Source organism: Anabas testudineus, chromosome 8 (assembly GCF_900324465.2).
Source record: "Anabas testudineus chromosome 8, fAnaTes1.2, whole genome shotgun sequence".
Lineage (NCBI taxonomy): Eukaryota > Metazoa > Chordata > Actinopteri > Anabantiformes > Anabantidae > Anabas > Anabas testudineus.
The window spans coordinates 15,055,133-15,180,075 of record NC_046617.1 but is presented as its reverse complement, the minus strand read 5'-3'; the positions used below and the strand labels follow the sequence as shown (position 1 = coordinate 15,180,075).

The window sequence follows — 124,943 nt, the reverse complement described above, 5'->3', positions numbered from 1 at the left end:
TCACCTAGATGTGTACTGTGTGGGCAAGCTTCTGGGTGTGTGTGTGTGTGTGTGTGTGCTTGGTAGGGGGGGGTGGAAGAACAATTTGTTAGTAGTGTAAACCCTGCAGTTGGGAGGAGTTAGTCCGCCTTTATAAAATATAGGCTGTAGCTGTGACAATGCCCTTTAACCTTTTCAAATTCCACATGTCAAACTGTGGTAACCTGCTTCATGTTCACATCCTGCCACAAAGAGATGCATTTCTGAGCTGCAGAGACCTCTTGTGGCTGATGTCTGGTTTTCTGTAGATGAATCTCTTTGCTCAAGAACTCAAAAGCAGCTTTTTGTCTCATCTTCTATCCTTAAACAATTCATTCAGGCAGAGTAAATGAAATAATAATACACACAAAGTTATTTTAAAGAATGTGCAGGTGAGGTTAATTCAGAAAGCTAACATCCCATAATTGTTTGGGAAATCAGTGGGCATAGACTGAAGTTAAGCATTAACATTTAACTAGCTGACAAATGATTCCCTCATTAAAACATTAACATGAATGAGAACATCGTATGAACTTCATACAGTAAGGAAATGTATTTGCTGGTGTGTCACGCAGTGTTTAGCGACAGTGGGCAGACTGGCCTAGAAAAACAAGCAAGAGGCTGAGTTGGCTTTATCAGTCTAAGATATAGGTTTGCAGCTTCAGCAGCTGCAAAAACTTAAAAGTCATTGAGTCCGGGGCTCACTGGTGGCTATATGGTTACTGTGAATGTCAAAAAACCACAACATTTGTTGTGCATGTCTGACTCGTGGGCCTTTGTTGCATATCATCGCTCTCTCTATCTCCAATATTGCAAGTGTACTAGAAAATAAACGCTAAAAATAACCTTTAAAAAAAGTCTTTGACATGTAGGAGAGAGCTAAAGGTACAGGAGTGTTAAAATGTTGCATAAGAGTGGCAACGTAATGAAGTCAGCTAAGTGACTCAGTGCTTTCATCTGTACAGAACGTTCTACCCCTCATTAGTTGTCCATTAGCTGGTATTTATACTAAAACAGCAGAAGTTGTGTCAGCAAAAAAACATGTTGCTTCTTCTTTAATACAGTGGCTTACAAGGGACGTGGCACAAAAAAGAGTCCAATGAGTCACCTCTGTTTTCAGAATCCAGATAAATATGTGTCTGTGGTGTAGCAGAGAGAGGTTGACTGTTCGTTTCTCACTGTGAGAGGCTCGGGCTCACTGAACCCCCCGTGTGGACAAGCATGAATGCAACTGTGGTTTTTACCGATCACATTTGTTGAACCATATGTACAACCTCCACCTACAATGAATGGTTTGATAAGCATCAACAGTAACAGTAAAGATTTGTAGTAAAATCTGAACCTGAACCCATAAACCTAAATTAGAACCTTATAATTATAAGTTCACTTGAAATGATGTCCTCGCAGTGACACGACTAAACTTTGACAGTTTCAGTGTCTTTTGTGCTCTATAATGCTTCAAATAGATTCTGGGGATCACAGTATAACACCTGTTCACCAGCCACAAACCTCATCATGCCCCTCTGCAGGAACTAGATAATGTGCCACAACCGCCGATTCGGAGGTTTAATGTTTCTGTGCACCAGATGTATATAAGTGGCAGCATCTCACAGTGTACAACTGCTAAATTATCTGTCCCTCTATGGTTTTTTAACTCCATTCATAAAACACTGTAAACAAACATACACTTTAGATTAGTTCAAGAGTTGTAGGAGGTAACGCATGTGGTGCATGTGTGGCATCACAAACCCACATGGATTTTAAATTATCCAATAAAGTGGGAAATCTTCCTGATTTCATTGATACTTTCATCATACTGTACTTGTCTCCATCATGTTTGTAAAAACTAACACAGACACAAAGTTGTTAATGTTTGTTAGATGTGAGGATCAGCAGCACTCACATGTCAGGCAATGCAAGCAAGAGGGATTATTTCCACAGTGAAGCCCTAAACTCCAAAACACTACTTTGGCTTCACTACAAATATTGTTCTTTTACTCCACTACATTTATGTGATGACTATAGTTATTATAGTTTTCAGAATCAGATTAATACAAAATGTAGTACAGTCATTAGACTTAATTCATTGCTGGATATTTACCAGCTACGCAGCAGTATGTACTACTAGTGTTTCTAAACTTGAGTATTACTACTTTTAATAAGTAAATGATAGTATTTCTTCTTCCATCGGTGGTATTGGAAAATAATTAACTTTAAAGAATTAAAGTTTTGTCAAAAGGTTTCTGACCTGTGATATTACATGTAAGACCAGAACCACATCCTTTTGCTCTCACGTGACTGACAGTGTGGCTTTGACAAGAACAGAAAAGTGTCACTTCACCTCAGAATAAGGAATTGAAAAAAACAGAACAAATCTTACCCAGCAGTCAAACATATTTTTGTATAAAAGTATTCACACTTCACAGTGTGCTGTTGCAAGACAGACAGCGGACAGGGGCATCCTAGCTACTATTTTTTGTATGTGTGTCTAAAACGTATTAATGAGTGACATAGTTAAGTAAGGCACAAACCTGGTCATATAAGAAAATCATGCATGTAATAAAGAGTCCAAGGAACATTTTGTGGGGAAAAAATAGATCAAGGCAGAGTTTGTTCAGGTTTAAAGATGGAGCAGAGCACCCTCAATAATAATGAAAGGAGATTTGAAACCATCATGTCTCTTTGGGTTTTGTAGTGGAGCCCTGGTGTGGTTAGAAATTAGCATTTAAATGACTCTCTGGTCTAATGACGCTAACATTAACTCTAAAAAACGGCTTATTCCATTTAAAATCAAAGGTGCAGAAGAGAAAAATGTGTGAAAAGTGACTGGGTGTGAATACTTTCCAAAGTAACCAGTATATGTAATAAGAATGGTTTTAAAAGATTTCAAGACTTATGTGGAAAACCCTTATCAGAGCGTGTTGACACTTTGTCAACTCTCTGAACACCTACATATAGCACGCTTCTAAAAGCACCTTGCTAATGTCAGAGTTTCCGCTTGCCTGCTCTTACAGAAAACTGTTTGACAAATTCTGTAACAGTTCAAAAACAACATGAGGAGTGAGTAATACTGTTTTATTTCTATAACCCTGTCAACAACACCTGTGGATTATCAAACCTGAGAGACCTCCCAGGAACTATGTTAGTGAAGACTGTGCACATGTGTCTTCAAAATAAAAATAGTACATCCTCTGGTTTTATAAACACACATCACTGCTCCTATTGGCTATTTAAAAGTGTGTCAGATCAATATCTCTTACACTTTTATGCAGTGTTTTTATACTACAGGTTCAGATGCACCTTATCATTTGGTATTTCCTGTTTCATGTTTTAACACGTAGAATCTGCTGCAGTTGCACAATGAGGTGTTTCTGCAGTGGTGCAGACCTTTGTTTGAGTTAAGTGGGTGGATGAAATGGAACCTTTGCTGAGTTAAAAAACAGCCTTAAGTCAGGGTAACTGCGGCGTTTTGATGTACAGTTGATGTTCTTTGCTTCTTGGCTGTAAACTTGAACTGTTTTCTTGTAAGAGGGGTCTCAGTTTCCGTCAAAGCACAGTTTCCCATACCTCAATGGACTTCCTTCCAAGTCGCTCTAAGCAATGGCTGTATACACATACACACATACACACCAAGCAACTGCAAACTCGCATCGCTGCTCACTGACTCTTACCCCACAAACACGCACAAACACACATTTCACACTTACATACTGGGCGCAATCTTTGGTGCTCTTGAAGGAAAAGAGAAGTCAGCTTGCGACCACACAGACCTACCACACAAGTAAACAACTGTCTCATTTGTATGCTGTTGTCAGAGGAGATTTTAATGTCTGACATTTAAATGTTGACTCATAGGGTGTTTCTCTGTGCTGAGTTTTGATGTGACCTGCCATGACTTACACGTTTTTGAGTTGTTTCCAGTAATTGGATGTTTGGTATTTTTTAACAGTAAAAAATCAGAAACTATTGTTGTTTAATCAAAATGCTGTAAAAAACACATTCACTTTAGATTTAATAAAATTCTAGTAAAATTAGTCAAATTCTAATTTTAGTAAAAGCAGCATGGCAGGTTTAAGAACATACTTCAGAAACCAAAGTGACCAATGAATTGATTTGATGTGGCACGTCTGGTGGGTAAAGCTGTGTGAAGATCTGAACCACAATGTAATAATAACTTAAGCTTTAACTTTACCAGTTGTTGCAGTGACCACTGTTTTCTTTTTTTATATGAAGTAATTAAATATTAAATTTGATCATTTTCAAGAAAATAAGATATAAAAGTACAAAAAAATAGATTTTTATTTATGTAAACTTCAAATTAAAAACCCTTAAGAACATTCAAATGTACCACATCTTTAGTTTTATATATCAAATAAAAAAAGGATTGGTATACACTTTGTACAAAATCATATGAAATTATTGAATTAGAATAAGACATATTTACATAATAAAGGGAATTAAAAGATTCCCAACAGTGCCATCCACAAACTCTAACACCTGACATGGAGCTGGAATCCTGCACCTTATTATCTTTCCTGTCTTTTACTGACACAGCACATACAAGGTCTGAAAAGATGTCAGAAATTGTTGGAGAATTTAACAAGCTGCTATATTGCATCACGTGCATTACTGTCACCTCAATGGTGCTGAGTTTATAGGTTAGTTAGTTAGTTTCAAGGTGGTTAGTTTCTTGCAGGAAAACATCCTCAGCCTCTGAGTGCTCCACGCATGTCCTCATAAATGTCATTGTTAGGGACGCGTCTTGGCTTCACTGCAGTATTGGCAGTCTTGGTCTGTTCACAACACACAACAATAGAGAGGTTATGGTTAGAGAGGTGTGTGTGAAAGCGATTTGTGCTGCTGTTGTTTCTGTTATTTGGACGTTGGATTTAAAAAATGGTAAATATCAAATTGTGATTCAAACCAGAAGACAAAATGTAATCAATTAAGAGCAGACACACAAAAACAGACAAACACACACACAATACCTTGATGAGCCATATGAGGACACCCATGATGATGCTGAGGAGCACAGCGGCACAGATCACAACAGACACCATGACCAGATTGTCCTTGTCTCCTGTTTTACACTGGAGTTCAAGGACCTCATGGACTTTATCTAGAAACAACAACACACGTTATTAAAATTTTTAAAGTAAAATGAGGAAATGATGCTTGTTGATGGAGGATATGTGGGGTTAAGAGAAGGAAATTCAGGATTCAGGAACACCAATCAACCAACATCAACGGCACAAAACAACACTTCTGATTTGAGTTGTACATTCAATGCAATCCAATACAGCAGCTCTAATACAAACATAACTTTTTAATGATTATTCTATTATTCTATATGTATTCAATTACTCTACTAAATGTTATTTATTGTTAATGTGTTTGGTATCACTCCACTATTACAGGAACACATAATGTGTTGAGGTGTTTCTAATGTTTTGGCTCCCACATTCATTTTACATATTGTAAGATTATTTTAAACACAACAAGTTAGATTTAATGTTTTCTTCTTACTTTTCTTTTACCTCTCTACCACACTGTTTTTGGGGGTTTGTCTTTTGCTTAGGTGATTTTGCTATTTTGCAGCAATATTTGAAATCAAAGGCTTTTCTGTTATTGCCTGTATTATTTTATACCTGTCACCTTTGTACTATTCAACTTGTTGAATTGATATTCTGAAAGAAAACTGTGCCCACATAGGGATGAGGTCAATTTGTGATAAAATTAATAAAATAATGAGGCTTACCGTTTATCACCAGGAGAACAGATCCTTTGCCTTCTGTGATAATGGATTTATAGGTTGTCTTGTCTGCCTTTTTGTACATACACCAGTACGGTCCTGTATCGTTACTCGTCAGGTTTTTGATGAGGATGTCTATATTGTGGAGTTCTCCATTGACCTGAAGTCTACCTTGGAAGTTGTTTAGAATAGTACGTTTTCCTGACTTTTTCTCTATGACCAAAACTTGTGCCTCCTTACTGAGACCTTTCTTCAGCTCTATGTAGTCTTGGTCTGGTTCAGAACATTTGCACCGGATAGTGATGTCTTCTCCAATATCTTTCCAAACCACTTCACTCTCTGCATAAACAAACATAATTTTTACTATTTACATGTAATAAAACATATTAGTTTCATTCTTTGTCATTGTACATGTAATCAGTCTTACCTAGAGCCCTCATGACTGTGCAGGAGAGACAAAGGATGGCTGCAAGTTCTAACCAGACAGCAGACATGGTGACAGTGACAGTGACTGTCACACAAGGTTCACTTGAGTTCTGATTCCTCAGTAGGAAATGTATGTGTTTTCACTCTGATTACTAACGCGTGACCTACATAAAGGCGTCTGATGTGGTTCAGAAAATGACTGAGTAACAAGATAGACAGCTTAGACAAACAGCAGTGTGAGTTTGGTAGATCCGTAAAAAATAGCCCGACTCCAAGTTCACACTTGAAGTGACGATGAATATTTAGCTGTTAGGGCATCATAGCTCGATATGTTTAGAACGCAAATGCAGTGTCAGCAGATAATAAAAAGTTTCACTTCTTATTGTGGCAGCATTAGAAACCTGCATAGAAACAAATTAGACTGTGGGGAAAAAAACAGAATTACAGTGAAGAGATGTTAAAAGAAAGTGTTCAAATAATTATCCCACTTCACATGATTTTAGAATTGTCTTTTTAGATTTTTGATAAAACTTCATCAGCTCATACCTTTTAACATAAATTTGTTTAATCATATTCTTATGATTCTTATGCATTATACATAAAGTCAGTCTAACTTGGGCAACTTCACAGTGTGATGTTGCTTAAACGTAGTAAGAGTATCAGCTTTACCAGGGAGCAGAAAACATCCCGACGCTGACTATGTAGTTTTCATATGAATCAAAGATGTTAGAAGCTTCGCATTCACATTTTTTTACTGATAAGAAAGACTGTTATTCTTATTATTACTGGCAGGAGCATGTGATCTTCCTGTTAGTGAGAATAAATCATTAAATCCAGACAGACAGCTTACACTATTTGCAATACCATGAAACTGGTAGATTTAATCTGAAATAAGGACTGCAAGAATAATATAAACATGTAGCATGAAATACTGTATCCAAAGCATCACTGTAACAAAAGCATATGAACAGAGAAACTGATTCAGGTATACACACACAACTCATACATGAATTAACATAAACATTAGGCTATTATTCATAGGCTTGTGTAAAAATGTACGTTAATCTTAAGTTAATGTGTTCTCAGTGGCTGAAATATCTTTAGAACTTGTGCAGCAGAGATACAGGCTAAGTACATTTACACAAGATAAAAGTAGGTCAAAGGTTTTGTGCTAGCAGAGGGTGCAGGGCCACATCTAGTGGCAGAAAAAATAAGTATGTCTGAGTTTTTAAACTCTTTGTAGCAGGTCCATGGGTGCAGCAAAATTAGCATCAGGTTATGATCTTTTTACACAGTTACACACTGACAGAAACAAGGCCTGATTAAATGCATATTGGAGAACATACTGAGTTGGTTCTGTACAATACTATACAATACTTCTACCCTGCTGGTACAGAATTTATCGCATGTTGTTTACTTGCAAGCGGACACCCTCAGTGCATCTTCCTGTCATGATCTCATAAACATTATTGGGGTCACCTCTTGGCTTCACTGCAGTGTATGCCGTCTTGGTCTGGTAACAACAGATATTGTTGGCAAGATGTTAGATATGGGTTTATTAGGTACATATACTACACCATATGGACAGAGTCTGTTTCTGTTAGTACTGTTGAGGACAATAGCAACACAGAGAACACAAAAGTTAAACTAGGATAGTAAACAAAATTGAGTAAATGATCACCATCATTAGAGTTCATACCTTGATGAGCCACATGAGGACACCCATCATGATGCTGAGGAGCACAGCAACAGAGATTATAACAAGCATCAGGACCAGATTCTCTTTCGATATGTCCAACCATCCAGGTGCCGCCTCTAGAAATCACATGACATTATATTTTCTCATCATGTTAATAGAAAGCATGATCCAGTCACAGTCGTGTTGTTTGCTTTATGTTATGTTTCCTTCAAAACGTATTTGGTGTAGAAATGGAAAACTTAGACAACAGTTGTGGTTATTAATGCAAAGCTGGAAATGTTTAATGTGTTTTTCTTTTTACTTCTTGCACTAATGTTCTTTGTGTCTCTGTTAGTTCATTGAATTTGGAAGGATTTTTTTGTCAGTTAGCTTAAAATATTTTCCATTTTGGTATTTGGTACTTTACAATTCCCCAATACTATAGTGCTTTAAAACATTACAAATCATTACTACTGATACTAAAGCAGGGGTATGTCATTTATGGAATAGTCTTTAGATTACAATAAAAACACACCTGACGTGATCAGAATGAAAATGCAAAATAATTTTAACTCTGCTGGTGTTTGTTTGTTTTGTTGTTTTTGCTTTTGTTTTGCACGGATAAGGAAACATTTGTGAATTCATGAACCAAGAAATATGTTGTAAAAAAACTCTGTGTAGAGGGGAGTAGAACATTATAAGGTACAGGGCTGTGAAAAAGTATTTGCTACCTTCCAGATTTTTTTGTTTTTTGCATATTTGTCACACTTAAATGATTAAGATCTCATTTCATTTATTATGGGAAACCCCCACACCTTGCAAAATCATGAATGAACTGGTAATAACAAAATTTTTTTGAAAACTGAGTAAACTTTCACCTACCACACCCAGGCCCGATTACTGCCAGACCTGTTGAACAAAGAAGCCACTTCAATAGAAGCTGTCAAGCTGACAGAAAAACACGCTTAAAAATCTCACAAAGTAACACATCATGCTGTGACCTAACAACATTCAAAAACAAATGAGAAAAAAGTAATTGACATATATCAGTCAGGACTTGGTTACAAAGTCAGTTCTGAGGCTGGGACTGCAGCTTTGAGACTCCAGCAAACCATTTTTACCCAGAGACTGGGAAAAAATGGCATCCTTGGTAAAGTTCCAAGGCGAAAGCCACTGCTGACCAAAAAACAGAAGCTTGTCTCACAATTGCAAAAAAACATTTTGATTATCCTCACTACTCTTGGGTAAATATTCTAAATTGTTGTGCTCTCTACCAGAAAATCCTGAAGGAGATTGTCTGATAATCAGTTTGTGACAAGCACACTTGGGTTACGCAGCAGGACAATGATCACACACTGCAGTCAGTCCACCTCTAAATACTATAAAAATTCATCTACAGCAATGTGAAAAACAAATTGCTAGTTATGGCAAACACTTGACCGCTGTTGTTGCCACTAAGGGTGGCATGACTACTTAATAGGTTTAGGGGGTAATTACTTTTTCCACATAGAGTCCCACATTTTTGGGTAGCTGTTGAGCTGCATTTTGTATTTACTTGGGTTATCTTTGTATAATATCTAAATTAGTTTGATGATCTGATTAATTTATGTGACAAATATGCAAAATAGTTTTTCTAGGCACTGTGATATATACAGTATGCGGTCATGAAGTGGATGAAAGCATATGAGCATAAGTTTTGCATGTGTTCGACAGTTTGGAGCAGTACGGTATATAAAACCACAAACCACAATCCACTGTTAAATGACCCCAAGCACCTGTTGAGCTTCTATAAACCTGTTGGATCAATCATTAATTTAATTGGGAAGAAAACTGTATCCAGTGTTCGAACAATAACATTTATTTGTGGGGTCCATTTGTTTTGTGGAAATAAAATGATGAGGCTTACCTTTTACCACCAGGAGGGAATAATTTGTATTTTCTGTTATAGCTGATCTCTGGTCTCCCTTTCTGTACAGACACCAGTACAGTCCTGTGTCGTCCATATTCAGGTTTTGGATGAGGATGTCCACATCAGGGAATGTTGCATTTACATGAAGTCTGTGTGTTAAACCTTTGGTCATGGTAACTGTGTTTGACTTGTCAACTTTCAGGAAATCTTTACTGAGACCCTTCTTTACATTTAGCTCCTTTGGGTCTGATTCAGAAGATCTGCAGTGGATAGTGACAGCTCCTCCAATATCTCTCCATAGCACTTCACTGAGCTCTAGACATAAAGATTTTAGTTGCAGTGTTAATTTTATCTCACTTTACATTTGATAAAAGCTTTTTTTTTTTTAACCATGTCTCATTTTAATGACTGCAAAGCTATATGCATATATTATCCTTACCTGAAGCACTGAGAGGTATGCAGGCGAGATAAAGGATGATTGTGAGTCTTCGCCCAGCTGCAGACATGGTAACAGTGACTGTCATACAAGGTTCCCTTCAGATCTCTTCAGTAGGAAATGCATCTTTTCACCTACACCACCCAAGTTATTGCTAATGTGTGACTAATGTGAAGGTGTCACGTGTGGTCAAGGAGATAACTGCAGGCAGGCACCTTAGACACACATTAATGTGAGACTAGTAGAGTCTTAAGAACGGCCTGACTTTCAGCTCATACTGAAAGAAACCAGTAGGTTGTTTTCAACCCTCCATAAGACATGAGACAAGATCAGCCATTATCATGGTTTGACATACAGTATTTATAGCACAAATAGTAGCAGAGGATGCATAGTTTCAGTTTCATTACAACAAAAGACTAAACATTCATCATTTAATAACAAAGAAGAGCTGTGCATTGCACAGGAAATGGGTCGTACATTAGCCTCTCAGTGCTTGTGCAGCTGAGACAAAGTAAAGTTGCTGTATATATATCAGCCTTAAATGTAACTGGCAGACAAAAGTAAAAAGTGTCAAAAGAAAACTAAATCCGCAACAGCAAGTATTAGAATGTGGTTTTGCACTTGATCAAATTTATCATTATTTTTTTTACCAAAAATCTATTCGTATCTATCTGGTACAGTTGGACCTTCAACATGCTCGAGGGTTTGCTACTGTATGCGCAGTCTCCCTGTGGACCAGGATGAAGTCACGGTCTCACCAATACAACCACTGTGACATGTTTTCCTGTAGCATCTATGTGTAAACAGCCATCAGTGTTTGTGGTTGTTTAATTTTAGTACTGTCTACTTGTGATCTGATTGCCCAATGTGTATTTGAAAAACAAGTGTAAACAGGGTCATACACACACACACCTGCAGCTGCAGCCACGCTCTGCTACTTTACTTTGTTCTGTTCTCAGCCCCACACAGCTCTTATCTGTTTGCAATCTACACTCACTGGTAAATAAGATTTCTTTCTTAGATAGCTTCCTAGGAATACAGTATATCTGTGCTAAAGCTAAGCTAGTTACCTCCAACTACATTTGAAAAAAACTGTTACTTTATTTGGAGACTGACATGATGTTGAAACTTCCCGTTAACAGCAAGTGCTCTTCACATTTAGTATTCATGCTCCAGTTTTATGAGTGATGTTCTGAGTGATCCAGCAGCTGGCACAGCAGTATGCATTATAGTTGTGTTCACATTGGCTGGTGGTGAGCATGGAGGTAACACTTCTAGTCAATCAGACTAGATGGTAATGAATAAAACAATTTTATGTTAATAGCTATCACAATATCTTTCTGCAAGATGGAGAGAAATCTGGGCTGTTGCAGATGTAGATGACAGCAGATGGATTTAGAGAAATCTAAACACAATGTTACTGATACGTTTAAAATACACATAGTCAAACAAACGAGTCAAAAAATGACATAATACCACCTCTTTAATTGCAATTTGTGACTACAATAACAATATAAACACATAGCATGAGATATTGTATCTGAAGTAACAATGAAACAAATCAACTAAAGTTTTTCTGATTTAATATGCAACATTTAATAATAATGTTTAATATAATGCAATATTTCTCTGAGGTCACACAGCACATACATAGAAAATATAACATTTGACTGATTCAGGCCTCTGTAAAGCATCAGGTGCATTAAAGGCATTTTCATTGGCTGGCACATTTTAGAGAGCTTACAGTGCAGTGAAACAGCGTCAGCACATTTACCTAAATAAAAGTAGGTCAAAAATGTTGAGTTGGCAGAAGGGGTAGGACCAATGTTTTGTTGTTGTTGTTGTTGTTGTTGTTGTTGTTGTTGCATGTTATCCTTATGCAGAGGAACTAGTATGTCTGAGTATTTATATTGTACCAGCTACTGTAATTTCACAGTTACAGTTTATTCCTGGAGAAGATTGAGCAGGTTGTGAGCATTTTGCAATTCATGCACATTGTTGTCTTAGCTGCCTCTCACTGACACACAGACATGTATAAGTCCTGAGAGATGCCAGAGTATATGGGAGAACATGCTGAATTGCTTTACTTGTAAGTCTGTGTTACAGCATTTGTGGAGCTGGCTACTTGCAGACCGATCTCTTCAGCGTCTGAGTGTTCCACTCATTTCCTCATAAACACCTTCCTTCCTCGTGGTGTACGCAGTCTTGGTCTGGTGACAGATATCATCAGCGTGTTAAATGTGGGGTTTTCATACATTACATAAGTAATATTATCATTATTCAGTGCAATGTTGTGACTGCTACTAGGGAGTAGTAGGGAGGCATATGATATGAGATTTGGTTTGCATAATAATTGCATGATTTAATGCATGTAAGGTTCATTGAAATTCAGTAAAAAAAACTGCAAACTGCATGTATGGATATTAGCACAGAGTTCAAATTCTGCTTCTCATACTACTGGTAAGTGCAGAAGGAACAGGAGGACTTGAGACTCTAGTAGCGCACACACAGTACCTTTATGAGCCATATGAGGACGCCCATGATAATGCTGAGGACTACAGCGGTAGCGATCACAACAAACATCAGGACCATATTCTCTTTTGATGGGTTACACCCCACAGTTTTTTTGCCATCTCCTAAAAATTGCATTAAAGTACAGGGTTAGTTATTACCAAAAAGTTGTTCATTTTCACACCTTTATGTTTGTGGTATTGGAAATATATCATATATATTATATTATACTGTATATACATACTTATGCCTATTGCTTGTGTGCTTGTCAAAATTTGTTGACATAAAAGATTCAAAGATTTTACATGTTACACCAATGCAGTATGCACTTATGTAACTGTCTTTGTCTATTGGAGTCAGAAACAGTGATAAACAAGTGAACATCGTGAATCAAGTGAGTGCAAGTTTAGCATGTATCAGATAGTTTGCAGCAATATTTTAATCAAATGCTTTACTTCCTGTTAAAGTTAGTGGTGTGCTATTTTATGTCACATTACAATAAGCTCCATCAGTAGTTTAAATGCATCCAATGCACTTCTCTAAACTTTTTAATTGATATTCAGAAGTAAACTGTGTCCAGTGGAGGAACAATGATGTGGATTTGTAGGATCCATGTCTTATGGCAAACTGAATAAAATGAAGAGGCTTACCTTTCACTACCAGGAGCAAAGACCCTCTGCCTTTCGTTTTTACAGATTTGTCTGACATTTTGTACACACACCAGTACGGTCCAGTGTCTTCAGAGATCAGGTTTTTGATGAGGATACTGATGTTGGGAAACTTTCCATGGACCTGAAGTCTGTTCGTGAAGTCTTTTGAAATGGTATCTTCTTCTGATTTATTCTTTTTGGAATAAACTAAGACATCCTCGTTGAGACCTTTCATCACCTCCAGGTATTCTTGGCCTGGTTCAGAAGATCTGCACTGGATAACGAATTCTTCTCCAGTATCTTTCCATTGCAATCCATTGGTCTCTACACAAACAGATATGAAAACTTTACATCTTTTAAACCTTTTAGACTCCCCCTGTTTCTTTTCAATGACAGCATTTCTGCTTCATTCTTTGGCAACATGTAGACAATGAGCCTTACCTGAAGCATTCAGGGCTGTGCAGAAGAGAATAAGGATGATTACGAGTATTGGGACGGCAGCAGACATGGTCATGGACAGTGTCTTACGAGGCTCAGTCTAGTTCTAACTCTTGAGTAGGAAATGTATGTTTTTTTCTACGTCGCCCTATAAAATTAGCAACAAGCTGAAGGTGTCATCTGTGGTCAAAAAGATGACTGCAGACAGAGAGCTATGATACACAGAAATGCAACACTGACAGATTCTTAGAAAAACCTGACTTAGAAGTCACAGTGGAAGTAGCTTGATCAGGTCATAGTGCAAAAAGACTATTCGATGAAGATGGAAGGTTTCAGTTCCATGCTTACAAACCAACGAGAGAGAGACAGATGAGATTAATAAAACGAAAATGCTTTTATTTAAGCTAGCAAATGATTTAAATCTTTAGACTATCTTTGTACTGATACACATAAATAGTACATGGCTTCTGCAGCTAACACAAAAGAAAGTTAGCTGATTGTGTCTATCACCACATGACAGTGTGAAAATAATAGATAGATAGATAAAGCTTTACTGTCATTGTACAGTCACACTTGGTATAACTGTACAACGAAATTGCGAACTGTCCCACATTGGTGCAAGGAGAGAGTAGAAAACAACATAATAATAATAAAACAGCTTACAATTACCTTTCATACAAAAAGTATTTAAATATATATATATATATATATATATATATATATATATATATATATATATATATATATATATATATATATATATATATATATATATATATATATATATATATCTTCTAGAAAAACTAAACCAGATGTGTGTGTGTGTTCATGAGGGCTATTGCTCTTGTAGAAACTGTCTCTGAGTCTGTTGGTCCGTGACCTCAGCACCCTGAGTCTTTTTCCAGAGGGCAACCATTTAAACACCCGGTGTCCTGGGTGTGTGCAGTCTTTTAGGAAGTTGCGTGCCCTCTTAAGACAGCGGGTGCTGTAGAGGTCCTTCAGTGAGGGAAGAGGGTAGCCAATGAACTTTTGGGCAGTGTTTATGACCCTTTGTAGAACCTTTTTGTGTGCCATGGTGCAGCTTGAAAACCACACGGAGATGCAGTATGTTAGCACACTCTCAATGGAGCAACGGTAGAAGGCAACCAGCAGCTCTCTCTTCAGGTTGACCTTCCTGAGGATCCTCAGGAAGGTCATCCTGAGGATCCTCAGGAAGTGAAAACGCTGTTGGGCCTTTTTCATTACCTCTGCGGTGTTGGAGCTCCATTGGAGGTCTTCATCTATGTGCACACCAAGGTACTTGAAGCTTGGCACCCTCTTCACACACTCCCCATTAATGACAATGGACTGCAGATCTGACCTCTTCCTCCTGAAGTCCACGATCACTTCTTTTGTTTTTGAGGTGTTTAGGACCAAGTTGTTGTCTTCACACCACCCCACCAGCCTCTGGATCTCATCCCTGTATGCCGTCTCATCACCGCCAGAGATAAGCCCCACCACAGTTGTGTCATCTGCAAACTTAATGACGACATATAATATATTGTCATGTTGCAACTTTAATCTGAATGAGCATAAAATAATGTAAATGTGAGGTATAACTACAAAATAAAAGATAACAAAAAAAAAAGCCTTTTTGATGGAATCAAACCGTTCCTGAACAGGTGCCTGTAAAGGATAATTAAGTGTTCACACAGTTCCCTCTAGTGTCAGAAGAATAAGCATGTCTTCATGTTTACTCCAGTTATACCTACCTTGTGTTCACTCTAACCCTAAACAGTTCTTCACATACTTAACCTAATGAGGCTCCTCTTTTTGGAGAGACCTTAAAATGGCTGTCCACCGACGATCCTATCCAACCTGACTGAGCTTGAGAGGATTTGCAAAGAGAATGACTGAAATCAGGATGTGTAGTACTGAGGGAACCGTTTGAATGCTTCACTACGTGTTCAATACATTTATTTGTACAACAATTTACAGACATTTCTTAAAATATTTTGCCTTCCTAATAAAAAAAGATTCTGCAATTTAGACAGGACTACATGAATATATTGCTTTAGTTGACCGCTAGCAATTTCTATTACAAATAATAGCATCTATTAAATCTTAAATTGAACTCAAATTAACACGACTTTATCAATAATAAATGATAAGCATTGACTTAGTCTTAAAATGGTTAAAAATAAAATTGAAGGAATTCAATAAAAGAATACAGATTTACATTTAAAAGAGTGTGAATTTCAAATACTGTGCAAAAGCATTTGTGTGTAACCTTTGGTTGCAATTTAAGCATATACTGTACACATTTACAAAGCTTATATTGAAGAACATCAGTGATACAGACTTTAGGGAGCTTCAGGTCAGTTGGTTTTTTGCAATGTCCTCATAACCTTATAATCAACACTGGTGGGGGCGCGTCTTGATCTCACAGTTCTATACTGGGAGCAACAGATATTGTCTTTGTGTTAGATGTGGGGCTACCTCTATCCTCCAAAATAGCCACACACAATAATGACAAAACAGTTAATTAATTCTTTATTTTAACTAAACAATGGCATATGTCAGATGATACTGTTAGGTCCTGGAAACAACGGCAACCTAGTAAACTACAGCTCTCTAATAACTAAATAATTACTTAGTAATTTAAATGAAATCACTGCATTTAGTGTAAAATATTTACATTTTAAGTGGATATGAACAAGAAAAGGCATAATTATTGCAATTTGAGAGCTTGTTTCTCAGAGAAAAACTGTTAGTTCACATTTCACACTGAAAGTAGGTCAAAAGTTTATTGTTAGCAGAGGGTGGAGAGCCCCTGTTTTGCAGTGGTAGCGCCCTCCAGTGGTAGAAGAACGTACACGTCTGCATGTTTTGCTATTAACCATTTAGTGGATGAAATACAGCTCCATGCTGGTGCAGGAGGTGCATCAACATAATGCAATATAGTATAGTAACAATTAACAATATAGTAAAACACATTCCTAGCAAAAGATTATTTAGTTTTGTGTATCAGTAAACACTTAACCACGTCCTTGAATTCAATTATAGTGAGTTTAAGTGTGGAAAAAAAAGTGTTTCTGTGTGATGGATTTACAGTACCATGGATATAAAGTGAAATCAATGTGAGGATAAAGCATTGCTTTCTGAGTATGTGTGACATAAAACAATAAGCATATATAAAAGCAAATTTAACGAGGTGGTTTACACACAAATAAATAAAAACTTGTTTTATCCTTAGAGGTCATGCCGCTAAGTTTGATTTCCACCTCAGTATTGTTGATTAATGTTTAATGGTGGAATTTGATTACTGGTTCTCCCAGAAACATAATTCAACAACACAAAAACATGTTATTAAATTAAAAAATATCCAGTTCACTGTTTCTATGTATGTCACTGGGTGTGGAAGGATAATAACATTTAGTATCTAACTACATGTTGTCCAAGGAAAGGTGGTCTTGATGCCACAGTAAAATTACAAAGCTGTCGCTGACAAGGCTTTTAAATGTAGCGAGATAAAGAAAGATGATGACGGTGTAGTTTCAAGCGGAAATTACCTCAACAAACTCCATTTAGTTGTCAGTGTCCTAGGAGAATGGTAAACTCAACATCAATAACATGAATCAATCCAGTCTTTGGAGATTCATTTAAAAAACACAGCCACCCCCTTTGCTCTCTCGCTCGATCCCCCTGGGACAGAATAAAAAAGCTCCCCATCCATCCCACAGCTCCTTCCTCCATCCATCCCCTTCCTCTGGTCTCATCCAGTTAAGGAGGTACAATGTGAGCTGGAGCAGACGGTGCAACGGGGGCTTTTACGCTCTCTTTGTCACTACGGAAACAGCTCTGTCCATTTGCCAACAAGTGCTTCCTGTTTAGGGCTTCTGGTGGGTGGGAGGCGTTACATTTTTGAGACTGCAATATAATCAGGAGGCTCTGTCTCTGGTCACAGAAAGGACAGGAAGACAAAACAGAATGGAAGATTGAATCTATTTTTTTTTCCTTAATACAAAACATCTTAAACAGCACAGCACATCTCACCATTTTGTTTTCTGCACAGGCTGCCTCAACTAGCTGCTGAGTCAGTGCAGTATGACTGAATGGGGATATTGATTGACTGATTGTTTGCTCAAGTCTCTCAGGGATGACTCATCTCATTTCCACACAATTTATTTCCACGCACTCATATCCTTTTCCTCATCGTGGATCTCTCGGGACTCACATGTCCTCATCTGGAGTGAACGCGGTATAATGGCCCTGTCAATACATTGAAGTTGCAAATGAGCAGGGATGCTTAAAAATTCATCACACACAAGGGTGAAATAAGTTGGCATATGGCCGTGGGGGAGGAAAATGGTAATCTCTTGTCTCTCTAGAAAGATTCATAGGATTATTGAGTGATAGACAAAAGAGTTTCTAATGTGGTTTTAGTTATTAGCTGTTGACTGGGACTAAAGGACTGAAAAACTACAGCAGCCAAGCAAGCTGTGTAACAAACATGTGGAAATACAAATACCGAATATTCATTCGTTTTGTATGTGTTGGCATATTTCAAATGAAGTAAAAGTACTAACTACTCAGCAAAAGAGTGTCTCTAAAGTATATCATTCATTCATATCTACTACAATAATATTACAGATGTATTAAGCAGCATTTCCTTTATAACCATGCCTTGCATTATATATCTTGACTATATGTTCATATGTAAAGTATGCATACCTGTATTTTCACTGTACTCTTCATTGTTCTTAAGTATGTACAGGAGTAAAAGGTTCTGGTCGTATAAATAAATGGCACAGGACTTTTCCCTGCGGGTACAGCACTTACACAAAGCAGGACTTCATTGACTGCACTCCAGCATCCTGGCATTTCTCCAGGGCAGGAAGTTCTTTTCCTGATCCTGAGTAACCTCTGCATGCCTTTCACGGCAGATGAGAGCTGAAACACACCGCTGTGCCACAGCACTCTTCAGGTCCACTCAGGGTTTGGCTCTAAAGGAGACTGAGTCATAGGAGGCAGAAAGAGAAGCCACTATAACTAGTCTGACAGAAATGTTGTGGGAGGGAGGCTGAAATCTGCAGTTTACACAAAGTATTTTGAAGATCCTTATGCTGCCCTTTCCTTTTATTTCTATTTTGTTGTTTTCTAACAGCTTAAATAAATGAAGATCAGACTTATCAGACTTATTAGCTTTGTAGAAATCATCCCACAGAGATAATCTGCCTTAAAGACCCTTTCAGCTTCACAGTAAGAGGCTTAAAAAGACTAATCAAGTAAAAAATACAACCATTCACATTAAAGTAATGAAGTAGATTAGATGTCTATATAAATATATATTATTATACATTTATAATAAGAAAATGTATAAAGATTATGTTAACATGTCACATTACAGTAAAGAAAGTAAACTCCAAATCTGATTTGTAAAAAATGATCTAATTAAATCCAATCTAATTAAAGCCATAATTCAGTTTGTGTCATTTCTGCAAATCCTCCAAAATAAATGATGAAAGGAAGCTACCCTTTAAACAATAGATAAGTATGCTGACTAAAAGAGAAGCAATACTGAGACCAGTATAGTAAAGTTAAATAAACAGGTGCTGGTGAAGAAACTGTTCTGCATTACCTTCATGTGTTTCTAATAGTGCTTTAAGAAGTGCTGCAGCATTTCCTAATAAGGCAATCTGTAAGAGCGTTATCAAAGGTAATGTCTTGTAAGGGATATTACCTCTCGCATGAATCACATTTCACCTTTTGAACCTAACTTTAGTTAAAAAAATAAACTTACAGATGGAATACAATGCAGTGCTATCCTAAATCAGAAGCATTGTAAAGAGAGCCAAATACCTAGTGCATGATGTAATGAAAAGATAGTGGAGGTTCTCCTTTGACAGAATTGGCTGCAGCTTCCGTGATTACTTTGGCTGGGAAGATTTCCAGTCATAGAGCCTGTCTCTGCTCTCAGCAGCCGCAGTCTTCAGACTCCATCTCACTGTTCATAAATAATGTTCTTGTTTTGAGCCATTTATGCTGATGAAAACTGAAAAGCAGAACCTTTGCTGTATTTTCATACTTTGTGCTTTGCTGCATCTACATCAGTTCACATCTGGACTGCAATATTCACTTTAACATATACAAATGACCACACTGATATTACACAGCTATTACTATATAAAAAAAGAAAAGCAATTAGCCGTAGCAAATTCATATCAATCTTTATTGTATTTAGAAATCCACGCATCAAATCTTTTTTTTAGTATTTTTTCCTTTACCATTTACAATAGGGAAGAATGAGAGACAAGCTAAACGTCATGCCTTTCCCAGCAGGCGCGATGCACTACAGGATGGGCTGAAATGAAGAGGGGCGGGGGGCAGAGATACATAAAGTGCTTTTATCAACAGTTTTTTTTCTTTTAATAGAAAAAAGGATCAAACAAAAGGTTTGAAGGTGGAGAGGATAAGGGTGGGGGTCCGTGGATGTGACAGCATGAGTGCACGTGAAGTAGGTGAGGGGGAAGATGGTGATGTGTTGATTGAGAGGAAAAGAGTGGTGGGGTATTTATCTTCAAAAAATAAAAAAGCGTTTAAATGAAAAACAAAGGAAACAAACAAACAAACAAACAAAAAAACCCCAAAGTGGTCTCAACCCAGGATGAGGCTGGACTTGCCACCAGGTGGGTTTCTTCGACCACCTGCGCTGGCGTTGGCACCTCCCGAAGGGGTAGAGGGCTGTGGTGTCTCCTGCTGCTCTTGCTCCTCGTGCTCCGCTTCCATGTCATCAGGGAAATCTATGGGTGCAACAGAAACACAACATGGTGATTCAGAGTGGTTTAACATCTACTTGATGACTGTGCTGTCTGGTAAAACAGACTGATAACTAGGTATAATCCAATTATAGTAGGTGGTGATAACATATTCCACAGAGGCAGAAATCATTACAGCAGAGATCACTACAGAAAGGCTGAAGTTGTGGGAAAAATCTTCATCATCAACTGTGTAACAGCTGGATATAATGTAATGTGTCTTCTAATTTTTTGACTGATTATTTTACAACATAGGCCATAAATAAACCTCTAAACTTCACTCTGCCTTTTGGAAAAACTTGGGAATATGAGCAGCACACAGCATCAGCAAACACATACTTTTTAAACTTCCATCTGCAATTTATTAATTATCACAATGGAGTTCAGTGCACTTAAATATGATTTAAAAGTAGCTCAAACCACACCAGATGATAAATTCCACTACAGAGCCAAAAGCTGACATGGCACTTACTTCAGCTCCGCTAACCTAGGCTAGCTACATTTTAGCAGGAGTGGTTAAGATTGGCCCTGTGACTATTTATACTACTACACTATAATGCTAACATGTTAGTTTATGATTATATTTTATATTATTATTTAATTAACAGGAAACAGTTAGGGGTAAAACTAATCTAATGTGCATCTTTTAAATTATACATTTTGTGATAAAACTGCAGTGCTTTCACTTTATGGACTTAAAATTCTTGCTAAATATGTAGTTACTGTGTTTGACCTAGCAGGCAGGTCTACAGTACTTACATGAGGTTAGCTGTTCTATATAACAATCAGTGCTGAAGTATAGGGCTCTCATTGTCCATTAGTGCCCGAGTTGCTGTTGAGTTTGCACATGGAGATCTTTTAATGTTACAATGAGGGTCAGCACCTTACTTTTTCCAAAGATTTTTAATTTTTTTTTTTTATGTAGAAAGGACACATAACTTAACCAAATATTCACTGTTGGCAACCAGAGGATGCTGAGACAGTGCTGTGAGAACTGCATTAATTATATTTGTAAACTGGTGCCAAAGAGGACTACAGAGCTTGGTGAATGTGGATTCAGGAGTTCACATACAGTATTTAAACTCTACATGAGCAAAACAGCACTATTTAGTCCAAACTGTCCACCATGGCATCCAAGAATTGAGAAGAGAAACACTATGTACAGTGTGTTAATAAATTATCTTAAATGCTTACATTTGTTTTGAACAACATAAAAAACACTAATACACATACGGCATGTAATACACTGCATGCACATTCAAAAGCATGAGTTGTGGTTTCTAGATGCTCATAGAAATGTGTGGTCAAACCCTCCATTATCCAATCACTCTTTTACAAACATGCACCTGGAGGTTAATAAAAACCTTTTCATACTAAGCCTGCCATCAAAGAACAGCTGCTGACTACAGTCCATCATGCATCATGACAGCAGCAAACCACATCAAAGGCATTATAAAATGTTGAGAGGAAGAGCATGTGTTAAAAAAAAAAAAGAATAAAAAGAATGCTGTAGAGCTCTTCACTGAATGATCCGAGTCATGCACTGCTGTTTAGACTTTGTGAGAGTGATACAGAAACTTTAAATCATTTTTATAAACAGCTGAAAAGTTCACAGCACTTACCATCATTTCCCGGTTCTTGGCCATTCTCGACCTACAATGAAAACATGACACAAAAACATCATATCCTCACTGAACCAAAGTGACCTTTTCACCTGTATATACAAACGATTTCCTGTATTCCTTTATCTCAATCATATCACGTCTGCTTTGACCAATATCAGAAAACCAAAAGGTGAAATAATGTACACTGTAATGTCTATATCAGAGCAACATCCAGAAGGTAACAACTCAGCTAAAAGTTTTGCTATATTATATATTTCTAGAAGAAAAGCCATGTTGTTGTTTAGCTGTTCTATTGTGGCTATCCTATTTCAATGTGGCGTCATTATTTAAATTGCTGAATTAGAAAATTCTACACATATCAGGCAGCGAGGACTGGCTCATCCCCCCACTAAAAATTAATCCTCCACAGGCATTACAAATATCAGTGGAGAATATCTGTTAAACAACATCCTGGGTCAGTTTCAAATACATGGATAAAATACAACCACCCTCACTGAATTCTCCACTGAACTGTTTAGAATGATACTTAATCTACGACAATGTGCTTTCCAGCTCCAACCTAAGCTGTGGCTTTGTTTTGGAAACAGCGTTTGTCAGATTAAATGAGAGGTACCTCTCGTCTCTGGTTCCACACCAGGGCTGCTCCAGAGTTGTGGATGGTGGTCAGCTCCGGCTGAGGGTTCTTGGGGAAGAGAATAGGCTGCTGGCACCGTCTCAGCGGGGCTGAGGGCTCCCCGCACAGGGTCCCTGTGGGTGCCCCAGCTAGGAAGAAAAGACAGACAAAAAGAGCAACAAGCTTTTTAAAAACTAAAACTGTAAAACCTTAGTTTTCATTATTATTATGGTTATTATTATATTTCATTTATTGTCAATCGATTATAGTGAAGCTAGACAGGAAATACAAGAGACCAATGACAAAACATGAGTCAGGCTTCAAAGCAGCAGAGTCATACCATGTGGACATTAATCCAATTAGCCACAAAGCCACTGTAGACCCCAGTGTTTCTAACCCCTGCTCACCATGAGATTCATCTTCTCAGAATTCAAAAACATGAGTTTTATGGGGGAATTGCACTGAACTAACATAAAACAAAAAAAAAAAAATCACTGAGAACCGACAGGAAACATAACCAAATCCGCTCGCTCGTCTACACAGACCCAGAAACACAGTGGAACACTTCCAGACAGACAACCTGAATGCCAAAACTCACATAACCCTGTAACGCCTGCATTCTGCTTTAGCAGAAAGAGCATTAAACCCAGTGTTTGGCCCACTGTGGGGAAGCAGGCTGTGCTAACCAAAGCCACATAAGGTAACAGCTCAGCTCTAGCCCAGAGGGCCTGGGAGGAGACAGACTGTCTTTGTCATAAGAGGGACAACGACTGCAGAAGAAGCATAGGAGTGGCCATTGTTGTTAATAGAGTTAAGAGAGTACCGTTGAGAGCCTCTATCACTCAACAAGAGCTTCCTTCATTCATTGTTTCCAAGTCTGATCAATTCATTGACAGTGAACATAAAATGGCAAATGGAAGAGGATTAAACTGGATTGATGGGTTAGACAGGCACCAATGCATTATGTTATCGTCACTACAGCACATAGCTGCATGATATCACTGAGCTTACGAGCTTGGAGACAGGAACAGCAATCATCCTACTACTGGTAGTTTTGGCTCCCTCTCTGATTACAGAGTCCTCATGTGGCCAGAGGCTGAGGGCACTTAAACAAACCAACTGCTCTGGTCATCTTAAAACCCCCAAAATCCTGACCTACTGCCTGCCAAAGATGATCAATAACAATAATGCTTACGTGTTACCAGACATAACAACAGCACATTTCTGTAGTTTAATTGTTTTTGAATATCCTTATTTAAAAATTGCTCTGTGAACAATTCAAATTACAAATGGTCGGTTTATTCAAGCATGCATTTCCTCTTACTACTGGTGAGTCATGAAGATAGTTGTAGGTTTATTCACTCAGGAGATCAGTTTTCTTCATGTGAATTATATTTAACTGATCAAAAAGCTGGATTATGACACTAAAAAGCAACATATTGTTCCCAAAACAACTTCCTGGTTACTCTGGGCCAATAGAAATGATACAAAATAAAAACTGTTAACAGTGAATTTGTGGATTATCAAGAGTAAATAAAGCACTGGAGTTTGATATTTGAATTCTGAATGACTACATTATATAAGAAAAGATGTGCTAACAAGTCTGCCTTCTTTTTGTCCAGACAGTAATAATAAAAACAGCTGTGGAGGCTGTCCTGTAGCCGAGTTGTCAAAGATGCACATTCGGTGAAAGCATAGTCTGAATCTAAGGTGGGTGCATATGACTTTACAATGTGGGAAACATGATTAGGTTCTGCAAGACAGTATTCAAAAGTATACAGCACTCACTGTATTCAGAATAAAGTGCACATTGATACACGTCTTGACCATATAAAAAGGACTTACACAGAACACCATGCCAAAGTAAACAAACCTGGTCATACACAGGGCGAAAACACCAAACAATGCCTATAAAGCCTGTTAAACTAATAATCCTTGCTCACTGAGGCAGAAACAAATATCCATATCCTCATCCAGTTGTATCCGCTAAAGTGAGGCAAATATAAGAAGGCTCGCCTGAACTTGACCCAGAGAAACAATGCAAGCAGGAAGGGTTTTACTGTCAGCTGCTGTTGGCTGTAGAGGTCAGAGTAATCATTAGGAATGAAAAAAAGAGAATTGCATGAAATTTGAAAATTTGATAAACCGTGTAAATGTTTTTTTCGTAAAGTGGACAGTGTGAAAACATGTGATTCCTGGCTTGTGAGAAACCTCACAGCCGTGAACTGAAAATGAACCCAGCTAACCAGTCTAGAGTCTGAATTTAATTCTTGATGTAAAATCAAATCTTTGAGCTTTAATAAAACACAGACTGACTGGGTGACAATGTCCATCATTTACTACAAACAATAAAGATAAGGAACACTAATAGGTGAATTTTATTTACCTAGAGCTTTATCTGGATTATTATAACATAATAGCAGGGGCAATAATGTCAAGACTGCATTCATTTTTAATTAAAGCCTCTGTGGCCGTATGTTAGCTGTGACCTTGACTACCCGAAGGCTCATACCGCTGCTGCTGCATTTGTCTGCCTTTCTTTGTGTACTCAAAAATAAAAATTCCCTCCTATGTACACAAGGCCACACATTTCACCAATTAACACATTTTTAAGTGACATATTTCTTTCCACTGAGGGCCGAGCCTCATCCCTGTTTATCAAAGCCTAGCTTCAAATTACCCTTATCCTAGAACTCTGGGGATTTTGGCTATTACACTTGTGGGATGTTCTTTTTGACAACCTAAATGGAAACATACTAAATAACACTCCAGTTTGCATCTTTTCCTAGCTTAGGATAGAATAATTCATTCCATGGTGTTTTTTGCTTGCCTAAGCCCTCTACTTTAGCAAGACCGAACTAGCTCTTACGCGAGTGTTTATACAAACTCTCAGTTGCAAACCCTGCTAATGCTACCTTGTAAAACACAACCCTATTGTTTTCATTCCCTTAACTCTGATAGTACCGCATGGAAAAAAGAACTAAGCAGGGTGAGAGTGATATTAGACTGGGTTACTGGGTGGATTGTTCCTCCGATGAGCATGGGGGTCTTCGGGTTCTGCAAAGATACTGGAGGCCATCTTGTTCTTGCGCTGAGGAGTTGTGTCTTCATCTGTACCTAAGGAGAAGCTGGAGTCTCCGCCTGGCGGTCGTAGTACCCTGGTGATCAACAAATAAAAGATTAGAATGACAGTTGACATGCCCACCATGCTTCCATCCCCCTCCTCCCTTTAGGTCAAACTAATAACACATGGTCTTCATGTCACACGCCAGTGATCAGCTGCACAGAGCTAAAAAAAAAAATCAATAGTAAAATAAAACATGAGGATGCCTCTAGCTATATACAGCCTTCTCCCTACTCCACCCTAACCCTTTCATAGATATGCCACACACAAAAACATAGACAGGCTACGAGCAAGGTCTCCCCACTTTAAGCCCTGACACAGTCCATGTCCTGCAGCTGACTCCAGTTGCATATAACCACAGAGTTAGCTGGCTAGCTGCTGCCTCTCCTCGGCAGAGATTCCTTTGCAGTGACACACCGGGGGCTGGTGTCAGTTGCTGCGACCATTGTTATTTAATCATTAAATGAGTAAGTCAGATTCAATGGGCTTTTTAAGTCAATATTACACAATAGAGGTGTGAAGTCTGAGGTCTACAGTTAAATTAGGTCACGTAATACTCACCCTATATTGTTCTGGAACAATATAGAGAGACTGCATGCAGACTGGTGCATGGTAAACAATGCCCACTTTCCAACGACATTCCTTCTACCACATGTTGAACAAAAGGAACACGATAATGAGTAGGGAAACCCTCTTTCCCTTGCTGTGCTGAAGGACAGTTGGGCTGGACGACAGAAACTGATGTGTTTGCAGAGCCCCTGCTGAACCCCTCCCTTTTTTCCAGCAAACTCTCCTCTCCTCAGAGTCCCTGAAGCCACCAGCTGACACACTGAGCAGCTGTCCAAGGGACAGGCGGGCAGATGGAGTCCAAAAATCAACTCGGACCTCAATGCAGAGCTATAAGGAAAGCAACTACAGAAGGAAAATCCACACAGTATGGCCCGCACCGGTGTGCATTTACTCAATCAATTCTTGTATCCACACTAGTGTCTGTCACATTTGGCTGTGACAGTAATGCTTAAACCAGACTTCACCTCCCGGCCAGAGAGGATGAGCTCATGCTTTCCACACAGATTGCAATGGGGGGAAAGCCTTTTGCTGCCTGGTAGCAGACCCCACCCTAAAATGAAACTGCAAAAAATTTCAATGAAATGGCATTAATGTAAAATAGCTATAGGGCAGCTTCGGGCAAGTCACATACGGCTGAAATCCACAGCTAGAGATGGCATGTCTGATAAGGCAGGGTAGCAGGCTTTTGATGGCCTACTAAGATTTTAACCTAATTCTGTTCAAGTTGCTGGTGTACGGATCCCTCTGGTCAGCCAGCAGCAGAAATGACCAACAACCTCATAAAAGGGGGTTTAATGAGCACAAGCAAAAGAGCTAAGGAAAGATTTACAGGCTTAGCTAGCTCAAAACCCCCACCCAAGCCCCCCCCTGCATGATCCGAAAGCAGCATGGCACTTCAAAACGCCTGATGACTGACCGATATTTTTAATGCTCAGTCAGCAAAGGCTGACAGTACTGGTATTTCCTTTAAAAAAAAATAAACAAAAAAAAAAAAGCAGGTTTGCACGGCCCATTTATGAGACCCCCAGAATTTAAAGGGATTTTCTTTGGCACTGTTTTTACTGCAAATGGGGAAGAATGCACCCAGACGAGACGCATCACAAACTGGACAGCTACGACTGCATGGTCCTCTTAAGGTGTTTCCCACAAATATAAAGATTTTAAAACCTACTGCGGTATCAGGTGTAACGCTTGACAGTATAACATATTGGGGGGGGAAAAAACAAATTGAAATGATCTGGGTTTCTCTAAACCTCAACCAACAATGAATCAAATCTCAGATGATGACATAGGCAGACCCAAGTCTAGTCTAGGATCCTTCCTGTAATAAATCACATGTTTGGACTATGTCTCATTAGGGTTAGCTGATCCCTACAGTTATGCTGTTTAAATAAACAGCAAATCCACTGTTACTAGAAATCACCACAGGAGATGAGCTGTGACTTCAACTAGAAAAAAAAAGTTATGTGTAACCAGCCAGTTGAGAGTTAACCCTAAAGCTTTGTTAGTTTCTTTCTTTCTTTTTTTGGAGATGATCCATGAGGGTGTTGGGTTTCTCTCTCTCTCTCTCTCTTCTCTCAAACTCACCTAATTATTCTACAAAGCCCAGACAGTCTAACCTCACCAACTTGGTGAAGCTAAAGGCCACGGAGCCACCCAATAAGATTAACTTGATTAGCGAGACTATGTGACAGTTCAGCTCAATCCAGAAAGATCCCTCGCCAGTCATCAGAGGGCTCATGTTAAGGTAGCAGGCTGCCTTTAAAGCAAAAGCAGAAGGCGTTTGTTAGCTCGGAGCCTTTGCCCACATCCCACTTCTTTTGTTCCTCCATGAAACGTTTTCTGCTCCATTTACCTGGAACTGTTTTTAGCGCCGGGATCCATTCCTTGAAAGGTGGTGGTCGTCGTCATCTCTATGGAGTATGTCGACGTCTTGGCAGTAACGAAGAGTCGGTGGAAAAACTTATTTTAAAAGAAAAACCCTCCGCCTTCAACCCCCACGGAGATGCGTCTGGATGCAGACTCCACCCGACACTGAGCAGCAGAACGCTGGTTCTGCGGTGCCAGCCCCACGAAACCCAGCCCATCCGCGTCGGACCCGCTCTGATTGGACAGCACGCCACAGAACTCTCCTCTCATTGGACAGTGCGCCACAGAACTCCTCTCTCATTGGTCAGAACCTGACGGATAGGCGCCCTTGTTGGTAGCAGGTCTCAGCCTCATCAGTCCATTTCCCTCAGGGCTTTTTTCTGCTGGCTAATCCATCATCATCGATTATGACAATGTGCAAACGCTGAGATGTAAAGCCGAAGTAAAACACGGGTCAACTTTGATCTCTAGCTGGTGAAGATTTGGGGAATAGCCATGCAGCCTCCAGACATGTTTGCAGATGTGTAAAAACACTAATAATAAATTGTGTATGCATTATCCACAACAAAGTTCAATTACTTGGCCATACTGTTCAAATAACAACTACCAAGAAGATTTCAGAATCTATAAATACCACATATTTTTCAATCCAAACATTTAACTACAGGTCACAAGATGTGTCCTATATTTCAGTGCAGATTCTCCATCATCAAGTTCCATTTAGCTGCAAGTGGACTTTAAGGTTACTGAACTAATATGCAATTCAAATGCAGTTTGTGCATTGTTACAAATCATGCTTGTTGATACACGTCTTAAAGTTTTTGGGTAGCCACCCTCCTCCTTCAACAGATAGCTTAAAAAGCACTCTCCTAGAGTCAATCTGACCTACAAGTGCAGAATAAAGTAGAAAATGCTAAAGTGTAATCTGCAATTGAGTTCCTGTTATAGTTTTAGTAATTTTATATTGGTTCTATTCAAAAGAGGGCCTAACAATTACAGTAACAAGACAAAAATAGTGAAAGTCTGAAAAAAGACAATAGTTTTATTTTAACAGACATTATAATAGACAAGACAGGTGTTTAACATCTGTTGAGGCTTCCCCAAAATCTGAAGCTAGTCAAAACATTTGTCTACACATCCACTACTTTATAAAATGTATAAAATCAATTTTTTTCTGAAGATAGCAGAAATCAAATGACAGTCCAGCTCCATTCCCACACGGGATTTACCGTTCACTATGTGACACCCAGTCCCAAAATAGTAAATTTTAAGAACAAACCCGACCAGGCCTAGTGAAGTCAGTTTTATTAATTCTCACCCTATCACCAGTACTGTCTGCAACCTTAGACTAAACCTTTCAAGTGGAGAATGGAAGTCCTTAACAGTTACACAACACAGCATGAACAAACAAAACCTCAACTCAGGATGATCTGGATGTGGTTTATGTACCAATTAGAAAGGCGTGACAGGGGCGATAGTGAAAATACTATACAGCAGTTATGCATAGCAGAGAAATAACAACTTCTTCTGCATTAAATTCTGTTGAGGCAATGGAACAAGTTGCAAAGAAGCAGCCGATGTGTATCACAGGTCAGGAAGGTTGGTTGTGTTCAGGAGGAAATTGGAAACACGTGGCACATTAAATCAGGCCGCCTGTCTGTTGTTGAAACACATCAATTGTGTCTTCATCTTCCATTTCCAACTGTTAAAGAGAAAACAAGTTATTTAAACATGATGACTAATATCATTGCTTTTGCTGCTATTCACACAATAGCTTTGTTGTATGCTCTATGTGCTATGATCTGCATCTATGTTCTAAGGTAATTATCTTTTTTCAGTTGGCGAGATGTGACAGTTTACTCTTTAACTACTATTTATATAAATGTTTATAAAACTCAAGTTTGTCTTAAGCAAAGGCAAAATATCCCTCTGGGATTAATAAAGTTTTTTTTTATCTTAAACTTGAAAACAAAACTGCAGCAATGGTTGGAACAGACAGAACTTGCATGTTATTGCAATGCTTGCATGTTAACTTAGCAGGTGTACTGGCATCCTTCTACAAAGTCATATGCTAACAATCATATTCACAAACTTCAGTCCATTTTCAAACTCGTGATACAGACCCTAGTCTGCCTAAATTTAAGTACAATCCACTTCTAACAAACATCTAGAAGATCTTTGTAGAATAAGCAGAAACTCACATATTTTCACAGCTTCTTTCTTTTATTCTATGGGATAATCTCTGCATACTTTTTAGCAAGTTCCTATACTACATGGTACATTTACATTTAGTTATTTGGCAGATGCTTTTATCCAAAGCGACTTGCAAGTGAGGTACAAAGCAAGAACAATATCTAAGCCAAAGAAGAAAGTCCTTTAAGAAGAGCTGCTTCAGTTACATGAGGTATAAGTGCAAGATTTCTTTTTTTTTAAGTGCTGGGAAAGATTCAAGTGCAGAGAAAGGTTTGAAAGTTCTGTTTTCAACAAGGTCTTGAAAATTGAGAGTGAGGCAGCTGAGCATGCAGAGGTGGGTAGGTTGTTCCACCATTGTGGAACCATGACGTCTTATAGCTGCATTCATCAATACACTGAACACATTTTGACTTGTACACATACTATAATTACCTGATTTCCAACACAGATTTAACATTTTCCAGAGGGAAAGAATAAAAAAACAGAACCAAGAGCATTAAATAACTACTTCCCATCAAAGAGACTAGAAAATAACATAAGAAATATGAATACCTGACTGGTGTGTGCAATGACACATGTGGAAGTGCATATATTTAAGGGAAACAACTTGGTGCCCTGTAAATACACTGTACATTTAATAAGGAAAACTCACTGCTTCAAGACTTACCTGTGCTGGTGTGTCTGTCTCGTTTATTGGCTGTCCATCAAATCTGAACCTGATTTGCCTCATCGACAGTCCCTGGAGAGACAAACACAAAACGTTTCTGTTAAATCAAGCCAAAACCCTTATATGTCTACTGAAACACCAAATATTCTAATCCCTTCCCGTAAACTGTTACAGGAATAGTATGAACCAGGTGACTTTTATTAATACTTCCAATATTTACCAGCCTAAGAGAAGGAATGAGTTTCTTCTCACATAATTAGATCATATGTTCAAGAAAAATAATTTCCTCAAAAAGATTCAAAGGGGTAAGCACTACTATTACTAATACAACTAGTAGGTACAAAGTATTCAATGTTCACAAAAAGAACAATAAAATAAATCTTTTGGTAATATAAAGAAGAGGTGGTAAAAGCATGTTTTGCATTTTATTAGGTATTTTCTCTTTAATTTTCAGCATAAATATGTCAAAGAGTTTTCACTCTCTGACATACTCTGTTGAACGTAAGAATTGTTTTTGTAATTATGCAATTATGTCTGCAATCAAGACTACAGGATACATTTAAAGTACTGAACTGGCAGTCATCCAATGTTAACTCACAAGCAGAAGGCAGCATTCCTTCATGTCATTATAGCAACCTTCCTGGCAAAGGACAACTTCAGAAATTATTTAGCTCATTATTTAGCACATAACTGAAAAGATTAGATATCCTTTGTGAGTTGATGAATCACAGATGGAGATAACTTTTCAGCTACTGAGGGACTATTTGCATTGATTCTGTAGTGCCAACTGATTTAGAGCAGAGATGTAAAGCAGAGTTGGATCACAGCCAAAAACTCTTTCTGGGGGAAAAAAGACTGAAAAACATGTTTATGATAAATGACCTTTAATGAGCATCGTCTGGCTTTTATTTTAGGTTTAACCTTTTACAGTACTACAGTGTCTTTAAATGTATTATATTTGTTGTGTCTGTTGAAAACAACTACAATATTATGAAGTTAAACCTTTATACTATACTGTAACATTACTGGCATGAAAATATCTTCAGTAACTAAAGTATAAACACACACACACAACACATGATAGCACTTAATGCCCTTTGCGTTAACACATTTTGCTAACAAGTGTTGCTTTTAATTGCGAAAACATAACTATTTGTTTGCATTATTAAGAATGCTGCACCAGTCACTAAGTGCATGTGTGATAAGTGTAAAAAAGCTGAAAACAATCTCTTTCATAATGACCTTTTTTGTCTTTAAACATGGCCATACTTCAAAGCTGTTGCTCTGAACCATTAGGTAATTTCAATAATTATTTCCATGTGATGTAAATGAAGCATAAGATAGGACCACAGCTCGTGTAAGTCTTGCTTCACACTTAGAGGGAAACTACTAGAGTAAATGTTGTGCTAATTATTACACGTTGATACAGCTTTGTAATGACAGACTCGTTTACATGTCATAGCAGGTGCTCCAATACCTCTGTATTGTGCATCCTGTGCATACAGGACTGAAAAGGAAAACTATTCCTTTTCAGGAATAGACAATTCAACTGTTTAACTCTATTTGCACTGCAAAGGTACACTCCCTGAACTAGTTTAGGAGCCCCTGGTTTAGGAAATTAACCAGTAACATCCTGAATTTCAAATCAGTGTTTGTTGCTGATATTGAACCATCCCCACCTGTCTCTCGCAGTAGGCCTTCATGAGTTTGATGAGCGGTGTGTGTCTTTTGATCTTGAACTGCACCACAGACCCATCCTGACCTGCTACCTTAAGGTTTATGTGTTCGTTGTTTTCTGTCTTGACTGCTTCCTGAGAGAAAGAAGAGAAAAACACATTCAATGCCTTCAAAGAGCCATAGCGGAAATACTCTTTATTAATTATTAAAGATAATGATGACAAAAATCATCTACAAGCTCTACTTTTGACTTAACATGCCAATTAAACATACCAAGCTGGTTACATTTTTACAAAGGCAAAAAGCTGCATGTTTCTACAAACATTTAACATTACTTTAAATTTTCAGGTTGTGCAATTTTATTCCATTTGTTTTGATTGTTACAAATAATAATCAACAGTATTTTTTATAGACTAAATGATTTGTTCATTATTTTACTAAAGAATAAGTATGGCAGTATGATTATATATTAGTATATAATTATAGCGGCTTGAATCAGATATATGGCTCTAATAGGCTTTCAACTTGTTGCTGAAAATGTTATTGAAATATACAAGATTTAAATTAGGAATTAGTTTTGTTTGGTAAAAACAGGCACTGCCATATGTTTTATTCATAACAAACGCATTAGCAGAAAACATATTTTAGAGTCAAGGTTAAAGTCTTTTCTGGGTCACAATTTCTCTTTATTTAAACTCAAAGTCCGCAAAATCAAACGTAGACACAGCCTAATATGTGCACATAGATGATCAAGATAAAAAAGACAAGTCTGCAGAGTCAGTGACTTGTACAGGTATGCCCCTGCAGAGTGGATAAACTTTTCTCCACTTGCACAAATAAACACACACAAGCCATTAACAACCTAAGTCATTAACACGCACAAACACACACATTGGTTTATTGAGCATGCATTGAGGATAACACCAGCTGGTGGTTGGCTGTTTGCGGCCAAGCAGAAGCGAGCTGCGCGCCTGACGATGCGCGTTCACAAACCTTCCGGTCTATCAAAGTAGGTATAGACAGTAGTTCAAATTTAGCGTTCAACTTTAAGTATATCAAACAGTACACGTGGAAATGTCTGGTTTTTTTACTACGAGCCTACATGCCACCTGATCGGTAAAATAAAGGGATATTGGGATATACTGTGGTGACACTCACCTTAGGTTTTTCATCAGCCATGGTCACTCTTTTGGCGCTTCTCTGTGCTGCCACACAAAGAATTCGAGTACGCGCACGTACTCGTACCCGTTTAAATTATTCTAACCAAACGTGCGCGGCCTCGTGCCATTGCGCGTCCACTGCACCGGCCAGTGATTGGCCACATGAAGTCACGAGGGCGAAAGATCAGTCTGGGCATGGGCGGGAGAGACCAAGAGCGCGTTAAAGTGGTACACAGCAACACATGCACGCGCACAGCGATGTTTTGCCTTTTGTTGTCAGGTTTAGAGGGATATTTATCCCATAATATGCTCTTGATCACTCCGAAGACCTCACATTACTGGTGGATGGTCCAATCCTTATCACCATATTATACATAAAACATACTGGGACTGCAGTATGTGGACTTTTTGGTTTCATTTTTTAACCATGTATTTCCCAGCGGCCATCTTGTTTTCTGCATGAAGAAGATGATGCACAAACACTATGTTAAAATAACACTCATAAATAAGTGTGTATTTGCATTACAGATTACAGATTCCAATGAACACGTATGACACATTTATTTGTGTATAAAAGAAAAAAAACAATTCTCAAATTTTGATATTCATAACTTCCCTCTTATATGTAAATCTGTCATCTCATGACTTTAAACTTATTATTTATCTGTGCTGACATATGTATAAGTTGCGTATTTTTACTTATCTGTCTGTATATGTATATAAATATTTAATATCGATTTGTAAACACAGACGGAGAAAAACAGGCAGGAGAGAAGCAGCCTTTACTGTCTTATGACGTCATCACACATGCGCCGTGAGGACTTTCGACTGAATGACTGAGGCGCGTAAGCCGCACGGCACCTGTAGTTCATATAGTTCAAGAGTTTCCAGCTGAATACTTTTTCATTTTCATATTTTATTGTTTTGACAACGTTGTCTCTGATGGCGGAGGTAGACGTTGAACCGGCCGTCACCGTAAGTAGCAGCGGGACTTTAATATTCTCTCTTTACTGCTACTGTATAGCATTGCTAATAAGCTAACTGCATACCGACAACCTATCAACTAATCTAAGTTAATTCAACACAGGAAGTCTCAGAACGTGTGTCAAAAACTGTCAGAAGAAATGTGGTAAAGTTGTAAATATTGTAACGTTCACGCAAAAAGTTTTTGTATATTAGTTTCAATATGTTAGAAGTAATGTTGAAATATCACTACACAATTCTGTAAATACTTTGTAAACATGTTATGAATACCTGTATTATTTTTATATTTACTTCTCTTTCTTGCACCTTAACTGTTTCTGTGAGCGAATTTATAATATAAAAAACAAAACAATGTTTGTTATAATTTCTGAAATTCAAATTGTGTTTGTCAGGATAAAGAGAGCTCTCATGTTCAAACCCACAACAATCTCAGTGGATCTTTTTTGTATTGACGCTATTTATATCTATTTAAATGCAGAACATCCCTAAAATCAATGCTGGGAAGCATTTAGGATTTGCTTGGGGTCCTGGTGATATACTTGTGTATGAGACCCTTTACAAATCATCAGGTATGTGTAAATATTCTACAACCCCTTTTTTACCTTCTCATTTGCCTTGTCACACTCTCACCTACTTTTTTTTTTCTTGTCTTTCAGGTGCTAAAGGACCAGTCTGCCCCTTCATCCACGAGGTCAGGAAAGATGAGGACATATATTCCCCTATTTTACGCAAACTCTTCAATGAGTCGCATCACATCTTTGTTGGCCTGCAGACAATTAGGGAGGACCTCCCCAGCAAGAACAGAAAATCCCAGTAAGGCAATGTGACCTCTGATGTCCTTTGCTTGCTACTGCATTGCTTTTCAGTGGCATGATCACAAAAGTCAGATGAAACACTAACGTAAATGCTTAAGAAATGAGAAATTATCACTTGTCATGATTTGTATCTGTTTTGGGCCTTAGGTTTGTCAGCATCAGTAAAAACTACAGATCTGTGATACGAGCCTGTATGGAAGAACTACAGCAAGTTGCAGGTCAAAATTTTGAAACATAATTCAGACATTTTAGTCTTAATTGCAAGGATCATCAAAGTGACATTTTTGTTTTCTATGCAGTTTCTACAAGAGATGCAGACGTGGCCACACGGCATGGAAATCAGGTATGTACTAGTGCTGTTTTACAGTGGTTTTGAGAGCTTACCTTAGCTCAGTGCAGTGTGACCTAAAATACATGCAAATGGACAAATCAAATTAAGAAAACAACTTCACCAAGTTGATAATGCAGGTACAGAATTGAGAAACAACAAGGGAAAACACAAGCAAATACAGAAACACCTTTAGTTTAGATTCTGAGTAGAGGTAGGCTGTTCAGTAAAATAACTTACAGTAGTAGTAACAGTTATTGTCTTTTATATAGTTAAATTAAACTAACACATTTAATTATCAAAGTGCTAATGGAGAATAATACAGTGACACCATCCTAACCTCAGTCTGTGTTTTTTTTTGTGACAGGTGTCCATTCTGTTGGCTACAGAGTTGATCTGGAATCTGTGTGAAGTGCTATTCATTGATGCTGCTCCTGGTTAGGGTTTGATTATGCTTTTTCTTTTATTTTAGGGATACATTTATACTTTTACTTTGATATTATGAAACAAACATAGCAACTGTGTGTGTGTGTATGTGTCCTCAGCGGGTTCCCTGTTGCTTCACCTTCTGGACTGGGTGAGATTACACAAAGCTGATGTGGATGAAAAGGCAAGAGAGGTGCTGCAAAGTGAAAGCCCTGCTGAGCACAATGACTACTGGGATGTGGTAGGTGCAGCTTATCCACACATTGATGAATAAAATCTTTTAAAATTGTGCTACTGTATATGCACAACTAGTTCTTAATTTTAGTGATTGGTGCATGTTATTTTTCTTAAACCTCAGTGTGAAATATTAGTTACACATGTTTTGTTTCTGGTCTGTGCAGGTGGTGAGTTACGTGCTACAGGGCAGATTGGAAGAAGCCAGACAGATGCTGGTGAAGCAGGCCACCCTACAGCCTGCTGCCAGAAACATGTACAAGCTAATGGACACTCTGCTTAGCAAGATGCCCTTCTACAATGTAAGATAATGTTTAATTAGTTTATCTTATTGTTGTTTATCTTAACAGATTTAGCAAGATGATATTTGATTAAATTTTACACTCCTGATAGCAACATGGAAAGATGCACTATAAATTTTACTTGGCTAAATGGTGATGACAGGTACACCTTATAGTGTCAGCAGAATGACAAAATGAAACTTGTAGTATGTTATCATGTTGATGAATAGACAAGTGGTTATATTTGTAAAACTTTGAATATCATGTCAAATTAATCTAGAGTTTTTACCTCTGAATTTTCCTATAATAAACCATAACAAACCATCAGCCTAGTGGTACCCAGACACCAACTGAATTTGAAGTGAAGTGGCGGCACTGGCACGATGAGGTGGACCGCTGCCTGCAGGACAACTCTTTTGCCAGCAACCGACACCTCGAGCTCATCTGCAAGGTTAGCGCCTCTTTGCCCTAAACAACTGTTGCCTATATCTTTAGTAATTTGCAGTAGTGACCTCATGGCAATTTTATTAATTCATAATGAAAAAGAAAAACTGTGAACCCTGGATATTTTCTGAAAAGTAATATGTAAGCTATTCTAGCATATGCTAAGGGAGGTACTATTGCTCTTGTTCAAGGTGCTGCTGCTGTGTAGAACAATGCTCCCTAAACATATTATTGTGCATTTATTTCTATGTGTGATTTTAGAGTTTTAAACTCATACATTGTTAATCCACCCTCCTTTAACCTCTTTCCATCTGTTTTTTTAATTTAATCTTAGATTCTAGTTGGGGATGAAGACACTTTGCTGGAGCACAAAGACCTGCTGAGCACCTGGTATCACTTCCTGGTGACTCGACTGCTTTTCTGCCACCCCACAGTCAAACCTACTGAATTACATTACTATGCACAGGTACACTACACTCTGCAGCCTCAACACTAACAATCACTGTTGGGACTTTCTTGTTATTTACCTTTTGTGCATGTATGTGTGTTTGTGTGCCTATCATTGTGAGTACAAGCATGAATGGTTAACCTTTGGAGTGAGGACATTTTTATGAAGTAAGGACATTTTAGCTAGTCCTTACAATGAGAAGTGAAGAGCAATTTAGGTGTAAAGACTAGGTTTTAGGATTAGGGTAAGAATTTAGAAGGTCAGAATTAGGTTTAATTTTAACCTTTTTAGGTTTAGGTCAAAGTTTAGGATGAGGCAGTTAGTTGTGATGGTTAGAGTAGGACAGTTGATAAATACAATTTTTATCCAGAGTAGATTAACTTGGACTACGCTGCTGTAATGGGCTAGGGAATGCATTATGTCAATAAGTGTCCTAACAATGACTACCATATAAAAATGTGTGCCTGTGTGTGTGCACACTCTGCAGTCATGTATGACCATGTTCCTGGATGCAAGGAGTGTGCCAGAGCCTCTGGACAGCATCTTACTGGCTGCCTTTGAGTTTGACATCCATCAGGTTATCAAGGACTGCAGGTACCACAGATTATTACATATCCACAGCACATTACATACCTGTTTATCCCCACAGTCTTAAAATGTTAATCCTTTCTAGATATTATTTCCTAATTTATCCACCATGTGATCTTCTAGCATTGCACTCAACAACTGGTGGTTTGTGGCCCATTTGACAGATCTCTTAGATCACTGCAAACTCCTCCAGTCTCACAATCTACAGTAGGTGTTTGGCTGTGTTTGTACTTGAATATTCCTTAATCCAGAGGGACCAAGATTTTACAGATTATTCTGCTGACATTTACTTAATTTTTACACATCTTTCTGGTGTATTTGTTTCCAGCTTTGGCTCTAACCTGAGAGAGTTCCTCTTGTTAGAATATGCCTCTGGCCTCTTCACTCATCACAGGTATGGCTTCCTAAAAGGTTCATCATCATAACTCTATAGTTTATCAAAAATTCTATTAAATAGTACTCACACAAACCGTGGCTTTCAGAGCTGAAAATGATTATTGTTTTCGTTGTTAACTATTTTGGCTGCTTCTGCCTCGTTTATATACCAACATAACATCTCCTCTGGTATTGTATTAACGTTGTGTGTTTGTGTTAAGCCTGTGGCAGTTGGCCGTGGACTACTTTGACCACTGCCCAGAGTTTGGCCGTGTCTACCTGGAGCTGCAGATTGAGCGTGTTCCTTTAGATACCGAGCACAAAGCTCTCAAGGTGCTCAGGATCTGTGAGCAGAGGCAGATGTCAGAGCAAGGTAGTATTTCTCTTCCTTTCTCCTCCTCTATCAACCTATGTTGCAGAGATACAAACCTAACAGTCACTAGTCCTTCCAATGAAAAGAAACTTACATTTTAAAATTTCTTCCTCTTATCCAGTGCGGAGTATTTGTAAGATCATGGCCATGCGGGCTCTGAGGAACAACAGATTGGGTTCTGCTCTCTCTTGGAGCATCAGGGCTAAAGATGCTGCCTTTGCTACCCTCATTTCAGAAAGGTTAGTTTTATTAACAGAGCATTCATTGTTCAAGAAGTGTCTCTACTGTGAATAGTTGTGCTGGGACCTTGAGTAGAAAAACCTTTAGTTATCTTTTGATATTTTTTCCTTCTTTCCCATGAATGCATTTCCACCATTTTCACTTTATCCTTTAAAACCAAACAAGGACACACCAGTATCCTTCTTAAATTTAGAATTAAGATGAATCTTGTATGAAAACAATTATTAATTGGATCACATCTAAATAAAAAAACAGCTCCTCCTTCTTCTGGATCTTACATGTCTGACAACTCAGGCCAATATTAGACTTCTGTCCTAGACTCTAGAGAGGCATTTTGCACTGCAGGGGAAAGACGATGAATTACATGTGGTTAATTCAAAACAAATGAAGCTCTGTAGAGTCTATTTGGAATCTCGGATAAACTACAGCTTATCCTTTGTCTAAGTGAAAGCACTGTGTTACGGGTTTGGTTCTTTCCAAGTGGTTTTAAAAGTATTTGTGTGTTAGGTTCCTACAGGATTACTGCGCCAGAGGGACATTCTCTGACCTTGATTTAATAGACAACTTGGGTCCCGCAATGCTGCTGAGCGACAGGCTCACTTTCCTTGGTATGTATCTCTCTCTCTCTCTTACACACACACACACAAAAACACAATTCAGCATTAGCTTACTATCTCTGTATCACTGTAGCGCGCTCACAGGTTCAGTTCACACATCAAGTGAGGGAACATTTTATCAGGGCAGAGGGACATGAACACAAAGCTAAACAGTAAATATAACTGTAGTTAACACAATATGGTAAAATTGCACTTTACTCCATGATTTAAATCTTTAGCTCTGTTAACATCTTTAGCTCTGTTAACATCGGCTGTGAGTGTTGCAGTCTGAAAATTCTGCCCTGTTTTAATTGCTAGGAAAGTACCGTGAGTTCCACAAGTTGTATGGTGAGAAGCGCTTCAGGGAGGCAGCAAAGCTGCTCCTCTCCCTCATGACGGCCAAGATCGCCCCCCGGAGCTTCTGGATGACTCTGCTGACCGATGCCCTGCCGCTGCTGGAGCAAAAAGAGGTCAGTTTGGAAATAACTGTACTGTGAGTTTGGAAGATTGTTGACCTAATAATCATAAGAAGTTGGTGCCTAAATGTTGACATTTTTATTGATATTAGCATTTTCTAATTACATTTTGTGCTTTGTTTTAGAGATATCAATGTACCAACTATTATTCAATTTTATTAGGATACAGACCATCAGTAATAAAAATAAATAAAAATACAGCAACTAATAGTAAAAGAGAAACTGCATTGCTCTGTGGACTGTTTTTATATAAAAAGAGTCTGTTTGTTGGATTTGTAGGTGATCTTCTCAGCAGACCAAACCCATGAGCTGATGTTCTGTTTAGAGGAGCTCACCTCCTCCCTGAACAACACACGTCCTAGCACAGATAGGCCCATGCAGGTATGGATCTCCTCACAAAGCCTTTACACTGCACAAATGATGTTACAATGATTACAATAAGAGTTTCCACTTAACATTTGGTTAATTTTGACAGAACTACTATTATTAAGCATAATGGAGGTTAACACTGGGAAATTGTTCACTCCCAGTTTACTCAAACGCTGGTCCTGTAACGTGAACCTCCTACTTGGTCCACCTCATCATACCAAGATTTCCTCCATTGTTAATGACATAATCCTATCCAACTCTATTTTTTCAGGAGGAAGACATAGAGCTGACTAAAGTGGAACTCCTCAGACTTGCCCTGGCCAGGAATCTTGCCATGGCTATAGTCAAAGAGGGAACAGTGGAATCATGAATGGTTACAATAAAAAGAAGCTCTTCTTTTGCATTTTTGTACTGTATATATAATCCAAGTTATCAAACTGTGCTCTTTGATAATAAAACTCATTTTTTGAAACCTAAATTGTAGTAATCCTGATCTCAGAATATCAGACAGCCTTTGAAAGAAATATTTATTTTTTTTCATGCAGACATACACGCCATACACTATGTACAGTCCTAACACTCCCAAAATCTACACGTCACATGTTCAAACAATACATTACAACCATTGTACATTACTATGTACATTTAAACACTTCTGAATGTCCCATATGATGATAAGCTGAAGACTGCGAGAGAAGGGACCAAAAGTCGATTGGGTGGACTGATTTATGAAAGCGTACTGAGCACAGTTTCACTCCATCCCACTGCTGCACACTAAAGACAACTGTCTGCCTGGTGACAGATTTACTCATGAAGCTAACAAATTGAAATTCAGAGTTTTCAGTTCACATTTTTAATGTTCCGTGATGCACCGAAAAACTATAGCAAGATATAATAAATGACAAAATATTACCAATACTGATTCTGGTAGAACAGCAAAATGTTTTAAATGTAGAACAGAAATACAGATACTCATGCTAAAAATGTGACTGAAGTGCTGACAGTCTGGGCAAAAAAACATTTAATTTTCAAACAAAAAAAGAAAAGAAAAGGGTGGTCATGAAATAAAACCAGTGTTGGAATCACGCTGGCATGTCTCTTTTAAAAGGTGCTGTTTGGTTTCTTTACTTTGCCTTCACATCCCAATTTTTGGTCTGCTTATCTCACACAGGGTTACATTACTAGAAATTAAGTTTTAATTTACTTAAACATGTCTAAAATCCTGATAGCTACAAAAGCTATGTAATAAATATGTGAATCACTGCACTTTCTGCATCTTACTGCAGAAATTAATGTGACCATTTCTTAACAATACTTTTCAGATTAAAACTCTTTCCTAAGAAATCTCCTAGGTACAATGTCCAAACCCTGGTTATTTTCAAGTATTTTTGCAGGCTGGATAAGTCGTCAGCCAGGAGAATAAATAAAAGCACATTTGTCTCATAGGCTCTGTTAACATAGAGGTAATTTTCTTTTAAATTATTTGTTATGCTGCAATGCAACATTTCAGTCAGACTCAGAGGTCTAATGCATTGATTATTTACAGTACATTCAAATCTGTTATAGTTGTCTCCAGGAAAATCCATTAAGCTATTTATCTCAGTACCACTGTGCTGTAAACACCACGGCTGTCTTACCGACTGTATCAGTGTAAGTCTTCACTTTGTTAGCTTACTGCAGAAAAGCACAAGCTCTGTATAAACAAAACTTTTAGTGTCTGTTGTTTACATCTCATTGCCCGAAATAACGTTGGTCACAAAATGAAAGACAACCATAAGGAATGTGAAGCTGGATGTTATTGTTCCTGTAACTTCGTCTCTCTGGGATGGATGTGAACACCCCTTCATGGAGTAGGGTCTGTCCCTGCTGAGTGCCAGTAGGCCTGCACGCTGCTATAGATAACCCCATGTCTCTGGTGGGGGGAACTGATCCACCTCTCCGACCTCATTACACAGACGGTCTCCAAGTGTGAACGACAGCTTGTAGCGCAGGCGCACTTTTTCCTGTGAGGATTCACACATAAAAATGTTTTAGCAAATGTATCTAGCTTCAGTTCTGGTTTTTGTGGTTTGTTGCTTATGAGTTACGTACCTTTGTTGGATTAGCCAGCAGCATGATCTGGGTAATGGAGGCTGGGGGTAGGATGGGGTTAAATGGTGCTAGTTCTGTTCCTGATGGAGGCTGCAGTTTAACCTTCATTGACTGGATGAAAAGAAAAGTCAGCACTGTATTTTTACTGACTTATGAAAGACACAAAAAATCTGGAATATGTCTGATTCAGCTGTGACACATCAGCAAGTCAAGTTGATTTATAGTTTGTAAGCTACAAACATAGCATAGCTACAGGCCGATAAATAAATGACAGAGATAAATTACTTTACCTTGGGTACAGCAGCCTGCAGTACCACATTATGAACAGGCAGTGGCGCTGTATTGAGCATAGACACAACCATTATAAGCACGTCAGGCCTGCCGGGGGGACAGTCGGAGGCAAAGTTGAGCAGCACACGAACGCCGTCCTTATCGTAGGCCGTCACTGGCAACACTCTACCTGATAGACAGACGGGGTACAGTCAATCAGCAGCAGGTGAACATGAACTAACTAAAGAGTCTATGTAAGCTGTACATGTTTTTCTAATCACTGTTATTCCATTCTAATCAACCCCATCATCCTTCAGCTCCTTCCTGCCCTTACTCGGTTTGATGGCCTCCAGAGGGACGTGCACATTGCTCAGCGAGATGTCTGTGACTCGGGCCGGGCTACCCTGAAGGGGAGGGTGGCAGGGGGACAAAGAGCGGAACAATGGGCTGCCCGGTGCTGAGCCCAGGCTCTGGGTTTTAGCGTGGTACAAAGCAGGAGAACTGGGCATCGAACCCTGGAGAAGAGAGGTGGAAGAGGGAGAGCCTTGCCCTGGTAGAAGGGGATGTACAGCTGTAGGAGGTTTCCCAAAGCTGCTTCCCCTGGCTGTCATCTGGCTGGACAAACTGAAAATTACATTTGATAGACTGCTATGAAGATATGCATACATTAAAAATAATCAGATTAGGCTGGTCACATAAAAGCACTAGAGAACAAAATAAACTGTTTTAACAATTCCTGTGTGTCTGCGCATTCATTCATATTTATCTTTTTAGCTCTAACATGTTATTTTCCCACTGGAAAAATACTGCACCTGCTGTGATCTGAAAAGCCCATCATGGCCAGGTTTTGAAGGTTCTGGAGACTATGTGTGGTGGCTGCTGGTTCAGTTGGGGGCACCACTGCACCTGAACAAGCAATACTGCCAAACATGTCCACACTTGGTGCTGGAGCCTGCAGATGGGTTGAGGACACATTATTAACTACTGTAATTACACAACGACGAGCAATGGTGGTGGTGGTGGTTTGTAGAAACTGTTTCAATGTACCTGCAGGGAAGTCCACTGATTGGACAGTTCGTTCAGCTTGGGTTTAGACTGGCTGCTCAGAGAGGTAGGGGTATCATTTAATCCTGAAAGAAGCATTAGTAACATTTAAAAAATTAAAATCTTGTTTGTGTAATATAGTTTTGGACATTCAGAATTTACATACTTCAAGAGTTATCAGCCGCATTAGGTAAACTCCTATATAGTAATAGTTTTGACATTCACTTACTGGCAGACAGATGACAACATTGATACCATATCTGGAAGTTGAGTCATGGTAACTGGACTTCCTTCTTGGTAGGTTGAAATGTTTCGTTACTCATGCAAGTAGCTTCTTCAGTCTGAGTTGCCATGACTCAACTTCCACATAATGTCACCTGGACGACTGAGAATCTTCAGTTGATACCATACCACATTCCCCAAAATGTTGAACTGTTCCTTTAACCTAAGAAGTCACAATCAGGATACCTAGGGACAGCAGTTCATCGTCAAGGAGAGAGAGAGCAGTGGAGGCCTTGTCAAGTGGGGGATGACTCGGGCTGCTGCTCTGACTGCCATGGGAGCCAGCCATGAGTTTAGGGGGAGGAGGGAGGACGGGTATGGATGAAGCTATGGGACTGGTGGAGATAGGATTCAAGGACTGGGAAGGAGGGGCAGCAGGCTGCGGAGGGCTCGGAGTGTCAAGGCCGGCAAGGTCGATCAGTGTATCTGTGATCTCTGTTGAGTGACAAAAAGAAGAAGGGTAACTGCAGCTTAATATCTGAATATAAAGTATAAATCACTTTTTAAATGAACCTTTAAAATAAGTTCTCACTCACCACTCTCACTGGGAACTCCTGTAGATCGAGGCTCTTCGCTGTCGCCGTTGATTGGCTGCCCCTCTACTATCTTCTTATAGGAGTTAATGACTCTGGAAAGGTCATCACTGGCCTGCAGGATTTCACCTGAGTAGTAATAGGTCAGAGGTCACAGGTTACTGTATACAAATCCAAAGAATAAAGCATGTGAGAAGCACCCCTCCAAATGAACAAACCTAAACTGGTGTCATTGTCCTCTGTCTCAGTGGCCATTTTGTAAGCAGCACGTCTCAGCTTGTCACACCGCTCGTAGAGTTCCTGGTGAGAAAGACAAAGGAGGTGCTGTACAGTTCAAATGGAGCTGGACACCAGCTGATGTGCACTGCTAAATTACAATTATTATACATGAAAAAACTAAATGTTTTTCATGTATAATGGCTGCATTTAAGCAGCCATTCCCATTAAGAGTCATAACTGTACCTGTCAGTTTGTGATACAAAGGAACAACAACTATCATTTAATCATCAACCCATTCCAGTTTCGTGCTTGCAAGTTAAAGATAAATTAAAGTCTTGTATTGTGTGTCTATGTGAGTGAGTGTATGGACACACACCTTAATGATCTCCTTGTCTGAGTCAGTGGAGCTGTCTTTATTGTACTGGGACAGCATCTCAGTCAGCAACCTGACATTGATGTTCACCTCCTCCAGTGTGTTCAGTCGCTTTGTAACCTTCTGCACTCGCGCCTCATCCTAACAAAAGACGCAGCAGAAGAATGCACCTTACCTATGTTAAATTCACCTGCCCTAACAGTAATAGAAAGACCATGTTTTAAAGTCACATTACCTCTTTCACCATGTTTTTGATCAATCTGTTAGCTTCCTGGAGATCTTCTGGATTTTTACTCCGCAGAAGCTCGGCGAGGAGCTAAACAAAAAAACACACACATATTTATTATATTTCTAAACATCCCTTTGCATTTGAGATAGTAGAAATGCATCGTTTTATTAAAATTTTTCATCTAGACTAAATGTTTTTACAAATTTGTGTGTTTGATGAGACATGAGGATCAAACAGCAGTGATCTACAGAGGAGCTACGTGTTCTTTGCTTGTTTTATTGAGTTACTTCTCATTTAAAGCTGTCTGGTTATTACCAGACAGGTGTGTTTTCCTCTGATCACTCACTTTGCCCATGTCCTCGTTGTCAAACACTGGATGTTTAGGTCTTGTAGGAGGAGAGGGAATCAAAGTCCTGTCCAGCGGTAATTCTGGGTCGCGTGTTACGAGGCCTGATAAGAAGAGGACTGGATTAATACATGAGCTCTGATAAGGTCTGATAAGGATAAGGTGAGAAGAAAGAGAATTTGCTGTGTTTCTCCACACACCCTGTCTTCTCAGCGTCTGGTAGGCTTCACTGATCTTGGCTTCATTGGGGAATGCAATCGTCCAGCTGTAGAGCATCTCTACAATCTTTATCTTCACCTTTTCAGGTGCACTGTCACCCATGTACTAAAAATAAAAGTTGATTAAACAAAGAGCATAGGACATACAGTCATATGCATGAAATATAAACACATTTGGAAACTACTCACCTTTGGAGACACAACTTTAATTAGTTCGTTCAAAAATCGGTATTTTCCAACTTCATTATGAAACCTCCTGCCACAGTTCTTCATACAGGCCTCCAATACCTGCACACAAAAACATGAAGCTTACACAGGGAAGGGTTTGCTTCAGAAGAAAAGGGAGGCGAATGTTGAATATTTCTTACAGTCAGAGCCTGAAGTGCTTCCCATTCTTGTGGTGAGTGGATTTTATGGACGAGCAGATTTACAGCTATCTGAGGACTGCAAGAACGAAAGACTCAAGTGAAAAACTCTTTCTAAGCTAACGGAGGTTTGAAGAAAGAACATATTGTACATATTTCACAGACATACCCTTCAAGTTCTTTGTTGATCTGATCACAAAAGCCTATGATATATTCCCAGTCCTCCTGTCTGTTTGTTGGATGGGTGGCTTTATCTGTTAGACAAAAGCAATGCACATCACACACATATGAACTACATGTGAGTTGTCAAGTCGTCTGACCAACACAATTTAGTAGTTCTTATTTTTACGTGCAGATGTGGTAGAAGTAAAAAAAACATCTATTCTCAACAAACAAATGCTTTAAAATGTACTTAAATTATAAAAGAACAAACTAAGAACTAAGAAACTGATTTTTCTGGGCATCAATCCAACTGAGAAACAGAGTTTAGTAAGTATTTTAAACATTTTAAACATTTTTAAACATTACTGAGAACACCTTTAAAGATGTGTTGCTCTTTGCTCACCCTCTATTGTTAGACTTCATAAAGGTTTAGAGTCAGATTAAAGAAGCTAAATGGGGAATTAGACTTCAACAGAGGAACTACACAAACACAGTGACACAGTGACCACAGTATTTACTGTGAATATATTTCTTATTTCTACCTTGACCTGCAAACATTGAAAATATGCTAAATACAGATTGGCACTAATTAATAATAATACAGGCCAAACATCTGTGTTACTTATACAGTTGGTGTGAAACAAACAGCGATACAAGTTAAACTGGTTATAACCACTTTGTTTAATGCTAAGTGGGTAATGTATTTGTAAATTAATTATAGTTTGTATTAAGAACATCCAATTGTAAAGTAAATAAAAGTGTCAAATAGATGCAGTGGAGGAAAAAGCCTAAACTGTCTCTCTGAAGTGTAGAGGCAGTATTTAAGTAAATATTACCACTTCTGCTGATGTGATAATCATTGCATTTACAGTAAAGCTCATTCATTCATCCAGATCCAGGTCTATTTCATCAGAAAGTACTGAGCTGAAGGACAAGAGATGTTGAAGCTCCATGTCTCTGAACGACCACTGCAAACACCGAGCTGTCACATGTAAATGTGTCCCACACTGTGTTTATTAAAGCTCTCCACCCATACTGCTGGTTATTAATGCAGACACTGAACTCACAGCCAAAAAATACAGCGTAAAAGCGGCTATCAGCGCGCTGACAGTCTGTGCACAGATTAATTTAAAGCCCTGTCATGTACAACGATGTTTCTAACTAATTACCTCCATTATTTAATTCATAAAATGGGATTAATCACTCACTGAGCCAGGATTCAAGCGACTCCCCTTCCTGGTACGCCATAGCACTAACAACATCGCGTGATGTCACTGGCGTGTGAACGAGAATACAAATTCTTTTTTTTTTTTTTTTACAAAATAATTCCCAGTAACTGTCACATCCATTAAATTTCGCTTTAGCATTGTAATTCAACTGTTTTGAAGGAAAAACCGCTTTAATGCTCGGCTTTATTTCTTTTTCCCAGCAGGCACCCGAGGGACCTACTAACCGAAGGACCCTGACTGACACTCACATTGTCAAGATGGCGGCCGCCTTTGCAGGATTGTTAAAACCTTGGACACCGAGGTAAATAAAACTCTTATAAAGTTATAAAGTTATAATTAATTAGCACATGTGCTAGCTGCGTATTTAATATTACTGTGATGTTGGTGTATGTGTCCTCTGCCTTTCAGAATATATATACACCCGTGTATCCTAACGCTAAGTAGCTGAGTAATAACCAGTCTCTTCTTCTAGATACACTTATTTATCTAAAGATTTTTATAAGTGTCGATCTTTGTCATCATAGCAATAATTTATTGTGTCTGAAATAGTAACAGAATATCTTCATTAATTTAATTAACGCTATCTTTCATTATCTGCCTATTATCTTATTAATTGTGCCCATAAAATCTGTGATAAAATAATTTCTGTGTAAAATGTTTAATGTTCAAAGCCTTAAGATGTGTACCTATACATTTTCGGTAACATGCAAAAAATGAAATAAATGAAATTCCCACATTTGTTTGATAGAGTGAAGCAATTATAGACTGTTAAAAAAAAGTTGCCAATTAATTTTTGTTAACAAATTTATAGAATATGACTAATTGCTGCAGTTTTACCTTGTTTGTTTGTGGATAAAAAATGTTACGAAACAGAACAAACTTAGCTGAACAGTTTAAAATATTATTAAGTAGAACAGAAGCCCTGAAATTGTTTTTTTTTTATGATAAATGAGTTTATAGTTATTAATATTATAAATCAACATATTTTATACAATTCTAATTAGACAAATAAAATTAAAACTAATTAAATTAAATTAGCTCAGGCATGCTCAAACACACACACACACACACACACACACACACACACACACACACAAACTCGCCTATTAACTCATGAAACTATCATGTGTTCTTTATTTGCAGAGTATGTCTGGTGAGATGGAGCAGGTATAACCCGTACTATCTGGAGCCAGAGGTCAGGAAGGACGCGTACAGCAGACCAGAGGAGGAGCTGACTGCAGAGGAGAAGGAGCAGCGGGAACTCAAAGCACTCAGACCCATCAAAGCTGCAACCAATAGCGTAACCAGCTCAGTTTTCAACGACCCCGTCCTCAGGTAAAACCGGCATCTCTGATCACTGCAGAGAGGCACAGTGTATTTAATCAAAGTTATTCATGTCTGCGGACTGGTTTTGCTTTTCAGTAAATTCATCAACATGATAATGAAAGATGGAAATAAGATTCGGGCCAGAGACATCGTGACACAAGTAAGAAAGTAGAGACCTTTACGAGTATATTCACAGTCTCAGAGATTTGCTGCTTAATATTACAGCATACTGTACTGATTGTTGCTATTCCTCATTTCTTAGACTCTGGAGAGCATAAAGAGGAAACAGGTGGAGAAATACCATAAAGCTCCAGAAGGGAAAAAGGAAGAGATTGAATGTTGTCCCTACGCAATCTTTCACCAGGCTCTGGAGAACTGTAAACCTGTTGTTGGGCTGGCCAGCATCCAGAAAGGTGGAAAATTTTATCAGGTGAGGCAGATCAGTGCTTTTCTGATTTACACAGTTATTCATTACTGTTTGAGCTCTTAGACAGCAGCATCACTCTAAAAATCAAACCCAGCTCTTTTATGTGCAAGTTAATCCATAGCAGCTGGACTTCCTTCATGTTAGTTGGAAGCATTTCACTACTCGTTCAAGTAGCTTCATCAGTCTGAGGATAGTTGGTTAGAGAACACAAATTTATCCTTCCGGTATGTTTCACTTCACACCTGCCCTGAATAGGCTCATTAGTCATTGGACTTCCCCCAACTTCTAGATAACTTCACCTGCATGACTGAGAATCTTCATAGATGGCCACATCTCTTGTTTTTGTATCAGGCAAAGTCTAAATGTATTGTCTCCCCAGGTGCCCATCCCTCTTACGGAGAGCCGACGGCGCTTCCTTGCCATGAAATGGATGATCACAGAGTGCAGGGACAACAAACACAGACGTACTCACATGTACGAAAAACTTTCCCAGGAACTGCTGGCAGCCTCCATCAAGGAGGGCAATGTTATCAAGAAGAAACATGAGCTACACAAGATGGCTGAATCTAACAGAGCCTACGCGCACTACCGCTGGTGGTAGAAAGACTTAAAAGTTCAGATGTTTCTTCAGGTTGACAGATGGAGCAAACGACGTGTTGGTCACAAAGCGTTGGGAAGATTCACTCACATTTGTTGTAAATAGTGAATGTCATAAACAGATTTGGTGAAAGGACTACACTGTGAAAAGTGAGAGAAGTGGTATTTGTAAAAAGGAGAACTGAATACAACTTAGTCTGTCACCTTTTTTTGTTTTTTCCTTGTGTACAATAAAGAGTTGCGCTCAGCTGAATTGATAATAGACATAAACACGCTGAACAGAATTAATGAAAACCTTAAAAGATTTATTAGAACAAATACATTTCCAAAAGAATTTAACCAAACAATAAAAAAAATTGAATTGAATAAAGTAAAAATGTTGTGACAGTGTAATAAAATACAGAATGCATGTTACAGTTATGTAGTGTTGTATTTAAATGTCTACAGAATTAAAACATTTTCTAATTGCATCAAATAATTTTTTATGATCAGTTTAACTTTTTTACTTTAATTTATTTCATCAACTTGGTCTGAATGTAGTGACAAATGCCAAAGTTGAGAAGTAAACCTACCAAAAAAGGATTTTGGGCAATACAAAAAAATAATTTCTAAATCCTGACCACATCTGAGACTTTCCATAGTAAATGTCAGTCATCGCTTCATAGAGCTTTTAATTAAAGTCTTCTAATGTTTTTATTAATTCACAGAGGTTGATTTGTCTGACTGCTCAGAAAGTACATTTTATATTAAGCTTTACTTATTTACATTTTACAGGTTTCCAAAATGAGAACATTTGAAATAGATGTAATAGTTTAACAACATAACACGTGTCCTATGTTGATTCCAAGGCACAGCTTTGGTTGAAGACTTTAGAGTCGTTACTGAGTACAAACAAAGGTAACAACAGACTCCAATGTAACACTAAATATAGCTACGTAGAGTTGCCAGTGCTGGTGAAAACTGAATTCAGATGCAAAATCCTTTTCATCTAACTTATCACACATAAGACCTGCGTATATGTGAAGGAGAAGAACAAAACCTGCTACTATATCACCTCAACTCACCTCAATAAGAGTCTAGGTTTTGTCAGGTCAGCTGTTCCTGATGATTCTGTTCATATTACATTGGCACGATTTTAGCAAACAAAACTACCATACAGATAAATCCAACCAATTTATCTGTAGTAATGCATTTTAAATAGGAACTGTAACCAACCTCATGGTCTATGCATTAGCTGAGCTGAAACACACGAAAGAGGAAATCCCTGAATTAAGCCACAATGTTCATCTGGCAAACCATCCGCACATAACAAGTGGTAAATAAAGAAACAAGAATCCTACGGGACCAGGCAGAAAACTCCTAATCTACAATTCTAACCTTATTTAAAATATAATTTTTTTAGAATGTCGACTTTCAATTAAAACATTGGTCACGCAACAATCAAAGTTAAAGCAAAACCAAACCAGCTTGCATCTGACTGGAATGTCTTTTTCAACTCCTTTGGATTTGGTAAAAATAAGTTGAAATGTTTTCTCAATCAAGGAATGTCAGAACGATAAAAAAATGTTAAAAAAAGAAAACTATTCCTAGCTCCTCTAGCTGTAAACAAACGCATTTTTAAAACTAGCGTGTACCTGAATGTGGCTAAATCTTGTTAACTGAACTTCAGCTCCTTTGTAAACTATTGCACTTTCCACATCCGCGGTAATAATATTATCAAACGCAGGGACCAGTCCAGCAAAACCAAAAGTTGTTTTACAGTTGATGAACCTGTATCTTCACAAAACTCTCCATTGATTACCTAGAAGATGTTGCTGTCCATCATTATACTGCTGGTGTTACACTCAGTAGTGATTAGAAACAGGTGTCCCAGCTGCAAAACAGCTGCTCAGCACCCTTATCCTTGCTTCTGACCTAGTCAGCAATTTCACTGTAGTAGTACTTGTGGGCAGTGCTGCTGAGCATCCAACCTCCAGCTCTGAACTCCAGGATCTCTAGCAGCAGCAGACGGGCCATTGAGGTGAGGCCCTCCTGGAGCAGGAAGCCGTCCCGCAGCAGGAAGAACAGTTCATCCATGCGCTGGACGTTCACTTTCTCCAGCTGCTCTCCAATGCGATGCAGCTGCAGCACCAGGCAGTCCACCTGCAGTCGGAGGAAGAGAAAGGCAACTCAGCGACACTCTATTTATACAACTCAGACTTGGCTTGTTCACACTGATCTGCACTTTGTTTGTATTAGTGCGCTCTCAAAGTAAAAACATAGCACTACCCTAAATGTGCCTCTAATATTTTTGTTTAAATATGTTATATTATATGTATGTGTGTATACATATACATATAATAAAATAAACAAAAGTATAAAATGAACACAATAAACCTCACCTCTTCCTCATTCATTAGAGCATCTGGCTGGGCCAGTCTCATCAGACAGTCATACACAGGATGGACCAGAGCCACCATTGGCATGTTGTTCACCTAAGTTTCAAAACATTCATAGAGACACAGCAGGCAACTCTTAAAATAAAAAAAAAATCTTTAATCAAACAAAAAGTGATGAGTTTATGAGGTCCATTAAGTTGTTGACATTCATTTTACTGTCAAAGAAGTGGAAAAGTAAGAGCAACATATTGAGTCTGTGATGTGTCTGGCTCTTACTTTGAGGTAGTCAAAGACGTTACAGATGAACGTGACATAGCACACCCACTCTTGCAGCGAACGCCTCCTAGTCTCCTCGCGATCCTTGAACTCCTGCTGAAGTCGGTTTAAAAGGTTTCTCCTGAAAACATTTCCATTGTTCTGTTTGACCTCGGCCTGCACGACATGATCAAGAAAGTAAGGTCACGTAATAGAAGGCCTAATAGGAGGATTAAAAGCTTCCTGTTGCTCAAGAGTAAACTACCAGTTAGGCATTGATAAGTTAAGAGGATTAAGAACTTGGTTTAAGAGACTCAATCTGATCTTTAAGTCTTGTTCTAGTTTCTTAAATCCCTCAATCTCAATGGTGTTGAGTGTCGGTGCATTGCTGTAAACAAAGTAACAGTGACAACAGCTGCAGTTAAATAGGGATGGAAAACGGGCCCAGCAAACAGTCAACAGTGTAGACCTGCACAATGGTGTAGCAAATTCGTCCAGCCTCTTTACTGAACACCTGGTCCTTCAAAGACTGGTCCACAATGATGTTGGAAACCGTCTCCAGATTCACTGAACCCGGATCTGAAACAAATAAATAAATAAACACAAAGAAAACACTGTTTGAATGATGAATATACATTGGATGCTTATAAAACAGTAACACAGTAGAATAACTTGCTGACCTTTTAAAGCCGTTTTCAGCAGCAGCTGTGTTCCCAGGTCAAAGGACTGGATCCTGGAGTCTTCAGTTGAGTTTTCCATTACAGACAGTAGCACCCAAATTACACCTGAGAGTCCTGAAGCTGTGGAGAGAAGACACTATTTCATTTGCTTCATGTAGAAATAGCCAGACACAAACAACATGCACGCTTTCCAAAAACAGACTAAGGCTCTTCTTCAAGCCTGGGCACAAAATACACAACAGACCAGAGGACAGTTTGTGGGACAACAATAGCCACTAAATCCTGTACAGTCATCAAACTGGAAGGTCCCCACAGCTCATTCACTGGGGGATAGGAGGGATTACACGGGCAAACTGAATAGTTAGCCCAAATCATGAGCTTTAGCAACACAAGAACAAATATATGTTGTTAATTAAGACAGTGACACATTAAATTTGTTGGGAGTTAGCCACAATACTATAACAAGTAACGTAACGTTAACGGTATCTAACTAACGCTACATGTGAAGTTAGCGTTTTAGTCAACATTAACTAGCTATTAGTGTGTTCTGGATAGAGTTACTCTGTTTTATCGCAGCGTTAATAAGATAAACGTTGACACTTTATTATTATTATTATTATCGTGCTGTCAACAAACTGCTAGCTTAATGTAAAGTTAGCTAGCGTTAGCCATTAACGTTACCGTTAATGCCGTTAAATTAGCAATGTACACTTCTGTTCCAGCCATCTTCAGACATAAAGGGGTAACTTCACATACGTCTGATCCAAGTAATTACTTACATGTTGATATTAATGTGCGAATGTCTTTATTTAACGCCAATTATCCACACATACGCTGCTCATGCCGCTTGAAGTAACTAGCTAACGACACAGCAGTCCACAGCTGAAATATCAGGGCAAGATAACTCCCTGCCCCATCATCTCGCCTCGATTCAACACAAATAAATTACACTAAAATAAAATATATTTATGAATGTTTCGCATCACTCCTCATCCTGCTGGTCACTTGGAACTTGAAATAAATGAAACTTTCATTTGTGAAGTGATGTTTGCCGTAATACCTGCTTTGACGCAAAGGGCTATAATTGTGGGTTTACAGTGCCACCCAGTGGTCACCAACCGTAACTACATCACTCTTAATTTTCGGAGCTCTTATTTTGAAAGTTATCACCGTTTTGTACACGCTCGTTTTCAGCTCTTTGTTTAGCACCGTGCTTATTTATTTATTTATTTATTTATTTATTTATTTATTTATTTATTGTTTGTATGACCTGTGATTTGTTCTGTTGAGGGAGAAGACTGTGAAATAAGTTGTTTATTTTTTATCTTGGAACCGGAAGAGTCTGTACGATGTTGTTGTAGTTACAAGCTGTGACCACTAGAGGGTAAAAATACTCTGACATGTCTTTATCAGCTACATTTTTGAGAAGCTTGATTATTCAACAGGAGATTTCTTAATTTAGATGTTTATTCTTCTGAGACTCGCTGTTCATATCATATAATGCCGACGTGGTATTATAACAAACGTCGGGGTAAAGGTTATTATCGAAACGGTAGCTAAACGACCTTGTTGAGACAGTGATACATCTTGTCGCCACATTTCCTCTTTGACAGCTGGAGTTGGACCCGGAAGTAAAATCAACTTGTGGCGTGCGGTGGAAACATGTTAATGACCGGTCGGAGTGGAAGAACATGAAGTGTAGTTGAAGTATTTTAATATTTATGAAGGACTTTTCCTAAAGGGTAAGTGTTTGTTCGTCGGTGTCACCGCCGAGCCTCGATATAAAGTACACAGCTGCTCTGTTGTTGTTAGCTTAGCTTGTGTCTTCATGTGTCTCTACATGCTTCGAACAGTTCCACAGGATATTTTCTAAGTAAAGCTTAGTTTGATGAAGCCTACATTAACCATACATGTTTTTACATTATTATATTTACACGTTAATTCTGTCTGTCTGCAGCGTTAACTCTGACCTGAGGTTGCGGGGACATGGTGGGCTATGACCCCGGTGCTCAGGGAGCAGCTCTCTCCCCAGAAGAAGCAGCCCTGGCGGGGTCAGCTGCTGGGATGGTCACTCGGGCCCTGATCAGCCCTCTTGATGTCATTAAAATCAGATTTCAGGTATTTACATTATGATTACAGATAAAAGGTTGCACCAGATGTTTCTCTTAAATCTCTTTTATTGTGGTAGTTTTGCTTCAACCCCATCAATTCATGTTACTGGGAAAACTGACTAACTATTGAAAGCACTGTAGGAAATCTAATACTGGATGTTTATCAGTGTTTATCAGTGTTTCTTTCTCCTCTCAGCTGCAGATTGAGCGAGTGTCTTTACTGAGGCCGGCTGGGAAGTACTGGGGATTATTTCAAGCTTCTCGCTGCATTTATTCAGAGGAGGGGCTCTCTGCTTTCTGGAAGGGCCACATCCCTGCACAGCTTCTCTCCATCTGCTTCGGAGCGGTGCAGGTAGAGCCTGTAAAATGTTCTGCAGCAAACTTTAAACTCTCCTCAACACGTTTTCTTTTCCTTTACTCATTTGTGTGTGCGCACTTTGCAGTTTGCCAGTTTCGAGTTTCTGACTGAAGCGGTTCACAAGTCGACAGCGTATGACAGTCAGACAGCAGGAGTTCACTTTGTGTGTGGCGGCTTGGCTGCCTGCTCTGCCACGGTAGTCTGCCAGCCTCTGGACACACTGCGCACACGCTTTGCAGCTCAGGGAGAACCCAAGGTGAAACTGAGACACTGTAGTGTTGAGTCCTTGTGCCAATTTAATGTCTGTGAATCCAATTCCAATTTAACTTAATACATTTTATCCTTATTAATTATTATTATTAATTATTACTGCTGGGAAGTTCTGAAAATATGGTAGTGGTGGTATCTGACCTGTGAATTCTACCAAAACTCAGGTGTACAGGAACCTGCGGCATGCTGTGTCTACAATGTGCCGCTCAGAGGGAGTACAGACATTTTACCGCGGCCTGTCTCCGACACTGATGGCGGTGTTTCCATACGCTGGGCTGCAGTTCTTCTTCTACAAAGTCTTTAAGAATATGTTGGCTCCACCGTCCAAGTCTGGAAAGTCAGGAGGTCAGTGGAGCTCAGGCTCATGCTTCTGCACACCACAGCAGGGACACGTGCAGTATTCGTAGTAACCTTTCACGTCCTGTCTTCAAGGAAACTTGCAAAGCCTGATCTGTGGCAGCGGAGCTGGAATGATAAGTAAAACGATCACATACCCCTTTGACCTCTTCAAGAAAAGACTGCAAGTTGGAGGCTTTGAAGCAGCCAGACTCCACTTTGGACAGGTAAGCTCTTCTACAGCGTGTTTACGCTCATGCAGGATCTGATGTCTAAGTATTTTCTGCTGTTTCTCGTGTGCAGGTGCGGTGTTATAAAGGCCTGGTGGACTGTGTGGTTCAAATAGCCAAAGAGGAAGGCGTCCGTGGCTTTTTCAAAGGCCTCTCACCCAGCCTCGTGAAGGCTGCGCTGTCAACAGGCTTTACCTTTTTTTGGTATGAGTTTTTCATCAATGCTATGCACAATCTCAAGGAGTGACACAAAACAACAGACCTTACTAAAGAGGAATGATGGTGAAGGGAAAAAGTAACAATGGCATAATCACGCACATTGGAAATACCTGCCTTGTTCTTTGCACACACTTATCAGCTGGAAAAATGTCTGGTGGTGGTTTTATTGTGTTTACATACAGGATGGGAAAACATTAACTGAATATGTTCTGTGCTGTTACACGCTGTATTTTGTCGCATTTTTAAATATTTTATCCCTGGTTTTAAAGGCTTATGAATGCTTGTGTTTAAATGATACAGGAACATTACATTCAGTGTTCAAACTGGACTTTTCACATAATTTAATCACATTTTCATTTAGTCATTAAAGCTGGGGGAAGAATATAATGTTAGTGTTGTAGATAAATACTGTGCAAAGACCAAAATATGAACATATTTATTATGTTTTGTGGTGGATGAAACAGCGATCTGTTGATCTAAATGCACTGCTCTGTAGGACTTGACATGTTTGTCCAGCATTGTAACTTTCAGATTGTTATTTTAAAGGTAATTTAAGAATTAAACATTTTTTATAAAGACTGAGTTGTGTGTTGACAAGAGTTTGTGAATCACTAACAACAAAGATTAAAGAAGTAAAAGTAGTTACATGCATATCACAGGGATTAAAAGCACACTAACTCTAAACGGGTAGTGTTTTTGTTCAATGACCAAAGAATTAAAATTAAAATAATGTAACATTAATTTAAATCTGCTCTGCAAAAAACTAAAGCTGGTCCTTTAAACTAGTCCTACGTTTTAGTTTATACAGACATTTAAAAATATGTTTTGAGTGAAGGTGTGAAAAATATTTTATTTCCTTTAAGTTGTTACGTTTATTTCTATTCAAGTAAACATCATTAACAAATACTCTTCACACAGTTATGGATACAACAGTATTTAATTTAATTGAATTTACTTTATACAAAACTAAAACTTAATACAGTTGAAATGAAAAGAAGCAAAACAACATACAAACCATGTGACCAGTGTGTAAAAACTGCGACATCACGTATGAGGCCAGGAGAGCAAAGAAAACATTAAAATCACAAATATTCAAAAGCAGCATCTGCTGTCCAAAGCATGCGTTTACAGACATCGTGGCTAACAGAACTCACTATAATAAACGCTTAAAAAGACCTGAAGATACTCCTGTCCTTTAAAATACAGAGCATAGCAGCATCACTGGACATCATCTTTTTGAAGTACTGATTATTTAATGGTCATACTGTACTATATATACAAGAACACACTATCACCTGACTGTGAACAAACTCAACTGTGGCCAACAAGAATCTGTCTCCAACCACATAAACAGATACAACAGTTCAAATCACAGTTAACAAAGTCAGAGACTCTGATAATTAAAGGTAGAAGCAAAAAAAACACAAATTCTGTGCATGTTAGGTTTATGTGCAGTGTCTGAATTAACATATCTTGTCAAAACACCCTGAGCTTGGATGAAAACAAGGTGACGTTCTGTGGGATTAAACATTTTGAGGACTATACAGTATGCTACGCTCAGTCAAACTAATTGGATTCTGTACTGTCTGAGGATGAGGAGAGATTAATGATCAACTTCTAGCTGCTTTTGTGAGACTCTCAATGGGAGGCAGGATACCCTTACACCTCGCAGGACTTTTTTTTTCTGTGGAGATCGGGCTGCCTTTCTGGACCTGTAAAAGCTGTCGGAGAGCTGTTGACTTTCCTGTAACACCGGAGAGTCTGCTGAGGGGCGCGAGGATCACCAGGGCAGTGAAAAGTCTGCTTCACTTCAGCTGGCAGGGGTGTGGGGTGGGCTGGGGCATCCTCTAATGATCCACAGGTCGAGGGCATTCGCTAGTGGCACAGCCGCGCTCTCATTCAGGCTGCGGGCTGGAGTTCCAGGAGAAAAAGCTGGGCAGTTTGAAGAGCGAATCCCTGCGGCCTGGATCCGGCAGGGTCAAGGTCTCCGGAGCTGACTTCTTTCTCGGACGCTCCTTTGGCACTGACAGGAACTCGGGAGCCTCAGTGGAGAGGGGCGTGGACGGGGCGCTGTTAGGTCCACTGCGGGTGCTGGATGGCAGCGGGGTCTCTGAGATGGAGATGGCAGGGGGGAAGGTGCCAATCTTCAGGTTGGTGGCCTCCTGTGTTGCACGCTCATACTCTCTTACTTCCTCCATGGTCATGTCTGTTAGAAAGGAGGAATTACTCACTTAAAATAAGATGAAGGACTCTTATTAATGTTTGTAAGTGTGTATGTATTTAGTATTTCAATAGAAATGGTAATGAGAAGATTGGAACTGTAGACACAGCAACTTTTAGATGCAGTAAATCAGAGGCTGCTGAACTTGTTGTTTAGATCTTAAAGACGTTTTTGACACTTAACTTCTAAACATGCACAAAAGCTCCTTATCAAAGAAACATCTCAACACATGTCCACTGTTTTATATTAACCTAACATCTCTGAAATATTTGTGCTAAACAAATTCAAAAGAGCCAGACAGTAATACTGGCTGCGCCTACTGCACGCGGATTTCACATTGATTTTTCAAAGCCCAGGGATTCTTCAAACAGAGAGCTACACGGTGTCAAACAGCTGTGGATAGAAAGATCAGAGAGGATTCACATTAAATGGTTCAAATCGAGTGTGTGTGTGTGGCTGTGAGTGAGTCCACGGGTTCAGCTGTACATCTCATTGCATCGGCTTGTGCAAATCCAATAATCCAAATATTTCATGATAGCCTGTAGCACAGCGGTTGTGAAACAAATTAAATAATAATGGCTCAGAGGAGGTGGAAATGAATCATCAAACAGTGGAGAAGTTTTCGATTGCCTGTGTGGTTTCAGCACTACCAAAGAACACGAGGTGAAGTTAGACAGTCTGATACAAAAAATGCTACTGTTCCAAAAACAACATGGCAACTGCAAATACTTAAAGATTATCAGATAAATACAGATTAACAGATAAATACACAGTTTGCACCCTGACTTTTAAAAAACGTGAGTGTGCATCCCAGCACAGGATTTATTTTAGTTTTTCTTTTTACCAAAGAACAGCACAAACACTGGGGAGTTATATTTTTATAAATGTTCTAATGTTCCTAGCCAAAACCATGTAGAGATGCAAAACTCACATTGTATAAACTAATTTGTTACCTTTATAACCCCCAGTTTATTTAATAAACCTATATACATAATTGTAATAAATCAAATGTGCTCTACAACACTAAGACAAGTGTCAGTTTCAGACTACTTACTTGAGTTTAGGCAACAATAACGTATCTGTACAGCCATCAAAACACTATGATATGCTTTCATAATAAATTGAATAAATTACGGAGCAGATTAAAGCTTGAATGTCTCATCTCACTAGCTGAATATTTAAGAAAATCTTTATTTATTTATTTTTTAGTGAGGTCTGGCTACTTTATCATGTCTCGCTATGTTCTTTTCTGTTTTTTTTTTCCTGCTTCTAAAAAACGTTTATAAGCTGTGCCTTCACTAACAGACACTTACCAATCCACTCATCCACCCACGCAAAGGCCTGTCTGTGTCCTAACAGCAGCACATCTCGGATGACCTGAGTAGAATTAGCAACAAAGCGAGAGAAGGAAGGAAAAAGAGGTGAGACCGAAGAAGAAGTAGCAGAAAGGAGACGATGCAGGGGCAGGAAGTAAGTTCAAGGACAGATGATATGAATCAGGTAACTCAGCAGAGTTTAAAGACATTTAGCCATGTTCTAAATGTTTCCGTTCACCCCTGGAGGAATCTGATTTATATGAGTCACTACTGGTGTTACCATGTGAGTAATGGCCCTGCCTGTGTGTTTCTACCTCGGGCAAGGAGAGAACAGGGACAGTTCACCCCAGGGACAGATTCTGTGGAGGGCTAGGTGTAATGGATTTGGGATACAGGAAATATAAAGTGCAAACTCTGCAGCCAAGGTAAAAAGAAGCAATCTGCAGATACTGTAGAAAGCTGACTTGGTTCATGGCTAACAGTTTGTTTATCACGTTTCCAGAGCAGGAAATGAATCGAATGAAACAAGTTTGGCTGATCAAGGAAAGGGCATCTCCGTGAAAGCTTTTACAACTTTAATATCCCGACCTTGTGTACAAATTGCTCCACACGTGTCTGCAGCCCCCACACTTCAAACTTGACTGTGACTAGTTTGTAGGAGCACATGATGGGGTCTTGGGTGTGGATCCATCCTTCCTGCAGTTGTCCCCGGTTGGTCTTCTTCGACTTAAAATACCGCAAGTCCTGCAAGGCCATGAGACACCGGGTTCAGAATAAACAATTCATACACTCACATCCAACAATAAGACAGGACCACCTGGATTCACAGCAAGCATCACGCAGAGTACAGCCAGGCAGCACACTGGGAGTCCCTAATCACAAACATTACATGCATTAATCACTTCTCCCCACAGGCTAATTATGCTGTAGTGCTCATTTGTCTTGGGGTCATGTGTCTGACTGACTGAGTGTGTGCGGGGGTGATACTCAAATCTCTCCTCTGCTGGAAGGGCTCTTGCAGTGGGGGTGGAAGAAGCCTGTTGCATTTGTCTGCACAAATAAACGTGATGAAGATTCTTGGCAGACAAAGCAACAAAAAGGGCCTTTTCTGATCTTGTAAAGTCATTTTTTAATACATAAATATAATGTGAAATACTATTTAACTGTTTCTCATAGATCCATGTGTGTGGAATAAAACAATAAGGCTCAATAATACAATGAAGTGATCGTTCAAGTTCGTATTTTCCTCACCAACAAACGGCTCTCGGTATAAAATAAAAATTACATCCATGGGTGAAGAAAGAATTATGTCATGACATCACAGCAGTTTTCAAAATAAAATTCAAAGCTTGGTATAAGCTGCCAATCAAGGACTGCAGAAAGGCTCTTTGCTGCGTCTGTGTCTTCCTTGTTTCCTGTTGTCTCTCCAATATCATTATGCACAACATGTCATTTAGTATTGTTTTGTATTGTTTTTAATCAGGTTTTTGTCTTTTTACACAATTTTAAATAAATTTTAACTTTTTACAGACGAAATTTCCATATGAAAAGAAATCTATTTTCTTTTGTTGAATGTTCTGTGCTTCATTTACTAGTATTACTTGATTTCCAGAAAATCTAGATGTATGTTATTTGGATTAATATTATCTGTGACAGTGTTCATTCACTTGCTATTGACTACAGGTGTAATATAGAGCTGGACACTGTGGTGAAAATACTCAGGTGTGGGACTGAAGTTGAATGCACTTCCCTGTGCGACTGTTTATCTTGATGTGGTTGATGCACGTTGGTCTTGTTTAGTCTTATTAATGTTTGTAACTTAATGAGACAGTGTGTGTTGGGAAGCTTTTACCCTTCTTGTAGACACAAGAATACAAACATGCTATTAGCCCACTGACGCATTTGACATTTCTGACCATCTGACCATTTAAGCATGACACCGGTCTCTGATATTTACATCGGCTATGTGACGTCCACTTTTAACTCTGGACGGCATCTCTGCGCTGCTATTCTTAACTCTGAGAGGATAAAAGCAGAAGCCCATAAAGCCCTGTGCTGTGTATGTGTGTGTGTGGAGGTGTGAGTGATAAACACTACTGTGGTGCTCCCATGACCCCACTTAAGTATTAATAGCTCAGCATTTTATGACCATCACACCCTGATAGATGGGCATACACATACAAATGTCAAATCACCACAGCTAATGTCCATCACCACCCCCACACATAAACACGAATTTCCCTCCCTTCCATCACCCAGAGGAGGGAGATGGCCAGCTGGTGGTCAAAAATGAGCTGGCGCTGTGAGAGGAAGATAGCACAATATTCTGTTTATCTGGACATAAAGTACACCCGGTGTCTTCTCTATTTATCCATTGTTGACTCTCCTTCCTCCTTATTCTTATGTTCATCTCCATAGTCTCTCCTCTAATTTCACTGGTTCCAGTCTCTAATCATTCAATTCACCTTCCTCTTTCTCTCCAAACTGTCCATGCATTCATTCAATCTGTGTAACACACAAACATTAATACTGCAGTGACTTCCCCTGCCTCACCTCTGACTCCTTGTAGTGACGCTCAGGGATGTCATCATAGGCGATGTCCACAAAGCACACTTCAGTTTCCTCATCTCTGGGCTCGCCAGCAAAGATCTTAGGAACAAGGAGCAATTCGGTGTGTGAGGAGGACAGCTAAATCAATAACACACTTGAGGGTTTGACAAATGTTCTGAGATGGTGTGCTGTGATTTCCCCTGTCACTTTGTAAGGCAGTGCACAGGGAGCTACACTCACACAAGAAATATTAAGAATCCTTTCAGACTGAAAAGTGGATAAAATGATGAGATACTGCACAGGAAAGCAGGTTCAAACAGGTTACAGGGTTTGACAATAAGATAATTTCCTGCTAGTTTTAAATGTGCCATGATGAGCACCTTCCTTCCGCCTGACTTTACCCTCAGACAATACACTAAACAAATTGTAAGGACAAATGTGACTCACAGTCAGTGACACACCATGTGGTCAGTGTTTTTTTTCCCCTATGTCACTCACACTGGGACAGTAAAGCAATACTGGCCAGTTATCCAATCCTTTCAGAATGATTTCATTACTCCTGCGTCACAGAAAGTTGTCCACACTTCCTGCATACTTCAAACCTTTTTACAGGTGCAGGAGGAGGCAGTGAGAGAGAGGAAAAGGCTATTAAGAAAATAATAGAGGAAGAAAAGCGAAAGAATAGCTGTGACTGTACAAATGGTGAAGGTGACGGAGAAAAGTGTAAACTTGAGAGAGAATGGCGCAAACACTACTGAATTCATCGACACCCCCACTTGTTACGCTCGGTTTCAAATGTGAAATAAGGACCATCTGTGAAACCATTGTAATTGGTTTGCAACATGCTTGACCCGCCACTAAGTGGAGCTGCGGCGTTTGGTTTTCAGCTACAGTATGGATCGAAGCAGCATTGCGTAACCTTCAGACTTGCCCCTAGTGCCCATCAAAGTGTTAAGTGTCATTGAAAGAGAGATGGAAAACAAGCAAAGTGCCTCTAACAGTGATAAAAGGCTCAACAAGAAAGTAAACTAAATATAAAGTAGTTCTCTTCAAATATTTTCTATTAATTTAGTTTTGCAAGTAGTGATTTTTCTTTGTCACAATGCATTTGTGCTGTAATTACATGCAATCTGTTACTTAGCTGCTAAATGGGGGTGTAGTCACAGAATCAATGTTGGTGGTGAAGTGATTGTGTGCTTTTGTTACCGATGTTAATCTGTCCTAACTGTAGGTCACTGCCATAACTTTCCTTAATGATTTCCTTTATGGTGACATTAACATTTCAGTAGAAGGACATCAGATTGCACAGCAAAAAGAAAGACTAAAGAGAAAAGGGGGTGTTGTGTACTGTATATTTTCAAGCAAAGTAAAAAGAATTGTGTCACAGAAAGACTTGATCACATCATGTGTACAAAAAGTATTAACAGTAACGAAGAGAAGGAATGATTCTCTTCACGTCTTTCTTAATAAAGAGGCTGAATTATGAACAAAATCTCATACTTAAATAATCGGTTCACTAGGCTCTGAAACAATATCAGTTAAAATATTAAAAAAAAAACAACATTAGAGACTAAAACGGAAAGTGTGCAACACACAAGCTCTACTCACGTTATCATTGCTCCCTTTGTTGTCCTCATATTTGGTCTCTATGTGGATGGAAAACTTAGGCAGGAAGGAGCACTGGAGGGAAAATATAAAGACGAGACAATGAGAAATTGATAGGCACTGTGATAACAGTTATTTGATAACTGCATAGCTTAATGTAGGTTTGGCCCAGATCACATCACATAGGTGGGAGATTTCTTTTAACGGATCCACAGGATGAAATGTGAGACTAATTGTGTGTCTCTGCATCTGTGCTTTATCACCCAAACCAGATGAGCAATAATGATTTTTTTCTCTCACTGTGTAGATTTACAACTGCATCACACATCGTCTACTATAGACTACACACCTACACACACACACATGCAGACACTTTTTTTTGCCACCGGCAATGTTGACTGCCCTTCATCAGCTCTTAAACACAGCAGTTTGATTAGGTTAAAGCCCAACACTTGCAATTATTATACAACCACAGAGTGGAATACTGGTTACATAAGCTGTTGATGTACAAATTGGTGTGTATGTGTGTGTGTTTATATGTGGCACAGCAAGACAGATACAACACAACAGATCAATTTTGCCCAGCAGCACAGGAAAAAATGAGCTATAGGGCTTGATGCTAGGATCTCATGGTCAATACATAAGTGTATGTGTAAGAAAGACTGTGTTGTATTTACTGCCCGTGGTGCAGTAAGGCAATGCTGCTGAGTGAAGCTTACTGTCCTTGTAAGACTTGAGAGACAAAAGAACAGTGTGTGTGTGCATGATGTGTGCATTTGTGTGATAGAGGCAGAGGATAAGCACATAACCATTTATCCTGGAGGTGATAATGTCATTTACACAAGACTAACTGGTCTTTTACTTGGCATCATCGACTCTCTGTTATTCATTTCTTCACGATTATTCCTCATTGTCCAGAAATAAACCTCACAATGCAGCATATTGCATTTTCATGGACTGATGCACTCATCTGTTTACTTATTTACTCCTCCTTGCAAAAGTTGGGAAATTCAGGTTTGACACAGGTTTGGACAGAACTGTAATATGAATATGCCATGATTTTGTGATGTGTTGTGGAACTCTGAAAAAGTCTGGTGTGATAACCATCTCAGTTTAATTCATGTTAGCATAGAGATAAGTGTTGACCCATGTTCTGGTATCTCAAAGCTCATCTTTTTACACTGACACTGGTAAAAATGAAGGCCACCCTCTGCCCTCAGGTACTACTAATTCAGCCTTGCCCTAAGGATTTCTGTAAGGCAATGAACCAAACAGGTCTCATTTACCCTAAGAGCCTCTCATGCCTCTTGTTTGAGAACACTGTTAGCTGCTTTGTAAAGATAGTTTTCTAAGACTTACTGCTTATTTCACATTTGCTTCACTGATGTTTTCTTCTTGTCTTAGATATAAAGCAAGCAGCCTAATGTTCCTCTGATGTCCCAGAGCAAATCATTAGTGCTTTTCTCAGCGACGGTCAATTAAACCAGTTATACCACTGAGAGCTCTGGGGTTTGTTAATGTCTTTAATGGGACATTTCCTTGATTAGCTGATATTGACATGTGGACTGGTGCAGTGGGGATGCAGGTGTTGAGCCAAACTGTAATAGTGAGCAGAGAACTGGGCCTAAAGGTGAAGCTGCGGTTCCTTTTACATTTCAACTATCTCTGATCATGAGCTCTGGCATGATCATTTTTTTTCCATTATTAATTAAGTGACAATTTTCTTAATTAACTGATTTGTGATTTGGTTGATAAAACATCATCAAACATCATTTTCCACATTGCCAAATCAGCAGTGTAGCTTTTGACACAAGTCTGTTTTTAAAAAGTGTGAAACTAAAAATGTGTTAATACATTTGCTAGAGAAGACGTATGCTAAGATATGAAGGTAAAGGTCAGATAAAAGCAACTGGATTTACTTTTTCTCTGGGTCTCTAAGTTCAAACACATGGACATGGTGAGGAAATCAAATATCTGGAAGGTGCTTAGAATAAATGTGTGCTTCTTTGCATACAGAAGCCTCATTTCTGAACAGGATTTATCCTTAACACCTCTCGCAGAGATATTCTGGGTACATCCAAGCGGGAAATCATCTTGGGAACACCCAGAACACACTGCAGGGGTTACATTACATTACTTCTGGTCTAAAGAACCCTGCAAGATTCCCCCGGAAGAGCTGGAGAAGTAGCTGGGTGGAAGAACATGTGGGTCACCTTATTTAGCCTGCTGTCACTATGACTTAGACTCAGTAGCTGATGCTGTACCCTTTTTAAGTGACTGTTCTCCTCACATTTCTTGTATACATTCTCTTGTTGGACACAGGATTTTATGAGAAGGACCTCCCACACATTTTCTATCCTGTACCAACAGCATTCAGGACGTGTAGCCATTCTCACCTTTAACCTTCACCACACTGATTTACATGTCAGCTTTTGTGTGTGTGTGATTTTGTGCATGGCTGCAGACACATTAAAGCTACTCACCGTGTACTCTGAGAATATTTCCAGCCGAGGCCATCAGCATAACAGAAAAGGGAGGTGTAGAAGAGAACAAAAGAGTGAAACAATGTGAGGAAGATCAGAAGAGAACAGAGCAGAAAAACTGCATTTTGTTAAAAATGGAAAAACAACCATTAAGCCTCAGCAGTAACACTTCAGTCCTACTTTTTTTTAAATGCATGTAATGCTGATCATTTTTATGTGTATGGTTCTACTTAGGGTTTAGTTGTGTGTGTGTTTCATAAACATACTGTACAGCACTTCACATCCCTGTGCAGCTGCCACCACAAGTTTTGCATGCTGCAATACTCACAATTACTGAATGTGTAGTGTAGAAATGTGAGACCTGCTGGCTGGTGATACTGTAGTTCCCGTATTTTTGTTGAATATAAAGTAGTTATTGTTAAGTTTTTTATGAGACTATCAAATTATCAAGGAGACCAGAGCCCATGGCATAGAGGATGAAGAACTAAACTAGAAACCTGAGCAACTCCAAACACTGAACACATAAAGGCCTGAGCAGATGGCACGGGACATGAAAATGCTAAATAAAGAAGTGAGCAAAAAAAATAGAAACTCCATAACCCAACTTACAGAAGTCCAGCACGAATCAATAGTTCAAAGAAAACATGAACAAGGAACCAGAGAAACATGGAGCTTGAAACACAGCAGCATGAGCAGAGGCACAACAACAAGAGGGACTGAAGTAGCAGAAACAACAGACAATCTGACAAGGGGTGACTTTGGGAGAAGGGTATTTGTAGTGTGACCAGGTGGATCTGTGAGCAGGGTTTGAATGTGACAGACTGCTTATACTGTAGTACAAAGTATGTCCAAGAGTATGTGTTGTGGCCTCTATCTTATAGCAATCGCCATCCAGAAACTGTGAAAGTCTTTGGACAAGTTTATAGATAAACTACATACTATTATTACTATTTAGAAAACACCTGCCTTATACTTTAAACCTGTCTTTCCTCTTCTGACCACTTCAACCATCCCTCCTGGCCTCTATCCCTCCTCCACGCATGGTGGATTGTGTTGGACAGATTATTGCTTCCATATCCTTTTGCCCTCACAATGATCCCATATAATGGCTGCCAGCAGGTGTTTGTAAAAGGCTGCATAAAATGAAAGTTCATGTGTGTATGTGTGTGTATTTGTATGGGTATCATTGTGAGGGCCAACGTGAATTTTTAAATATTAGACTGAGGACATTTTTACAAAGTGAGGACATTTTAGCTGGTCCTCACAATGAGAAGGGTGTTTAAAGAGCTATTTTGGAGTTAATACTAGGTTAAAATTAGGTTTTGGTTAGTGTAGGATAAAGTTTAGGATGAGGCAGTTAGTTGTGATGGTTAGGGTTAGGGTAAGGCACATGATGCAATATTGCAATATTAGGATATTAAATATTATACAATAAAATACGATTATATATTTAAAAATATTATATAATTATAATAAACACAGTGTTGATTTCTTGAGTGTCCATTGTAGATGTATAGTATAACTAAAGCATTACCTGTTATAGTGTATGGGTAATAGTTCCAAGCCTTCTCTGTGACATAGAAAATTTTAGGGACCACTGCTCTGGCCCAACTGGGAAGCTTGCTGAAACACAGAAAATGAAGAGAAGATTGATTGTGAAGAACATAACACAAAGATAAGATAAAGGACTGATGAGACAAACAGCTTGTGTGCTGTACAGTAGTCCTCTCCTAGGGTTTCTCCACTATTTTCTCTGACCCTATCACGTAATGATAGCAAGCATCCAGCTGTGTGTAGCCATTATGGAGGCCATACAAAGCACCCGTGGGGAAGTTGATTACACTGATTACACCCTGCATCCTGCAGTTTCACCAGAGTTTGCACCGTGATAGATCTAGCAAGTGACACAGAATGAGAAAAAAACACAAAGCTATTATTCAATACAAATGGATTCTAAATGCTGACAGTTGCAGGAAAGTAGCTGAGCATTTTATGGGCGCCCAACCAAAACACAAATGCTTCTGAGACCAACAGGGGTAAAAACGGGTTGAAGAAAATGGCCAAGGCACAGATTTAAGAAATTGCAAGAATTCACAGGCTCCCTTTAGCAGATTTCCTTCATCGGAAAAGTCCTGATTGGCAGTAAATGGTGAGAGAAAAAGTGAGTGCAGACGGTCTCATTACCGTCGCCCATCAGAAACAGTTCACTGCAGCCCAAATCACAGTTTTTTGCTGCAGACAATCAAGGATGGCAAATAGAACTGCAATTAAATTCAAAGCCATCGTTAAGTGCCAATTTTCACTTTCAGGATAATTCACTTTTAACCAGCCACTGATTATTTAACTCCCACATTAATAAATTCTTGACTTCTTACGTGACCAGAGGCTGTTATTGAACGTGGAGATGATACCGGTTTGTCACTAAGAGTCGGTATGGGCTACTGGGACATGTAACAAACACTTTGCTCTAGCCTCTCTCCAATGGACCGTGAAACAGCCAGGGGAGTGTCCAGACACAGCAGACTGGTCACGTGTCCTCACACTGACTTAACTACAAGCCATACACATGCATGCACAGGCTGCTGCTTTAACATGGTAACAGGTGGTTGGTGGGTAGAGAGAGGCAGACGAGACGTCCAACAGTGACTGCTCAAATTATCCATCACTTACACTGACCTCATCTGTCTCTGCCCACATACATACAGTAACACACAGTAATTTCCCAAAGGTCCACTTGTCACGTTTGACCACAACTATCCAAGACAAAATTAATTACAGAAAGTAGGAAAATTATTTTAAGTTAACCCTTTCACACTCTTGTGACTTTAAACAAAAATAGCATTTTTATTTATTATAAAGAACTGTAGAAAGAACTTTATATTTATATAAAGAACTGTAGAAATCGAACATACAGTACAGGCTAGAGCACATAAGTGGCTATTATTGAAAATACAGATTATTTCTCTGTACATCTCTAATGTAACAATTAGTTGGGATGCAACTATACCAATTACATCTAATTTATTCTAATTTTAAAATGGTTAAAACCTGGTATTTTGTGCTAACTTTGCACTAACCTTTGTAGAGATCTGGGAGAGGAAGGGCTCATGCCAAGCAATATTGTGGTAATCAACATCAGCATCCTACAGCTTTGCCAAAATGTTTTTACACTAATCATTTCACAACACCTGTCTCTGAGTCAACATGGAAAACAGCCATTTGTAGTACCGTATAGCAATAAACATCTAGGACAACTTGTAGGCGACAAACTGATTAGGCTAAGAGATTTTCTGAATGCTTCATTTATTCAGATTTAACCAACTACTACGACTGCCTAAATGTAACAATAAAAAAGTGTCATAATCACTACAAGTGGATGTTGTATGGCAAGATCACATGGCATAAAACAAATAAAGTATATCAGTGACTGTTACTCCTACTTCCAGTACCATCATCTCTACGGCACTTCTCTGCTTGCCTCTGACCCAAACCTTCAAAGAAATCAATAGTTTGAAATTACTCCAATTTGACAGGACTTGGCTATGTTCCAAGTGTTGGTGTGGATGTATTGGACTTATTGGACCAGGTGATAGTTGGCTTATAATAAACAGTATGACTGGCCAAGAGCTAACTGAATTATTACTGTAGAAGCAAATCATGCACCGATTAATGATCAGAACAGCTATGTTAATTCAATGCAATACAACTAATCAGCAATATTATCTAATATTATGATACCCATAATGTTCTGTTGCAGAGAGTAGAGTAGTTGTTGAACCCCAGGGTTAGTGGTTCGAGACCTGGTTCCATCTCCTCCTACTTGTCGAGTTGTCAAAACGCTGTAGTAGCCGATATGTACTGTCTGGCAGCTGTCCAGCCACAATTTCCCCATTGGGATTGATAAAGTATGTTATTATTATTATTAAAAACCCAATTTCATGCATGATGTTGAACAAAACACAAAGACAGCTACTGTATTAGCTGGAAAACAGGCATGGCAAAAGATGAAAAGGGAAACCAAACTGTGTTTTCCCCAGCTCTTTGTTGCTGTGAACGAATTTCTTCCTGAAACCCAGCAACAGCAATGTTCCCGTGATACCTTATAATTTTTAACAATTACATTGCCTATGGTACAGTTATAATATCATGAATATATGTTTCTCATTTTTCTGCAATATGTGACTATTTCTACTGAACTATTAATTTTAGTAAAACTGCTTACAAGCACATCATTAGACATTTACCCAATAAATGTGTTAACATTAAGGACTGCTGCAATGATGAACACAGCCTTGCACTGATATAATGTTATCTAATCTTTTCTCTATCACGTCTCTCCTCCTCTTAGCTGCAGCCTTTTGAACAGCAACTTGCGATAAAATTCTGAGGATTTGAAAATATAGTACACGGCAAGAGGAAGGCACTCACTTGTTGAGATAAATTCGTTTCTCTGTGAACTGGCCTGATCCATGCTCGGGGTCCTCATATGGCTCGTTCTGGACCACCTCCACACCCTCCCCACGTTCACTCTGTTCATGACTGTGTTTACTGATCATATACAACTGGCCAATCCGGTACTGAAAGACAGATAGGAGACAAACAAACAGAGATGCTTTCATTACATTGATTGCTTTATTAAATCTAGTGAGACAATTAAGGAGGGAGGAAGAGGTCACCCTGACATATTAACATTGTTATGACAGCAAACTGTCCTTTAAGGTACATAGCTTGATGAAGTTGCTGCTGCTTGAAGTCCAACAGTTGACTCAACCATATAATGTTATAGCTGCTGCAAATATAACCATAGAAGGGAAAATACCAGGGTTACGGCCCTCGCTGTGTAAAAGGCCTCATAACAGGTCAGGCCTTGGGTCAAGCAGCACAACAATAGTAACAGTAACGGCAGCAGCCAGTTAGATGACTCTATTCGACACATCAGTCAACACTCACAATCCTTCACTCACCACCGACTGACCCACTCAGATCAATGGCAATGTCACTCTTGGTTGTCACACAGCAACTATTTTCCATACATTTGAATAACGACAAGCGTTGGAAAGAGAGCGCTCCAGGACAGAGATTTCCAACTGCTTGTAGACCTATTTCCAGGGCCTGGGAAATCGATATAGCCCTAATGGTGACTTCTGCCACTCTGCTGGAATGCCAAGAGGTCATGTAGGACTTGACTGCCACACACATACACAGAGCTCCAACCAAGGATAGCTGTGTTAAGCTAATGGAAAAAGGACAAGGACTCCCTGGGATGTGGGCTTGTGACTCTACATCTAGTGAGACAAATCAAGGAGTGGAAAGAAGAGAAATGTGATAGTGTAGTGGAAAAAAGCAGAGTTAGTATAAATGGTATAGTTGTAACTTCTTATATCACAATGCCAAATTTTTCCATCTGCTGGCCATGACTGAACAGCTGTTGCAGACCAGTCTGGCATAAATTTTCCACTGCACTCACACACAGGCCAGGCATACCAGGAGAAGAACCAGTATTTAGTCACACAGAAATACATAAGCACACTCATATTTAGAGCTTAAATAACAAGTCAATCAAAATATAAACGTGCAACAAGCTTCTAAAATGTGAGTATTGTCTGCCTTTCTTTGTCTTATATTGCATTAAATCAAATTATGAAAAAGCTTGCATAGTGCATTATATAGACATTAATCAAGGAATAATCTGCAGATTAATTAATAATGACAACAATCATTAGTTACAGCTCTGACAACATTCAAATGTACATACACATGAACATATAAAGGACATTAACAGTGAATGATTTGTGCATTAAACAACAGATAATACAGCACACAAAGTACAGAGCAGATGATGAAATGATAGATGGTTGATCAGCACACACATAAATCTCTCTACTAGATGAAAAGCACCGAGGCACAGTGCCACTCGAGAGGACCTCTGAGAGCCACTCTGATAACACTGATGGAGAGCAACAGAGTATTAACATTAAGAACCATCTTTCCTCTTTCTCCTGTGGTTCATCCAGGGCTCAGACATATTGTGTAAACACACAAGCCATCGTGCTGCTCTTCCTATCTTCCCCACCATTGTATTCTGCTGTCTACCTGAGAGCTGCAGCTGATGAATGAGCGGCTGTTTTCATTGTTGTCTTTGGAAATGTTCGCTGTAACGCCTAGGAGGGAGAAGTGGCCCTTGCTCTTGTTAGAGTGGCCATGAATAATCTCTTATCTTGTGTTCTCTTTTTCTCTAACTAAAAACAGTAGAGCCACTGTGCAGGATCAAAGGCTGTTAGCAAGAAGAAAAGATGCACATTTTTAATCCTAGGCATAGTTTTTGTTTCTTTTACATCTCTCCACCTGTCACCTAATTCAGCTGCCTTCTATTATTTCTCTTTTCCCTTATCACACATCCACTTTTCTACCCAATTTCAATCTAACTCCTTTTCTGACTCTGCCTCCAAACTTTGCTATTAGCACATTTTGTTGCATCTTTCAAACAACACACAGTTCAGACACCTTCAGCACTATCACTGGATAACTTCAAACTGACTAATGGTATCATTTCACATGGAGTACTCTTACTGACAGTTATTACAGGAGATTGAGAGCTAAAAGGCCACTTTAGAGAGAGAGGCTTGTAGAGTAACTTGACCCAAGAAAAATCTTAAAAAAGCAGACCATCTTGATTTTTATCCCCCTACTTTATGTATTTTAATCTCTCTCTGACACTCACATCAAGAATTTTGCAGTACTACTCACTAAGCATTCATAACATATTCTTCATTTCATATTCATATTCATTATCTAAATGGTTTATTCTCTTAAGGCTTGTGGCGTTGCTGAATGGGCAATTTAGAGTCACCAATTAACCAAACTGCATGTTTTGTTGATGATGTGGGTACCAATTAGTAATGACTACAAACATAATAAACAAGTATGAATAAACATATTCCCTTTTACATTTACATGGGGAAGCAGAATTTCACCTTCACTCATCAGTTTAACAATGCAGCAATGTTCTGGTTACATTACATCTAGGCACACAGACACACACATAGATACATGATACTCAGAGATTCATGAAACACAGCCTTATCTTTCGAATCATATCAAATCAAATCAAGTTATATTTATATAAGCCAATATCACAAATTTGCCTCATGGCGTTTTACAATCTGTACGACATGCAGCACCATCTGTCCTTCAAAACGGATGAGGAAAAAAACACTTTTAACCAAAATATGACTGAATTCATCAGTACATGCCTCAAAAACCCACAAGAAACATACTGGTTAGCACTAATACATGAAATTGAGTCACTGTGGCATATGGAAATAAAAAATGTAAAATAATATTTAAAGATTAAAGCACTGAGCTTACTATAACGTAATTGAACTCTGTGTGTTTCTTTCTGCCTTTTTGGCTCTCTGTTCTAACATAACAGCAGGTGTTGGGGAGTTGTGGTCAATGTGCTACAGCCAAGGAGTGTGTAAGTGTGAGTGTAAGATAAGAACACGCATACACACACATAAGACAATACTGGGCACAGTGCTAACGTGTAATTAAAATTCAACCACAGTCAGGGTAATTACTGCTTTAAGCGCCCAGTATTCTTGGATAAGTGACTGTGCTCATGTTGAGATAAAAGGCTTGTGTGTTCTGATGTCTGTTTCAGGCAGTGTGTGTGTTTGTGGGTGTGAGTGTGTGTGTTTGTGAATGAAAGGGAAATATCTGTGTTTGGATGCTCACATGTGACACATTTGACAAATATGCACATACTCCTTTATCTAACAGTACCAACACAAAAGGGATCAATTAAGACCCACATTTTATTATAATTAATGGACTAATTAAACAGAACTTTGTGTATTTAAAGCCAAAAAAGTTTAAATTCCTTAGCAGTATATTGATTTACAATATATATTTTAAGTGGAGTTTAACCTGCAGTATGAGTAAAATAGAAATGCTTCACTTCAAAATTATTACTTGTAAAAGACTAACATCATAAATAACATTTATGTTTTTGAAATGCATTGACATTGTTTTATGCTGTCTGCCCATATGGAGGATGAATTATTTTAACGCCAAAGGTCACACAAAGATATAAACACTCCGCCTCTCACAGCAGATGCACATAACAGTGCCAAATGACTATTTCCAAAATGTAAATGGAGCCTTATTTATTTATGCTGGCAAAGACGCAATAAACATATTCCAAAGCTTGGACCACAGATACATTCAGTGGTCAGCCACAAATAAATCTTCAGTCACCATTTATGCTTAAAACAACAGTGATTTTCACTCTGTAAGTATAAGTATATATGTATATATGCTAGTAAACTTAACTATAAGTATATACTATAAGTATACTAGCAAGTCCAAAATTACACAGTAAAAAAACTACATATTATTGGCTGTAGCCACATAAAAATACTGTACAAGGACACAATACAACAAACTGTCTCAAATGAAAACATAGACCTGAAACACTACACTGTCCCCTGCGTGAGAGAGCAACCTCCATGTACCTCTTTATATCCCTAATATGATGAAACTAAGCAGCATCACAGTAAACTGAGAACTTTTATCACACATCAAATCACAAAACTTCATTAAAAATGCAACCAGCACGCCTGGTGCCGGGCTGCATGAGCTGATACACAACTGTAGTGTACATGATACTGTGCTCCAGAGCAGTGTTGGTGTCCCACAGTGGACCAAAAACACATACAGCACAAAGGAGAACTTTGTTGTGGGCATTACTTTAACAATGTTGTTGCAGGGAAGTTATTGTAAAAGATATAGTGAATCATGTTAGAAAGAGAAGTAGGGAAAAAGAGACAGCTATTTGTGCATCAGATATGGCAGAAGAGACTAACTTCAGATTCATATTTACACAGCAAATGGTCACAACATATGACATTGGGTGTGAAACTTAATGTTAAATACTGTTTTGTATTGTTTTAAGTATTGATGCAGCATCTGGAAAAGCTCACATGTGAAACAAAGATTAGCAAGTCAGATTATTTTTTACTTCCATGATGCATTGGATGATACTGAATAGGAGGACAGAACACTATTCCACACACAACATTAACAGCAATGTAAAGTGAAAGAGGAATGATAATGATGTCGCTATTTTTCCTACAAAATATTGTTGTTAGGTTGTTAGGACAACAACACCCTTGCCTAGAGACAGAGCCAAAAAAGGTACCAGTAAACCACTGAGTACTGCCATTAGCAGTTAGTTAGCAACACCTATTATAATCTCCTCTTAACAATGGAGAATGCAAAAATAGACAAACGTAGAGCCAAAACGTTTTATGAGGTTGGTCCCTGGCACCAAAGCAGAGCTGTGATTGGTCAGGTATCAAAACACAGCCTGTCATAGCGCTGGGCCTAATCGTGGCAAGAAGATTGATGTAGAGCATCAATCTGTCACAACTTTAATCCACTTGGTATTTTTAATGTTGCGGTGCACAGGTGTCAGCATGGGAAAAACTTTATGCTGGCCATGATCAACAGATCGTGTAACACTCTCAGGTCAGACGTAAAAAAAAACACAAAAAATTGTAGACAGGGGGGAAAGTTTGCAAACAGAAAAGAACACAATGGCTGATGGCTGAAGTATTAAAGGGACAGACTAAGGCAAAAAAAAATCCAAAGAATGGGCAAGAGTCAAAAAAAAAACAGGAGTGACTAATGGCTGGAAAGATACAGCAGTGTGCAAGTGCACAAAAGACAGTCTGGTAGATTGGTAAATTCCTCCTGTCAGGTGTTTAGACCTGCTCACTCCCTTACCTAATGAATGAACTCAAACCAGACAACATACCATACAAAGGAAAACCTGCTGAGCAGCTTTAGCTCGGCATAAACAGGTGTTTCAGATAGACTTGGCAACACTGGTTGACGTACTTGAAAAGATGCCTCGGTGTCATTCAGGTTCAACATGATGTACAGTAAAACTTACTGCTCTGATGCTTGATCCATAAATCAATATGCTTGTGAATTGTCCTTGGTGATCACAGAATAGGGATCCTTAAGTCAATATATAAATAGATATGAATGTAATCAAGACAGTCATAAGAAGATGGACACACATACACAAAAACACATTTTTGTATTACGAGGACAACAAAAGTTTTGTTTGAGCCTTACAAGTACATGTCTAATGTGAGAACTTTCTCCAAATTCTAGTAAGTGTAACCCATACAAGGACTAAAGTGCTGCACATCAAACTGCTGCTTCAGCAGAAATGTTGGCATACTGTTAAGACTAAGTGCAGATTCAGCAAAATGTGAAGGTGAATTTGATAAATTCACATCCTACAGCAGTGACATAAGCAGTGTGAGAAGAAGCCAAGGATGACAGCTGACTCAGAGAAGCAATGTGTTTTGAGCCCTTTTCTAGTTTCATGGCCTTAATCATACACTCAGTCAGTCAAGAACAAGGAAGTGTGACGGGCCTGAGAGCATAATAACTTAATGTCAGGTCTTTTCTATACTGTATACCGACCTATACTTTAATGTGATCATTTTTGTGCTACTCTTGTACCAATGTCACCCATAAATGCATTTCCTGACACAGCATGCAGACATGTTTAATCAGGATTAGTTGTCACTTCAAATGGAAATTAAAAAGTCCTGATATACACAACTTTTTAATACTGATCACTCCAGGTAGGAGAAAACACTGCCCCTTTTTCTTACTCTCATCCACCATCACTGCAGTGTCTCAGGTCACTGAACCAAAGATTACATAACGTCAAGATCACTCACTTCAGATTACTCCACTAATGCATCGGCTTTACTCTGCCTGGCAGCACAGTGGGTGGCCTAGCTGGAGTGATGTGTTCATATGCATACATGTACCAGTGGAGAAAGAAGGTGAGGAGAGAGGGATGAGGGAGGATTGGACTGTGGCAGAGTATGGAGGAGAAGTAGAGCTAATAAGGAGAAATGAAAGAGCAGAAAAGAGCAGCACTACTGACAAAAGATGTTCAGGAAACTGACAGACTGTGGACACCTTACATAAGAGGACTTGACTGAGAACAGCTGTCCCTCTCTTGCCCTCCCCACTACCCCATTTCTCTTCCTATTTATTTTCTCCTTGATGCACGTCATATTCTCCTTCAACCTTTTTTCTGCAGACATTAATTTTCATTGCCAACTCTCTTTTCTGTTTCTGAGTTTTTCTTATTTCCTCCTCTCTCTGCTTGATTCCTTGCTTTCAGTCGCTGCTCTTTTAAAAATGCGCCCCCTGCTTTGCATGTTTATGCATTCAACTGAAATTTGTCAAGGGACTACTATGACTGTTCAGTTTTTAGCCATGATTGTACAAGTGGCAATATACAATATCTTGGTTGGCTAATTTCAGAAAAGGTTAATCTCGTGGGAACCATTGGGTTGATATTTAATGTCTTTTGATAAAATATTTACATTTAGTAGACATTATACTGAACCACCAGTAAGAGATTGTACTACACATAGTCCCAACTTCAATAAATAAATATTGAATGACTTTGAATAACTGTCATAGGCAAATTATGGATCTATTTCCTTATAGGATCCAGACAAAAACAAAACACTAAGTTCTGGACTGTGATGGCAACATATACAGGTTTATATCACTCAATTATAAAACAAAAACAAACAAACAAACAAACAAAAATAAATAAATGGATAAATAGATTTTACTTTTCCACTGAGGTTATGTTTGATATGATGAACTCCCCTGTGGAGAAGTAGCTGAACCCACAGGTGGATGTTGAAGTATGGTAAGCGTTAGCAGCAATTATAATTTTCCATTGATATCACTTGGTAAAGAGTATATGAATGTGAGTCACACACCTAAACACTCAACTCTTTCTTAAGCTGTACTCTTGTGCATCCAGCTGAGAATAATTTATTCTACCAGAAATACACAATACTAGTTTACACTCCACTCATAATCTATCACATTCTTCATTTTCTATGTCTTGTGCACAAACCAGGTGTATTTTATACAGCCCTCACAGACTTGTTTCATAAACTTGTTTCATAAACAAGTCTCCTTCATATTACGTAAGCCTTTTGTCCCCACCATTTCAGTCTGGAGTGTTTTGGTACAGCTTGAATTTCAGGTTGCTTGGGGAAAACCATCTCATTTATTATGCATAGACAGAGCACAGAGCACTTCCTACAGTCCCACTGAGATAGAGAGATACGAAAAAATGGAGCGCAAAATGCAGAGAAGGCGGGGAAGACTGAGAGAGAGAAGGAATGACGAGAAGTGTCATCTTGGTTTAGGGCAATGCAAAGGATCAACATAAATTAAGAAGCAATTACAAAGAGAGAAATCAGTAAAAAAAAACTAAGTTGGTATTTTGTCTATAATTAATTCATAGAGTCTCTCTCTTTGCAAAGCTAATATATTTGCAGATGTAGGTTTAGTTGTAGGCAAAGGCAGGGTGAGACATGGGCTCAGCAGCTTAGCTGCAACAATGTTCTTAAAAACTGCAAAGTGTGAAAGTGTGTTTTAGTTAAGACAGTTTCAGTCAGTTCACTGTTCCAGTGTTTGTGATCCAAAAAAATCTAAAAAACATAAAACGTAAACAGATTTCACCAAATGCTTTATTATTTCATAGTGTTTATACAAGTAAAAAGGTTGATATAAATGTATACTGTCACTAGTTACATTATTGAGTATAGTTTACATGGAAAATACACAGTACTGGCACCACAGAGAGCAGGTTTAAATTAATTAATCAAAAGGCTGCAGCTATTTCTTCTCTATTAAGTGATTATTTTTTAATTAGTTGATGAATAAGATTTTTTTAAGAATCTAGTGGTTATTTTTTTATTACTTAACTTGTTTTTTAGTTAACGTACCAGTAAAGAATAACCATAACTTCTGTCAGAAGGGCTAGTGCATCTATAACTTATTTCTACATTAAAATATATGAATGAAGAAACCATTTCAAAGGTGAACTTTTAACTTACGATACTATTCATCACAAAAGATATATGCATCGTGGTCCTGATTGGGAAAGGTGTTGCTAACTATATTGTGGTATTATGGAGTGTAAGATGGGGAGGGGAGTGGGGTGGGGTTATATTTAAGGTGAAGTCCTTGAAACATCCATCCAGTGAAACATCATCTTGTGATGACCCATCTATGATTCATTCATATTGGCTCCCCATAACCTCACTCTTACATCGCTGCTTTTAAGTCAACTCACTGAGAGGACAATGAACATCACATTTAAAGACCAGTTTATGCAGAAAGCCAGGACATTCACTTTTATAAACAAGCTATAAAGCCCCACCCACCACTCCAGCCATCACCCAATAGTGATTATGACAAGAAGGAACTAAAACCTCAGATGCAAAAATGGTGATTTCCAGGCCAACGTGAATGGTATGTGTTAAGAGTGCTGTTTATCAGACTGCTAAGTTGCTCCAGCGACAGCAAGGTCTTCCACAGAAATCAACACTTGTCCTATTACAATCAATATGAAATTAATTAGTTGTGGCAAAAATGTATAATGACATATATTACATTTACAATCAGCCAATACAATTACAATTAACTTTAACTCAAATAAATGTTTTCACCTTGACAGTGAGCAATGTATGCAGCAGATTCTTTCTTGTAGTAGAAGAATCCAGTGCTTACAATAACAAAACCAAGCACCAAGCCACACAGACCTAGAGCAATTTTAATCCGCTCTGGCATTGGAAGGGAGGGGTCTAAAAGAGTAAGAAAGAGATGGTTTCATTTATGCATCATACACTTTTCTTTTCCTATGTAAAATGTGCATCATTGTAGAACACCTACCCCAGACATGAAGCACTGGTTCAGAAAGGCTGAGGTGTTCGACCATACAGGTAATTTTTTCAGGTGGAAATGGTATGTACTCAAGGTAGGAATGGACCTGGTAGTACCAATTCCCATCAGGCAACACATCAGAGCAACTGACTCCTGACATCACTTCTTGATCATTTCTCAACCACGTCACTAGAATTTTTTTGGGATAAAAGTTGTAGGCAGTGCACACAAGCATGGCAGGGTCTCTACCATTAGACTGCTGCACTGACTTAATCTTGATGGTAGGTACACTTGTAAGAACACCTAAAAAGACAAAGCAAAAAATAAAATAAAGGCAATTTTTTTTTATCTTTCTACATGAAAAACAAAGACCAAATCATGTGTACAGTTTACTGTGTTTGGACAAACTTGTTTTTTGTCAGATACTGTATACAGTTCACATTGTCATTTATCACAGTCAGAGTTCCTTTTATAATAATTTTATAATAAGCTGTACTGTAATACATTAACATAGGCTAAATGTTGTAGTATTTTGAATACATACTTGAATTCATAGACCAAAGAAAATGTAGATATTTAACATTAAATAAATGTCTCACTAAACCATGTCAGTGAGTAAAAAGAAAAAACACTGGTAATGGTCATCTAAGCTGAACATATGCAAACACTGTGAAGGAAATCATGAGTAAAATATGTTCATACCTGTTATCCGGACAAAGTCTTTATTGTCTGTGCACAAGATTTTCTTTTCAAATGCCCTCAATATTGCATCGTCGGGATCAGAGTTCCAACCATTTGCCTTTTCAATTGCCAATGGTGTGAATCCTGTCCAGTTGCCTCGTGTGCTGTTGTACTCAATTGTTAATTTCCTATTAAATTTATTCTCTATGATATACTCTACATCTTTAAGTGAGTCTTGACCATTAAATATACAACATCCTTCGACTTGTGCAAAGTTTTCATATGTGAAAACTGTAATAAAAGGAAAAAATGTATTAATGTCAAATTAATTACTATACAAATCTTTGTAACATAACATTTCATTGATGCATTTGAGGAAAACAATGATGTAACTCACCTGAGCTCAAAAGACAAAAAATCTGACAAAAAATAAAGTTATAAACACGCATGTTTTTTCATGAAAAGCAAACTACAGGAACAAAACTGTTCTTCTGTGTAGCATTTATGCTTTCACAGGAAATAAATACAGGTACGCTGCTATGTCAACACAACAAAAAGAATTCACCCGCCCTGTTTTCATTAGGATTAAAGAGTTTCGGTTAAAGTACAGATCAGGTGGGCATTATTTAAGAATTTCCCTCATTCCAACAATTAGTAATAGGTTTTTTTACTTTCTAAAAGGATAGAAAGTTTTGAAAATGTGGAGAGAAAAATTTAGATTTCGAAAACAGTTTTGAGGTCATATTGGCCTCTGTAAGTCATTAAACAATGATTCACATAAGTTGATGGGAGACATGATATGGGACCAAACGTAAATGTACTTGAAATAAAGAACCCAGACCTGTGGGTTTGCATCACACATACTTTATGTTACTGCCAGTCTTTTAGCAGCTGGTCTGGTCTCGGTGCCACAAACAGGGTTTGTAAATGGTGCAGAAAAGAAAAACATTCCTAAAGTGTTAAGTCAAATAACATTTTTTACATGTATTTTCTCTCAAAGTTACTTTAATGTCTTGTTTTTATTTGTAAATTTTTTGTCAATATGATGAGTTAATACTGCAAATACTGTAGATTCACGGGTATGGCCCAAAGCAGAGCTTTGTCAGACCTCACAGCAGAGTCCTGCACATGTCCAATTTTTCAAACCTTACCTGCTGCGCAACCACAAAGCTTTGTACCAAACCCAATATGTTACACTTATGTTCAAATTAGCTCAACCCAACCCATTAATGTAAGACTGTAATGTGAGACCCACATTACATAGTTAAACACAATAACCAATGAGCTACAACGTTAACATTACCTGGTAGTTTTAATGTACAGGACGGGTGTCAGCATGGACACACACCAGCCAAGTCAAGGGCTTGAAAGAGGGAAGTAGTCATTGATTTTTTTTTATTTTTTATTTAACTTGAGGTTGAGGAGAAGGTTTATAGGCCAGGCAGAACTTGCTGGTTTACTTGTTCTCCAAACAGCTTTAGCTGTCATTTAAAATAACAGATTACGAGTTAAGATAACAACTCTACTTGATGTTTTTGGCCATCGTTCACCCACTATTTGCCTTACTACTACTTTTTTACAAATGCCAGCATTTTATCATAAACAACTTTTTAGTTGATTAAAAATAAATGTTTTCTGTAGGTTACCTCACCTGGCACAGGGCGCATAGCACATGACAATTGAGACAGAGGTATTGTCAGTGTTCACTATAAGGCTCTATGTTTTATAAAACACAGTGACATACATTGTTTATAAGTTATAAAAAGTAAAAACTGTGGTGAAGTAATCAAACACTCTAATTAAACATGTGACAACACAAACAGGAAGGACTAATGCGCATTACAGTTTTATTGTAGTTACAGACCAGAAAGCAATTCCACTTAATTCATATACATTTCTTAGCTTTAGCTCTTTATTTTTTGCTTTTATTTTATAGTGGACAATTGAGATGTAATAAGAGGTTATAAACTAATTTGAATTTTTGATTTTTAAATGAAAATTGAGAATGTTACTCTAAAAACTGACATGATGAAAGTTGCTATACAGAAGACATATCATTTAGTTTTTTGAGTTACAGAAACACTCAGTTCACTCTAATTATACAGGTGTTACAACATGGAGCTTCCTGACACCTGAAACATGACAAGAGAAATATATAAACTGTCTTAATCACTAGGTCTTAGGATGCTGTGATACTGGTTTCCTTTCAAAAAAAAAAAATGTTCCTGCAGAAACTCCAAGAAGTCCAAGAGTCAGGCCAAGTCCACAGAAGACAGATGGTCCAATAACAATCTTATTTGTGTCAACCTCTAGGGAGGACAGGAGAAAAATATTTGTAAGTTTAAATCAAAAAAACAATTCTTAAACTGACTTCAGAATGGATTTATTGTTACTTTCCTATAGACAAGAGACTATAAAGATATATACATTTCATACAAATTGTACAAGCTTCTTTGTTCTCACCCCAAAACTTTGTCTCAGGCTGCTCCAGTGCCTCATGTTCCACTGTGCAGCTGTAGATGTCGCCTTGTCTTGGTACAAAGTTTGCATAAGAGAAAACGTAAAATGTTCCATCAGGATTAGGTAAGTACCTGATGAGAGCATCTTCCACTGTTTCTTCTACACTATTCTTGGTCCACTTTATGTTGATTGAAGGAGGAAAGAAATGGTTCATGAAGCAGATGAGAGTGTTCTCTTCGTTCTCTACCTCTTCATCTCTGGAGTAGATGAGGATTTCTGGTGCTTCTGAGTATTAAATTAACATAGTTTTAGAGACTATAACTTCTTTTTACATATTTTTTAAAGCAGATACAGTTTATTTGTCAAAAGAAGACAGTAAATGTAATAATGTGTTGTTACTTACCTTTAGGCTTTGCTCTAGCTGACGGATCCTGTTTCCATCTTTCCACATTAGTCTTGCAATCAGATCTGACACGTACTGAATCGTTGTAAGCTATAGGAACACGGGCATAAATAGGCACTCTGCTATTCCAAATGAGTCGCTTTTCTTCAAAGTCTGCATAGAAGACTTCTTCACCATCCAGTGTCACAGACATTCGAGTATCACTATTTTCAAAGCATCCGTAGTTGAGAGAAAGTTCATGACTTCCTAAAAATGTAAAAATCTTCAGATCACTTCAGCAGGATCATTTTATATTACCACTGTATATACACTAATAACAAATTCATTAAAGTGTAAAAGTAAAATGTGTCATTCTGGTTCACAATTTCAGAATTAAGTTGTAACAATGGAACAACAGTTATAAGATTCCATACTTACTTTGTGCACAGATGTAAACTGCTCCTGATAAAATAAGCATACAGTACAAATATTTCATCCTGTGCTTTTATTGGCCTTTCGTTGTCTTTGGTTAGTCTTCAAGAAATGTTAAACACCTTATGGTTGGCTGTGTTTGATGCAACTTGCCACATTCACACAAGGTCACGTGTAAGGGACTTTTACATTTGTTATGTTTTAACTCACTTCACATCCTCATAGTTTAAATTACTTCCTGTTTGCAACAGCTTCCTCCTACAGAATTGGAACAAGTCAGTGCTGCACTTAATTTATTGCATATAATTCAGTTTCGGTCTGTTTTGAATAATAAATTGTGTTTGTATTGTTGCATGCTTTAACTCAATCCATCACAATTTAAATAGCCTATATATGTTTCATTTATGATTATGATTATGGTTTATGATCAACCATTAAAATATTTAAAACAAGCATTTATACAGTGTAGTTTATCAATTAGGAACGGTTTGAAATACATACATATATTTGAAATACATATATTATGTATATATATCATGTTTTTAAAGAGTAAAGAATAATATCATGATAACTAATTTAAAAAATTTGTACTGCAATAACTTTTCACCTAAGTGCAGCTGTGGGCAGTTTAAGACTAGATGAAAGATCGCAAGAAACATGAGAAACATGTCCTGGTTAACTGGGCATCAGAAACTGCAACATCATTGATGGTAACAAGCATGCTCATTGAGGCCTGCAGGTACTTTGCTAAGCACAGGAAGCATCCAGGGGAAAATGCTGCACAGTATGGATACAGCTCAGAGATGTGAGCTAGAACAAGAGCCATACATTTGTGAAATCATTTAATATTTAATGAAATTTATTTGAATGTACCATTCAGCTTGCAGTGCACAGACAGGTAGACTGTGCACTTGCAGCTGTACAAAAGCACACATGTAGGTTGTATTCTTCATTTCTTCATCAACAGTATTCAGTATCTAATCAGGTAGAACATGGACGCTAGATGAATAAAAGCTCTGATAAGTGAGGAGAGTCTTATAATGAATCTGCAACAAGTAGCTGCTAGAATAAAATGTTTTATCTGTGTTTGTGAAAATATTTGGTCAAGTGATAAATGAATGTCTACTTTAATAGCACACAGTCACAGCCTTGATGGACAGCACACAGCTGCTGTAGTATAGCACTGTCATGACTTCACATATCGTTCCAATGTTGGAAATCAGCCTTTTTGTTTTTCACAACATTATTTCCCTAGCTCAACCAGATCAAACACATATTTAACCATATTCAAGACACGGCCAAGAATTTTCTTTCTCCTACCTTAGAAAGTCCTTCCATCATAACTGATACTGTTGCTCATATTAATACAATTTAAGAAATTGGGTTAACTAGAGGAAATGGAATATAAAATGATTGGAAGAAGCACACAGCACAGCGCACACACATACACAGATGTGTAACCACATGATACACAAGCAGTGAGCCAGTGAATTCTCATTTTACCATGAGAGCAGTGTCCATGACCATAACCTTAGCCTTAACATGCAAGATAGATTAATTTTCCATAAAACAATGTAAGTTTTTTACTTCTTTTGTCTTATCTTTGTTCAGTGGGTAATTACAAGTGATACATGAGGTAGCAGGTCTTGAAAAGTCACATTACTGCAATTAAAAAGCAATTTGACAAAGAGAGAATTGTTTCAGATCAGTGGAGCCTGCTGACAAAAGCAACAGATGCCACAGGGACTGAGACGAGGATCCATGCTGCTGGCCACCTGCACCCATGGCACTAACTAGCTGCCCAGGAACACTGAGTCAGAGAAAATCAGGCGGCAACAAACACACAATAAAACAATTCCAACAGAAAGTAAGGAAATACAGTGAAGGGTATACAAATTAATAAATGCCAAAAGGACTATTTCTGAGTGGGTTTTAATTTTCTTGATGTAAGGGACTGTTCATATTACTTTGTTTCACTTTGTGCAGTCAAAGATGTTCTCCTATGAAGATATACTACTCTTGTCTCAGAGTCTCAAGCCCTCTGCACTGAATTCTCTGCAATGCAGTTTTGTCACAGGATCATAGTAGCCTAGCTGTTAGGTTTCTTGTAAAGTAGACTTAGCCGCTGTGTAAAAATATTGATGCACTACCTAAACTACATTTCCAATATTCAAAACACTGTACCACTTTTTAATTAATAGTAGATTCCTGGCAGACAGTGGTGCATTTAAGTAGATTATTGTGTATTCTTTATCACAGCTTTCCTAAAATAAAAAAGGCTTCAACATACAGTATAGTCCTGCATACAGTATTGCAATATATTAAATGGTAACCTTTTATTTGCTTATTAAGCAGCATTTTACCAACTTGAAACTGGATCCTAAATGGAACCAGCAAAAGGTTACAATAGAGAGAAGGCAGTAATACTCCTACTGTACATACTGTACACACCCACGCATGCACACACATCAGAAGCACCAGAACGGGATGGTAGACACATAAATCCAATGTAGGAAGAGGTTCCATTGCCATGCCGAAGTAAACAACTTTACATTTTTATTAAAATATTTTACATGGAATGACAATTAATATTATTAATTATGTGGCCTCTGATGCTTTTAGTGAAAACCAAACAGCTGTGTGGATCAAATGTATTTCAGTTACAGACACAAACCTTGACACACGTGGTCACTGCACTCAAACTGAAAACCACTTCATCATCAAAGAAGCTCACAACTAATTAGTTGTGTTCCTATAGCAACCAGGGCTCCACTCAATCAAGTATGCACATCAAGTATCTGTCAATTCACTTATGTCCTATAGATGGGAACGAACATTCACTGTGTTTGCCTACATGTCCTCCTGCTTGTATGGACATATTTTTGTTAGGAACATGCGAACAGTTCAGCATTAGAGGTTAAAGTTTTTTACATCACAACTAATTCAAGATAAACAGGATAGATGTTTATTCCAGTTTTAACAAAAGGTTAAAAATTCAATATGAGTCTGAGTTACTTGTTAATTACATCAATTCTGGGTTTGGGAGTTGCAGTTTTAGTTTTGTCATTTTGTCTGCCTTTGTACGTTACCTAGTGTAATTTGGAAAATGGCGAATAAGTCTTGTCACTTATACAATCATATATATGGTAATTTCATTCATTTTTGCTTCTGCACTATCTATACTGAAAATGGCCTTAGAAAAAGTAAATTCTAACACTGAAGAGCAAGAGACAACAATACTTTCAAAGCGACCTATGCTGATTTGTTATGATGATCACATAGGAGGAGCAGGTGTTGTACTGAATGAGCTTGGCTAAGATAGTGAGGTATCACACGAGTCAACACCACAAATCTCTTCCAAACACTTAAAAAGTGCCACTGGCTGTATATGATGAATTATTAATTAAAAACCCCAGCCTCTAGTGGGTCAACTCTGCCTGGTACAAGCCAGTAAGCATCACAGGCTCAAGTGAGCAGGAGCTTCACTTTATATGAAGTCGGATCAAAATGCTGAGTTTACTTAATTAAGTAATTTCTCAAAGCTCACTGTGGGTGTTCCGGAGAACACTGCGGTCAAACTGAGAGAGGTGCTAATCAGCTGGGAACTTGTTGATCCTTTGCTTCTTAAATTAGTTAAATTTATGGGGGGGTTGGAGATGGAGAGAGAGGAGTGGAGAGCAATGGCGGGAGAAAAAGAATGAAAGCACGAGAAGGATTAAGATCAAAGTGGTTGAATGAATGATTATGTTTGTCTTGGTGATGTTTTCTATTGTGTGTGTGTGTGTGTGTGTGTGTGTGTGTGTGTGTGTGTGTGTGATGACCCTATCCGCAATCTTATCCAATGCTGAGTTGGTATTCTTACTATCATTTATAGATAATTTGCTGAGAAATTGCACATTTAGTGCAATTAAACTGCAAAATGCTCTAAAAAACACAATTTGATTATTTTCCTAAATTGTTCAGCCTCACTGTGAACTCTGGTCCTGATAAAATTTGATTACATTATAGTGTGGCGTGCCCAGCTGCTCTCCTTTTCTGCTAGATCCCTCCTAATACCCATACGGACACGCTGACAGTGTGTCCCCACAGCTTCTATTCTAAGTATGCAGCTATTGTTTCTCCTTCTTTACATTGACAGTAAGAGAGGTTTAGGGTGACAGAAACAGAGGAGGTGGACCGTTGGCAGAATGCAAGTGGAGTTTCCTGCTGATAATGATGCCACTATTAACCCATCTAAGAAGGCAAACCTAGGTTTCTGATTTGTAATTTAGGGAAAACACTTGTGTGTTTCATGTTTACATTTACCATTACAAGAAGAGTTTACAGCCAATGTTGCTGTTACATAAAGTAAATGTAAGTTCTGTTTTTCGGAGAGTTTAAATCTTTAAAAGAAGATCCCCATACAAAGTCAGTGTTGCTTTTTATTCAAACAGATGAGATCATAGTATCGTCTCAAACATTGTTCAAATGTTGCTTTATTAAAAAAAACAAACACCCCATATTTGTCTGGTCACACAACAGTTTATGTGCTTTCCACCCACAATCACACAAGCAACATCTAGTCACTAGTTCTCTGCAAAAGGATAAACAGGTATAGCTTATGGATGGATGTGCGTCATCTTATCTCATCTTTTATTGCAGCATCATCATCTTTCCGCCTCTGAACTGTCAAGCAGCTACAGAGGTAGATATTAAAAAGCTTTAAAACATACTGTTTTGGTTGAATCTAAGTATTGCATTATATTCATCCTTTAATGCCATTCTCTCTGAGGTTTATAGTACATGCACTCTTTTTCTAGTCACACAAGTCTGATTACTTCACTCTGTGCGCATGTATGTTACAAGCTGCTTAAAAGTATTTCTAAATCTTTTCAGAGAATTGCTGTGCTCTGAATGTCACAGTCATGTCAGTTGTGTCTTTGTTTGGATTTCTAATCTCTTTAATTCTAGCAAAACACACTGCTAAGGACTGTGTTTCACTGAACATAGTGTTATTGACCTCCCTCTATGTTCTGCCCTTTATTGATTGTGTACCTTTAAGTTCAAGTCAATATTAAAGTCTGTTTTACATCCAAGTAAATCAAATTTTTAAATGCTTTGGTTGTATCATAGAGGAATAAAGGCATGGACTCTCTTCCCCCCCGAGGACTTTCATGTCTCACCTGTCCACTATTCACCCCTATTCCCATAACCGCCAGTCACCTGACCAACTGTTCCAGCACATCTGCTCTTAATTTAGTCCTCAGTTCTCTGCTATAAATAGAAAACTGTTGACCCTCAATGTTTATGAGCTCATTAATGTGACTACCATTGCAGTCAGGCTATTTCTGCTTGTCTGTTCCAGTGTGTAACACATTGTCAACAAGTTGCCTAAAATAGCTGCCTGCTTTATGTACATGTAAGATTTCTGTGTGTTATTTCATCCCATATCTTGCAGGCAGGTAATACAAATCTGCAACACCATATGATATGTAGGCAGTGCAGGTCTGTCTAGTTCCAAACAATTCATCTAGAAAATGTTCAGTACTTAGTGCGCAAATGCTTTTTGGAAAATTAAACGTTATTTGTATTTGTGTATTTGAAAAGCCTTGGAATCTGAATCATAAAAAAGACTGCACCCATTTTTACAGTTTGCAAAAGTCAAAATGGCAAGAGAGAAAAAGAGACAGAAACATATAGGAACAGATTCTTAAGAATTGTCTGAAAGACTAAAGATACAAACTTTAAGTACATTAGGGCTATAATGATTCTGAAATTGAGATCAAAACGGTCACACAACCCTCTAACATAATTAGTGAATTGAATTAAAGTAACAACACATCTTGACTACATGACTATTTTATTCCAAACATAATCGAGTGACCACATATCAAATATATGTAACATGCATTAAAAATCAAGGTCTGAACAAAACCACCGATTTAGAAAATTGCTTTATGTTCATGCAGGTGTATCCCTAGCTTTCACTCTTCACTGATGTCAGTAGTGCCGAATGATAAAGGTTTGAACTAACTTCTTACAGAAATAAAATATAGATTCAAAAGAAGGAAAAGAAATAAAAAGGAATGTTCTCTATTGCATAACACAGAAAATTAACTTTAATAGAGTAGCCATAATAGAATGTGTGAGAGTGTAACCTCAACAATACCACCATGGTTTTAATTATCCTCACAACAGGGACTCAGCAGTAATGTCCTATGAGCAAGCAGGCAGGCAGCTGGATAACCATAAGATTCAACCAAATGAAAGTACTTCAGGTGATGACTGCAGGTAGAGAACTATGATCACTATTAGCAACAACCAGAACCTAACAAAGCTATATAGAAACAACTATTCACATACTGAATATAGACAATGGAGTCCAATAGAGAAAAATAACTAAATATGTGAGTGGATAACATAAACAGGTACAATGGGAATCAGCAAAGATGTGTGTAAGCAAGATCAGATCAGTCAGACGTCACTCAGAAAGAATATCTGGAGATTGAGTCCAAGTGTTGGAACTATGATTAATCAATTAATATGACAGTTTTGTTATGAAGTTTTCATCATGTAGCAACACAAGTGGCCTACAGTCACTTCACAACACAAGGTTTTTAATGAAAATCCAAGGCCAATCTGAAAAGTATGCTAGCACTGACTAAAAGTGGAATCAAGCTGCATTCTCGTGACTTGGGGAGTTAATTCAGTCTATTGCACTTATTAAATGATGACGGCAAACAGACACTTTCAATCTTTTAACAAAGCAAAGATGATGGTCTTGTTCCCTCAACCCACGCTCCAAAGCTCATCTTTCAGGGACTGATCAAGCAAGCAGTGGGAGTAATTTAACTGCTGCTTAGACACAGGAAAGGCACACTCCATTCTTCAACCAGTGAATGGCTAATTAATTGCAGAAGAAACTGCATAGTAGATGATGATGGAGTGTCAGATTTGCTTGGTGTCGTCTGTAAATGAATGTCACAGTGCATCTTTGAATCTCAGATTGGTTTTAGTGAATGGTGAAGATATGAGAGAATAATATTGTAGAGCATGGGACAACAGACATACAAATCTCTGTACAATATTGTACTTTACAGCATAAAGCTTTAACAGGAGGAGAACACCATGAATCTGTACTTCCTTAAACACACACATAAATATGGTAAAATCATGTCCATTGTTCTCCAAATTAGCCTAACACATGTAGTGGTGTTTTGTTGATTAATAATTTTCTTATTGATACATTTGTTGTTACTCCTTAATAAGTGTCAAATGTTGGTTCCTTGACGACAAATTCCTCGACTGCTTTTTGTTGCCACTCCACCGCTGTGACTTAGGCAGATTCAGGAAATTACCCAAAGCAATCAATCGCCCTCTAAACACACATGCATTCTCACTGTATCTCTCCCTCCCTGTGTCTCTCTCACTGGCTCCTCCTTTGACGTCTGGCAGATCATTTTACTGAGCATCTCTCCATCTGGTGTGTAAGCCAGGTCGCTGTCTGGATGAAATACAAGTTCCTCAAGGGAACAACGAAGGAACAGGCTTCTTGGTAGTCAGAGCACGGAGCCTCCACTCTGGGGACGTAAACAAGATCTTGGGTCTGGCCTAGGCGTGCTGTGGGGCAACTCTGTATGCAGGGACACAAACACACGTATGGAAACCCCCCAGAGGCTGACCTTACGCTGACTCGCTGATGTCACCTTAATCAAAACAGGTGTCCATCTTTCATGCTGCTGGAGAGGATGGAAGGTTGTTTAATATTTAGTATTATTAGCACAAGCACTATGATGTCAGAGGAGAATCCAGAGAGCATCAAGTATGAAAGCCTTGTACCATCTATGTCTAGTCAATGTGTGTAGTCCATGTCAAATATGATTTTGTTTTATTTACAAATGTTTTATCCTTTTGCAAATCCTTAAATTGCCAATCTACTTGAAAACAGCTTTTTTCTGACTAACTAGGACATTCGACACAACCAGAGAAAGAAGCGATAATAAATTCTGTGAAGTGACAAGATTTTGATGGACTGTTTTCTGGCAGACTTCCATTTTCCTTCTGTGGTTATAAGATGACTGACGTGATCACAAAGGACTGCAGCATTTGGTGAAAGCACCCATGTATATCTAATGTCTACATTGTGACAGATACATCCCCCAGCCTCTGTCACCCTATTAAAGAGACTAAAATGTTTCTGATTGTTGACAGGTTTATGAATAAGCACAATGATGAACATGAATACTCAGCTTAGACACAATGTACTGCAAAACACAGACAACTCTGTATTAGACTAAGTAATCAGTGAATACTGTGTCTGCTATGCTGTATATGTCAGGAAAGCTCACCCAGTTTGTGATTTGTGTTTATGAACAAAACACTGCTGGCTTTGGGGCTTGTTATACATGGCTAAAAAGGTTTCTGGAGAAATCGCAACACCAATAGCAAGAGATTGGTATTTAAAGTAATTGTAACACTGTAAAGTTAAATTTAATTGAAGAGACATTATGCAAAAATATGCAGTGATTTGTCCTTTTTGCTGAGCACATGTGTTAATGTTGTGCACGTGTTAATGCAAAGAAACAACTACTGCTATATTGTAGGTTGTAAAAGTGAACTGAATTATGATGAGATCTGTTCTCCGAGCAGCGCTTGAACTAATCGTCATTCGTAGAAGAGAGGCTCCTAAAGGAGCCTTCTGAAGACTGCTGGTGAGAAGAATTCTTCAGCTGTCTAGTCATGTGTTCATCCAACAACTCTGCACTTCACTAACACACTCACATTTATCAGATGAGGACCGTGTTGCCCTAATGCTGCAATGCCATTTGAGGAGATTCAGATTCGTCATACTTATGTGTTGTGTAAGAGGTGTATACAATGTAGGACATAGAAGCACTAAATGAATCATTACTCATTGTGAATACAAGGAAGAATACAGTATACTCACTGTGAGATGAGGATGCATTGATCATCATGCATCCCATTGTCACAGGAACAGTACAATAATCGCACCAGTTCAAATAAAGCACCACTGACACTGGCTGCCTCTCGATTTCATCAGTTGCTCATGCATTGAATTAAGAAAGTGCAGTAAATGGTTTTCTTTTTGCTTGTTTGCCTTAGAAAATAATTTTCTAGCAGCAGCCAGAATCTGTTAATGAGAGCTAAGATCCATGTGTCTTTGTTAAAACTTGAAACTTCAAGGTTGTTATGTTGCTTCGTGAATTCACCAAGAGAAAGTGTGTCTAAACTAAACTCTGCTGCTTAAGGCAGTACAGAAGACAATTGTGTCTTCTAACACCACTAGAGTAAAACAAAACAGAGAGGCTAGTCAGTCTTAGAACAAGATGTGATAAAGCAGCATCCTGTAATTGTTAACATGAAACTCAGAAACTACTTCAGTGTCTAAAGCACAACTGTTGAACAAGATTAGGATCGACAGACTTCAGGAGAGGTAGACGTCAGACTAAAAGTACAAATGACTCCAACTTCATCCAAAGCCAGCCTGAGAACTAGAGGTGGTTGATATAGCCTAGAAATTATATTACAATATTTTAAGCAAATTATATAAAATTATATTTATAAAGATATAGAAAAAAATACTGAATGTTGCTTGCAAACAGCATTTATTACTGCAAGCTAAACAAAGGGATTTTTCCATCCTTCTTTTCCACTAAGCAACTGTCCTTGAATTCATTTACATGCACTTAAGTAACCAGTTTACTCTGAGTAAGTAGTCAGAGAACTGAGTTTACATGCACTTAAGAAACCTGGTGACTGGAAATCTGTGCATATATGCAATCTAGTTTCTCCTCCATCTCGGAGTAGAGATTTATTTTAAGTCACAAATTAGGTGGACTTTGATTGAAAAACAAGGCTGCATTGCTCAATAATGATCTCTCTCTCATTCAGTCATTTGCAGCCTTTTATTATGCACATGGACTCTCTGGGAGAAATCTACTTAGTGAAAATTTCCATAATATTAAAATATCTCCCTTTTCAGGTAAGTAAATTCATCATACATCACTATATATGTTATTCTGTGTAAATTTATACTAATCATGGACATTATGATTTGGAAAACCTCAACTGAAAACAGTGCAATGCATTGCTTGACAACAGAAGTAGCTGAAAGCTGACTGAGATACAGTTTAGTGACTGTGAACCATTATGGTAACAGACTTGTGCACTGACTCACTGTAACTGCCTTCGAAAGTCAGATTATAAACTGAGTTAAATGATGTGTAAAACACTTATTATATAATAAAACTCAATAAAACACTTCAGATGGAACATTCGTTTAGGTTTAGGTAAAACCACAATGAATCACACTATTTGCTTTTTCAGCATTAGGGCCAAGTAAACACTTCCCTAGTTATAACATCACATGCGATCTAAAAATCGAAACATAAAACATGGGTGTCCATTCATGCAACTAATGTCACCCCATAAAAAGGGAACACTAAAAGACCAGATTCAAGGACAGAAAGGAGCATGACTAACCAAAAACTAAATAGAGTCACCACTAAGATGAGCATTTAATGTTAATAAAGTCTTATTTGTGTCTCTAAATGTAAAACACAGCAGCACCGCTTGATCGTGAAGCTGTGACCTGAGGGGAACTCCAGCCTGCAGATGTCTCTCTCTCTCTCTCTCTCATCCTTTCTTTCACTTTACAGATGATCAAACACAAATGCAGTGTGTGCATGCCTCTCCACAAATGAAACATGATGTACAAAAATGTACATTAATTCAGCATTGCTGTCATTCAGCTCTAACAAAGTGACACAGAAACAGTAGCTATGGCTAATTCCAAATAATATGGACGACAAAGGTAATAGCTATTGTGTTTGCACGTGATTCATGACCTCGGAATAATAAAAATGCAAGAAGAAGAAACAGAATAAAAGCTGTGAACAGGGAAGGAATGCAGTTTATATCTCCACACATTGCCCAAACCATACAATCACCATCCAAACATTCAAAGCAAGATCTGTCCTTGACCACCTACAGTATAAAATCACACGATTCCTTCTCTTGCTGCTGCTGCTGCTGCTGTTGTTGTTGTTGTACACAATGTCGCTCAGATAGCACGACTGCTATTGGAGACAACAGCAGGCTATGAGAGAGACAACAGCAGCTCCACCCTGCGGTGGCTGCCTGACCGCACCTCGGTTAAAGGAGCTGTCAGCGCATCACTGCCAACTTTACAATAATGTGGTTTACAGTAAAAACTACTGCAAATGCAAAGTGTTGAGCAGCAACGGTGTACCCATGAGTAACGTAACTGTGATAGAAAAGTAGACATAGCAGATTGAGAACATCTCCAAAGCCAAGAAAACTTCACCTACCTCCTCTACTGTGAGAGGCATGCAGATGCGGTACTCCTTCATCAGCATAGTCCTCGGACAATGGTGATGGCAGGACAGAAGAAGACGTAGGCTGACGGACTTCAGTCGTGGGTGCGATCCTGTAAGTCAGTCATTTAATTGAAATCATTAGTTCAGAGAAATGAGCGGAGAGATCCACTAAATCTGCATCAGCAACACCTCCTGCAGCGGCTCCGCTATGCCTACGTGAGTCTCCACACACCAGGGGCAAAGTATAGGAGGGTCTCCCAAGGATTTAAATAATCCTTCTGCAAAATCAGCAGTTGTCAGTTCCCCAAAAAAATTTCCAGTGGCCTCAATTTTACTTCTGGATGACGGCTGCAGTGTGGAAAGAGGAAAGAAATCACACCAAACTCCAAAACAAGTCGCCTCCAACAGCAAGCGCAGCTTCAGGAGCTTTGTGGGAGCCACTCTCTGGTGCCGGGCAGCTTGCGTCGTTTTCCCCCTTTCCCGACATCAACACTGTTCATTTCACCGTGTTCACTGCAAAGTAGTTCCCTCAGATCTCTGAACGAGTCTCCTGCTCCTCTCACTTTTCCTGACAGCTCCGTTCAGGGATGCGCAGCCGTGTGGAGCAGCTGCGTCAAGCCACCGACAGAGAGGGGCAGCCTGCAGAGGAAGCAGCACGAATTGGTCCTCAAGGATAAAACGACGCATCTACTTGTTGTTTAATAAATATGAGTCATAGTAGAAGTGTAGTGGATCCCATTAGTTAGGATGCTTTAATACACTCGAGTCAATATTGGCGTTTGCAGCGAGCATTGATTAAGTGATTGCTATTATTTTAAAACGCATGATCGGAAGTCGTGCATGTGTTTTCTTGCTCCACCGACTCGAGTTTGCAGCACAGACAAAGCTCCCAGGGATTTCATGTCACATAGACTGGATTATAAATAAATACATATATATATTAAGGTATTGTAACAATTTACAGGGCGTAAAATAGTACATATTTGATATAGGCGGAAGTGAAATGGTAAAATGCAATAACAAAGGTTAGCAGCTTCAGGAAAACATACAAATTTATTTACTATTCATAAAGGGTTTTTTTTTAACTTCTAAAGAGCCTTTGGTGTTCAAAACCTATGAGAAAGTTATCATTACTGTAAGTCATTAAAACTGATGCTAACATCAGGCCAGCAGTTATTTATGTCAATAAGTTATGCATTTATTAACTTAATGTTGTTATTTAGCAGCTGACTTAGCTAACCTACCTCATTTTAAATATATTTTGTGGCACTGTCTTCGTCCTTTAGCTTTTTAATATGAGTATAGTTTTACTCACAGATACAAACATGCCGTATATGTAAAGTTTTACTCTTAGCTAGTTAGCTGTCACAGCTAGCTAACATGCTAACATGTGCTAGTAACAGGTAACTAATTAGCTAACATGGCATCTAACTGTATAACTTTAATCAGTCTGTTAAAGTTGTGTATCCTGCAGCACTTGTATGAGGTTAAATATTAACTTTTACCTCCGCAGTATATTTGTTTGTCTTTTATCAGTCTGCTATCTGTAAATATCTCTGCGATGTGGAGATAACTTCTAAACATAACACTGCACAGCTAGCTTGTGTAGCTTATGTTTAGCAACCTGTCATGGTGCGATATTAAAATGTGTGGCCTGTTTGATTTGTTTCAAACCTAATAACTTTGTTGTGCTATAATTAGTTTAACTAAATATACCCTCATGTTGTAGTAGAATCAGTCACTCACCTGCTCACCTGTCTTTTTAGAGTAAACTGGCTGCAGTTGGTCACCAATTAAGCGAAGCAGCTCCAGGCTAATGGCTAATTTAATATACTATACATATAATACACTATGTTGACATTATTACTATGTTGACAATACTCTTTACAAACGCAAGATGGCACTAGAGCTCTATATGTCAGCATTAGTATCATAAATTGAAATCAATTAATAAATTAAAATAATCAAATGTCAAATTGTCATTTTAAAACCCCAATATGTGAGGATATACTATTACATATGAAATACTATTGATATAATAGGGATGCTGAAAATATTGATGTTTGCTGGGATGTAGCCTGTATGGTTAGACATTTATAACCCAACAAATCCCATTCAAGCAACAACAGTGGAGAAGAAAAACAGAAGTTCTGGTGCCTCAACACCAGAGGGGGCAATAGACTTGCATGTGTTATGTTTCTGAAATTCATACATGCACCTACAGCACATGCACACAAACACAAATGATGGTCTGTATGTGCATTGATTGAAGCCATAGCAGCAGGAAACCGCAGACACATACAGCTGAGACATCTCTTGCTTGGTGTTTTATTACATGCTATAATTACTATAGTAATTTAAGTAAATCACCTAAACTCTTTATCATGCACATGTTAGCTGTGTTTAGAACCACATAAGGGTAATTAAATACTCCTTTTCCAAAAATTGTTCATTCACCATAACATCCTTTAAATAGAGCTTGGAAAGACAAGAGCAGATTGTCAGCTAATTGACAGTTTTGGCTTTAAAGCAATCCAGACACCTCTTTAATACCTTTTGTTCCAGTCAGCTGTTTGTGCCACCATTCTCACTGAGCTGACAAGCGATGACTGTTGTACATTTACATATACTGACCTCTGGACCACGTCTGGGGAGTCAAACTGCTCTGAATGATGCGCATTATTATGAACCTCTGCCTCCATGTGCTTCTCTGGTATGTGTTAAGTTTTGTCAGCATTGTTTTCCTAAAGTGTGTTTTGTTTCCAATGGTGCATGTTAACTTGATTTAATTGGTGTGTTTATAAGTGTGTGTCCATGGCTTCATTTGATGAGTGTGAGACTTTTAAAAGGTAACTCTTTCCTGTATGTTCAAAGTGCATTGTGTGAGTGGAGTACTGACACCTGTCATCAGTCACAGACACATCATAGCTTTACTTAAGGGGCAAACACATGTCGTAGATACAGTGTGAGACCATTTTACTGTTCTCCATTTATACCAATAGAGAGAAATAGAAAGAGAGTCAAAGCAAATGCACATTTAAAAAATAAGTCACAACACAAAGTGTTTTTATTTGGTGTGATTTGCCACAGGATGACAACACAAAGCATCTCTAATTGGATTTAGAAATAAAATAATATGGCATTATGCTAAGCTGTTTGTAGTGTCAAACGGATGACACCTGCTTCAGTGAAGCAAACATACAGTACACACACACACACAGACACACACACCAAATTCTGTTTATTCCAGGCATCTTCAGAGCGTCGGCAGAGAGGAGAAACTGTTGCTAAGAGACCTGGCTTCCTCGCCACTCACCGCTCAACATCATTAGCTGCCCTTTACAGTCACTTCCCTAACCTCTCAACCCCGTCAGTCCACTGTTACTGTGGAGAAAGGAGCTTGTTTCTCAGCTTGTTTTACGGCGGGAGATGTGCTGGAGCCAAAAATTAATAAGGGGCTTATTGGAGCCATTTGTCTGGAAAAGAAAACACTCGAGTTAGATGGCGTTGCAGTGCCAGCAATGAAATGTAATGATTGAAATATAATGATTGCATTACATCCATGGCATGATTTAATCAAGCTAAGGTCCAACACTGAGAGCCTGTTTTTCAAAAGTGGGCTATTCGATTTGCCCACCAAGGATTTTAGTTTACTATAGCTCAAAAACTGTGACATCTTTGATCTTCTCTTTGCTTGGTGGGGAATTTGTGTTTTTGTGAAGGAGAGACTCAGAAATTATTAGAGGACAGTAAAAACATTTTTTTCATTTCAGATGGATGGATATTTAAGATGTAAAAGCAGGATTACAGTGGCTTTATTATTAACTTGATCACTTACTCACATAATCAGGTTGTGATTATCATTTCCACATTTTTGTTTGGTGAATCTAATTAATTATGTTTGATTGAGCCTTGAAAAAGTTTTATCATCCGAAAAAAACTGCTACGGCGTTTTTCGGTACAGAGACACTGATACATGCTTTTGTATCCACAATCAGACTCCTGACTGGACTAATCCTCTTATATCTGGTCTATGCCTCCAAAAATGATAAATGACTTACAATTGATTCAGATCCGTGCTGCTGGAGTGCTAACAGGGAATCAGAAGGTTGGAACACTTTACACCTGTACATCAGTTGCCCATCAGCTTCCCTATTGATTATTATTTTCAAAGCACTTCATGGTCTTGCATCAGCTTGTTTGTCTGACATGCTTCCAGTTTATGAACCACAATGATCTCTCAAATCCTCCAGCCGGAGCCTTTAAGTTGTTCCAAAGTGCAGGATGAAAACTTTTGCTTCGGCAGCCTTTTATGTTTTATGCAAACATTTTTACAGTCATCGTGAACTGTATATTGCTTGTTCATTTGTGCGTTTGTTTTTACATTTGAATGTTTTATTCCATCTGCATTATTTTAATAATTTTGTCATCGTGGCTGGAGAGTGTGAGGGGATGAGATGGCTCTGTGTGTTTTCACCACATGGCTTCACACACAGAGGTGGCTGCCGCTTGTCAGCATATGATCCATGCATGAAAAACATGTATACACACCTCTCTCTCTTTCAGACGCACACACACACACACACACACACACACACACAACCATACACCTACCTGTATGCACAACCATACACCTACCTGTGTGCACACATACTGTTTCTACAATGTGCTGTCAAATGCAGACCAGTGAGGTGGCAACAGTGACAGGTGAGAGATGACATTAGTGGTGACACTGACAGCAATTTGAAGACAGAACTCCTGTGAGGGATTTTATTAGGTGAGGTGAGTAAGTTTGGGTGCAGATAAATTGCTATCTTCCTCTGATGTTACACTGGGGTGGTCAGAACAGCCCTTTCCACAGTACCACCTGTTCTTTCCTCCCAAAGGCCCGATGCTGTCATAGGTCTAAAGGAAATTTGGCCTTTTAATGATATTTGCAAGTAAATATATTCTAATTAATATGGACATTAGGAAGTGCCAAACAAGTATAGCAACACAAAATAATTGTTTTGTGGTGTCTACACCTCTGTATCCCAGTTTTTTGTATGTTACATAATAGCAGGTGGCTATATGGGTAGAGCATCAGCCTGGGATGTAGAACGTTCCTGGTTCAACTAAGGAAACCAAATATGTTCTCTGTGCTCTCTTCTAGCACACAGAAAGGACCTTTATGTACTCTAAACATCATTCTCGAATTTCAAATGTACAACTTTTACTTGTAAAAAAGTATTTGTATATATGTCTGCCAGGATTATTGTGTCATTTTGAAGATGCTTGTTCTTCAGGTACCCATGTCAGTGTAATCATCGTCAGATGTTCTTATTTTTACTTGTTCATTACTTTGTATTTGCAGTTGTGTGAGCTGTGAAGCACACAGGTAATGGAACATCTCGAAAAGAGTCATTTTTCCCCAGAGTATGTTCTTCAGGCACCACGTCTGTCTGGGCTTGGTGCAGATTTAACAGCATACTTATGTGGTCTGTCAGGGAAAAAACAGTCAACAAAAGTATTGCATTAAACACCAGAGATTACTGTACATGAAAGACTGTAAGATGATTTCTAGTTTTCTGTAAGATGCACATTATTAAGTGTCTTGTTTTTAAGGTAGCCAATCTGATAAATGTATGTGCCTAGGGATGGGTGCATTCAATGTACCTTCATATACTGTACGCACCACTACACTTCTGTTTTTCCCCAGTGGAGAGTTATGAAATCCGCTGCACTTAAAAAGTTTTATTAAGCTCGGTTATGTTGATTTACCATAAATACATGAAAATTACAGTGGGAAGAAGTAAAACAGCACTTCACAATCAGAAAGAAGAAACATGGACAAAAGAAAAAAACAACAAGACCCATGAGATTGCAGCATCCAGCGGCGTTACCCTTCAACGCTGTGTGGATAATGTAAGATGAGGACATTTTTACACATTACTCTCAGATTGACTCATCCTTATCAATCATGCAGATGTAACCTTTTAGAGCGATGATTGACGTTTCAAAGTCAAGACTGTTTCCATGGATACACTGAGATGCAATTCACTTCTTGGCTTTGCCTATTGCTGGTCTAAAACCCAAACATGTAGGGAGTGATGGTGCCTCAGGATCAATATTGAAGAATAAATGTAAAAAATTTAATGTATCTTTTTATCCAGGTGATTTCAGTTTTCCCATTTCCCAATCTAGTGGGTCAGATAGCCATCTAAGTGTCATGCACATTTCATTTAGAGCAGAAGATTGTCTCTTGCATAATGTATAATGAAATCTGAACTTATTGCCAGTGGAGCGATATTGCCAAGAGAGATGTCACATCTTTTTTCATCTTGGGCCTCAGCTTGCATTTCTCCTCGAAGATTAAATGACAACTGCTCAATATCACAGCTATTAGGGTGTGATGTTTGACGGGAGAGGAGCACTTTAAGCTGTGGACATATGTGTATACGTTTTTGTTTTTTTTTTTGCCTGTGCACGTGTGTCTTCTCACACATATTAGAATCTCAGGTTTCTACATGTGTATTGTTTTTGCTTCATCTCAGTGGTCGCAGTGCATTTTAGGCCTTCTGATCATCCCCTGCTTACAGCCAAGCTGCTGCTTGCATGTCACTATGGAGACACTGGTTGCTATACATGAGCCAATCACTGTGGAGAAGGAGATGTTAAAAAGTTGTATGCTCAGGAAGTTAATCTGTCTCTGCATCAGCCACGTTGCATATCTGCTTGTTGTTCTCCATCGATTTTTTTTTTTTTGCAATGTTTCTTTCAAACAGGGTTCACTAGTCCACAATCTGTTGAAATTATTAATGACCGATTTGATCAGTTAGACATTAAAACAGTAAAATAGTTTTCTTCAACTGACCGAGACGGCTGTGGTTGTTTTTTAAATCATAGTGAATCATAATGAACAATGGCAGAACAGTGGGAAACACTGGAACTAGCTGAAAAAAAGAAGAGTAAGAATTCAGGGAGATAAAGGAAATGAAAAGGAAGGAGCAGCAGAGTTCAAACAAGGAAGGGTGAGAGAAACAAAGGGGAGTGAAAGGTGCGTTAATGATCCTTCAGATGGAGGCTAATGAGTTCATCCAGGAGGCTCTAAGGTGCTGTCTAGACTGTGATGAAACTTAGACACACACACACGCCCTCCTCATTTCTCAGCCCTCCTCCTCCTCCTTCTCACCTGTGGAGTGGGAACAAAGACACATCATGAGTTGATAAGTTCCTTCCTCCAGTATTATTGATGTTAACAGTTTGCCTGTTCACAATCTGTGAACACAACGTGAACAGAATTTAGATTGAAGATGGGCGATATAGACTTAAAATTGAGGTACACTTGACATTTTCAAATCATGTAGACAAAAGCCTTTATATTTATGTTTATATTCATTCTCTGAAATAAAGAAAACAAATAAATCATATAATAATAGTTGTATGATTTGTTTCTCCTCCTCCATCTTTGCTCAGCTAAGTTTCTTTGCATTTTATTTGAAATTTATTTGACTTGTCTTAAATCTGACTTTGTAATTGAAATTTACAAAGAGAAATTAGCATACTTATAAATCTTACAAAAGCAGATTTTCAAAAGGACGATTTTTCAAGCTACATGCACCATTGATCTTCCATCTGTTTTCCAAATTGCCTCTGAAATTACATTTGACTGTATGGAGTTGAGGTGGCAGACAGGTGGAGTGCTCTGCAGCCATCTCTTTATTGTAAATGGTTTGTTGTCTTTGAAAGCCAGACTCACTCACCTGCATCATCCCCAAATGCAGTGTATTAATAATGTAGGCTCCTTGCTCCCCAGAGGAAGACCACAGATTGAATGGAAATCAGTTTGTCACTTGATGCGCTCCGCCTCTGCTCTGCCACTCCAATTAAACATACAGTATACAGGTACCCACACACACAGCACAACATGATGCGCATATTTGGAAACACACACTTAGAGATGAGGTTAACACATGTGGTGTGCACAAATACATGCACACAAATGCTCAGACACAAGAAGATGTGACTGTCACTGTCTATGACATGTGTCCGTTTCATTATGGATGTGCTCATCATTTGTCAAATTCCATCCAGGAGAAATATTAAGCTGAACAATAGTACTGAAGAGAGCAGCTCCGTGCATCACTCTTCAATTGAGTAGAAATTTCTACCAACAGAGCGTATGGTACGTATCAGTTTAACTGCTCTTAGCACAGCACGCAATGCAATCCTTTAATTAGAATCAAACAGATGAAAGTGGATGACTAATGACGCAGCAAAGACACCGAGCAGAGGTGTGTGCTAGTGCGCGTAAAAAAGGGGAACTGAGGCAGATACAAAGTGGTGTAAGGAGAATGTGACGTGCACAACACTGTTTTTAGGTGTGAAGTGGACACCTCTGGCTTGAGTGGAGCCCAGCTTTGTCCTGGAGGTATTATTGTGAAAGCAGGAGCAACCCACTGATGCAAAATGTTGCCACGCAACAGTTGTGTGAAGATTCTTGAAATTCATTTTAGCATTTTTTGGACATTTTCTACAAAAATTACAGCTTGGTACAAAATGTTGTTGAATTTTACTTCTTTGGGAATCAAACTACTTTTAAAACATCTGAGGTTTTGATATTAAATCATCAAAGTGGAACTGCTAATAACTCAGGGGTACTGTAGACTTTTACATTTGAGATTTTGTTCTGTATTTTTTAAGCTTATTTCATGTTTTAGTGTAATCTCGGTTTTAAAATGTCTGTAGTACAGTGGCATGAAGTACTTCATGTTAGCACAGTTTAAGTATATTTAGTACTTGCTTCCCTTCACTGTGTACAATGAATAAATTAATTACTAAACTGGGCAATGTCCAAAAGCAGTGGGCAAAGAGGTTCAGGTGATACTATCTATGAGTCGAGCATTAATATGTTTTGTTTTAAAGTTTTAAGATACAGTATGTGCAGTTCAAGGACACAAAATGATCACAAAGCCACAAATGATGAGCAAAATGTGAACCCAAATGATCATAAAAACACAACATACACTCTGTGTATCTTGCTTACACGCTGTATAAGCAAGATATCTACAAAATTAACAAAAAAAGTACAACAAACTGTTAAAAAATGACCAAATCGATACAAGAAATGACTGCAAACAATGTGACAGCCTCATTAGTAGTCATTACATGTCTCTTGTGGATCCTATATCTGTGCCCAAGGGCCCATTTTCTCACAATCTGTCCCCACTTTACACATGCTATTAACTAAATGTATTATTCAGCGTGGTGCAATTTGTGTTAAAATCATTATTCTGTAAATAGAAAGGCTTTTTTTTTTTGCCCCAGTTTAAAATAACTAACCCTTTTTTGACAGCTAACATTTAAAACCACAGAAATGCCACAGCAGTGCTTGCTTGTTTGTTTGTTTGTTTGTTAGAGTTGAGAGTGAGTAAATTCACAGAAAGACCCCTCCCCCCCAAAAAACCCAAAACAAAAAAACACATTGAGAGACAAATGGATTAAATACATATAAAATGAGGAGCTGGGCACAAACACTCATGGCTGTGACGCACAAACTTCATGCAAATTAGGACAAAGTAAAAATAAAAATCATGCCGAACAAGATTGATCATAGGTGGGTGGACAACGTAGCAGGATAAAGCAAAATGATGGACTAGTGAGACAAAATTTATCCCATTCACATTTTCTTTATTGGAAATCATGCAACTCACAGCTATTGTCAACCCTGAAAAGGTCATGCTTGTTAGCCAAGAAATGTCCTTTAGCTATGGTTGCCATGGCGGTACCAAAGGAGGCTGTGGGATGGCTGATGGACACGAGGGGACCATGTCAAGCTGAATCAGTAGGAAACATTAAGAGACTGGCAGTGTCAGCTCCGGTAACACACGGCTCTCATCAGCTAAAGTCAGGGAGAAGCTACTGTGTCGTGTTTATATGACCATCTGTGTGTATGGAGAAATATCTGTCCTACTTTGTTAATTGGCACGAAAAGATGCAAATGAATGATGCTCAAACTCTGTGAGTTCAACAGGCACTCTGTTTTAGTTGTGGTCACAACGCTTAAAATGTAGACGTCCGACCACCAGAAGCTACCGAGCCATCTATTCTGATCTGGACTTTTTCTTTACTCCTCGATCTTTCACTCTACTCCTCTTTCAGTCACCATGGTGATGCCAAAGCTCATACCAAAGAGCAAGAATATAGTATATGATGAGAGAAATTAAAATTAAGATTGAGAAAACTTTGGCTGTACTTACAGTATGTGCTTTCCTCCCACGTTGCCCATGGGTGAGTCACAGGCCTGCATGATGGAGATGAGAGCTTTTACAGAGCAAGTGAGAAAAATGGTGGTTCTGCCAGCGTACACCTAGCCTAGGAGCACTTTTTGTAATTTAGCCCAAATTGGTGGTATGAAAGTAGTATGCTTGTTTTATTTTTTGGAAAATGTTGGTTGACTCATTCTTACCTATGTGACAAAAAAGTTAAAATTACACAATGACTCAACTAATAAGCGAATGTTTACTTTGAAAACAAAACCTGGACGCTGGGCTCTTAGCTATGTTTTGTTGTTTTACAGATATTTTGGGACATTTTTGCCTTCATTTGATAAATAAAGAGGGGACATGACATGCAGAAAATTTTCCATCCACTCCTGATGTTTTTACTGGGCATTGCATGACATCTCCAGCACAGAGTCATCTTCATAAACTGCAGCTTTGGCCTTTGATTCAAAGTTTCAACCGTTGCTGTGTTTGCACGACAAAGTTTTTGTCCAAATGTTCTTACAGTAGTAAATAGAGTATTATGTTGTAATTTTTTTTTCTAATATTTGTGGGTCTGTTAGCATTATCAAAGTCTGCAGACAAAAGCTGAACACAATGAGAAAGTAGCGTCCATATAACAGCGGGAAAGTAAATGACAACACGTACAACAAAATCAAACCCGGAGAAATCTAGACGAGAGGAGCAAAGATGTTTTTGTTTGCCAAAGCTTCCTAATAACCACGTATCCAGATTTCCAAAACAGTTATTTCCAGGATTACACAGTGCTGGCGTTGTCAGTGTGAGTATCATTCATTACCTCTCTTCCTGTGTCTGCTCATCTCTTACATAATAATAATAAAAAAACATAATGTTGATGCTCAAATCTATTTTTCTACAAGGGCTGGACTGAAAAACGCCTCCATGCTCATCAGTCTTAACAATTGTTTCCTGTTAGTGTGTGTGCGTGTGCGTGTGTGTTGGGCAATTATTTCCTGACCTTTTCTTCCACCTCTCCTCCCTATTGATTGCGAAAACAGACTTGGATTAATAATTCACAAAAAAAACAGTGGGAGTTTTGACTACTCTCGTTGCCCATGGCAGCAAGACCAGAGCATGTTTTGCATCTTTTTGTGGTTTGTGTGTGTGTGTGTACATTTGACTATTGTAGTGATCATTAGTGTTTGAAATGGATGTTTTACACCAACTCAAAACCTCTGAACTTTAAGGTTACTTTTTCCATTGAATCATGTAAAAGCATAATATGGGTTAGTATAATTATTGTAGCTTCGACCTGTTTGAAGTCACTGTTTACACTGCAAATCTAAACAGTAGAATTTGACCACATTTCAACTTAAATCTAAATGTACTTCCTGTAATTATGTGCTATTAAATACGTTTTATTTTAGTTTCAGTTTTTAAAAGAATTATTGTTTTTATTCTACATTAAACCATAAAAATCTTGGATGCTACTCTGAGGAACTAAATGTGCAGAATGTGTCCAATATACGATATGTAAAAACATATTCACCATGTTTCTATGTTCACAGGCTATTTTGGAACAGAACCATTTAGCCAGACAACTAGCAAAAGCTCTACCCCATTAAATTCAACAAATGGCATGTTAATTTGTCTGTTATAGATGTGCTGGTAGGAGGAGGATTTTGTAATTTAGATTTTTGTTATAATAGATATAAAGTCATAATCAATGTCAGTATATTCTGCCATGCAACACTGACAAACAGCAATCAAATCGCTTTGGATGGAAACATTATCTCACAAATATGCAGGCTTGATTGTTTTGGCTCCCTCACTTATATAAATAGGTTGGCCAAAACACTTTATATAAAAAGTATATATATGATCTTTAAATGTAGAATTAATGGCAGTTCTATGGATCAGTCAGTGTATACAGTATTTAAAGGGTTAGCTAACCCTTCTGTGGAGACAGAGCTAAGTCTTATTAAACTTGTAGTTGATCTTAAACCTGCACTCCAATCCTGAGATTTTGTCAGCATGTGATTTGGACTGTTGTTCAGACAAAACAAGTCATTTAAAAATGTCAACTTGAGCTCAATGACATTGTGATGAGATTTAGGTGTGAAAAATTAGTGTCAAATTGAGCATCATGAGATTCTCTCAGTGTACAAGGGCATGTAATCACCTTGGTTGAATTGCTGTTGATAATTACAAACTATTTGCAATTAAGACTATCACATGCAGCAAACCAAATGATGAATTTACAAAGTCAACATCCCACAGAGTGACAGATACTAAATGTCACGCCAAGTCATGTCGTCCTTGTGATTGAAATATTGACCTGAGCTAATGATTCACAGTAATGGAAGTGAAATCCTTCAGTAAATATTGTTAATTTAACTACTCAATCAGCATTAAACTGGACAGAAAAAACATGCTGCAACAAGATTGTGATGAAATAAAAATCTGCACACACACAAGCACTCTCAACCCAGTGGACATTTCATCTCCACGCCCATGCTCCACCAGCTCCTCTTCCCCCCTTCTGCTTCCAGGCTAAAGTGCAGTATGCAGCGTATAATACTGTATGTATAGTCAAAGCACTGATAGGGCACTGCACTCTTGTGCTGGTTGGATTGCCTTATTACAGGTCTATCTCCTCTCAACAGTCACTACCGATCCAAGTCATTAGACAGGAGAGTGCCTGCTTGAGAGAGCACTGAAGCAGAAAGATAGGGAGAGGCAGGGGGGAGGGATCGAAGGGGCATGAGGGAGAGAAAAAGCAGATAAAACGGAGGTGGAGATGAACCAATGGCTCACTGTCACCGCCTGGAGAGGAAGGCTTCAAGGATGGGAAAGGAAACAGAGGAAAAACAGAAGAGGAGTAAAGAGAAGATTAGAGCAAACTCAGTTGACGAAAAACAAAGACACTGGGTGATTCATGAAGGAAACACAGAGAAGAAAAGGGAGCACATAATCTGATTCCAGGCAAAAGAGAAATGATAAAAAATGAAGAACATAGCGACAAAGATCAGAAAACGAGTGTGTGATACAGTGGAGATGGGAAGTAAAGAGTGTGGTTAGTGGAGATACAAAAAAAAGTGTCGTTGGGAGGAAGGACGGAGAGTTGCACAGTGACAGAGAGAGAAAGTGAGGCAGGTATGACCGAAGGAAGAAGAAATAGCATCATACATAAGCAGAGTGGAGAGTAAGAGACAGTTGGAGTAAAACTTGAGCGTCGTCGTCTCCCTGAGGTGAAGAGAGTTGTTAAACAGCTCTCTTTCAGTCTCTTAGGACTGAGCGAAATGAAACCTTTATCACTCCAGGAACAGGACAATGTACGAATACTGTCAGAAAAATAATACCAGCACCAATGTCAGAGAAATCATTCACCTGAGTGAGAAAGAAAAATTTAGAGATATAAATCCCAAACATTATTGCAAGCAAAGCTTTTCAGCTCAGTGGTGGAACAAACCACCTACCTCTGCATGCTCAGCAGCCTCACTCCCAATATTAAAAAACAGTTTCCTTTAAAGATATAACTCTTCTGCAGCTCCCTTTGCATGAAAAAATGAACTTTTTTTATCTCCTTTATCTGGCACTTGTGTCACATGAAACTGAAACATTTCTTCTCATGGCACTTGGCTCACAGCTTTCAATGTCTTCTCCCTTTTTTTTTTTGCTTGTCTTGCACCTCACTTGAAAGTCACTGTAGATAAAAGCATCTGCCAAATGATTAAATGTGAATGCATGTATGTAAAATGTTTTTTAAAAAATCCTACAGGTATAAACTACAGTTTGTGCTATAGCTGAGAACACTAATTATCAGGGAAAGGAAATTGAGGATAAAGAGAAGAGCAGAAAAGAGGAGGGGTTTACTTTGATTATCCAAAGATAAGAACAAGCAAAGAAACACAGTCAAGAAAAAGAGAAAGCATACTCTGATGCCAGTTACAAAAAAGAGACATTTAAATGGTTTAAATCAGAGTCTGTGCCACAGCTACTCCTGTGAACTGAATCTTGCCGAGTTACATCTACTGTATGTCTCGTCATGTTGGATTAATCATAGAATCTATAGAAAGTAACTTATGCTAAGCCGTTATGTTAGAACAGCCAAAAATAACGGCCTTAACATATATTAATAGTGTCTTTGAATCTGTCCTTTATCTTTTATTTTTCTCTTGAACTGGTGGCAGAGCTTCGGAGGGTCGTGTTTCCATCTTCCAGTCTGGCTCATGTACCTTTTTTAGGGTATATTTCTGTAGCTGGCCTCACTCCCGTCCAACACCATGCCCATCATTTCAGTTTTATTTCATGTTTTGTTTTGTCTGCCTGTCCACCTGACGTGTGAGACACCTAACCCTGTGATTTTAAACCTTTTTGCCAGCTCATACGCTCTCAGAGGAACACAGTTGAATGGAAAATGCTTGTACTGTACTGCTGTGTGCAGAGAATAGTAACAGCTTTGACAGCACTCAGTCAGAGGTCAGGAAAGGGGCTGACAGTTTTACATTCATAGCAGTGACTCAAAGGACTGGATGAGTCCAGCAAACGTCAGCTTCAGTCAGTGGCATTTCTGAGACTTCACAGAACGACTTCTAATAAAATTTTCATTCACAGTAAAAAATACCAGCATTTACCAGCACTCCTTACATACACATTTATAATTAGCACCACTTTAATTAACAGGGGGCTAAAGAGACAATCTAAAACAGGACTGCTCACGTAATGTAACGCAGTCTAGTCTGTTCTTACAGATGTGAGTGGTATTTAATGTGAAAACTAAATTACACCTTTTTTTTCTATATGTTGCATTCAGAGAAATTCACAAAGTGGTAATGAAAGATTTAAAACGTTCCTTTCACTCAGTTACTGTAGCATTAAAATATTCTAACCACTTTGGATGAACCTCAAGCTTCTGACAGTGAGAAATTATATGAATGTGAAGGGTTAACACAAATCAAATCAATTACACTGAAAAAGCAATCCAACCACAATTTCCTTGACCTTTTCCACAAGCAAAACAATTACAGATCTGTGAGCATAAAGTCTTACACAGTACTAAGATGAGATTTGTTCCTAATGGACAATTATTATTTTTGCAAGTGTAATTTTTTTTCAATGCCACATTTGCCTATGCACAAGGTTTAAATCATAGTTTTCCAGGTTTATGCACATAGTCAACATTTAGTCAAAATGATGTACAAGCTTCCAAATTAATAAATGATGCAGGTTTGGATGCAGAAATGAATTCATTATCAGTCAAAGGCATTACGTGATCTGTGAGCACTGCTGTTGTTGGTGGTGGTTGTTTTTATTGGCAGAATATTAAATTCATTACTTTACTTGCATCTATTGTGTCTCAAAACAATGTGACACAGACAGCTCCAGGGAATTTCAGGGTTTCTATAGGTGAGAGAGAGTAAATGCAGTGTCTCATGGAGCATATGAGGAGCTTTGTACATCTATTACGTCCACTCACAAATAGATGACCTCACCTGCAGTGTTTTAGGTCTCTGGTGCATTTGCAGTAGGTGTTTCTTTCAATTCAAATGCATTTTTGTGGAAAGTGGTTTCTGGATGAAAGCAGCTTTGTAAATGTGTGAGCAGTGACGCAAGGATAGCTGAACACTTAATTAAGAAACTACTTCAAATGCCATTTTGATTTTCTGAATAAATGTGCACCCACTTACTCTCTATACCAGGAGGGAAACACAAAGACAAAACCAAGACAGCGACATACTTCATTCCATATGTGTGTGTAAAACAAGCAGAGAGAAACTAACAATGGAATAACAGAAATATCTGAACCAAAACAAGACAGACCCACATCAACCAACAGTGACCTTTGTAGTGGTCGAGTTTTATTTCAGTTCTTTTGAAAAAAAGACATTCATGGACACATGAGTAATCAGAAAATGTATAAATCTGAAATAAAACACAAAACAGGTGGCATTAACAAAAAATACTGAACTGTGTTTAGTTTTCATTTTAATCCAGATGAATAGGATGGCAGGATTACTGTGATCATTGTATATTATAGAAAATAGTCAAGAAAATGAAACAGCACACAGGTATTGATTCAGTTTTATAAAATATAAGCCTGTACAATGACCAAGTAACTTTTGTGACTGCAGTAGGAATAATGGAAATGTTCCTCTCACAAAGACCTCAGAGCTAAATGTAATCATTTCTACTTGTGTTCCCCTGTGAAACAGTCATTTAAAGAACTTTAATTTCACTGTACCTGCACCAGCTGAATGACTTCGGGGCCACAGTGACTCACTGAAAAATAACATGTTAGATGTAGATGACTGTTTTGCTAGCAGCGTACAACCTTTGTGTAAAATCTACATGGGCAATAAAAAATGACTGCTGTCAATTGTTGTGTTTTTATTGATTGTACTAGTATTGAAAAGGTCACCAGTGATTTGAACATGAAAATAATTAAAACGCTGCTTAAAAGAAAATCTGTTTATTTGAATGAGGTTTTTATCTGACAACAACTATAGCTGTTTATTTATCTAAATTCTACAACTCTAAGTTTTGTATTTTTGCACAGCAGATTTGCATGGCAGATATAAGAGAATATTTCAATTTTATTTAAAAAAATGCGTAAGATTTTTTTTAACATTAACTGACTATCAGTTAATTAAGCTAATGTTAGTAAAATGTATGTAAAATGCATGTTTTCTTTAGTTTTTTTTTTTTTTTTTTTTAAATATTAACTTGATGGCTGCAAAGTTAAATTATTCTGAGACTGAGGGGAAGGCCTAGTCCACACGTCCTGTATATGGATATTTGTTTTTAAAAAAACTTTTCACGCAAAAACGGCTTCAAAAAGATCTTTGTACACATGCAAATGCAAAAAAGATGCTGTCAGGGTAGGCGATACAGGCAGATGATACGGTGATAAAGCCCTAACTGTAAAGCAATGTTGTTCATTCAGAAGCCTGAAGACAATCAGTTCCAGTAACTTCAACGTCGTAGCCGACAAACTCACGCTGATCTGTCAGAGAGCTCCTGTACTTTTTGGTATAGCGCCTACAATGGCGTAGTGTATTCTGACACCTGTGTTAATCAGCATAATTAGAGAGTAACATATAAAACACTAGATTAGCAACATTAATACCAGCAATTGTTTGGGAAATAACGTTGCACACTCTTATGTGAAACAAAAGAGAAACCAGCTCACACTCATTACAAACCAAAGACTGACCTTTTTGAATGTGTGCACCTTGGAAGCATTTTTCCAAAAGGTCAGTTTTCAGTGATCTAAAATGCAGTTTTTGTGTGGATGAAAGGCTAAAATACATAGAAAATGCTTTGTTTTACGTTAATACCGTCATTGGTTTCCACTATTGATAAAAGAGAATAACATTGTTCTTTTGCTTTGTTCTTTAGCTATGATTATACAGCCACTGTCTGAGGGAAAGGATTTAGCTAACTATTATTTTCAGATAATTTTCTCTTTGTTTCTGGTGTTTTTCCATTTAAAAAATGCACATTGCAATCAGAGTACATTTGCTAACATATAAAGCATAACCCTGAGGTTCAGCAATTATGGACAATAGGCCTTTATGGATCAGAGCTGCTGTCACCAGGGGTCCAACGTTGATCTGAAATCAATGACCAATGTCAACAAGGGAGTATCATGCTAGTCCTCTGTCTCTAGACAATCAGTGGCACAGATATTGTAGAAAGCCTTAGAAGAAAAAAAACAGACTGCAGTGACAGTATTCGATTAGAACAATTCACTAATCACTCGTTTTCTGATTTAGTTTTAATCCATTCTTTGTTTTCATTAGATTTATATTTGTAGATAACAATCGAGTATAAAACCAAATCTGCAATTTTTTTTTTTTTGTCACTAGATACAGTCACATATAGTAAGATTATCTGCAGATGTTGTCAAATAATTGTCAAACACAATGGCATTCCCGGCACTGTAACAAAACTGTCACAAATCTTAAATCTGGCATTTTTGAATCAATTAATCTGACCCAGACACACAACATTTGTCTAGGTTGATCCATCCTTATCTTCCAGGCACTCACAATTTCTTTTTACCTTGTTTCAAACAGATGACCTATCACTAGTTTTTTATTAAAAGTCCCTTTTTTGTCATGAAGTAATGCATTTGGTGGTGCAACAACTGCCCAGTAGTTGTGTTCAAGTGCTAATGGAAAGATGCAACATCTGAAGACACTGCTGCTGAAAACTGTATTTGTGAGATATGTAGATGAATACAAACAAAAAGGACATATGGACCTCCGACCATGGGTCAGATGTGATACAAAAATTCAACTCTTCAATACACAGACATGGTTAAGCCAACAACTTGAGAAGACATGGATGTCATTATTACTGAAATGGTGATTTATCCCATTTTAATAGGGGAAGATTTAGAAGATGTCAAATGGGGTTTCTTAATGATTTAATGTTAGCTTGTGATATGTGTGTGTTAAAGGGCTGAAAGATGCAAACCCACGTGTATTTTTAGTTATTTTAACCAGGCTTCCAGTCATGTCTGTTGCATCACCAGTGGCTAATCTAAGGTGTCAGGCTCAGCATCCATGCAGGTCTCCCAGGGATTACGTGGCATGTGGGGCATAGAGATGAGCAGCAGGGCGACTCCACTGAGGATGAGCAGGGTGAAGGAAGCACAGGCACAGGTAAAGGACCAGGAGTAGTAGTATTCAATCCAGATGGTCTCATCACTGTCAATCATACGCTTGACAGACTGCCGCATTACCTCGACAGAAATAATGATGCAAAGGCCTGTGTATCAAAACATAAAAAAAAGGGTCGTAAAGTGTTGGAAAAAGCTTTGGTTACTTTCATCACAGTGTGTGACAATATTTGTCAAAACGGTTTAATCAAATGCTGTTACTGCTCCACGTTTACACTGCAGGATTGTCAGTTTTATTTTAACTTTGAGTCCGAAACAGTAAATCTGATTCTAGATGGGAAATCACACCCATCACAGTTAATTTAGCACTTTTAGATATTCTGAAACGTCGCCTCGGAGCGACATCAACTCTGTTAGCACTTCATGCCACGTCAAAAAAATATTGTTAGTGAAAAATCACCTATGTCATCTCTGTTAAATTAGCTGCATAAGTAATATTCAACACCCACAGAAAAGGTGTGCATGATGACGACGCTGAGGCACACACTGAGTTACAAGCTGAAGTGTGACACAAAAAAGAGAGTCCCAGACAACTCTGTGTTTTACACTGTCACATCTGACCTGCAAAGGCGAAGAACATCCCAGCAGGCCGGAGCAGGTAGTCACGCCCCTTCCCAAAAGAGAAAATGACACAGAGGGTTCCCAAGATCATGAAGAACAGGCTGAAAATGGCGATGGCCGCCGCTGAGATATTGTACTCTGGAGAAGAAGAAGAGAGGGACAGCAGAAGAATGGAGGAAGAAGAAATGGAGGGAGTCGAGACAGAAAAGTGGCAGCGATTAAAAGTTGAGAGAATGAGTAGGAACAGAAGAGTAGGTTGCAGTATGGTTTACAAAATAATCAGTTCAATATTGCACTCAGGCGAGTTATGACACAGGTAATTAGCCTATAAATTAGCCTCACTTTAAAAACAACAATCATTTATCCAAACTGGCAATAATGCTACTTGTGTGACAGATAAGATGCTGCAGGCTTATAACAGGGAGATTAGAACATCTCTCTTCTCCACCGCCCGCCCGGCACCCTTCCTTTCTGCTTCTCAGATAAAGATAATCTAGTCTTTCCTTCTCTGTAACTTTCCAGCTGTGACAGAAATGATCCTTGGAGCATCCTATTCCATATCAGCACCCCGACTGTGGAATAATACCAAGCGTAAAATAACTTTACTCTCAGTCTCTCCAGTGCTGTTTGAGGACTGTTAGTCTGTATGCATGTGTTTGAAACTGTGTAAGTTCAATTCAATTTCAATTTGATTTTATTTGTATAGCGCTTTTTACAATTGACATTGTCGCAAAGCAGCTTTAGGTTAGGATTCAGGGGTTAGGGGTTAGAAGAGAATAAATGCTTAATAAAAAGAGGGGACTGGTAAGTCCACAGCACAGACTTGCAGGTTCTGTCCATCTCCACTTTACAAAACAGCTCAATTGTGATCAAACTTCAAAAGGTCCAGAATACCATCAATGGTAGATTGGACTAAACCCGGTCAACTGTCCACAAGTCCCAGGTCTGAATTTGTGTCCTCAATGCTGAAAAACAAACGTCACCAAATCCACATCTAACAAAACCACAGGAAGACACCAACAAATAATAAATAAATTAAAATATAAATCTGTCTTCCACATTGGCCTTTTAGGGTTAGGGGTTTATGGTTAGTCATTTAGTTCTAAAGTTGTATCCGACTGTAATACAGTTTTATTAGTTTATTATATAATTTTAATCTCAATCTTTATGTATATTGTATTTATGTACTTTAATAGTCCAGTGTGTATTAACATTTCCTACAAAACATGCTTACTGTTGGATATTATTTGAGAAAGAAAACTGGACTTACATTTGTTTAAATGACAAAAACAGAATCCGTTCAAACATGCGACAGTGAGAAGGCACCCACCTTTCTGCGTCTTGACTTCGAAAACTTCAGCCTCTTCCCCAGATGTAAAATGCTTGAAGTAGGAACAGTTTTTTGCTACAGAGAAAGTCAGGGTGAAAGACAGGAGGATGAGAAAGAGGGAGAGAGAAAGAGGACAGAAACAAGGAGGTGAAACTTGAGGGGTTTTATCTGTAGCTCCCCCATAAAAGTTCTTTATTAGTCTTGCGAGCCACATCACTAGGAACCTTCCATGTCTGATAAAAGCATAACAGCATTGTTTACCCATTTATAACATCACAGTTTTGAAAATTAAACCATTGTGTGGCACCAACATTCATTGACTCATTCACATTCATAATTAAGACTTACATGTACCGGCTTAGTAAAACATTCCCATCACAGCTGATATTTTTCAATCTTGTGTTTCGATATCACAGTCTCATTAGCTGCACAATGAAAAAATTACACATAAATTAATATTCTTCTCAATAATAAAATATTGTTTTATAAAAGTCAAACTGCATTTCTCGTCTGTGTTATCTCTCATTCCGGGAGCTCACACCAGGATAGATTCATACAAAACAGCAGCTTGAGCCTCTTTTTGGTTCAAAGACAGTTTTGCACCCACTGTACTAAAAAATTAAGTACAGCATGTGTGGTAAGTGTTATGCAATCATAAAATTATAATATTGCTCTCATTTCTAAACTAGTAGAAAAAAAATCACCAAGTACAACTGTTGCAGCTCTTCTTGTTTATTTGATCAGGTCAAATCACAGACTTAATCGTATTTTGCAACTTGCATTTGGCTTAAAATAAATTATCTTGACGTTAAAAGCTTTCACTGTCCTCCATGTTTACTTCTCAGAAAACATTTCACACTCTTTGACACAGGGATGACAGATTTCTGCACTTTGCTTGCTTACACTCCAAGCATTTGACCACAGTTTTCAATACAGCCTCATATAGAAAAACAATTCCCCAGTGTAGGCATTTTCCATACACCCATCTATCGTTTTACAGTCTCTAAGGGCGGCTGGTCTGAGAGGGACGGGGACCGAGGATGTGAAGGCCAAGTGAGTGTCCCTACTTTTCTCCACTCACTATGCTTCCTTGCTGAGATTAAACCCATAAAGCAGACAGGTGCTCTCTCTGTCTACACAAAGACGGACAATGTTTGTGTGCTGTGACCATGTGTGTGTCTGCTTGTGTGTGTGTGTGTGTGTGCGCATGCATGTCTGTGCGTAGCAGGCAACAGAGGAGCTGTTTGTTACCCAGGATGAGAAAAAATCAGTAAAGAGGTAACCTAGCAACAGGCTGCTGCAGGTCCTGGCTAGTCCTATCTATTTCCTTGTGTAAAAGCATATCAAGAGGTGTATGTGCCTGCATATGTGTGCATATGTGCATGTGTGTGTAAAAAAAATACAAGGATTGATATGTGTGTGTGTGGTGTGTGTGTGTGTGTTTGGCTGGGAGAATGGGAGGGTGGGGTCATAGTGCAGCTTGGAACTGCAGATATATGATTTTCATTAGTCTTTTCTCATTAGGTGTCTTTACCTCTGAGGATAAACTGAAAGTTATTATGTGTTTGGGTGTAGCAATAAGATTTACTCCAGTCTCCATGAAGACAATTATCTGCTCATCACACAAAGACGAGACAGAAGCATGTTAGATTTACACAAAGAAAGCTTCAAAAGATGGAGACACCAGTCATCTCATGCATTAAGAAGGATAATGTAGAGAGCACTCAAAGAAAATTGATAGTGACTGATTTTTTTTTTTTTGCAACAATTAATTGAATTTTTTGATAAGCTCCTCTTCCATTTTTGATGTTGCAATGACTGCAACAAGCTTTCCAGAAGAGCATTGACATTTATGCAACAATGAGCACGGTAGATCTACAGCAAAACAATAGTTCCATTTCACACAGAGATAAAGAAAAGCAGCGTTCAACCAACAAATGTGTTTTTTGTCTATTGCAGATTTTATCACCTCTTGCTTGCTAAGCTAATTCATTCATTCTAGTCAGTGGCAATCACAGACTTGAAGGGCCACTGAGGAGCCCTAGCCTGTTTTACACCTAGCACTGTGTATGTGACAGTTACAGGTAGCTACCTGACTGTACCAACTAACGTATCCTACTGCCATATGGTGGCTAGCAGAGACCACACTTAGAGACCTTTTGGGGTTCTGCAGTGCATTATATAATAACCTCATGGAAAGTTTAAGGGGGTTTATAGTTGTCACTGCAAAGTGTGCTAAGATGAGTGACGACGGGTTGCTTTTCTCAGATTGTAGAGGGATCCTCAAACATCTGGTTGGTTTGCCTTTGAGTTATTTTATTAAAATGTAATAATTAATTTCAATAAACATCAGATGCTTTACTAAAGAAAAACAAAGTGACAGATTATGTTTCTGCGAGTATATATTATTATTCATTCTGAGAAAGGGTTTTCAGTATGCAGAACAACCTATTTATTTAAGTATTGGGCCTATAGGAACACATTGACTGTCATTTAGGCAAAGCAGCACTTGCACATCTTTGTTTTTTCTTCAATATTACTGCAGGTGTGAATCATCCGAATCTGTATGCTGGGCCAAAAAGTGTAATGTGAATACAGCATTAAAAAAAACAGCAGGGTGAAAATGAGTGTGTGGTAATACTAAATGCTGAACATCGAGTGTGGAGGAACATCTGGGTGCGTATCATTGACCTTGCAGTCTGGCTAATGCAGAGATTTAGTTCCAGGGGGAGAGTGATTAGAACAAGGTATCGCCTGTCATTTTAGTTTAACCTCTTTCCATTAAACTCTGCTGCCACTTCCTCTCTTTGATATGCAGCTTCTCCTTTGCCCTTTTCCTTCTCCCCATCCTCTCCTTCCCACCTGTCATTACACCTGTCATTTCATTTTTTCTTCCAGTTTGGTATTCTTCTGATTTTCCTCCCCTTGCATACTGTTGGTTTCTCTCCTCATGCTCCTACTTTTACACACTTTCCATTTAAACTTTTAACGATGCATATTTGGTATTCTGATATTTACAGTGTAGGTTTTTAAGAAAGAATGACGACTTCACAGACCAGACTGCGCCATAGAAGATGAACTTTTTTGTAGGTGATAGAAGGGGGGCTTTTCTTTTTCTAGCCACACAGAATGACCGACTAATTCTGGGTCAATGTGAATAGCATGGGTGGTGGTATTTAAATGACTGTTCCAGTAGGACCTCTGATAACTGGGACACAACCACACAAGAGAGTCCTTCTGGCCCTTGTGGTCTTGTACATGCATGTAGGTATACTCTATATATGTGTGTGGGGCTTCAATTTTATTATAAAAACACTAACGCGTGACTGTTGTCAACACAGTCACTTTAAACTAGAGAAATCACAATTTGCATTTAATGGAAGGAGTTATCTCTGAACATGCATTCCTTTTCTGTGTTTCAAATTTGCATGCTTTCCAATTTTGAACCTTTAACTTTTCTGAATGCCAAACCAATGTCACACCTCCCCTGTTTTGGGTTTGCACTTAAAGCAGGGACCTGGCACACTAGAAAGAAAAATGACTGAGGTCTGGAAAGTGAAAATGGAGGTTCAAGGTGACATCTGTGTTTTCCAGTGTATGAATTGGGGGCACCAGCCAGACGTTTTGTCTCTGAATGAAGCAGATGAGGAACATGTTTTCTTTGTAGAGTGGGAGCTGTGTGGGGGTGATCTCTCTCCGCTGTAGAACTGGAAACGTGAGTTTCTGGTATTACACTCCCAATGTCTTCATTGCACATTGTGTGTCTGAGCATACACATGCATGCAAAAACACTATTTATCCTGTTTATTTCCCAGATGAGCAGCATGATGCGATCCATAAAGGGTTTGTTTGGTTTTTACAGCACTCAAGCTGTCATGCGTCATTTGTGGAAAGCTAATTTCAAAAGTCATCTGGGTTCACCGATTGGCTGCCGCTGATATGCAACCCCTTCACAAAATCAGTGTAATTGTGACATGTGAAAAAGTGTTAGTGTGTGTGCCTCTTGCCGACTAACTCCCCCTCTGTTTGGGAAAATGCAAATGCGTGTTATTAAGTCCAATCACCGCTGCTTGCTTGGGTATACTGTTCATCAAGGATGTAATCTGTTATAGTGCACTCTTGAGTGCTCAACACTCGACCTACAACGCACATTACTGTAAACTGAGAGGCTGAAAAGTAACGCTGGCATAGCTATGTTAGCCAGCCAGCTAAAAGGCTCTAAACACTGTTACTTCTTAAAAAAAAACTTCATCAGAGCCCTGAGTAATCTACTGTATCAAATTATCCAACGGCACAGTAAGTTCAATATTGTAAATTGCTCCATGATGCAGATCTTGTTATGAGGTGTTAATTTAGCCGGAGAAGTGAGAACACTGGCTCCCACAACAGCACACATTGTTTAACACATGGTGAATACTATTATGAGGGTGCACAAAGTGTGCATGCCTTCAGTGCCCTGCTGGGATTCCTGATAAACCAATATCTAGAACAAGCAAACCCCTGAGGTCAGTGAATAGATGTGCTTCTCCCTTCTGCTCTCGGTTGTCAAACTACAATAACCGGGCTGATTGACCATTGGGGTGACAGTAAAGAAAGCGCCTGTCCCTGAGAGAAAACACCTTGAGACACATTTTTCCCACATGCTTCAGCACAGTCACAGAAACTGCGATGCACCACTTTGGTTGTGGGAATGTAGCCAGGGGGGGTCTCTGACAAAACAGTGGACATTTCTTGCCACACAGTTTGACAGATGGCAGCAGACTTAAGGAGAGTGGAGCCTTGTGCACTCAGCCAAATTCCCTTTGCTCCATGGAAAGACAAGCGACTGCAGCTGCCCAGTGGCCTCTCTCTACTCAGTCAGTCCTGTCCACTTCAGGTTGTGTTGAGTATCAGTGAAACAGCTGAAGAGATATCCTGACACAGGTTTACTGCTGCTGTCAGATTGTGGAGGTAGTAACTGGATCATTCATTATATTGGAGTTGTGAGTCTGTCAGCTACAATATGTCCTTCCTTCATTTCACAGATTGACTCGTCCATGAGGAAAGAAAGCGCTACTTGTACCTCTCTCCTCTCTTTCTTACTTGTCTTATGAAAACAGAGCAGAAACTCCTGTATCTATTTTACACTGAGAATGTGTTCTGGAGGCTCTTGATATCCCTACAGTTGTCACATTTATTTGACAGGCAGCTGTCACACATTTTGTCTGTCTGCTTCTCTGTCCACTGGCCCTCTTCTTCTGGCGCCACATCCCTCTTTGCACACTGTAAACAATGCTTGCTCGCATCTCTGCATCTATTCATGCACTCTCCTGCTTTCTTCCCCCAATCTCCTTCATCCCCCCTGAGTCTCCCAGGTGTACTCTAACTCATGAGCTGGAGGAAGAAGCCACACTTCATTAAGGCCTGTACTGATCCTGATTTGCTAGAGTCGGGGGCTAAGTCAGTGGTAGAATCAGAGTGAAATCTCTCTGTTAGGCTGCAAGGCACGTATACCCAGCCAGAGGCTAGCGAGACACTGTTTACCCCAGGGCTGGCTCTGTGCAAAGAGAGCTTGTAATTACAGCTACTAGGCTATTTTGTTGAAGTAGACTTTTAAAAGCAGGAACGCTTTTGACTTAGTCTTTTTTTTTTCAATCACTTACTGGATGCAATGTTGAAACCTGTTCTTTAGACAGTTTTCAGTGTGTCTGGTTTGATCAAAGGCAACTCCAGATGTGCTTTGACACTATGAGTCAGACTGAATAAGAGATGTAGAAGTTCAATAGCATCTTATGATCTTACGTTTCAGTAGAGAGAGAGAGAGGAGTGAGAAACAGCATGCTGACAAATGATGTAACACATCCTTCTTGATCTAAGAAATCACCCCCGCCCCACAGCAAAAAAAACAAAAAAAAAAAAAAAACAGGCGTGCCAGAAAATATGGGGGTTTTGCTTATGTCTTATCTTCCATCAGCCCATCAGACAGAACAGATTAATATTTTTGTCATGTTAACTGTGAAGTATTGCAGCAATGCTCTTCCATTATGCATTTGACTTCAGCTGTTTGAGTGTGCTTAATTGGCAGTCTGTTCAGAGACTTCCTCTGTGGAAGATAATGACGGTTCAGCGAGAAGCTGGCCATAGAACTGTTACCCATTCACGTGTGTGTTTATGCACACACAAATGCACATTCCAACATATGTGCTGCCATGTGTTTTTGTGTGTGAGAGGGGAGAAAATAGAGGAACAAACAGACACACAGATGGAGACTGAGAAAGAGAATGGCAGACCGAAAATGCTGACATCCCAACCTTTAATGCCTTTGTTTATTCCTGTCAAGACTGTGTTTAAAATAATTATGGATTAATGATCAATTGTGCTCATTTTGAGTTTTTGAGTTTATATCAATCAACAGGATTTAAGGACTTGATGTCTCAGGATTTATTGCGCTTGCATTTCCTGTTTGTGGTTCATATATAATAAAAAACTATGAACATGTTGTTGTTGGATTTAGCAAGACATCAAAATCAAGGCTTAATTGCAACTGTGACACAAAGAAGCTGATAAATGAGAGCAGGACTTATTATGACTAACAAAATGTTTTTTGTTAAATTTAGCAAAGGAAAAGCGCCTCAACATGATTATAGCCAGAGGAGCTGTCGGTGAAAATCATAACAAACACAAATGTTTAGCCCATAAACCTTATTAAACTTATCTCTAAGTCAGAATAGTGTAACCCGAATCTTAACACTAAGCACAAAATCTTGTAAAAGGTTTCACTTAACAAGAAAAGGCTCCATACCTCCAGGTAAGCTGATGGGGCCGCAGCCTTTGCCCTGGGGGTCCTCCTCCACAATGAAGATGCTCTTTTTGCAGAGCCTCCAGAGGCCAAAATGGGCCGCCTCGCAGGTGGCGTTTAGTTTCTCCACCCGTGGGCTGAGCACGGCCCAGTGGTCGGTCACCACAGCTGCCAGCATCGACGACATCCCCACCACAATCACCACAGACGTGATCTTGACCTTGGTCGCCTGTTCCTCAAACATGTTGTTGCTCAATGAGTCTGTGCAAAGTTGTGGAAGTGTGTGCACGCTCGTGTCTGACACGACTAAATGAAACGTAAGAGCGTCTGCTGCTGTGTATAGGTAGAGTGCATGTGATCGTAAAGCCTGCGTAAGACGTTGTTTTGGTTGTCTTCAGATCTTTGACGTTGGATGTTGATTCCAGAGGTTCCCTCGTCCTGTCTACAGCTTCATTACA

The 124,943-nt window shown here is 38.6% G+C and overlaps 12 protein-coding genes across 15 annotated transcripts; 3 read left to right on the top strand and 9 right to left on the bottom strand.

Moving 5' to 3' along the window:
- Window positions 1-4,299: 4,299 nt before the first annotated feature.
- LOC113169422 lies at window positions 4,300-6,476 on the bottom strand. Its single transcript, XM_026370851.2, has 4 exons — window positions 6,198-6,476; window positions 5,777-6,109; window positions 5,007-5,137; window positions 4,300-4,811 (listed from the first exon to the last, which is right to left on the bottom strand). The coding sequence occupies exons 1-4, from the start codon at window positions 6,262-6,264 to the stop codon at window positions 4,725-4,727; spliced, it is 618 nt and encodes a 205-aa protein (XP_026226636.1). The 5' UTR covers window positions 6,265-6,476; the 3' UTR covers window positions 4,300-4,724.
- Window positions 6,477-6,822: 346 nt separating this feature from the next.
- Window positions 6,823-10,608, bottom strand: LOC113169295. Of its 2 annotated transcripts, XM_026370649.1 has the most exons (5): window positions 10,223-10,608; window positions 9,781-10,098; window positions 8,757-8,783; window positions 7,896-8,011; window positions 6,823-7,709 (listed from the first exon to the last, which is right to left on the bottom strand). In XM_026370649.1, exons 1-5 carry the CDS (start codon window positions 10,305-10,307, stop codon window positions 7,596-7,598), a joined length of 660 nt encoding a protein of 219 aa, XP_026226434.1. In that variant the 5' UTR covers window positions 10,308-10,608; the 3' UTR covers window positions 6,823-7,595. The 2 variants fall into 2 exon arrangements, with proteins under 2 accessions (XP_026226434.1, XP_026226517.1); XM_026370732.1 differs by lacking the exon at window positions 8,757-8,783 and having other exon boundaries at window positions 6,824-7,709; window positions 10,223-10,604.
- Window positions 10,609-20,008: 9,400 nt separating this feature from the next.
- Window positions 20,009-29,087, bottom strand: LOC113169556 (jupiter microtubule associated homolog 1). The gene is made up of 5 exons (XM_026371107.1): window positions 28,403-29,087; window positions 25,869-26,011; window positions 22,854-23,002; window positions 22,238-22,268; window positions 20,009-20,600 (listed from the first exon to the last, which is right to left on the bottom strand). The coding sequence occupies exons 1-5, from the start codon at window positions 28,456-28,458 to the stop codon at window positions 20,455-20,457; spliced, it is 525 nt and encodes a 174-aa protein (XP_026226892.1). The 5' UTR covers window positions 28,459-29,087; the 3' UTR covers window positions 20,009-20,454.
- Window positions 29,088-29,438: 351 nt separating this feature from the next.
- On the bottom strand, window positions 29,439-34,213 carry sumo2b (small ubiquitin like modifier 2b). The gene is made up of 4 exons (XM_026371230.1): window positions 34,112-34,213; window positions 32,956-33,087; window positions 31,277-31,348; window positions 29,439-30,118 (listed from the first exon to the last, which is right to left on the bottom strand). Exons 1-4 carry the CDS (start codon window positions 34,130-34,132, stop codon window positions 30,056-30,058), a joined length of 288 nt encoding a protein of 95 aa, XP_026227015.1. The 5' UTR covers window positions 34,133-34,213; the 3' UTR covers window positions 29,439-30,055.
- A 706-nt stretch (window positions 34,214-34,919) lies between these two features.
- On the top strand, window positions 34,920-41,568 carry nup85 (nucleoporin 85). The gene is made up of 19 exons (XM_026369920.2): window positions 34,920-35,088; window positions 35,576-35,666; window positions 35,754-35,910; window positions 36,060-36,130; window positions 36,212-36,255; window positions 36,608-36,677; window positions 36,786-36,907; window positions 37,068-37,202; window positions 37,510-37,632; window positions 37,960-38,091; window positions 38,561-38,667; window positions 38,785-38,868; window positions 38,990-39,055; window positions 39,258-39,409; window positions 39,531-39,648; window positions 40,157-40,257; window positions 40,564-40,715; window positions 41,001-41,102; window positions 41,362-41,568. The coding sequence occupies exons 1-19, from the start codon at window positions 35,056-35,058 to the stop codon at window positions 41,458-41,460; spliced, it is 1,959 nt and encodes a 652-aa protein (XP_026225705.1). The 5' UTR covers window positions 34,920-35,055; the 3' UTR covers window positions 41,461-41,568.
- Window positions 41,569-41,608: 40 nt separating this feature from the next.
- On the bottom strand, window positions 41,609-48,497 carry gga3b (golgi associated, gamma adaptin ear containing, ARF binding protein 3b). The gene is made up of 17 exons (XM_026370384.1): window positions 48,431-48,497; window positions 47,230-47,314; window positions 47,064-47,139; window positions 46,885-46,983; window positions 46,678-46,801; window positions 46,478-46,581; window positions 46,138-46,218; window positions 45,906-46,043; window positions 45,529-45,610; window positions 45,314-45,439; window positions 44,964-45,212; window positions 44,499-44,581; window positions 44,264-44,403; window positions 43,786-44,075; window positions 43,472-43,641; window positions 43,182-43,292; window positions 41,609-43,093 (listed from the first exon to the last, which is right to left on the bottom strand). Exons 1-17 carry the CDS (start codon window positions 48,468-48,470, stop codon window positions 42,983-42,985), a joined length of 2,109 nt encoding a protein of 702 aa, XP_026226169.1. The 5' UTR covers window positions 48,471-48,497; the 3' UTR covers window positions 41,609-42,982.
- A 154-nt stretch (window positions 48,498-48,651) lies between these two features.
- Window positions 48,652-51,210, top strand: mrps7 (mitochondrial ribosomal protein S7). Its single transcript, XM_026360209.1, has 5 exons — window positions 48,652-48,752; window positions 49,595-49,786; window positions 49,874-49,937; window positions 50,040-50,207; window positions 50,584-51,210. The coding sequence occupies exons 1-5, from the start codon at window positions 48,709-48,711 to the stop codon at window positions 50,803-50,805; spliced, it is 690 nt and encodes a 229-aa protein (XP_026215994.1). The 5' UTR covers window positions 48,652-48,708; the 3' UTR covers window positions 50,806-51,210.
- On the bottom strand, window positions 51,000-55,037 carry mif4gdb (MIF4G domain containing b). The gene is made up of 6 exons (XM_026360220.1): window positions 54,894-55,037; window positions 54,115-54,234; window positions 53,904-54,013; window positions 53,456-53,611; window positions 53,183-53,275; window positions 51,000-52,943 (listed from the first exon to the last, which is right to left on the bottom strand). The coding sequence occupies exons 2-6, from the start codon at window positions 54,191-54,193 to the stop codon at window positions 52,716-52,718; spliced, it is 666 nt and encodes a 221-aa protein (XP_026216005.1). The 5' UTR covers window positions 54,194-54,234; window positions 54,894-55,037; the 3' UTR covers window positions 51,000-52,715.
- A 675-nt stretch (window positions 55,038-55,712) lies between these two features.
- On the top strand, window positions 55,713-58,216 carry slc25a19 (solute carrier family 25 member 19). The gene is made up of 7 exons (XM_026352361.1): window positions 55,713-55,856; window positions 56,072-56,232; window positions 56,422-56,577; window positions 56,669-56,839; window positions 57,018-57,198; window positions 57,286-57,416; window positions 57,493-58,216. The coding sequence occupies exons 2-7, from the start codon at window positions 56,101-56,103 to the stop codon at window positions 57,664-57,666; spliced, it is 945 nt and encodes a 314-aa protein (XP_026208146.1). The 5' UTR covers window positions 55,713-55,856; window positions 56,072-56,100; the 3' UTR covers window positions 57,667-58,216.
- Window positions 58,217-58,649: 433 nt separating this feature from the next.
- Window positions 58,650-98,734, bottom strand: pitpnc1a (phosphatidylinositol transfer protein cytoplasmic 1a). 3 transcript variants are annotated; one of them, XM_026352345.1, is made up of 11 exons: window positions 98,659-98,734; window positions 97,137-97,543; window positions 96,896-97,014; window positions 72,242-72,390; window positions 69,348-69,436; window positions 67,814-67,821; window positions 65,334-65,405; window positions 63,729-63,824; window positions 61,764-61,919; window positions 61,173-61,236; window positions 58,650-59,844 (listed from the first exon to the last, which is right to left on the bottom strand). In XM_026352345.1, exons 3-11 carry the CDS (start codon window positions 96,941-96,943, stop codon window positions 59,534-59,536), a joined length of 993 nt encoding a protein of 330 aa, XP_026208130.1. In that variant the 5' UTR covers window positions 96,944-97,014; window positions 97,137-97,543; window positions 98,659-98,734; the 3' UTR covers window positions 58,650-59,533. The 3 variants fall into 3 exon arrangements, with proteins under 3 accessions (XP_026208130.1, XP_026208122.1, XP_026208136.1); XM_026352337.1 differs by having other exon boundaries at window positions 96,896-97,543; XM_026352351.1 differs by lacking the exon at window positions 97,137-97,543 and having other exon boundaries at window positions 98,659-98,723.
- Window positions 83,823-85,638, bottom strand: LOC113157101 (H-2 class II histocompatibility antigen, A-Q alpha chain-like). Its single transcript, XM_026352374.1, has 4 exons — window positions 85,572-85,638; window positions 85,155-85,400; window positions 84,755-85,036; window positions 83,823-84,600 (listed from the first exon to the last, which is right to left on the bottom strand). Exons 1-4 carry the CDS (start codon window positions 85,627-85,629, stop codon window positions 84,464-84,466), a joined length of 723 nt encoding a protein of 240 aa, XP_026208159.1. The 5' UTR covers window positions 85,630-85,638; the 3' UTR covers window positions 83,823-84,463.
- A 16,938-nt stretch (window positions 98,735-115,672) lies between the features above and the next one.
- On the bottom strand, window positions 115,673-124,729 carry cacng1b (calcium channel, voltage-dependent, gamma subunit 1b). Its single transcript, XM_026359880.1, has 4 exons — window positions 124,489-124,729; window positions 117,708-117,782; window positions 116,378-116,515; window positions 115,673-115,905 (listed from the first exon to the last, which is right to left on the bottom strand). Exons 1-4 carry the CDS (start codon window positions 124,727-124,729, stop codon window positions 115,673-115,675), a joined length of 687 nt encoding a protein of 228 aa, XP_026215665.1.
- Window positions 124,730-124,943: the final 214 nt, after the last annotated feature.

What these genes read in the sequence shown, in the direction of transcription:
- LOC113169556 (XM_026371107.1), bottom strand. Translation starts at nt 28,458, where the DNA reads ATGACGACGACCACCACCTTTCAAGGAATGGATCCCGGCGCTAAAAAC. An exon ending in GGCGCTAAAAACAGTTCCAG is followed by an intron (nt 26,012 to 28,402) that starts GTAAATGGAGCA and finishes GTTGATCACCAG; the next exon opens with GGTACTACGACCGCCAGGCG. An exon ending in TCGGAGGAACAATCCACCCA is followed by an intron (nt 23,003 to 25,868) that starts GTAACCCAGTCT and finishes TTTTCTTCCTAG; the next exon opens with CTGGGGCACCCACAGGGACC.
- mrps7 (XM_026360209.1), top strand. Translation starts at nt 48,709, where the DNA reads ATGGCGGCCGCCTTTGCAGGATTGTTAAAACCTTGGACACCGAG. An exon ending in TTCAACGACCCCGTCCTCAG is followed by an intron (nt 49,787 to 49,873) that starts GTAAAACCGGCA and finishes TTTGCTTTTCAG; the next exon opens with TAAATTCATCAACATGATAA. An exon ending in CCAGAGACATCGTGACACAA is followed by an intron (nt 49,938 to 50,039) that starts GTAAGAAAGTAG and finishes CTCATTTCTTAG; the next exon opens with ACTCTGGAGAGCATAAAGAG.
- mif4gdb (XM_026360220.1), bottom strand. Translation starts at nt 54,193, where the DNA reads ATGGAAAACTCAACTGAAGACTCCAGGATCCAGTCCTTTGACCTGGGA. An exon ending in GCTGAAAACGGCTTTAAAAG is followed by an intron (nt 54,014 to 54,114) that starts GTCAGCAAGTTA and finishes TATTTGTTTCAG; the next exon opens with ATCCGGGTTCAGTGAATCTG. An exon ending in TTTGCTACACCATTGTGCAG is followed by an intron (nt 53,612 to 53,903) that starts GTCTACACTGTT and finishes CATGTCGTGCAG; the next exon opens with GCCGAGGTCAAACAGAACAA.
- sumo2b (XM_026371230.1), bottom strand. Translation starts at nt 34,132, where the DNA reads ATGGCTGATGAAAAACCTAAG. An exon ending in TGGCTGATGAAAAACCTAAG is followed by an intron (nt 33,088 to 34,111) that starts GTGAGTGTCACC and finishes TCTTTCTCTCAG; the next exon opens with GAAGCAGTCAAGACAGAAAA. An exon ending in AGGCCTACTGCGAGAGACAG is followed by an intron (nt 31,349 to 32,955) that starts GTGGGGATGGTT and finishes TTGTCTCTCCAG; the next exon opens with GGACTGTCGATGAGGCAAAT.
- pitpnc1a (XM_026352337.1), bottom strand. Translation starts at nt 96,943, where the DNA reads ATGCTGATGAAGGAGTACCGCATCTGCATGCCTCTCACAGTAGAGGAG. An exon ending in TGCCTCTCACAGTAGAGGAG is followed by an intron (nt 72,391 to 96,895) that starts GTAGGTGAAGTT and finishes TCTGTCTTTCAG; the next exon opens with TACCGGATTGGCCAGTTGTA. An exon ending in TGGAGCAATTTGTACACAAG is followed by an intron (nt 61,237 to 61,763) that starts GTCGGGATATTA and finishes AATTCTACTCAG; the next exon opens with GTCATCCGAGATGTGCTGCT.
- LOC113157101 (XM_026352374.1), bottom strand. Translation starts at nt 85,629, where the DNA reads ATGAAATATTTGTACTGTATGCTTATTTTATCAGGAGCAGTTTACATC. An exon ending in AGTTTACATCTGTGCACAAA is followed by an intron (nt 85,401 to 85,571) that starts GTAAGTATGGAA and finishes TTACATTTTTAG; the next exon opens with GAAGTCATGAACTTTCTCTC. An exon ending in AGCTAGAGCAAAGCCTAAAG is followed by an intron (nt 85,037 to 85,154) that starts GTAAGTAACAAC and finishes TTTAATACTCAG; the next exon opens with AAGCACCAGAAATCCTCATC.
- gga3b (XM_026370384.1), bottom strand. Translation starts at nt 48,470, where the DNA reads ATGGCGTACCAGGAAGGGGAGTCGCTTGAATCCTGGCTCA. An exon ending in ATCAACAAAGAACTTGAAGG is followed by an intron (nt 47,140 to 47,229) that starts GTATGTCTGTGA and finishes TCGTTCTTGCAG; the next exon opens with TCCTCAGATAGCTGTAAATC. An exon ending in TGCAGGCTGCTGTACCCAAG is followed by an intron (nt 43,293 to 43,471) that starts GTAAAGTAATTT and finishes CTTTTCATCCAG; the next exon opens with TCAATGAAGGTTAAACTGCA.
- cacng1b (XM_026359880.1), bottom strand. Translation starts at nt 124,729, where the DNA reads ATGTTTGAGGAACAGGCGACCAAGGTCAAGATCACGTCTGTGGTGATT. An exon ending in CCCCATCAGCTTACCTGGAG is followed by an intron (nt 117,783 to 124,488) that starts GTATGGAGCCTT and finishes CTTTCTCTGTAG; the next exon opens with CAAAAAACTGTTCCTACTTC. An exon ending in CGAAGTCAAGACGCAGAAAG is followed by an intron (nt 116,516 to 117,707) that starts GTGGGTGCCTTC and finishes CTTCTTCTCCAG; the next exon opens with AGTACAATATCTCAGCGGCG.
- LOC113169422 (XM_026370851.2), bottom strand. Translation starts at nt 6,264, where the DNA reads ATGTCTGCTGTCTGGTTAGAACTTGCAGCCATCCTTTGTCTCTCCTGC. An exon ending in CACAGTCATGAGGGCTCTAG is followed by an intron (nt 6,110 to 6,197) that starts GTAAGACTGATT and finishes TTGTTTATGCAG; the next exon opens with AGAGTGAAGTGGTTTGGAAA. An exon ending in TCCTCATATGGCTCATCAAG is followed by an intron (nt 4,812 to 5,006) that starts GTATTGTGTGTG and finishes TGTTGTGAACAG; the next exon opens with ACCAAGACTGCCAATACTGC.
- nup85 (XM_026369920.2), top strand. Translation starts at nt 35,056, where the DNA reads ATGGCGGAGGTAGACGTTGAACCGGCCGTCACC. An exon ending in ACGTTGAACCGGCCGTCACC is followed by an intron (nt 35,089 to 35,575) that starts GTAAGTAGCAGC and finishes ATTTAAATGCAG; the next exon opens with AACATCCCTAAAATCAATGC. An exon ending in GCTACCCTCATTTCAGAAAG is followed by an intron (nt 39,649 to 40,156) that starts GTTAGTTTTATT and finishes TTTGTGTGTTAG; the next exon opens with GTTCCTACAGGATTACTGCG.
- LOC113169295 (XM_026370649.1), bottom strand. Translation starts at nt 10,307, where the DNA reads ATGACAGTCACTGTTACCATGTCTGCAGCTGGGCGAAGACTCACAATC. An exon ending in CATACCTCTCAGTGCTTCAG is followed by an intron (nt 10,099 to 10,222) that starts GTAAGGATAATA and finishes CTTTATGTCTAG; the next exon opens with AGCTCAGTGAAGTGCTATGG. An exon ending in TTCCCTCCTGGTGGTAAAAG is followed by an intron (nt 8,784 to 9,780) that starts GTAAGCCTCATC and finishes TTTGTTCAACAG; the next exon opens with GTCTGGCAGTAATCGGGCCT.
- slc25a19 (XM_026352361.1), top strand. Translation starts at nt 56,101, where the DNA reads ATGGTGGGCTATGACCCCGGTGCTCAGGGAGCAGCTCTCTCCCCAGAA. An exon ending in TCATTAAAATCAGATTTCAG is followed by an intron (nt 56,233 to 56,421) that starts GTATTTACATTA and finishes TTCTCCTCTCAG; the next exon opens with CTGCAGATTGAGCGAGTGTC. An exon ending in CAGCTCAGGGAGAACCCAAG is followed by an intron (nt 56,840 to 57,017) that starts GTGAAACTGAGA and finishes ACCAAAACTCAG; the next exon opens with GTGTACAGGAACCTGCGGCA.